This window comes from Arachis hypogaea, chromosome 20, assembly GCF_003086295.3.
Source record: "Arachis hypogaea cultivar Tifrunner chromosome 20, arahy.Tifrunner.gnm2.J5K5, whole genome shotgun sequence".
In the NCBI taxonomy this organism is placed as follows: domain Eukaryota; kingdom Viridiplantae; phylum Streptophyta; class Magnoliopsida; order Fabales; family Fabaceae; genus Arachis; species Arachis hypogaea.
Window position 1 is genome coordinate 22933150 of NC_092055.1, and position 144179 is coordinate 23077328.

Genomic DNA, 144179 nt, shown 5'->3' on the forward strand with positions numbered 1-144179 from the left:
CTGGTTGTCCTTGTTGTAGTCTTCGTCATCGTCGTGTCCTCGTCCGGCGTAGCTCATCGTCGCTTTTGCCTTCTCGCCGTGCTTGGTCTCCCATTTCTCAGGTATGTTTTTTAATTTTTTATTTATTCAGTTATTAACTTATTGTCTTATTGGGTTATAATTTGATTAACTGAGTCATTGAGGACCGAGTAATGATATTGATTAATTAAATTTGTTGAATCTTAATAGTTTTTTATTATATTCGGTTGATTATAATTTATTAATTAATGTTGCAATGCTAAAATTTTTTTTCTTGTGATTATAATTTTGTCTCTGTTTGAAAAAATATCCCCAAATTTGTCTTTGTTTTGATGTCTGATATTGAAATGATCATATATGTGGTGGATTTGAATGTTGCGGTGGCCATTGGATATAGTATTTTGGAGAGCTAGGATTCAGTGTGTTTGAAAAATTTAAATTTGAAAATTAGAAACAGATGAAGATGAAGATGAGTAGTTGAATTCATTACATATGGGAGAAAGATTTAGTAATTTTGTGTGTTAGGAATGTAGTGGGATTTAGAGTTGAATTTATATTATATTAGTATTGAGTTGAATTTGTATTATAGTTGAGTTGAATTCCAAACTTTTTATTGATTATATTTGGTTGGTTATAACTTGTAGTAGATTATTCAATTTTTTGTTTTATAGTGTAATATATTGTTCATTGTTGTGTTATGTTGTTGCTGTTGTATATATATTGTTGTATATATGTTGAAAATTTTTGCTTGTGATTATATATTGTTGTATATATGTTGTTTTATGTTGACTATTTTATATTTCTATTTACGTAGGATCAGGTTAACCAGTTCAACCTGTGACTCAACAGTTGAACCAGTAATTCAGTGACCCAATAACTTGACCAATTTGATCATCGATTCGGATCTGACAACTATGCGTGGCACCCTTAATGTGTGTATCTTTGCTCTATATCTTATAGATAGTAATTGCAGTAGGACAAATAAATATGCAGCCAAGATAACTAATTAATATAGTTGCAATAACAATATTCAAGATAATATTAGATCAAGCATAATTAAATAATAATTTCTTCCAAATCCAGTTAATTTGAGGGTATTACATATTCTTCTTACATGTTTCAATTAATTAATGACATGTGTACTCTTTAATACCAATCAACAAATGAATTTTTAATTTTTAAAAATAAAAATTAATGTATTTAATACATGTATAAAATACTTTATATAATCTTAAAACATTGTACGTACATTTATGTGTGGTTAAATCAAGCCACCATATGTGGTAAATCTTAAATAAATTATTTAAAAGAAAAAAAAAAGAAAAAGAATTAGAATTAGACAACGTTGTATCTACTGTTGGAGAAAGAGGAAAGAACATAGAACCCTAATTTCCTTCATTTAATTTTGTCTTCGTCTCTTTTCTATGTTCACAGAAAAAATTCGTTTTCGTCTTCTTTCCTCTTCCTCACTCTCATATACCTTCTTTTTCCTCCTCATTTTCCAAAGTCGTCGGCCTTGTTGCTGGAACCAGAACAATTGATCGTTTTTTCTCCTGTTCTTCAATTCAAAGTCGTCAACACAACAAATCTCTCTATCAGAATTAGATATTATCACACTCACTGTATTTGCAAATTGTAACAAGTCACTCTTCGTTCTCTTTTCTTCTCTTATTTTATTCTTTCCATTAATTAAAATTAACATTATTTGTCTGATGCTAATAATTGGTATAAGTGTATTTGTTCTTTGTTATTATTTATCATTTACAAAATTTATTTTAAAACCTATTATCTTTGATTTTTTTTCTTCCATAAGTAGCAATACTATTTCATTAATTTAGAATCACCAAAATAAAGAGTACTTCAAAGAGTATTAAGAAAAAAAAAGACTTAATAATAGCCATTGTTAATAATCCTACAACATAGATACATGATATAGCCCATAATTCCTAGCCCCTGTTTATGAATTATTAGTTTATACTTGATTTTATAGGTATAAAGTAGGATTAGTTCATTTTTAATATTATACAAATTAACTAAAAACAGAAGAGCTAATTAACATATTTCATGATATATAGCTCTTTAGATTATAATTACCTGCATAAAATATATTGTCAAATCTAAATATACTAGTTTAGATTAATTATTGTGAGATGCTAACGGTATGGAATAAGAGGGTCTTATAATGTTTTTTAGATACTAATTAGGAGTTATGTATGAGTAAGAATTAGCTAGTGTACTAAACTAATATTAAGCAAAATAGTTTTAATGGGAAGTTTTTGAAAAATCTAAGTCGTTGTTTTATAACTTCTAAAACTAAATATTGCTTAAAACTATCATCATGAACTTATAAACAACTTAAAATTAATTAATACATAAGTGCATTTATTCAAATTTTTCTTATGTATATCTATATTTGTTTACTATAGATAATAATTTGTTTGACATTAATTACTTGATAGTATATTATTATATATTGTGATAATATATTTTTTTTACTATTCAAATTTCCTTACGTGCAATTGAATAGTATTGTGCTCATATTTTTTTTTACGTTTTATGTTAATAATAGACTTACAACATAAGTATGGGTAACATTGACAAAGATTCAACAAAGAATTCTATTCAATTTGATGATTTGAGTTTTGATTATAGTGATAGTTCAAGTAAAAAAAATGATGTAAATATATCTCAAAAGAATGGTACAATTGGTGAAGGTATAAAAATGGTTGATCCTGGAAATAGATTTAGTGAAGTTGAGAAGAAGTTAACTGAGTTGACCAAGGATGACATTTGAGGTATTAAGCATGATAGTGTAGAGCAATGTGTTCAATTCTACAAAGATTATGCCAAAGTACATGATTTTGTTGCAAGGTGTGATCAAAAGGGTTATGATTTCAATGACAACCTTAATATGCGACAAATGATTTGTGATAGAGAGGGTACACAGAGAAAGAAATATTTGGAGATGGAGAATAGGAAAAGGGACCACAGGTCGATAACACGTGTAATGTGTCAAGCCAGAATTAGATTTTACTATGATATGAAATTGAGTAAGTGAAAAGTTACTGCATTTGAAGAGACTCACAATCATGACCTTATCCCAGCTAAATATATACAATTTTCCCCTGCATATTGCGTAATGACAGAGGCCGACAAAGCACAAGCCAACAGTCTACATGATTATGGTGTGAGAACTTGCCACATAATGAAATTTATGTTAAAGTAAAAGGGAGGACTTGAAAAAATTGGTTTTCAAAGAAGGATTTGTATAATCATATTGACAAATCAAAGCGTGCTAAAGTGAATGATGGTGATGCATATACAACATTGAATTACTTGATTTCTAAGGCCAATAAAGATCTATTGTTGTAAGAAAAATTTATTCTGAAAGATAATAAACTTGAAAATTTAGTATGGGCTGACAGGTCTAGCATAGTTGATTATCAATGTTTTGGTGATGTGCTAGCATTTGACACAACATACCTGAAAAATAAATACAATAAGCCATTGGTTGTCTTCTCAAGAACTAACCATCATAGTCAGACATGCATATTTGGTTGTGGCCTACTAGCAGATGAGAAGCATGAGATATATATATTAGTTTTGAAGATTTTTCTTAAAATAATGGGTAATAAACATCCAATAGCAGTGGTGACAGATGGTGATCTTGCAATGAGAGGAGCAATTTGAGAGGTGATGCCAAATGTAATACACCGACTTTGTGCATGGTATTTGCATCACAATGCATGTGAAGCTATAAAAAATTTTGAGTTTCTTCATGGATTGAAGCACCTTATGTAAGGGAATTTTTTTTCATATGAGTTTGAGGATAAATGGCATTGCTAAGTATCAAAATACAAGCTTTTTGAAAATGAATGGGTGAAAAAAACCTACGAGATCAAAAGGATGTGAGCTTCCGCATATTTGAATGACAAGTTTTTTGGTCAAATTAGGACTACGTCACAATGTGAAGGAATTCGTTCATTGATAAAGCATTATATTAGTAAAAAATGTTATCTTTTGGATTTGATGCATAATCTTAACGAGGTAGTGAGGAAATGTCGGACAAATGAGATATTATCTGACTTTAAGTCATTGTTTTCAAGTCAAATTTTAACTACATGTTTCGAAGACATCAAAAAAGAAGCAGCCAATATTTTTACCAGAATATGTTTAAAGAGGTGAGGAATGAGATAGTAGAAGCGAGTAAACTAAGCGTTATCAGCCATTCAAATAATGGTAACAAAATTGAGGTGAGAACGAACAAATATCAAGAGCTGGGTATTGAATATAAGGTTCGGTATGATAGAAGCACTAACAAATTTTTTCTTGTGATTGTCAATTATTTAAGAGTCGTGGTATTCCATGTTCCCATATTTTTTGTACTATAAGGCATGACTGTAACACCCTATCATACAGAGCTTTACGCTTAAGTCATAAATCAGAGGTGGTGAGATATTACAAATATAATTGAAAGGAGTTATAACTAGGAGCCTTGAAGAAGAAGATAAGTAACAGCGTAACAGAAAATCGAATCACTCACGTCCGGGTAAGCGTAAAATGAATAAACAAAATTGAAAAAAAGGCTAAACACACACACACACACACACACACACACACACACACACACACACATCATAGTTTCAAAAGATACAGATATCAAACTCCAAACTCGACCTGCGAAGCTAAAGTCCGCCAGAGTATATATATATACAACCCAAGGGTTAACTCAACTACAAAAATAAACACCTATTTCTCCAAGTCAACCTCTATGAGGGACAAAATATAAGATATACAGCACAGAGAATATAACTACATATATACATAGCTTAAACACCAAATATCATAACCCAAAATACAAATCTTCGCTTGGATAGAGAATTTCCAGACACTCAACGAGGTGCCTCTCGACCTGCATATAAAAAACAACAATATATGTGTGGAATGAGAACCGAGGGTTCTCAATATGGTTAAGGTGCCCATATAGATAATATATAAGGTCTCGAAAAAGTCAGAGGTATTCCTAGAACTTCGACGGTTCACATTAAACTTAAAGTTCATACTAAGCCAGAATTTCGGTAATCTATCTAAGGGATTCTAGTTTTAATCTAAGTATTCATTCTTTGTTTCCTTCATATCTCCTAACCACCATATATAGAACAACCCTCATCACACTTCCGCCATATGAGGGATCTCTCATGCACACACATACAATGCAGACAAGGAAAACACAGATAGGGTACAAATACAGCAAGTAAAGCAAGTAGCAGATAAGCATAACTAAGTAGTTAAGCAAACCAAAATAATGCACACTAAAGCAAAACACAAAATTGCACCTAATGTATGCTTGTGCTATGGCTAATAAGTCTCATCTATCGGTTATATAGCCAAATCCAACATGTCCGGTAGCTACCCCGGACATTGCCTCTCTGTTGTGCACAATTATCTCAGCACATCGTTCTGACCATTAGAGGGAGAGTGCCCTGTCATCATAAAAGGAATTATGTGCCCTGTCACCAAATGCAACCAGAGAGAATTCATAGACATATTCACCATCAATCATCGTCATTATTATAATTATCCCCATCATAACTCAACATCTCAACATTTATTGCTTACACACATAATCCTCTTCATCATCGCCTCACTACACTTAATCCATTTTTCCTCAATATAACTTCAACACCTTCAATATGTTCGCTACTATTTCGAAGCCTAAAAACCAGCTATTAGATCTTAAACAGGGGTTATGGAAGTTTACAAGTCTGCCGAGAAGGTTAAACAGTTAAAAATAGAGTTTTGTATGAAAAATAGGGCTTGTGCGTATGCATCAATGCTGTGCGTATGCACGCAGCAGAAGAACTTCCCAGCCTGTGTGCACGCATCATGGTGTGTGTGCGCACAACTTGTAAAATCCCCAGGGTGTGCATGCATACACTCCACGTGCGTACACACGAGTCTCACCAATGCTCTGGTCTATACCTGCGCACAATAGTGTCCGTACGCACGCATACCAGAAATTCTTGTTTTCTGCAAAATTATGTTTTTAAACCCAAATTTCAAATGCGCATAACTTTTTCGTTAAAAAAAGTTTTTAGTCCGTTCTTCAAACGTTATAAACTTTTTGAACCCAATTTTCATTCAAAATAAGTTTCACAATATTTGAGGGTCCGGAAGCCAAGTTATGTCCCGTTAAAGTTGGTCAAAAATTATGTTTTTCCCAAAAACTCAAACCTCAAGTTGTCCAAACTTTTCAATTCAAAACCAACCAAATCTTGACCAAATCCATCTCAAGCATTCTCATGACTTCCAAACACTAATCGACTACTTATCAATCATTTAGTCACTCAAAACTCATATCACATCATCATTATTATCAACTTCTTACACATATTCAATTTCAACCTCCAAATCAAATCCACCACACATATTACACACACACATTCAATCAATCCATACATACAATTTCAACCTATCTTAGGGCCATTAGGCTAAGTATTCACGTAATATTATATGTTAACTACGAGAAACCAAAATCATACCTTGACCGATTCCTTTCTAAGCTTGGAACACCTTAAAATTCTCTTTTTTACAAGCTCCAAGTCTCCAAATACCAATTCAAAAAGCTCAACCACCAGAATTTCATTCCAAACCATCAATTGGACTCCAATTTACATGAACTCAATCTAATTTCATACAACTCTTTGAAAATCACTACCAGGGCTTACCAATGTCAATAATTCACAAGGGTTAGGGTTTCCTTACTTCACCCACCAATGATTGGGGTAAAATCCAACAATTATCTAATGTTAGATTACACCTAAACTACTAAAATCATCAAAATATCTCAATATCCAAACCAAAAAACGTAGAAAAGAGAGGAATAGAGAACTCGGCACAAAAGTTAAAGATCCTTACCACTTTGTTAGATTAGGATTGAAGAGCTCAACGAGATGAATGCGTGGCCGTAAAAGGTGTAGCGATCGGAGCTCCGGATTGAAAGTTATGGGCAGAAGAAGATTGGGGTGAATAGTGTTTTCAAGTGTTTGTTTCCCTTCATCTCAATGCAGCATGTCTCACTATGAAACCAGGGAAGAATGGCTGAAAGCTTGCATATATACGAGGTAATGTAAGTGGACTTGGGCCCACTTGGGTCCGGTTCAATCGGTTTGGCTCGTTGGTCTAATTTTAGACCAAAATCTTTTAAATTAGTGTTAAAATTCGTATTTTAAACATTTTTTCCTCTTCAAAATATAAAATTTAATTTCTTAATTTCTTTGGCTCATAATTAATTTATCAGTTAATTATTTATTAGTTAATTAGAATTTTACAATGACCACATTAACACTATTCTTGATACTCTTATTCACAAGAGGTTGACGAAAGACGCCAAAAAAGAATACATTTGTTTGCTTACAGATAAGGATACTAAATTTGAAAAGATTGCTGGCATTAGGTACGGTTCCCTAACAATGCTTTGTTTTACACTTTGTGATAAAGAATCGAAACATCGGGATGACTTCATGGAAATCAGAGAAGACATTTTTGGATTGATTATGAAACTCCATAAAAGACACAGTCCTAATGAGAAGTTATCTTCTACCACCAATTTGGTAGGTGACCCAAGTATTGTGAAGACAAAAGAAACCCCACGATAAACAACTAGGGCTACTAAGGCCCATAAGTATTCGCATCGTAAACGGATTGGTCATACAGTTTGTAGGTGTCCAAAATTATATGGTGGAGAATGCTCACTAAGTTTGAATGAAGAAAAATTGCATACTGACAATGACCAATCAAGTACAGAATCAAATGATGTTATGGTTATATTTATTATTGATTTTTCTTTGTTTGGTTACATTATTTGTTGTACTACCTATTTGTTTTAAAATTTGTATGTTGTTGGAATATATTGTATTACAGGATATATCTGATAAGGAAATAAGACACCAGTGTAAGAAAAAAGATAGTGATTTGTTTGAAAATAGCCAAAATAAATAAATAAGGCTCATGTCAAATCAATAGAAGTTCAAAGTAACTACTACAATGATAACAAAACAAAAAAGTCTAGTGCACAAAAAAAATGCACAAGAAGCTACTTTTGAAGTATATAAGAGTGTATTATAAGATAATTATACCTGCAAGAGCTATTTTATGGTTTCCATAATTTTGCATATAGGACACAAAGAAGGATAGAATTTCAAATGTCCAAAAGAGTAATAAAAGAAAGCGAGTAGATAATAATCACATGAAAAAGGTTAGTTTGTTATGTTGTATCCTCATGTATTGATACAATCATAGTTGTCAGAACCGAACCGGTGATCGAACCGGTCAGGTTACCAGATCACTGGGTTACTGGTTCAACCAGTGAGTTACTGGTTGAACCATTTAACCCGGTCCTATATAAATAAAAATAGCTAAAAATTTAAAATACATGTTTTCGCTAACATTTTAAGAATATTAAACTATTTTAAAATAATATGGAATAGGAACAATAAGTATTTTGTTATTTTTATTCTATCATAAATATTTTTATTTTGTTTTTATATTAAAATAACTATTATTTTTAAATTTTAATAATTTATTAATTAGTTTATATCTATTATACTATTATATACTACAAGTATTTATTAAAAAATAATATTAATATATATTATATAATTATGAAAAGAAAAAATAAGTGAGTTTATAATTATTGTTAAATAAAAATATAATTAAAAATGATCGAATTTATAACTAAAATTAAAATAAATTAAATAAAAGTAAATTATTTGATAAAAGATATTTATATATATTATAATTTGCATGTAAATGAATAACGAACATAATAGCCTAGCGGCTATGATGGCACTTTTGTTCCGTGAGGACAGGAGTTTGAACCCTCCCTCTAACATTTTGAACAAATTTGCATTTCCAAGCGGTTCAGTCGGACCGGTTTTCAACGGTTTATTCTGGGTTTGACTGGTTTGTACCGATTCCCTTTCTTATGTGGTCTAACTTTCGGACCGAACCAGTATAGGATCTGGTTCACCGATTTTTCGGTTGAACTGGCCGATCCGGTCCAATTTTAATAACTATGGATACAATAATGTTTCTATAAAAGCATTTTTTTAAATTTATTTTTTTGATATTTATTTAGCAGAGTAGACAACCAAAGAAAGAAGATCATAAAGAAGTATCAACCGAAATTGTAACTTATGGTGTTATATCTTATACAAAGGGTTTTGAGAATTTTCAATACATGAATAGATTGTCTATGTATCCCAATTTTAATGGATATCTCAAGCCACCTTGTTATTCATACCGTAGAGTTAGAACACCCATATTCCAGATAAATCCATCACACCCTAATGTGGCAAATTACTATGATTATTGGAATGCAAGAATTTAATATTTTAACAAGAAGAAAAATTAATGCATTTTCCAATAGTTTAAAGTTGTGACTTGTGTTCGCATTGTTGTGAAAGTGTATTATTGATGAGCAGATATTTTATACGCTTTTTGGCATTGTTTTCATATAGTTTTTAGTATGTTTTATTTAAGTTTTATTATATTTTCATAGGTTTTAGTGCAAAATTCACATTTTTAGATTCTACTTTGAGTTTGTGTGTTTTATGGTGATTTCAGGTATTTTCTGGCTGAAATTGAGGAGTTGGAGCAAAAGTTTAATTCAGAGACAGAGAAAGCACTACAGATGCTATCAGGATCTGACCTCCGTGCACTCGAAAGAGCTTTTCTAGAGCTACAAAAGTCCAAATGGCGCGCTCTAAATGGCTATATAAAGCTAATATCCAGGGCTTTCTAGAAATATATAATAGTCTATATTTTACTTCAGAATTGAATGCCCAAAACTGGCATTCAACGCCAGCCACCAGCCCCATTCTTGGTGTCCAACGCCCAACAGGGGGTGGCCAGCATCCAACGCGCAAAAGGGGACCCCTAGCCAGCATTCAACGCCCCTAGGAAGTCTTAGCACGTGAGAGACACTCAAGCTCAGCCCAAGCACTCACCAAGTGGGCGCTAGAAGTGGATTTTCGCACTAATAGACTAGTTTATCATATTTCAGTAATTCTTAGTTACTAGACTAGTATATATAGGAGAAGATCACACATGTTTAGGATCTTTTTCCTCCCCCATTATTTCCGAACACTATTATGTACAGTATGAGCCACTAAACCTCCTAGGTTAAGGGGAGGAGCTTTGCTGAGTTTTATGGATTAATAAAAGTATTACTGTTCTATCTTCAATCCGTGTTTGATTCTCTATTCTAAGATGTATCTTCGTTCTTCATCATTATGAATGCGTTGAACCGGCACAAGGTTATTTCATTCTACATGGGTTCAGAGTGAGTCTTTCATTGGATAATGATTAACCACTAGCTTGATTATACATCTCTTAGACGGCTAATCCACAACTTCGTTGGGGACTTCTCGAGATACCAGTTCAGCCGAGGTATGGGGAGATTAGAGTCTTTGTGGTAGAGGCTAGAACCAAAGGCACAGCATTCTCTGATCCGAAAGATTCGACCTTGTCTGTGGCATTTTGAGTAGGATCACTAAGGGGAATAGACTGCACGAGCTTCACCCTCAATCAGACCTCTCAAAAAAGGTGTTGATCATATACAGCCTGCCATAGAAGAAGTCATTCACAGTTGGAGCAGACAGTAAAACTGAATTGATCCAGAAGAATAAAGCATCTCCGAAGCCTTAACCATCTTCTTATCATTGCATTCACCATCAACTGAGGCCCAGTTTGGGTAACTAACTTAATTAAGTTCCGTTTGATAAAATAACTTAAACAGTAAATGACTCTGTTAAAAGTAACTTATAAATAAGTTATTTTGTGTTTGGATTTTTAACTCTAAAAGTGCTTATTTTAAAGAAATGTAATGAAAAGTAGAAGTATTATGAGAGAAGTCATTTTTTTAACTTCTCTATAAGCTCCAAAATAGCTTCTTAGAAAGTTGCAATTTGGTTTTGAAAATTGCACCCGACATTAATACTACTACTTTTCATAAGTCAAAAGTTAAAAGAAGCTACTTCTAGAGTTTCCCAAACGGGCCCTGAGTAACGTTATCTTTATTTTACTTTTATGCATTTTAAACAACCAACCAACTTTTCTATCTGCCTGACTAGGATCTACAAGATAACCATAGCTTGTTTCAAATCACAATCCTCGTGGAATCGACCCTGACTCACTCAGGTATTACTTGGACGACCCAGTACATTTACTGGTTCAGTTATGCGAAGTGTAATTCCGCGCACCAAGTTTTTTGCGCCATTATCGGGGATTGTTTGAGTTTGAAGAAACTAATGGATTATTTTGTTGCTTAGATTAGGTATTGTCTTTAATTTTGTTTAAGTCTTTTATTTTCTTTTTCGAAAAAAAATAAAAAAATTTTCAAAAATCTTTTTCTTTTCTTTATTAATCTTTATCTTTTGTTTGAGTCTTTTGTTCTTTTTCTTGTTTGATTCTTTTTCAAATTTCTTGGTGTCTTTTTCCAAAAATTTTCAAAAATAGTGTCTTTTGTTTGAGTCTTGTGTCAATCTTTAAGTTTGGTGTCTTTTTGAGTCATCTTGAGTCTTTAAGTTTCTTTGATTTCAAAAATCTTAAGTTTAGTGTCCTGTGTGTGTTCTTTATTTCTTTAAATTTTTGAAAACTTGTTCTTTGTGTTCTTTCTTGGTATTCAAGTTATTCTTGTTTCTTTTCTTGTTTGATCTTAAAAATTTTAAGTTTGGTGTTTCTTTATGTTTTTCCTTTCTAAAATTTCGAAAATTATATGCTTTGATTTTAAAAACTTTTAAGTTTGATGTCCCTTGGTCCCTTTGGTTTTCATCTCTTTTAACCTGTTCTTGGTTTTTCTTTCTTGATATTCGAACTGTTCTTTGTAATTTTTCTTATTTTGATCTTTAAATTTTTAAGTTTGGTATCTTTTGGTGTTTTTCTTTTTCAATTTTCAAAAATTTAGTGTCTTAGATCTAAAAATTTTAACTTTGGTGTCTTTTGGTTGTTTTTCTCTTTCTTCATTAATTTAAAAAAATAAAATAAGATATCTTTTCTATCTTTATTTCAAAATTATTTTAAAAAATTTCAAACAAAATTTCAAATTTTAATTTCAAAATCATTATCTTATCTTATCTTAATTTCAAAAATCAAATTTCAAATATTATCTTTTTATATCTTATCATATCTTTCTTTTAATTTGATTCTTTCTTATCTTATCTTTCTTTTAAATTTTAAAATTCAAAACTTTTTCAAATCTTTATCTTATCTTTTTTTTAAGTAAACGAGCTCAACACAGTAAAGTGGAGCAAATAGAAAACGATAACCAAACTAGACTAGCAACACCTAGAAATGGACACAAAATAAAGAATCTCCCCATGTCATCTCCAGCATAGCCATCAATAACACAAAGAGAATACGCCTTCCCACTCCTTGTAGCTAATCACAGTCATATTGATGATTTCGTCTACACCTTTGCTTATATTCTGAAATATCCTCCTATTCCTTTCCATCCAAATGTGCCAGATGACCGCACAGAAGCACATCAGCCGCGGCTTTTGATCTTCCTTCCTACGCGGTTCTTCTGTCCAACTTAGGAAGTGGTCCTTCAACAATCCTGGAAAAGATCATAGTCTGCCAAACAAAGATATCCAAGCAGTCCACACCTGCCAAGCAAAATCACAGCCAAAAAATAAGTGATTGACCTGTTCAGCATCCCTGTTGCATAAAACACACCGCTTATCATCCTGATTGATTATCCTGAACCGACTCAGCCTATCCTTGGTATTCACCCTGCCTGTCAAGATAAACCAAGCAAACAATTCCACTTTTAGTGGAACTAAACCTTTCCAAATGGTTTTAGTGAAGCTATAACTGGCTATATCTTCTGAGAGCATTCCTTCTTGTAATACTTACTTTTTATGCTTGGGTCTACATCTTCTCATCTTCGCTTTCTGTTTTGCCATTTTCCTCTTTTGACCAAGTTTGTCATTCTGAGCCTGAAGAATGGCCATGATGTCAGCTTTATCATCGTACACCACAGCCCCTGATTCCATTGCCAGCTCCAATGTCAATTTGTTCTCCGTCATCTGTTCCTCAAATCCCTGGGTTTCACTCTCCCTATCCTCTGTTCCACAGTCATCTTGCCCAAAGCCAGCATCTCCAGAGGCTACCCCAGCATGCCCATCTGCCCTTCTTCCTCTACTTTGATCAGAGAGGGTTTCCTGAGCTGTTTCCATTTGACCATGGTTACCGTCTTCTTTCCTGTACATTTTAGCAGCAACACTCCCTCGAGACAGCCCATCTACGGTGGTCAATTCGTCCCCCACTGTGGCGTTGTGACTACCCTCAATCTCCCTTGTTCCCACCACCCTCCAGTTCGCGTCCCCACGCTCCTCCCCTGCGTCAGCCCGACCAGTCAAGAGAGCGGTGCTGCCGATCAGACCCGCCCCACCGTTGACGACATTACCGGTGCCGCCATCAGATCGATCGCTGCCTTCCTCTCCGCACAAGAAGAGGCATCCCGAGATCCTGACCATCGTTTCCCGCTGGCACCGTCTCCGGGTCGGGTGTGACCATCCCCACCATGACCGCCCTCTCCATCGAAACCCTTGAGCTGCTGAGCGAGAGGAGCAAGTGTGAGGGCCAGCGCCTCGTTCCCCTTACAATTCGGGTCGGGCTCTATAGCAAACGAGGATAAGCCCAGACTGATGGAGTTAGTTACCAAACACTTGTCCTTAGTCCTGGACCAAACCTTAGAGCCAACATGGGTTTTTTGTTGTTCCTTTTTTGAAAACCTGCCCAGCTCACTATGCATTGAGTTGTAAATGCATGTAACCGTCCTATTGATGTGTGGAAAACGATCCAACACGAAACTCACTGGCAAGTATACTGGGTCACATCAAGTAGTAAAACTCACGTGAGTGAGGTCGATCCCACAGGGATTGATGGATCAAGCAACTTTAGTGGGTTATTAGTTTAGTCCTTGAAGTGAATTGTGTGAAATTGTAACCAATAGAATTTTAAATGACAGGAAATTAAAGTTGCAGAATGTAAATGGGCAAAAACTTAAAGAACAAGCAATGTAAATTGCAGAAACTTAAATGACAAGAAATGTAAATTGCATGAAAAGTAGAGGAATTGGGTGCTGGAAATTAAAACAGAACTGAAAAATAAGAAGTGCCGTAAACTTAAGAACTCTCAGGTAAAGAAATTCAGAAACAGATTGATTCAATACCAAAACGGAAATGTAGAAGTGCAGAAGAATTAAAACAGAATTTAAATTTAGCTCCATTGTGAAATCTAAAGGAGAAATTTAAATTCTGTTTTAATTCTTCTGCACTTCTATATTTCCGTTTTGGTATTGAATCAATCTGTTTCTGAATTTCTTTACCTGAGAGTTCTTAAGTTTACGGCACTTCTTATTTTTCAGTTCTGTTTTAATTTCCAGCACCCAATTCCTTTACTTTTCATGCAATTTACATTTCTTGTCATTTAAGTTTCTGCAATTTACATTGATTGTTCTTTAAGTTTTTGCCCATTTACATTCTATAACTTTAATTTCCTGTCATTTAAAATTCTGTTGGTTACAATTTCACACAATTCACTTCAATGTTAGCTTGACTAAACTAATAACCCACTAAAGTTGCTTGATCCATAAATCCCTGTGGGATCGACCTCACTCACGTGAGTTTTACTACTTGATGCGACCCGGTATACTTGCCGGTGAGTTTCGTGTTGGATCGTTTTCCACACATCAAGTTTTTGGCGCCGTTGCCGGGGATTGATTTAGATCAACAATGATTAAGTGGGTGAGAAGTCTAGATCAAGTATTTTCTTTATTTTTGATCTCTGTTCTAAGTTGAAACCAAGGTGTTTGAGTTATTGCCTCACTAAGAAATTCATCTCTGAGATATGAATTTCAATTTTCCTTGGTGTTGTGTTTTACAAAATTCAAATGGAGTTCAACTCATCTTATGATCAAACAAATTTTATGGGATATTACCCACCATCACCAATCTCTAATGGTGGCTGGGAATATCACCAAGAGAATACACATTCTGAGCACTCCAATTCATGGAGATTTGCTTCAGAGACACAAGATGAGCAAGAAAATCATATGGAATATTTCCTTCCACCACAAAATGATGCAAGTCATGATTCTAATGGTGGCTGGAAAGGGAATTCTAATGCTCCATATGATATTCATCCAAAGTTATCATCACTTGACCATGCTTCAACAGAAAGCCCCTTTCAAAACTCACCACCCACACAAACTTCCATGAACCACTCAAGGTTCTCAAAGTTTGAATCCATGCTCAAAAGATATGAGGAGATGACAACGAAAGTTTGGAAAGAACAAGAAAACTCCCTCAAAAACATGGAAGTGCAGCTAGCTCAATTGGTGAGTGCAACGAAGAAGGAGGAAAAATAAGAGGAAGAAGCTACTGAGTCAAGTGGATTTTTAGTGAAGAAAAAAGAGGTGGTGGAAACATTTGAACCTGAACTTGCATATTCACAGAGGCCACTTGAGACGACAAGGGAACATGAAAAATCACAACTCTCTCAAACCTCCTTGAAACAAAACGGCTCAACAATTGAATCCATGATTGAAAGATATGAAGAGGAGATGAAGAAATGTTGGGAAGATCAACAAACCTCCTCCATAAAAGAACTATTAAGTCAAATGTTGGGTGCAAAGAAAGAAGTGGAGGAGCAAGAAAGTGAGAAAGACAACCAAAGAATTCCAAACTCAAGTGAAGCAGAGAAGTACAGAGAAGAAAAGCTCATGGAACCACCAATTCAAAAGGCTCTGGATGAATACAAAACTCCAATAATCACACAGCAACCAAGTCTTGAATCCAAAGAAGTGAAGGCAACTAGCAAGAACACCAATTCTGTCCCTAATCCAGCAAGCAAGATCAATCAAGCCATTTGCAAAAGGAAGCTTGCTGAGGAAAGGCCAAGACCAGGGACAGTAGCTGAATCTTCTCCCCCCCTTGAGGTCATTCCTCTTAACAAACTGGAAGAAGAGGAAGAAAGTGAAGAACAACATGTCAAGCTAATGACACTAAAAGAGCACTTGTTGGGAGGTAACCCAACCGTAGGTAACATTTCTTATCTGCTTTGTTTTCGTTCTTTGTTTTAATTCAAATAAATTGACATAGGATTGCATTCTAAGTTTGGTGTTGCTATGCAACAAAATTTGCTTCCAATCTTTACAGATACTTGCATCAATTCCAAGTGAAAGTGTCACACTAAGTTTGGTGTGCCACTTATCTTTTATGCAATGTATTGTGTACACCCTCTTATCTATGCAATCATAATGTCTCTGTCTCTTGTGCCTTGATTATTATCTTTAATTTTGCTTGCTTAGAACACATGTACTACTAACTTTTCATTGTGTAAGACATTCATGATCCATCTTAGCCCCATAGCCATTGTTCTAATTGTTGCTTGAGGATGAGCAAGCATTCTGAGTTTGGCAAGGGAAGGAGGAAGAATAGAGGAAAAAGGACAACAATAATGAAGATGAACTACAAGGTTGTAGAGTTCCTTTTCTCCTCATTTATTTCTAGCACTTACAATGCATGATTGTCTTTATATTCTCTATGTGCATGTGTGGTATGAATAAGCATAGCTTGAATACTGATTTGTAACATGTTGCCATGCCATTATGACTACCAACTTGAGTTTTGTAAAGCTTAAAGCAGTAAAGTATCATGATCATAAACAAACAAGGCATTAAAGAAGATTTTAGCATGTGCATACAAGTATTGGAAAGCTAGTATGATTAATTATTGCTCAATTGCATTGGATTTTATTTAATTGAAGTTTTCATCTAGTACATTTTGTGAAATCTTTTGAAAATCATGAAAACCTTGAAAGAAAAAGCAAAAAAGGGCAAGAAAAGAAAAAGGGAAAGAATGAGAAAGCTGAAGGCTCTGAGTACCAACGGCAATTTATTTGTTAAGTACTTGTGGTGTTTATGTATCAAGCCAAATGCTTGAAAACAAAACACTTAGAAGTCAAGGCTAGGCTCAAGTGCAAAAGCACTCCCTCAAAGCTCAAGGCTCTGAGCATCAATGATTAGAGAGTCAAGAAAAGAAAAGAAAAATGAGCTTAATGAAGTCCTCTAATCAAATGCTTGTGGTGCTTATGTATCAAGTGGTAATACTTGAAAACAAAGCATTTAGAAGTCGTAGCTTTGTTATCAACTCATGGGGCAAAGCACCCATAAGGAGAAGCTAATAAGAAAAATCAAAAGCTTGCTTCAAGGAAGAAATATAAAGAAAAGATTTCATAAATTGAGCTAGATAGAAGCATCAATCATTTACATTTCTTTTGTGATTGTAGCATGCTTAGAAAACTAGCTTACCATGAACATTGAGTTGCTATTCTTCTTACCTTGGATTGTCAATCTCTATTGCATGATTCTTTTCTTGCTTGAGGACAAGCAAGGTTTAAGTTTGGTGTTGTGATGACATGTCACCATGTCATGTTTTCCTATGCTTTTTCATTAGTTTTTTTTGGTTTTATGCACTTTCTTGAGCGATAAGTAAGCCAATTGGGTGGAATTTCATGTTTCCTTTGATTCGATCAACCATGGATAAATTAATGCATTTTCATGAGATTTTGTGCTATAATTGTTATATATTATGAAAGAATAACAATCTCATGATTTTGAGCATAGCTTTGATGTGCTTGGTTGATTGATGATAGGTGAAAAGAGCTTTGAAGAAGGTTGAAGAAAGAAGAAATGGCAAGGAGCAAGAGAGAACAAAAAGCTTGAGCAAAAGCTTGCCTCAAACTTTAGCTCAAACTTTTGGAAGAGTTGAAAACACCCTGGATGGAGCAAAAGCTTGCGCCAACGTTTGCCTCAAGCTTTTTGGCAAACGTTGGCACCACAAAACAAACACCCTGGAGGAAAAAGCTTGCGCCAACGTTTGCCTCAAGCTTTTTGGCAAACGTTGGCGCCACACCAACATACCCAGGGGAGAAAAGCTTGCGCCAACATTTGCCTCAAACTTTTTGGCAAACGTTGGCGCTCACATGCATACAAGGGGTATACTTCCAACAAGAATAACTTGAGCTACAGAGCTCCAAATGAGGTGATTCAAAAAGCAATGGAAAGTAGGAATCGAGAGCTTTCCAAGCATATATGGCACTGCATGGTGGACACTAAAATTGAGGGAGAAAACTGCCCCGAAATGTGCATAAACGAACATGGTGGCAACCTGCAGTGAGGCCAACTGACCTCTGCACCTTCGACGGAGTATAACTCGAGCTGTAGAGCTCCAAATGATGCGCTTCCAACGGCATTGGAAAGTAGACATTCAGGGCTTTCCAACAATATATAATAGTATGGGGTGGACAATGCGTTTGAGCCTCCAAAACTGGCGTTTTCGACCACGTTTGAGGCAAACTTTACCTCAAACGCTGCACACCAAAGCCAGCGACCCTGTCCTCTTCAAATGAGCATAACTTGAGTTTTAGATGTCCAATTGAGGTGATTCCAATTGGGTTAGAAAGATGACATGCAGAGCTTGCCAACCATATATAATAGTCTATAGTTGGCATAAAATTTGCAACGTTGACAAGAGGACAAAGTAGCACCCCAAGAGGCATACAAGAGGGATCCACGTTTGGCTCAAAGTTTGACCTCAAACTTTGGCTCAAACGTGGATGGCAGCAAGGAAGGCTAGCTGATATGAAAAGTTTGAGTAAAAGTTTGACCTCAAACTTTTACTCAAGCTTTTCCGGTTCATGGCCCGGTTCACAAGTGAGTTTCTCTCCAACTCCAAGAGCAATCAACAGAGGCCATCCTCAACCCAAATCCAAAGCAAGCAAAGCCCATTATCATCACTCAAAGGCACAAGAGATAGATAAAATAGGAATTTTATTTAATTGTAATTTGTCGTTAATTTCACTTTCATTTTCATTTTCATTTTGTAAAAAGCCTATATAAGGCATCATTCTCATTTTAGAAAGAAGGGAGCTCTGATACAGAGCATTGAGAGGCTGGCTCCAATAGGGAGCAAGTAGAATAGAGAGCTCACTTTTACACCTTAGCTTGAATTGGAGAATTGAAGGAATTCTGTTTCAATTCTCATTCTGAAATCTCTTTGTTCTTCTTCTAGATAATTCAAATTTCATTTACTGTTTTAAAATCTTCTTCTTCTGCGATTGTTTCTTTTAACTTCTCTGCAATTATTCTCTTGTTGGATCTAGGAAGGGAGTGAGATCTAGACTTATTTTCTAGTCTCTTGGAGTCCCTGAGATCTTAAATTTTATTTTCCATTGAGTTGAATTTAATTTCTGTTTGCTTCTTCAAGCAATTCTGTTTAAAATCTACTGCATTTGATTTCACATTCTGGTTCTCGGATTGATTGCTCTCTATTCTAATTGTTCCCAATTTACTTTCCTGCACTTTTGTTCCTCTGCACTTTACATTTGAGTTGTTGTGATCTTGATTTATTTTTTTTCCTACAATTTACTATTCCTGCAATTGTTCTACTTCTTGAATTATTGCTTTCTTTAATTTTCAGCACCCACTCCCCTTTAATTTCATGCAATTTACATTTCTTGCAATTTAAGATTCTTGCAATTTACATTTCTAGCTCTTTAAGTTACTTGCCAATTTACATTCTGCAACTTTAAATTCATTGTCCTTTACTTCCTGTTGGTTACAATTTCACACAATTCACATCAATGTTAGCTTGACTAAACTAATCACCCACTAAAGTTGCTTGATCCATCAATCCCTATGGGATCGACCTCACTCACGTAAGGCAATCAAAGACCAGGAGGATCCTGAGAATGCCATTGAGCACGCCCTTATAGAAGAGAAGGAACCTCAAGTTGATTCTTCTCTGGGCGTGCAAGAGGAGCCTGTGATTACCACAGAGCTCGCCCTTGCAGAGGTGAAAGAGCCTCAAGAGTTACCTTTCCTAGGCATGCAAACAGAACCAGAAGATGAGACTGTGGTACTGACCAAAGAGTGCAGTGCTTTAGTACAGAATGAACTACCAAGGAAGATGCCAGACATAGGGAGCTTTCAGCTCCTATGTCCTATTGGAAAGATCACTTTTGACATGACCCTGTATGATCTGGGCTTGAGTTTAAATCTGATACCTTCATCTGTGATGAAGAAGCTGGGAATTCAAAAGGCACAAGAAACAAGGATTTCCTTGCATGAGGACTAGATGGTGTTCAAGGTTCTTGACCCTCCATTACCCCCTGACAAAGGAGGCACTTGCATAAAGGATTCAGCATTCAAGCCTCCTCCCTTGATTGAAACCAATTCAATCCCTCCTAAGACCAAATGTAAGTTTGGTGTTGGATGTACACTATCCACCAAGGAGGAAGGCCCCAAAAGGAAGATGCCTAGGGGCTGGAAAAATAAAAATATCCATACTGAAGACTTCTCATCATGGAAGATGGTAGTGTTCCCTTATCTCATCATGGTGTTCACCATGGAAGAGGGAAGTGGCAAAAAGGGACACCAGCATATTCCTGCAAGCCCAATCCTACCTCATGCAGTGAACAAGAGCCTGTCTCTTGAGCGTATTAAGCTAATCCATGAGAGCACAGGAAGGACGCTCCCAGTAAGGAGTAAGAGTTATTCCTCTATGACTATCTTCCTCCTTGAAAGGAGTTGTCCGTCAAGCTAATGACACTAAAGAAGCGCTTGTTGGGAGGCAACCCAACTATGAGTAGAGTATTTCTATTCTTATTTTTTTCTTTATTTTCATTTGAGTTTATTTTAGTTTATTTTTAGAGTTTTCCCTTAATTTTTAATGTTTGTGATCATGTGTAGTAGTTAGAATAGAAACAGAAATAGTCAGAGCTGAAAACAAAACACCCTGGAGCAGAGGCCCTACTGGCATTGAACGCCAGCCAAGGAGGCTAGAATGGGCGTTAAACGCCCATGAAGAGCTCATTGCTGGCGTTGAACGCCAACTAGGGAGCATAGCGCTGGCGTTGAACGCCAGCCAGGGAGTACATCACTGGCATTCAATGCCAGTAATGGGGCAGAAACCTGCGTTTAACGCCTAATAAGAGGTACATAGTTGGCGTTGAACGCCAGCCAGGGGCAATAGCTGGGCATTCAACGCCCACAAGAGGGCAGGGAACTTGAATTCCCTAGCCTCCCAGGACCAGTGGGTCCCACAGAAACTCCACTTACCTCACTTAACTCTCTCATTCCCAATTGTTCATATTTGCTCGAGGACGAGCAAAACTCTTAAGTTTGGTGTTGCAAAAGCTTTGCTTTTTTACTTCTACCACTCTTAAGTATGGCACCAAATACTAGGGAAACCTCAAGGAAGAGGAAGGGAAAGCCTTTGAGGTAGGGAAAGGCACTTGCCTCCACTTTCCTCACCTCATATGTCACTTGTGCAATTCAACTAGAATTGTCATAGAATGAGACATCCCCATTAAGAGGGACAAGCCCATCACTAAAAGAAGGATGGAGCATGTTAGAGAGCCAGCACATGGACCACAGCAAGAGCATGTGGAGCCGCCTCAACAAGAAATCCCTAAGATGCCTCAAGGATGTATTTTCCTCCCCAAAAATTTTTTGGGATCAACTGAACACCTCTCTGGGAGAATTAAGCTCCAACATGGATCAGTTGAGGATGGGACATCAAGAGCATTCCACCATCCTCTATAAAATAAGAGAAGATCAAAGAGCCATGAGGGAAGAACAACAGAGACAGGGGCGTGACATAGAAGAAATCAAGCACTCCATTGGATCCCCCAGAAGGAGCAGTAGCCACAATCACTAAGATGGATTCGTTCTCTTAATCCCCTATTGCTTATGTTATTTTTTCTGTTTTCCATGTATTTTGTTTTATTGTCTATTTCTAGTGCATGATCATCTTTATCTATGTCTTAAAGCTATGAAATATTCCATGCATCTCTCACATTGCTTAAAAGAAAAATTTTTTATTTGAAAAAAAAAGTAAGATGAATGAATTTTGAGTTATATATTAAGAATAGTTCAATTATTTGATGTGATGGCATTGCTTTTATTTTCTGAATGTATAAATGAACAATGCATATTTGATGTTGGAGTTAAGAATATCGGCTCTTGAAAGAATGATGATGAAAGTGAAGTGTTTTTGGTAATCTAAAAAATCCAAAAATTTATTCTTGAAGCAAGAAAAAGCAGCAAAAAGCAATAAAAGAACAAAAAGAGAATATATGTGCGAAAAAAAACAAGCAGAAAAAGAAATAAAAAGCAGAAAAAGCCAATAGCTCTTTAAACCAAAAGGCAAGAGCAAAAAGCCAATAGCTCTTTAAACCAAAAGGCAAGAGCAAGGATCCAAGGCTTTGAACATCAATGGGTAGGAGGGCTTAAAAGAAGAAAAAACTTGGCCTGAACAGTTCAAATGAGCTGCTTCCCTAACTATATGCTTGTGGTGTGAAGGTGTCAAGTGAAAAACTTGAGACTGAGCAGTTAAAGTTGTGATCCAAAGAAAAGAGTGTGCTTAAGAACTCTGGACACCACTGGCTGGGTATTCTAGCAAAGTTGAATCACAATTCTAAGGGGTTCACCCAGTTAAGTGTCTGTGACATTTATGTATCTGGTGGTAATATTGGAAAACAAAGTACTTAGGGCCACAACCAAGACTCTAAAAGCTGTGTTCAAGAATAAAAAACAACTTAACTAGGAAAATCAATAATATCATCTGGATTCTGATTTCCTAAAGATGCCAATCATTCTGAGCTTCAATGGATAATGAGATGCCAAAACTATTCAAAAGCAAAAAACTACTAGTCCATCTCATCTAATTGAAACTGAGCTTCATTGAGAACTCTGAGATTTATTGTATCCTTCTCTTCTTTTTATCCTACCTTATTTTTGGTTGCTTGGCGACAAACAACAGTTTAAGTTTGGTGTTTTGATGAGCGGATATTTTATACGCTTTTTGGCATTGTTTTCGTATAGTTTTTAGTATGTTTTATTTAAGTTTTATTATAGTTTCCTAGATTTTAGTGAAAAATTCACATTTTTTTATTCTACTTTGAGTTTGTGTGTTTTATGATGATTTCAGGTATTTTCTGGCTGAAATTGAAGAGCTGGAGCAAAAGTTTGATTCAGAGACAGAGAAAGCACTACAAATGCTGTCAAGATCTGACCTCTATGCACTCGAAAGAGCTTTTCTGGAGCTATAGAAGTCCAAATCGCGCGCTCTAAATGGCTACGAAAAGATAATATCTAGGGCTTTCCAGAAATATATAATAGGAGTTAAACCCCAAAATGGTCCCTGAGATTGGCGTCGTGCACTAAAATCGTCCCTGAAATTCTAATTGCACCAATTACGTCCCTGAGATTGAAAAAAGTGCACCATATTAATCCCTGACCTATTTTCCATTAACAACGTGATGACATGGCATGATAACGTAGACTGTAAGTGACATGTGTCACTTCATGATTTGGCCACGTATAATGGTATGATGATGTGGTGACCAGCGACACGTGGCATGCTGATGTTGATGGTTGTGCCACGTGTCACAATGTTATTTGGCCACGTGTTCGTTTGTGCCACGTGTCGCAACAGTATTCGTCTGTCATCCATTATGTCATCATTGTATATGCACCAAATTAGTCCTTCACTTTACATTAAGTGACTCATTTTAGTCCCTGAAATTGAATGTTGTGCACCAAACTAATCCCTTCACCAATTTTTTCTCATTTTTTTCTATAAATTCAAAATTCTCAATATTTTTGAATTCATTAATTTCAATTTTATTTTTTCACATGTTCTTAAAAAAAAGTGTTTTTATAAAATATTTTTTCTCTTGCGAATACCCTAACTGCCGACTTAGAGTTGACGTGAAGGCTTTTCAAACACCTGCACTACCATCTCCGACCTCTTTTAGTACTTTTATAAAATATTTTTTTTCTTGTGGATACCCCTAATAACCGCCGTCTTGGAGTTGACGTGAAGGCATTTCAAGCTTTCCTCATTACCATCTCCGACCTCTTTCGTCTAGACTGCAGAGGTCAAAGATGGTAGCGAGGGTGCTTGAAGTGCCTTCAATCTAGCTCATTTATACATAACGAAAATGTGTATTTCATAAGAAAAAAATGATTATTTTAATTATTAATTTATTTTTTAAAACACATATTTTTTATGAAAAAAATGTGTCTAATCAATCATATAATTATTTTTTTATAATAACATACTTATATATTACAAAATTTATCAATGTTAAATTATTAAAAAAATTATATAATTAAAATTAAAAAGTAAAATCTTAAAAATTTTTATGAAAGCACTTGTATTTAAATGATATATGAAAAAATAGAATTGAAATTAGTGTATCCAAAATATTAAAAGTTTAAATTTAAAAAAATGAGAAAAAATTAGTGAAGGGACTAGTTTGGTCCACGACATTCAATTTCAGGGACTAAAATGAGTCACATGCAAAGTAAGGGACTAATTTGGTGCATATACAACGATGACATAATGGATGACATGTGGATGAATACTGTTGCGACACGTGGCACAAACGAACACGTGGCCAAATAATATTGTGACACGTGGCACAACCATCCACGTTAGCATGCCACGTGTCACTGGTCACCACATCATCATACCATTACACGTGGCCAAATCATGAAGTGACATGTGTCACTTAAAGTCCACATCATCATGCCATGTCATCATATCGTTAATGGAAAATAAGTCAGGGACTAATATGGTGCATTTTTTTCAATCTCAGGGACGTAATTGGTGCAATTGGAATCTCAGGGACGATTTTAGTGCATGACACCAATCTCAGGGACCATTTTGGGGTTTAACTCTATATAATAGACCATACTTTACTTCAGATTGAATGCCCAAAACTGGTGTTCAACGCCAGCCACCAGCCCCATTCCTGGTGTCCAACGCCCAACAGGGGGTGACCAGCATCCAACGCCCAAAAGGGGACCCCTAGCCAGCGTTCAATGCCCCTAGGAAGTCTTAGCACATGGGAGACACTCAAGCTTAGCCTAAACACTCACCAAGTAGGCCCTAGAAGTGAATTTTTGCACTAATAGACTAGTTTATCATATTTCAGTAATCCTTAGTTACTAGACTAGTATATATAGGAGAAGATCACCCATGTTTAGGATCTTCTTCCTCCCCCATTATTTTCGAACACTATTATATACAGTATGAGCCACTAAACCTCCTAGGTTGAGGGGAGGAGCTCTGCTGAGTTTTATGGATTAATAAAAGTATTACTGTTCTATCTTCAATCCCTGTTTGATTCTCTATTCTAATATGTATCTTCGTTCTTCATCATTATGAATTTGTTGAACCGGCACAAGGTTATCTCATTCTACATGGGTTCAGAGTGAGTCTTTCATCGGAAAATGATGAACCACTAGCTTGATTATACATCTTTTAGACGGCAAATCCACAACTTCATTGGGGACTTCTTGAGATACAAGTTCAGTGGAGGTGTGGTGAGATTAGAGTCTTTGTGGTAGAGGCTAGAACCAAAGGCACAGTATTCTCTGGTATGGAATATTCGACCTTGTTTGTGGCATTTTGAGTAGGATCACTAAGGGGAATGGACTGCAGGAGCTTCACCCTCAATCAGACTGGATACGCACTAATAACCTTGGTGTTCAACTTTGGAGGAGAATCGACGACCTCTCAAGAAAGGTGTTGATCACAGTTGGAGGAGACAGTAAAACTGAATTGATCCAGAAGAATAAAGCATCTCTGAAGCCTTAACCATTTTCTTATCATTGCGTTCACCATCAACTGAGTAATGTTATCTTTATTTTACTTTTATGCATTTTAAACAACCAACCAACTTTTCTATCCGCCTGACTAAGATCTACTAGATAACTATAGCTTGCTTCAAATCACAATCCTCGTGGGATCGACCCTAACTCACTCAGGTATTACTTGGACGACCCAGTGCACTTGCTGGTTCAGTTGTGCAAAGTGTAATTCCGCGCACCAATTATTATGCTCCAAAAAAAATTTTATGTTGTGCTATTAGTTGAAGTATTGTGGTAAGAAAATATCAATTTAATTCTCAACCTCTCTTTCCCCCAATTTCAAAAATTGAACAATTGGGTAATGAGATTTGTGGTTGTTTTAGTGATTTAGGATCTAATTAACCTGAGAAAATTAGTGGTCTTATTCAATTGATGCATGAATAAGGTAAGAACCCTTAAACCCTCTGTGGATTATTAAGTTAGTGAGCTTTGATGTCGATTATAGCGTTATGTGTAAAATTAGATTGAATTATGTTGGTTTGTAGTTTATTGATGATGTTGGGAGCTTGATTTTGGATCTTGGTGGCTGGAATTCTGTTTGGAGAGGCTTTGGGGCTGTTGACACTTGAGAAATGATGAAATTGAGGTGTCTTTAGCTTAGGGAGAAATCGGCCCAAGGTATGATTTTGGTTTCTCGAAGATAATATATAATGTTTCATGAAAACATAGGCTAGACAACTGATGAGCGGATAATTTATACGCTTTTTGACATTGTTTTTAGTATGTTTTTAGTAGGATCTAGTTACTTTTAGGGATGTTTTCATTAGTTTTTATGTTAAATTCACATTTCTGGACTTTACTATGAGTTTGTGTATTTTTCTGTGATTTCAGGTATTTTCTGGCTGAAATTGAGGGACTTGAGCAAAAATCAGATTCAGAGGTTGAAGAAGGACTGCTGATGCTGTTGGATTCTGACCTCCCTGCACTCAAAGTGGATTTTCTGGAGCTACAGAACTCGAAATGGCGCTCTTCAAATTGCGTTGGAAAGTAGACATCCAGGGCTTTCCAGCAATATATAATAGTCTATACTTTGGTCAAGAATAGACTACGTAAACTGGCGTTCAACGCCAGCTCTCTGCCCAATTCTGGCGTCCAGCGCCAGAAAAGGATCCAAAACCAGAGTTGAACGTCCAAACTGGCACAAATACTGGCGTTCAACTCCAAGAAGGACCTCTACACGTGCAACACTCAAAGCTCATCCCAAGCACACACCAAGTGGGCCCCGGAAGTGGATTTATGCATCAATTACTTACTTCTGTAAACCCTAGTAGCTAGTTTATTATAAATAGGACCTTTTACTATTGTATTAGACATCTTTGATCAGTTGTATGCTATCTTAGATCACGTTTTGGGGGCTGGCCATCTCGGCCATGCCTACCCTCTATTCACTTATGTATTTTCAACGGTAGAGTTTCTACACTCCATAGATTAAGGTGTGGAGCTCTGCTGTTCCTCAAAGATTAATGCAAACTACTACTGTTTTCTATTCAATTCATCTTATTTCACTTCTAAGATATTCATTCGCTCTTCAAGCTGAATGTGATGAACGTGACAATCATCATCATTCCCTATGAACGCGTGCCTGACAACCACTTCCGTTCTACCTTCGACTGAATGAGTATCTCTTAGATCTCTTAATCAGAATCTTCGTGGTGTAAGCTAGAATGATGGCGGCATTCAAGAGAATCCAGAAAGTCTAAACCTTGTCTGTGGTATTCTGAGTAGGATTCAATGATTGAATGACTATGACGAGCTTCAAACTCGCGATTGCCGAGCGTAGTGACAGACGCAAAAGGATAGTAAATCCTATTCCAGCATGATCGAGAACTGACAGATGAATAGCCGTGCCGTGACAGGGTGCGTTGACCATTTTCACTGAGAGGATAGGATGAAACCATTGACAAGGGTGATGCCTCCAGACAATTAGCCGTGCCGTGACAGGGCATTTGGATCATTTTCCCGAGAGAAGAACGAAAGTAGCCATTGACAGTGGTGATGTATCACATAAAGCCAGCCACGGAAAGGAGTAAGACTGATTGGATGAAGATAGCAGGAAAGCAGAGGTTTAGAGGAACGAAAGCATCTATATTCGCTTATCTGAAATTCTCACCAATGAATTACATAAGTATTTCTATCCTTTATTATTTATCTTTTAATTATATAATCTAATCACATTTGACCCTACCTGACTGAGATTCGCAAGGTGACCATAGCTTGCTTCATACCAACAATCTCCGTGGGATTCGACCCTTACTCACGTAAGGTATTACTTGGATGACCCAGTGCACTTGCTGGTTAGTTATGCGAAGTTGTGAACCATGGTATTGGCATCATGTGTTTGGCGCCATTACCAGGGAAAGAAAGAGCAATAAATTTTACATAATTAAAGTGTAATCACAATTTCTGCGCACCAACAACCATAGGATAGGTTGGAATGTGAAAGTATGTTAATGTTTAGTAACCCTGAATGAAATATGGAATATGTTGAGAATGAGTTGATGAATGACGTTATTGTTGATTGTGATGTTGATGTATGATGATGATAATATATTATGATGTGTTATGTGTATGATTTTGGGTGTTTGGAGTGGAAATCAATATAATTGAGTAAATGATTTAAGGGGGAGGAAATGGAATGGTTGTGATCTTGTTTTATATGCAATGGGTATGGTTTTGAGGAGTATATATTAGTTTTGAAATGAAAGTTGGTGAATATAGAGGTTTTGGTGATTTTGAAAGAAACTTAATTTTTGATCAAATTTTGGTGGACCGTAACTTGGCTTCTGAACTCTTAAACTTTTCCAAACTTATTTTAAATAAAAATTGGGTCTGTGAAGTTTACATCGTTTGAAGAATGGACTAAAAATGATTTCTAACAAAAAAGTTATGCGCGTCAAAAGTTTGGTGTGTAAAAGCGGATTCTGCAGGACTTAGCAGCTTTTTGACACTTATTGAGGGCATCCGTACGCAAACACACATGCGACGCAGACCCTGGGCTCTGCCCAGACATCTCGCGTACGCGGGCAGTGCCACGCGACGCGGGAAGTTTTCCCTGCCCAAGGGGATCGCGTACACGAGAATGGCAAATGACACCACCGCGTAAGCAAAACACTACATGCGTATGCGGAACCCCTGTTTTTTAGAAAAGTGGATTTTTTATGATTTCAACTTATTTTTTAACTTCCAAACCTCTATAGTTGCCTTTTGAGTTCCGAATTTAGTTTTTACTCATGGTGAGAGGGGTGAACCTTGAGGGGGTGTTGACTTGGTGGTGAAGAAAGATTGTAATGTGGTGAATTATGATTGAAAAGTGCTAAAACACTGAATGTGCGATGAACAATGGCTAAGATTATATTGAATAATTGAAATCTGAATGATTATTTTGGTTGTGCACTTCTTTTTTATCTGAGATACGAGTTTTTCTGGGTAAATGTAGTGGCTAAACACCACTTGCTCCAGGTTGAGACTCGATACTCTATTGACCCTACGTCGCAAAATTTAGCCGGGCACTTTAACTCTCCATAAATTCCCCCAATGAGCTTAATTTGATAATTGATTGAAAAAGCTATGCATAGACTCTTGGGGATACATGCACAAAAGGATTGTCCAGGGTTAGCTACCAGACATGTCGAGTTTGACTTTATAATCGATAGATGAGACTCATCAGTCATAGGGTAGGCATACATCATATGCATTTGTGTATTTTGTTTGAATTTGCATTACTTGGGATTGCCTATTTGATAATCTATGCTTAACTGCTATGTGTTCTGTTTGCTGTAACTATATTCTACCTGTGTTTTCTTTGTATGCATTATATGTCTTTGCAATTAAAAGATCCCTCGTCTAGCAGAGGAAGGACGTGGATAGTTTTACCGGTGTTTTGGAGTGTTAGAGGAAAGTGAGAATCGATAGGTTAAGTTAGAATTAGGTTAGAACCTAAGTACCTTAGATAACTTACCTTGTTCATGGTTTTGAATTATAACTCTAAGTTTTAAATCTGGGTGTCGGAGTTCTAGGATCGCCTCTGGCTTTCCCAAAACCTTATATTATGTATGTTGGTATCATTACCATGCTGAGAACCCCCGGTTCTCATTTCATACATATGTTGTCGTTTTCAGATGCAGGTTTAGAGGCACCTCGCTAGGCGTCTGGAGTTTCCTTTGGTAAGCGAAGATGGGATATTGTCTTTTTTATTTTGTTATGTATATAGATATGTGTATAGACTTCTCCTCTGGATATGCTTACTTTTGTTCCTCCTAGAGGTTTTGCGGATATATTGGAGTTTATGTCATGTATTTTGAGTACTTTTGGAATGTATATATATATATGTGTGTGTGTGTGTGTGTGTGTGTGTGTGTGTGTGTGTGTGTGTGTGATATTTTCTGGCCAGCTTTGGCTTCGCAGGTTGAGCCCAGAGCTTGATATTCAGTGTCTTTTGACACTCCGTTCTTATGATATATATGTGTCTTTACCTTTCTACGTATGCAAGTTTCTGTTATGTGAGCGTTACGCTTTTCTTTTCACGATTTTGCTTAAGCTTTCCTTCAAGGCTCCTCGATTATTAAATTCTTTCAACTATTATTATGTATATATTTTATTTTGGTTTAATTACTCTGTTGGTTCATATAGTTTCGCGAAATTTTTAATTAGGTCTTATACTTTTTTTCCTTTCAATTGAGTCTTTATACCAAATTTTTTTAATTGGGTCCCTATACTTTTTTTACTTTTATTTGGGTCCCTGTACCAATTTTTTTTAGTTGGGTCCCTATACAATTAAGCCAATTACTACCAAGAGGGACCTAATAAAAAAATTTTGGTGTAGGGATCCAATTAAAAGAAAAAAAGTATAGGGACCTAATTGAAAATTTCACGAAACTATAGGAACCAATAGAGTAATTAAATCTTTTATTTTTAGAGGTCGTAATACCACACCACCTCTGTTTTATAACTTAAACGTAAAGATTTGTGTGGTAGGATGTTACATTATGGTATCAGAGCAGTTCGTTCCTATAGAGTTTGAGGGACGAACTGGCTATGCTTTTGGACATACTCTAGGTGTCTATACATGATAAATTAGGATATCTAACTGATGTATGTGTCATGAATATTCATGAGCATGCATTTGGGACTTCGAAGTACTGGACTTGAGATATTGAGACTGATCACCTTGATATCACTTGCATGGTGTGCCTACCACCATAATCTTCGACAGAGATCCTCATTTCACTTTAAGATTATGGAAGCTTTCCAGCAAGCGTTTGGAACTCAGTTGAGTTTAAGTACAGCGTACCATCCTCAAACCAATGGCCAATCGGAGAGGACTATTCAAACCCTAGAAGATATGCTGAGGACTTGTGTTCTAGATCAACCAGCGAGTTCGAATCGGTATATGCCACTAGTGGAGTTTGTGTACAATAACAGTTACCATGCAAGCATCGGAATGGTTCCGTATGAAGCTCTGTATGGGAGAAAGTGCCAATCTCCACTATGTCAGTATGAAGCTGGAGAATCAAGTATGTTGGGGCCTGAGTTAGTAGCTGAAACCACTGAACATATTAAGAAGATCCGAAACAAAATTCTTACTGCTCAAAGCCGCTAGAAAAGTGATGCCGATCAAATGTAGAAGCCTTTAGAGTTCAAAGAAGGAGATCATGTGTTCCTAAAGGTTACACCAACAATTGAAGTAGGTAGAGTGATCAAGACAAAGAAGTTGAATCCTCGTTATATCGGTCTGTTTCAACTCTTGAAGAGAATTGGGCCGGTAGCCTACCGAATAGCCCTACCCCCGCATCTTTCGAACCTGCACGACATATTTTACTTGTCACAGCTTCAGAAGTATACTCCTGATGCCATCCATGTTCTGGAACCTGAATCAGTGCAATATAATTAAAAGAGGATTTGACACTTCAAGTAACTCCGGTTAGAATTGACAATACCAGCATCAAACAATTACGTGAAAAAGAGGTTTCATTAGTCAAAGTTGCTTGGAGTCGGGCTGGAATTGAAGAACACACCTGGAAACTTGAATCCGAAATACAGAAGGACTATCCACACTTGTTTTCAGGTAGCTAAATTTTTTGGGGGAAAAAATTCCTATTTAGGAGGGTAGGATGTAAACCCCGCGTAATTAGTAAATAATTAGCCAAGAAATTAATTATTAATCAAAAAATTAGGAAATTAAATTTTATTAATCCAATATGGTAAAATTATTAACACAATCACGCTAGGTAACCAAGAGAGGTTCTGTCAACTGCTGCCAGCTTCTATTGGGTTGGACTCCAAAGTCCATCTTAAAAAAAGAAAAAACAGATGTCCAATCATCCATGGTAAACCTTATTCACCCCTAATTACCACTAGTAAATATAATTAACTCTATCTTTTACCGTTCAAGTCCAGCCTCATCCCCCAACCCCGACGGCTGCCCCTTTTCGACCACTCTCCTCCATCCTTGGACCCATTTTCATCGCCAGTGTCAATAGTGGTCAGTGCCGCCCGCGCTTTCGTCGGCGAGCAACCACTGGTCTTTCGAAGTGTATTTGAGTGCCACCATTGCTATACAAGACACCTCCTGTACAAGACACATTCACAAAAGACACCTCTATTTAAAAGACACATCCACAAAAGACACCTCCATTAGAATACACATGTATAAAAAGATACTTCCTAAAGATACATGCATAAAAAGACACCTCCATTAGAAGCATATTCATAACCCGCATCAATGGACGATGCATTCGTTCCTTCTTCTCCAAATATACATTCCATCCACGAAGCCGTCGGAGGATGCAGGATTTTTGTTCGCGGCTTCGGGACGACGTCGAGGGATACGCGTTCGATAGCAATCGGGTGATAGAACACACACGAGTTTTCTTAATAACAGGTTTCACCATCACGAGACAGCGGCACACTAATGAACTGGCGATGCAACGGTTATTACGGCTGGAACAGCAATGCACCGCAACGGCGGTGAATTGGCACCTGGCAAGGAAGATGACCGCAACCCGCATGATAAAAGCTTTTGCTAGAGCAAAACAGCCGCGCACCAAGGAGCTGGTGACATGGTGGTTGTGCAGGTGTGATGGGAGGATGCTGCAGTGGCAGCGAAGCGGCGCTGTTGGCGAGAAAGAAGATGTCGCGATGATAGGAGGAAGACGGACACTGATCACAGTGACCTTGTGGGCGGTTACTCAACACAATCCTTATTATTCAAATTTCTCATTAATGTTATTTTTTTAAATTCAAATTTATTAAAATAATTTAAAATTATTAATTAGTAATTGAGGTGTCAAAAGTTGGCAGATTGACTCTTGGTACCCAATACTTTTCCATATAAAAATACGAATTTCGGTACTAATTTTAAAGAATTTAGCCCCAAATCGGGCTAACAAGCCAAACTGGTTGGATCGAGCCCAAATCGGACCCAAGGCCTAACCCAGACTCACCCACACTTAATGGCTTTAGCCATTTCTTCCCTCCCTGACTATGAAACACGCTGAAAACACCCAGGGAGGAGAACAAGAAACCCAAACCCTTGTTCTTGATTCAATTTGCTATAACTTTCAATTCGGAGCTCCGATCGTCGCATCGTTTGCAGTCACACGATCACTGTGTCAAACTCTAAAAAACCCACTAAACATTGTGGTAAGCGAATCTCAATTTCATTCTTAGACTCTCTTTCCCCAATTTCAAAATTTGAACAATTGGGTAATGAGATTTATGGTTGTTTTGGTGATTTAGGATCAAATTAACTTGAGAAAATTAGGGGGTCTTGTTCAATTGATGCATGAATAAGGTAAGAACCCTTAAACCCTATGTGGATTATTGATTTAGTGAGCTTTGATGTTGATTATAGTGTCATGTGTGAAAATAGATTGAATTATGTTGATTTGGAGTTCATTAATGATGTTGGGAGCTTGATTTTGGATCTTAGTGGCTGAAATTCTGTTTAGAGAGGCTTTGGGGCTGTGAACACTTGAGGAACGGTGAAATTGAGGTGTCTTTGTCTTAGGGAGAAATCGGCCAAGGTATGGTTTTGGTTTCTCGTAGATAATATATAATGTTTCGTGAAAATGTAGGCTAGACGACCATAGGATAGGTTGGAATGTGAAAGTATGTTAATGTTTAGTGACCTGAATGAAATATGGAATATGTTGAGAATGAGTTGATGAATGATGTTATAGTTGATTGTGATGTTGATGTATGATGATGATAATATATTATGATGAGTTATGTGTATGATTTTGGGTGTTTGGAGTGGAAATCAATATAATTGAGTAAATGATGTAAGGGGAGGAGATGGAATGGTTGTGATCTTGTTTTATATGCAATCGGTATGGTTTTGAGGAGTATATATTAGTTTTAAAATGAAAGTTAGTGAACATAGAGGTTTTGGTGATTTTGTAGAAAACTTGATTTTTAACCAAACTTTGTGGGGCCATAACTTGGCTTCCGTACCCTTAAAATTTTCTGAATTTTTTTAAATAAAAACTGGGTCCGTGAAGTTTACGTCGTTTGAAGAACAGACTAAAAATGATTTCTAACAAAAACGTTATGCGCGTCGGAAGTTTGGTGTGTAAAAATGGATTCTGCAGGATTTAGCAGCTTTTGACACTTATTGAGGGCATGCGTACGCAAACACACACGCGATGCAGATCCTGGGCTCTGCTCAGACGTCTCGCGTACGCGGACATGTGCATGCGTACGTGAGTGGGGAAACATACAGGCTCACATACGCGGACAGTTCCACGTAAAGCGTGGAGTTTTCCTTGCCAGAGGAGGTTCACGTACGCGTACAAGTGTTGTGTACGCGAGAATGGCAAATGACACCTTCGTGTACACGAAACACTGCATACGTACGCGAAATCCCTATTTTGAGAAATGTGATTTTTTTATGATTTTGACTTATTTTCTAACTTCCAAACCTCTATAGTTGCCTTTTGAGTTCCAAATTTAGTTTCAATTCATGGTGAAAGGGGTGAACCTTGAGGGGGTGTTGACTTGATGGTGAAGAAAGATTGTGAAATGGTGAATTATGATTGAGAAGTGCTGAAACACTAAATAATGTGTGATGAATAATGGCTAAGATTATATTGAATAATTGAAATCTGAATGATTATTTTGGTTGTGCCCTTCTTTTTATCTGAGATAAAAGTTTTCTTGTGTAGATGCAGTGGCTAGCCACCACTTGCTCCAGATTAAGACTCGATACTCTGTTGACCCTACGTCACAAGATGTGGCCGGGTACTTTAACTCCCCAGAAATTCCCCCAATGAACTGAATTTGATAATTGATTAAAAAAAGCTATGCATAGACTCTTGGGGATGCGCGCACGGAGGGACTGCCTAGGGTTAGCTACTGGACAAGTCAAGTTTGGCTTTATAACCGACAGATGAGACGCATCAGACATAGGGCACGCATACATCATATGCATTTGTCTGTTTTGTTTTAATTTACATTACTTGGGATTGCCTACTTGATAATCTATGCTTAACTGCTATATGTTCTATTTATTGTAATTGTATTCTACCTGTATTTTCTTTGTATGCATTATATGTCTGTGCAACTGAGAGATCCCTCGTCTGGTAAAAAAGAGATGAGGGTAGTTCCACTGGTGTTTTGGAGGGTTGGAGAAATGTCAGAATTGAGGGTTTAAGTTAGAATTAGGTTAGAACCTAAGTACCTTAGATAACTTACCTTGTTCATGATTTTGAATTATAACTCTTTAAGTTTTAAATCTGAGTGTCAGAGTTCTAGAATCGCCTCTAGCTTTCCCGTGACCTTATATATTATGTATGTTAGTACCATTACCATGCTGAGAACCCCCAGTTCTCATTCCATACATATGTTGTTATTTTCAGATATAGGTCGAGAGGCACCTCGCTAGGCGTCTGGAGTTTCCTTTGGCAAGCGAAGAAGGGATATTGTCTTTTGTATTTTGTTATGTATATAGATATGTGTATAGACTTCTCTGGATATGCTTTACTTTTGTTTCTCCTAGAGGTTTCATGGAGATATAGGAGTTTATGTCATGTATTTTGAGTACTTTTGGAATGTATATGTATATATATGTCTGAGATATTCTCTGGCCGGCTTTGGCTTCGCAGGTTGAGCCCAAAGCTTGATATTCTGTATCTTTTGACACTCCATTCTTATTATATATATATATGTGTGTGTGTGTGTGTGTGTGTGTGTGTGTGTGTGTGTGTGTGTGTGTGTGTGTGTGTGTGTGTGTGTGTGTGTGTGTGTGTGTGTGTGTGTGTGTGTATGTATGTGGTGTGTGTGTGTGTGTGTGTCTTTACGTTTCTTTGTACGCAAGTTTCTGTTACGTGAGCATTGCGCTTTTCTTTTCACAATTTTGCTTAAGCTTTTCTTTAAGACTCTTCAATTATTAAATTCTTTCAAGTATTATTATGTATATATTTTATTTTTAGATGCCGTAATACCACACTACCTCTGTTTTACGGCTTAAGCATAAAATTCTGTGTGGTAGGGTGTTACACATTTAAAATCCCTTCTTCTGATCAAGCAATGATAGACACGATAATGAAAATTTTGGTCACTCCCCCGGTTAAAAAAGGCTTTTTTTGACAGAAAAAAATCTATTCTCAGTGTGAAGAAGACTAATCCCAAAATTTCTAGCACCCAGTCATCCAAAAAAGTACATGATAAACAATTTTATGTAGCAGATACTCCACCAACTGATATTGTCAAGTCATTGCTGAGTAATGCATCTCCCACTAGCTATCATATAAACAAGAGGACTCCAGGGTTTACAAAACTCCAACAGAAAAATCTTGGGGTTGAAGCTCCATTTTTGAGTGTCAATTGCTTAAGTTTTATTCGTCCAAACACTTTTAAATATTTTTTAATTCTTGAGTTATTTTAAATTTGGAGACTTGGTTTTTGTTATCTTTTGTTCTTCTTAATAGTGACTACCAGTATTATTTGCATTGTCAACTACCATGGAATTAGATGACACAGAAATCATGGTTGTAACTTACATATTTGGAACAAATAAAGATAATGAGTTTAGGAGGTAACTTATTTTGAAAAAATAGTCTTTGTACTTTGTCATCTTATGATCATATGAGAAGAACAATGATAGATTATAATTTTTATATTTAATCAATTGTAGGCAAGAGATATTAGCAAAAGGATGCAAATTTGATACAACCAGGGATTCTTTCCTTAACCTAATTCTAAAGGATTGGATTGACCAAAATATAAGTTAATACGTACTATTAAATTTATTTGATTTAATTTTGGGTACCAATCCAATCTCATGATCATCATCATTATCTAACCACATTTAATATACATTTAGATACTAGATGTATATGCCTATATGCTAAATGATGAGGAAAAGACTAGCTCTGGAGTTTTAAGACATTGATATATGCCCACAGCCTTTTCGATAAGCCACACGTAACTCATAATAAATCCCTTCCATCAATATTTCAATAATCTTTAATATTTATCACACTTGTTCATATAAGGTAATATAAATGCTTCAAATGCTTATATAATATAAATAAATTAAAATCTTTCATACCAAAAGAAATATATAATTTTCATCATCATTGGGTGTAATATTTATATGTAACATTAGTTTGGAAATTTAACATTGACAAAATTATATTCTTCACAATGTATAACAAATCACATTGTCAAAAACTATCCCAACTAGTCAAGCTCGAGAGAATTATAAAGCGGCATTCATGGGCAAAGTTAAAGTCTGTAGAAAGGTAATAAAATCATATAATACTATTTCATCTCTACCAAATAAATGTGTTCCTCTATTTTTTATGCATCCTTGATAAATAAAATAATTATTTTGGGTTTGACAACTTTTTTCATCAAAATGTAAAGTGTTGAATCTTGTGATAATAGGTTTATTTTGGATAATAAGTCTTATGACTATATGGTAGCGTTTGGTGGAGAGACAGAGACGGAAAGATTGAGATTGAGAGACAGAGACTGAGACAGAGATTGAAATAAATCTCAGTATTCTGTTTGGTGTAAAGTGGGAGACAAAAATTGAAACAAGAATAAAATTCTAATTTAATTTGTACAAAGGGTAAAATTGGAATTAATTATTTGAAATGAAGGTATTCTAGGTATAAAATGTTATTAAAGTTTTAGTCTCTATCTCTAAAAATTTTAGTCCCATGTGTCCCCACTTTTTGGAGGTACTAAAATACTGAAATTTTAAGGACAGAGACAGAAATTTTAGTACCAGTCTCTGAACCAACAAACATGATACTGAATCTCAGTCTCTCAGTCTATGTCTCAGTACCTCAAAACAAACGCTACCTATGAGACTTCATATTAAAGACACTCCTATAATAAAAATTTTTATACTCTTTATAAAGAAATTTATATTTTTTAACTATCAAAAATAAAAAATAATTAATTCTTGTATATGTGTACAGATTTGTGTGCCTATTAATGAAGATAATCTCCATTGGTATCTTGTTATCTTCAACATGAATAAGTGTCAAATAATTTTTTTGGATTCCAACTTGGATTCTAAGAAGAAAGCCCGTAAAATATTCAACATTAAGCAACCGGTACATCATTTTTATATTCAAACATTTATAGCATAAATTTTACATCTTCGTTTATATTATTTTTACCATTTATAAAAATGCTAATTCAAACCTAACCACTTATTAGGCCTTGTACCTTAAAGGGATGCTTTAACATGACTCTTTCTATGATTTTAAAAGTACGATTAGGCATAAGGTGTTTGAGTGTCTCATTTTGGAAACTCTTGAAATAGAGAGACAAAGAAATGACCCGTAATTATCTAGATCTTTATTTGGTTTGTCAAGCAATCTTTTTTCTTTTGTCACATTGTCTAACTAGTACTTTTTTTTCATATAAAATATAAAGTAACTTTGATTGGGGTATTTGAGTAGCCACTTGGATAAAGAACTATATTTGGATTGATGATTATATCATTTATATAAGTTATATTATATGATAAATTTCTAATTGTTTAATTCCTAACTACATGAGTGTGTCTTACTACTGGTTTTATCATTTGAAGGCTTATGACACAACTAAGATGCGCATTGCTATAGATTTGATCATGAAATCATATAATCTAAAAAGAAAAACCATTATCAAAGCTGCTAAGAAGAACTACAAAAAATTTGAAGAAAAGAACAAGAATTTAGTTAAAAAAAAAAAAAAGAGTATATGTTACTCTTTAATGCATTAGTTGAAAAAACTCTAAATAAAGTATGTTAATTATAAATTATATAAATAAGTCATTTTAGTGCTAGTACTTTGTAATGTGACTTTTTTGTGGTAGCTATCTATTTATATAGAATCTTTCTACATATAAATTAAAATCTATAACAATCCTATATATTTATATTTTAAAATATTGAATTTTCTTTCATTTGTAAGAATGGATTTTGGTATGACACAATTTTTTATAGAATGTGTCAATATTTTTTACCATTCAAAGACTTTTATATTGATTGAAGACTATATAAAATTCAACAAAAAACAAGGATATGCTTACAATTTTTTTAATGTATATATCACTTTAAATAAATACAAAAAATTAATCTCTAATTACATTATTTACAAAAAGAATTTCAATATCAATTGGCTTTTCAAACATTGCAAGACAATACATCCATTAAATAAAAATCAAGAAACATCACAAGTATAATTTTGCATCACAAGTAATTATAAAGATCACATGTCCAATAATTTTAACTCAACAATGATCACTACTACATAACTAATTTGAACCAGTATGTTCAAAGCAAACTTTATACAAGTAAATATTATAAAATACTTCAAATTAACTGCTCTATTTTTGGTAAATTTGTATACCATTAGAAATTACTCTTGTTTTTTTTTTATTTGTTCAGCAGTCAAATAACATTACATCTATATAATCAAGTATGAACTAATAAATCATAAACAATGGTTTATAATCATCAATATGAAAATTATATATGAGTTATAACCTGTATTTATATTTTAGGATTATTAATAATGGCTACTATTGAGTCTTTTTTTCTAGTACTCTTTGAAGTATTCTTTGTTTTGGTGATTTTAAAATAATGAAATAGTGTTATTATTCAAGGAGGAAACAAATTGGAGAAAAAAAATAAAAAATAATAGGCTTCAAAATGAATTTTGTAAATGATAAACAATAACAAAGAACAAACACACTTATACCAATTATTAGAAGCAGACAAACAGTGTTAATTGTAATCAATGGAAAGAATAAAATAAAAAAAAGAAAAGAGAACAAAGAGTGACTTACTTGTAACAATTTACAAATGCAGAGAGTGTGACCGTATCTAGTTCAAATATAGAGAGCTTTGTTGTGTTGACGACTTCGAATTGAAGAATATGAGAAAAAATAATCAATTGTTCTGGTTGTAGCAACAAGGTCAACGAGTTTCCAAAATTAGGAGGGAAAAGAAGGTATATTTTGAGAGTGAGGAAGAGGGAAGAAAACGAAAACGAATTTTTTGTCTGTGAACATAGAAAATAAAAGAAGACAAAATTAAATGAAGGGGATTAGGGTTCTAGGTTCTTCCCTCTTTCTCCAACACAGATACAACATTGCCCAATTCTATTTTTTTTTCTTTTTTTTCTTTTAAATAATTTATTTAAGGTTTATCACATATGGTGGTTTGATTTAACCAAACTTAAATGTATGTACGGTGCATTAAGATATGTATACATAAATATTTTTTACATGTATTAAATACATTAATTTTTATTTTTGAAAATTAAAAATTCATTTGCTGATTGGAATTAATGAGTACAAATGTCATTAATTAATTGGAATATATAAGAAGGGTATGTAATACCCTCAAATTAACTAGGTATGGAAGAAATCCCCATTAATAAAAGTTTGCAACAACCTTTAAGATAATATAAATTTATATCAAATGTCTCTCTAATATCATCACATTTACTTCCTTTTGTCACCAAGGCATGAATAAAAGGACCTGTTGAAGAAAGTTAGAGGCAAAATAATAACATAAGTAGTAGCAGTAACAGAATATTTAGTGATTACAGTTATCCAAAATTAAGAAAATTGTCAGATCATAAACAGCTATGAAATATGGACAGTAGCAATCTCATGCATTAAAACTGGGATCTTCAATTGTTAAGAATTTAGGATCCTCAATATACTGCTTGAAGAGGTAGGACAGGGGATGTAACACCGTACCACATAGAGTGTTACACTTAAGTCATAAATCAGAGGTAGTGAGGTATTACGACTTCGAAAATAAAATACATATAACTAGTTGAAGAATTTTAATAATCGAGGAGCCTTGAAAGAAGGTTTAAGCAAAACCGTGAAAGATAAAAGAACCTTTACTTGCGTACAAAGAAAGGTAAAGATATATATATATATATAAAATAAGAGCAAAGTGTCAAGGATACAAATATTCAAATTAAATGCTCAACCTGCGAAGCTAAGACTAGCCAGAGGATATTTACATAAGTATATATACAAAACCTAAGTTTCCAAAATACTCAAAATAAACCCTAGTTCTCCATCAAAAGCCTCTATGAGGTATAAGAGCGAAATAACATAAGGGAGAAGTCTATACAAAAATATACATCTACAACAAAACACCAAAAACACAACATCCTAACTCCGCTACGACAGAAACTCCAGACGTCTAGTGAGGTACCTCTCGACCTGCATCTGAAAATCACAAATATATGTATAGAATGAGAACCAGAGGTTCTTAGCATGGTAGTGTTTCCCAACACACATAATATATAAGGTCCTGGGAAAGCCAGACAACGAGCCTTTTAATTGCACAGACAAATAACACAGACAAATAACACAGACAAAGAAAACACAGGTAGAAAGCAAGTACAGCAGGTAGAATATATAGCAAATAAGCATAGGGAAATCACATAGGCAAACCCAAATAGTGCAGAATCAAACAAAACAAACATATGTATATGATGTATGTCTGTCTTATGGTTGATGATATCATCTGTTGATTATATAGTCAACCCGACATGTCTTGGTAGCTAATCTTGGATAGAAACCCCATTGCAAAGCAAGTGGGACTAGGCCACAACCCCCTTGCTACTATTCGCTTAACCCAAAGCAAGTGGAATAACCACTACTACTGATACTACCCAAGGCATGTGTTTACAAGCTCAACCTGGAGCAAGTGGGACGTACCACAATCCTTGTTACTGCCCAGGTATCTCATTAAAAAATTCATGCATTATCAATTCTGTCTTTATTCATAGCATTATTATCATTACCGCACTTCATCAACCACAAATAATTACTCAAAACCTTTCTTCACTGCCATGTTAACACTCTCTCAAGGTTCTCCACTATCACTATAATTAAAATTAAGTTTTAGGACACTGAGGATTAAAAATAGAGGTTTAGAAGTTTAAAAATCATGTTTAAATTACAAAATCACAATATTACTGAAAACAGGGTCCCGCGTATGCATGCCATGTTGCGCGTACGCATGAGTGTCATTTTCCTCACTCGCGTATGTGACCCCTGTCTGCGTACGCGAGCCCCCTTAGACCGAACATTTAGCTCGCGTCGCATGACATTTGCCCGCATACGCAAGCATATAATTTTTACCTCTCGCGTACGCGGCACATGGTGCACGAAATTACAATCACACTTTTGTAACTCCGCACAACCAACCAGCAAGTGCACTGGGTCGTCCAAGTAATACCTTACGTGAGTAAGGGTCGATCCCACGGAGATTGTCGGCTTGAAGCAAGCTATAGTTATCTTGTAACTCTTAGTCAGGATATCAATAATTCTCAGATTTAATTGTAAAAAGTAAAAGAACATGAAATAAATACTTGTTATGCAATAATGGAGAACAGGTTGAGGTTTTGGAGATACTCCATCTTCTGAATCTCTGCTTTCCTACTGTCTTCTTCTTCAAGCACGCAAGGCTCCTTCCATGGCAAGCTGTATGTTAGGTTTCACCGTTGTCAATGGCTACCTCCCGTCCTCTCAGTGAAAATGTTCAACGCGCTCTGTCACAGCACGGCTAATCATCTGTCGGTTCTCGATCATGTCGGAATAGAATCCAGTGATTCTTTTGCGTCTGTCACTAACGCCCAACACTCGCGAGTTTGAAGCTCGTCACAGTCATTCAATCCTTGAATACTACTCAGAATACCATAGACAAGGTTTAGACCTTCCGGATTCTCAGGAATGGCCGCCAATGGATTCTAGCTTATACCACGAGGATTCTGATTAAGGAATCCAAGAGATACACACTCAATCGAAGGTAGAACGGAGGTGGTTGTCAGGCACACGTTCATAGGTGAGAATGGTAATGAGTGTCACGGATCATCACATTCATCAGGTTGAAGAACAAGTGGTATCTTGGAATAGAACAAGCATGATTGAATGGGAGAAACAGTAGTAATTGCATTAATCCATCAAGACACAGCAGAGCTCCTCACCCCCAACCATGGGATTTAGAGACTCATGCCGTAGAAGATACAAAATGAAACGTGTAATGTGTCATGAGGTGAAAATACAATAGCAAAAGGTCCTATTTATAATGAACTAGTGACCTAGGGTTTACAGAAAAGAGTAAATGACGTAAAAATCCACTTCCGGGGCCCACTTGGTGTGTGCTTGGGCTGAGCATTGAAGCATTTTCGAGTAGAGGCTTTTCTTGGAGTTAAACGCCAGCTTTTGTGCCAGTTTGGGCGTTTAACTCCAGTTTTTGTGCCAGTTCTGGCGTTAAACGCCAGAATTCTTGAGCTGAATTTGAATGCCGGTTTGGGCCATCAAATCTCGAGCAAAGTATGGACTATTATATATTGCTGGAAAGCCCAGGATGTCTACTTTCCAACGCAATTGAGAGCGTGTCAATTGAGCTTCTGTAGCTCCAGAAAATCTACTTTGAGTACAGGGAGGTCAGAATCCAACAGCATCTGCAGTCCTTTTTCAGCCTCTGAATCAGATTTTTGCTCAGGTCCCTCAATTTCAGGTAGAAAATACCTGAAATCACAGAAAAACACACAAAATCATAGTAAAGTCCAGAAAAGTGAATTTTAAATAAAAACTAATAAAAATATAATATAAACTAATTAAAATATACTAAAAACATACTAAAAATAATGCCAAAAATTGTATAAATTATCCGCTCATCACAACACCAAACTTAAATTGTTGCTTGTCCCCAAGCAACTAAAAATCAAATAGGATAAAAGAAGAGAATATACAATGAATTCCAAAAACATCTATGAAGATCAGTATTAATTAGATGAGCGAGGCTTTTAGCTTTTTGCCTCTGAATAGTTTTGGCATCTCACTTTATCCTTTGAAGTTCAGAATGATTGGCTTCTATAGGAACTCTGAATCCAGATAGTGTTATTGATTCTCCTAGTTAAGTATGTTGATTCTTGAACATAGCTACTTTATGAGTCTTGGCCGTGACCCTAAGCATTTTGTTTTCCAGTATTACCACCGGATACATAAATGCCACAGACACATAACTGGGTGAACCTTTTCAGATTGTGACTCAGCTTTGCTAGAGTCCCCAATTAGAGGTGTCCAGAGCTCTTAAGCACACTCTTTTTGCTTTTGGACCACGACTTTAACCGCTCAGTCTCAAGTTTTCACTTGACACCTTCACGCCACAAGCACATGGTTAGGGACAGCTTGGTTCAGCCGCTTAGGCCAGGATTTTATTCCTGTGGGCCCTCCTATCCACTGATGCTCAAAGCCTTGGATCCTTTTTTTTATTTCACCCTTGCCTTTTGGTTTAAACGGCTATTGGCTTTTTTTGCTTGCTTTTTCTTTTTCTTTCTTTTTCTTTCTTTTCGCTTTTTTTTTGTGCAAGCTTTTCACTGCTTTTTCTTGCTTCAAGAATCAATTTTATGATTTTTCAGATTATCAAATAACATTTCTCCTTTTCCATCATTCTTTCAAGAGCCAACAATTTTAACATTCATGAATCAACAAATTCAAAAATATGTACTGTTCAAGCATTCATTCAGAAAAACAAAAGTATTGCCACCACATCAAAATAATTAATCTGTTTTAAAATTCAAAATTCATGCACTTCTTTTTCTTTTTCAATTAAAAACATTTTTTATTTAAGAGAGGTGATGGATTCATTTTCATAGCTTTAAGGCATAGACACTAAGACTCTAGTGATCATGTAATAAAGACATAAACATAGATAAACATAAAGCATAAAAATTCAAAAAATAGAAAATAAAGAACAAGGAAATTAAAGAACGGGTCCACCTTAGTGATGGCGGCTAGTTTTTCCTTTTGAAGATCTTATGAAGTGCTTGAGCTCCTCAATGTCTCTTCCTTGCCTTTGTTGCTCCTCTCTCATAACTCTTTGGTCTTCTAATTTCATGGAGGAGGATGGAATGCTCTTGGTGCTCCACCCTTAGTTGTCCCATATTGGAACTTAATTTTCCTAGGGAGGTGTTGATTCGCTCCCAATAATTTTGTGGAGGAAAATACATCCCTTGAGGCATCCCAGGGATTTCATGATGAAGAATTTCCTCATGCTCTTGTTGAGGTCCATGAGTGGGCTCTCTTATTTGCTCCATCCTTTTCTTAGTGATGGGCTTGTTCTCTTCAATGAGGAGTCTTGGCCACAACTTCATAGAAGTGGTCTTGATGGACCTTTGAGATGAATCTCTCCATCTCCCATGACTCGAAGGTGGAAGCAATTGCCTTTCCTTTCCTCTTTCTAGAGGTTTCTCCGGCCTTAGGTGCCATAAATGGTTATGGAAAAACAAAAAAGATTGAGCTTTTCCACACCAAACTTAAAAGGTTTGCTCGTCCTCGAGCAAAAGAATAAAGAAAGGAGGAGAAGAAGAAGAAGAAATAGAGGAGATGAAGGGGGTTTTGGGAGGCAAAGTGGTTTGAATTTGAATGGAGAAGGGTATTTAAGGAATAGTATTATGAAAAGGTGGGAAGAGAGAGTGAGTGGAGGTTGGTGGGAATCCTGTGGGGTCCACAGATCCTGAGGTGTCAAGGATTTCTCATCCCTGCACTAATGAGGCTTGCAAAACGCCCATTGCTGCCAATTCTGGCGTTAAACACCAGGTTGCTGCCCATTTCTGGCGTTTAACGCCAGCTTCTTGCCCTTTTCTGGTGTTAAACGCCAGTCTGGTGCCCATTTCTGGCGTTAAACACCCAGAATGGTGCCAGACTGGGCGATTAACGCCCATTCTGCTACCCTTACTGGCGTTTAAACGCCAGTAAGTTTCTCCTCTAGGGTGTTCTATTTTTCATTCTATTTTTCCTTCTGCTTTTGCTTTTTCAATTGTTTTTGTGACTTCACATGATCATCAACCTATAGAAAACATAAAATAACAATGGACCAACAAGCGCTTCTTTAATGTCAATAGCTTGAAAGTGGGCTCTCATGGAGCCTCACAGATGTTCAGAGCAATGTTGGAACCTCCCAACACCAAACTTAGAGTTTGAATGTGGGGGCTCTGTTTGAATCTGTATTGAGAGAAGCTCTTCATGCTTCTTCCTTTTTCTGTCTGCAAACCATGGTGCCTCCTGAATGGCAAAGAGTTGCTCATCTGGAAAGATTTCAGAGATATCAGTAGGAGGGAGGGATGCCCCTACTACTGGTTCTATCCGGGACAGGTGATCAGCTACCTGGTTCTCTGTCCCTTTTCTGTCTCTTATTTCTATATCAAACTCTTGCAGAAGCAACACCCATCTTATGAGCCTGGGTTTTGAATCCTGCTTTGTGAGTAGATATTTAAGAGCAGCATGGTCAGTATACACAATCACTTTTGAACCTACTAAATAGGATCTAAACTTGTCAATGGCATAAACCACTGCAAGTAACTCCTTTTCTGTGGTTGTGTAGTTCTTCTGTGCGTCATTTAGAACACGACTGGCATAGTAAATGACGTGCAGAAGCTTGTTATGCCTTTGTCCCAACACTGCACCAACGGAATGGTCACTGGCATCACACATTAATTCGAATGGCAATGTCCAGTCAGGTGCAGAGATGACTGGTACTGTGACCAGCTTGGCTTTCAGGGTCTCAAACGCCTGCAGACACTCTGTGTCAAACACAAATGGCGTGTCAGCAGCTAGCAGGTTGCTTAGAGATTTTGCGATTTTTGAAAAATCCTTTATGAACCTCCTATAAAATCCTGCATGCCCCAGAAAGCTTCTGATTGCCTTAACATTGGCAAGTGGTGGTAATTTCTCAATTACCTCCACCTTGGCTTGATCCACCTCTATCCCCTTGCTTGAAATTTTGTGTCCAAGGACAATTCCTTCAGTCACCATAAAGTGACATTTCTCCCAGTTTAAGACCAGGTTAGTCTCTTGGCACCTTTTCAGGACAAGTGCTAGATGATCAAGACAGGAGCTGAATGAGTCTCCAAATACTGAAAAGTCATCCATGAAGACTTCCAGGAACTTTTCCACCATATCAGAGAAGATGGAGAGCATGCACCTCTGAAAAGTTGCAGGTGCATTGCATAGACCAAAAGGCATTCTTCTGTAGGCAAATACGCCAGAAGGACATGTGAATGCTGTTTTTTCTTGATCTTTAGGGTCCACTGCAATTTGATTATAGCCTGAATAGCCATCTAAAAAGCAGTAATAATCATGACCCACTAGTCTTTCTAGCATTTGGTCTATGAATGGTAGAGGAAAATGATCCTTCCTGGTGGCTGTATTGAGCCTTCTGTAGTCAATACACATACGCCACCCTGTAATTGTCCTTGTAGGGACCAGTTCATTCCTTTTATTATGAACCACTGTCATGCCTCCCTTCTTGGGGACAACTTGGACAGGGCTCACCCAGGGACTATCAGAAATGGGATAAATAATCCCAGCCTCTAGTAACTTAGTGACCTCTTTCTGCACCACCTCCTTCATGGCTGGATTTAGCCGCTTCTGTGGTTGAACCACTGGCTTGACATTATCTTCCAATAGGATTTTGTGCATGCATCTTGCTGGGCTAATGCCCTTAAGATCACTTATGGACCACCCAAGAGCTGTCTTGTGTGTCCTCAGCACTTGAATCAGTGCTTCCTCTTCCTGTGAATTTAAAGCAGAGCTTATGATCACTGGAAAAGTGTCACCTTCTCCCAGAAATGCATACTTCAGGGATGGTGGTAGTGGCTTGAGCTCGGTTTTAGGAGGTTTCTCCTCTTTCTGAGGGATTTTCAGAGGTTCTTTTATTTCCTCTGATTCCTCCAGATCAGGCTGAACATCTTTAAAGATGTCCTCTAGCTCTGATTCAAGACTTTCAGTCATATTGACCTCTTCCACCAGGGAGTCAATAATATCAACGCTCATGCAGTCATTTGACGTGTCTAGATGCTGCATAGCTTTGACAACATTTAACTTGAACTCATCCTCATTTACTCTCAGGGTCACTTCCCCTTTTTGGACATCAATGAGAGTTCGTCCAGTTGCTAGGAAAGGTCTTCCTAGAATCAGAGTTGCACTCTTGTGCTCCTCCATTTCCAGCACTACAAAGTCAGTGGGAAAGGCAAATGGCCCAACCTTGACAATCATGTCCTCAATTATGCCTGATGGGTATTTAATGGAGCCATCAGCAAGTTGAAGACATATCCGGATTGGTTTGACCTCTTCAGTCAAGCCAAGCTTTCTGATGGTGGATGCAGGTATTAGATTGATACTTGCTCCAAGGTCACATAGAGCTGTCTTAGTACAAGCACCCTCTATTGTGCATGGTATCATAAAGCTCCCTGGATCTTGAAGCTTCTCTAGTAAGCTTTTCAGAATGACTGCACTACATTCTTCAGTGAGAAACACTTTTTCAGTTTCTCTCTAATCCTTCTTATGACTTAAGATCTCTTTCATGAACTTAGCATAAGAGGGTATTTGCTCAAGTGCCTCTGCAAACGGGATCTTTATTTCAAGAGTCCTGAGATAGTCTGCAAAGTGGGCAAATTGTTTATCCTGTTACGCTTGGCGGAGCTTCTGAGGATAAGGCATCTTGGCTTTATATTCTTCAACCTTAGTTACTGCAGGTTTATTCCCTACAGAAGTGGTTGGAGAAGCCTTCTTAGAGGGGTTACTATCAGCACTTGCAGGTGTCTGATCCCTCATTGGCGTTTGAACGCCAGGAATGGGGACTGAATGGGCATTTAACGCCAGGTTCCCACCCTTTTCTGGCGTTTGAACGCCAGATTTGGGCATCCATTGGGCGTTTAACGCCAGTTTTTCCCCCCTTTCTGGCGTTTGAACGCCAGAGTTATTCCTCTCTGGGCTCTTAATGTCCTCAGAGGGATTTTGGGCAGTGGTTTGGTCATCCTCTGTCATTTGTTCCTTTCTTGACTTTTTGCTACTTTGAGCTGAGTTATTCAATGTCTTCCTGCTCCTTAGTTGGACAGCTTGGCATTCTTCTGTTATCTGTTTAGATAGCTGTTGTCTTGTCTGATTCAATTGTGCTTCTATATTCTTGTTAGCATCTTTAGTGTCTTGGAGCATCTCTTTGAATTCTGCTAATTGTTTTGTCATAAGGAGTAATTGCTGATTAAGTTCAACAATCTGTTCTTGAGGATTGGGATCAGTAGTTACTGCCATAGCCTCTTCTTTTATGGAGGACTCACTGTTTGAGTACAGATGTTGATTTCTAGCAATTGTATCTATGAGCTCTTGAGCTTCTTCAATTGTTTTTCTCATGTGTATAGATCCACCAGCTGATTGGTCTAGGAACATCTGAGCTTTTTCTGTAAGCCCATAGTAGAAGATGTCTAACTGTACCCACTCTGAAAATATTTCAGAGGGGCATTTTCTCAGCATCCCTTTGTACCTCTCCCAGGCATTATAAAGGGATTCATGATCCTCTTGTTTAAAGCCTTGGATATCCAGCCTTAGCTGTGTCATCCTTCTTGGAGGGTAAAATTGATTCAGGAATTTGTCTGACAACTGTCTCTATGTTTTTATGCTTGCTGTGGGTTGGTTATTTAACCACCTCTTAGCTTGATCTTTTACAGCAAATGGAAACAGTAATAATCTATAGACATCCTGATCCACTTCTTTATCACGTACTGTGTCAGCAATTTGTAAGAACTGTGCCAGAAACTCAGTAGGTTCTTCCTGTGGAAGACCGGAATACTGGCAATTTTGCTGCACTATGATAATGAGCTGAGGATTTAGCTCAAAGCTGCTTGCTTTGATGGGAGGTATACAGATGCTACTCCCATATGTAGCTGTAATGGGGTGAGCATATGACCCCAGAGTCCTTCTGGACTGTTCACTTCGCATGACATTTGCCCGCATACGCGAGCATATAATTTTTACCTCTCGCGTACGCGGCACATGGTGCACGAAATTACAATCACACTTTTGTAACTCCACACAACTAACCAGCAAGTGCACTGGGTCGTCCAAGTAATACCTTACGTGAGTAAGGGTCGATCCCACGGAGATTGTCGGCTTGAAGCAAGCTATGGTTATCTTGTAACTCTTAGTCAGGATATCAATAATTCTCAGATTTAATTGTAAAAAGTAAAAGAACATGAAATAAATACTTGTTATGCAATAATGGAGAACAGGTTGAGGTTTTGGAGATGCTCCATCTTCTGAATCTCTGCTTTCCTACTGTCTTCTTCTTCAAGCACGCAAGGCTCCTTCCATGGCAAGCTGTATGTTGGGTTTCACCGTTGTCAATGGCTACCTCCCGTCCTCTCAGTGAAAATGTTCAACGCGCTCTGTCACAGCACGGCTAATCATCTGTCGGTTCTCGATCATGTCGGAATAGAATACAGTGATTCTTTTGCGTCTGTCACTAACGCCCAACACTCGCGAGTTTGAAGCTCGTCACAGTCATTCAATCCTTGAATCCTACTCAGAATACCATAGACAAGGTTTAGACCTTCCGGATTCTCAGGAATGGCCGCCAATGGATTCTAGCTTATACCACGAGGATTCTGATTAAGGAATCCAAGAGATACACACTCAATCGAAGGTAGAACGGAGGTGGTTGTCAGGCACACGTTCATAGGTGAGAATGGTAATGAGTGTCACGGATCATCACATTCATCAGGTTGAAGAACAAGTGGTATCTTGGAATAGAACAAGCATGATTGAATGGGAGAAACAGTAGTAATTGCATTAATCCATCAAGACACAGCAGAGCTCCTCACCCCCAACCATGGAATTTAGAGACTCATGCCGTAGAAGATACAAAATGAAACGTGTAATGTGTCATGAGGTGAAAATACAATAGCAAAAGGTCCTATTTATAATGAACTAGTGACCTAGGGTTTACAGAAAAGAGTAAATGACGTAAAAATCCACTTCCGGGGCCCACTTGGTGTGTGCTTGGGCTGAGCATTGAAGCATTTTCGAGTAGAGGCTTTTCTTGGAGTTAAACGCCAGCTTTTGTGCCAGTTTGGGCGTTTAACTCCAGTTTTTGTGCCAGTTCTGGCGTTAAACGCCAGAATTCTTGAGCTGACTTTGAACGCCGATTTGGGCCATCAAATCTCGGGCAAAGTATAGACTATTATATATTGCTGGAAAGCCTTGGATGTCTACTTTTCAACGCAATTAAAAGCGCATCAATTGGGCTTCTGTAGCTCCAGAAAATTCACTTTGAGTGCAGGGAGGTCAGAATCCAACAGCATCTGCAGTCCTTTTTCAGCCTCTGAATCAGATTTTTGCTCAGGTCCCTCAATTTCAGGCAGAAAATACCTGAAATCACAGAAAAACACACAAACTCATAGTAAAGTCCAGAAAAGTGAATTTTAAATAAAAACTAATAAAAATATAATAAAAAGTAGTTAAAATATACTAAAAACATACTAAAAACAATGCCAAAAAGCGTATAAATTATCCGCTCATCAGCACACTCCCACATACGTGAACACGTATGAACAGAACTAAATGGTCACGTTGCGTGTGCACTCACGTATGCGAGTCCCTCAAAAATGCCAAAAAGCTATTAATGCTGCAAAATTCCCTTTTACACATCAAACTTCCGATGCCCATAACTTTTTCGTTAAAAATCGTTTTTCATTCGTTCTTTGAACGGCATAAACATCACAAACTCAATTTTTATATAAAAAAATTTGAGAGAAATCGAGGGTTTGGAAGCCAAGTTATGGCTCGCTGAAATTTGGCCAAAAACCAAGTTTTCACTCAAAATCTCAAAAACCCAAGTTTCTCAATCCAAAACAACACCAAATTCCATCCATAACCATTCCATACTCTTTTCACCCCTTTCGCAACACATAAATATCCAATTCTATCAATTTCAAAACAATAACTTCATAATTAAACAACATTTATGCATAATTTAACAATATATCACTAACATCACTCATCATCAACCATCAACCTCATCAACAATTAATAATCCACCACATTATCATAATTATCTCATCATGTACATCAAGAATCACTAATCTATAACAAGCCCAACTAATCCAACTTATCCTACGGTCAATGATAAACCACTATTTTATGGTTTATATTGTGCTGCTTTGAGTGGTTTTTATCAATTCTTTGCTCACTTATTCATATAAATGGCATGGTTTTACAATTCCTTCCTAATTCTGTGATATAGTTGAAAACATGTTTCCTGAGCCCTTAAACTGTCAATTTTAATTATCCTTTATTACCATTAGATGCCGTGATCTGTATGTTGAGTGCTTTCAGGCTTTATAGGGTAGGAATGGCATAGAGGATGGAAAGGAAACATGCAAAAGTGGAAGGAATACGAAAAATGGAGTTTTGAGGAGCTGGCAGCGACGCATACACATGGACTATGCGTACGTGTGCCTAGCGCAGAAGACGAGCGATGCGTACGCGTGACTGACGCGTACGCGTGACAAGGAATTTTGCCAAACGACGTGCACGCGTGACATGCGCCACGTGCAGGAAGTTGCAGAAAGCGCTGGGGTGATTTCTGGGCTCCTTTTGGCCCAGTTCCAAGCCCGAAAAACACAAAATAAGAGCTGCAGAATGGGGGAAACACATGAGACAACTCATACAACTTTCATTCACACAATCTTAGGTTTTAGATGTAGTTTCTAGAGAGAGAAGCTCTCTCCTCTCTCTAGGTTTTAGGATTTTTCTTAGTTTTAGGTTTATTCTTTCTCAATTCCAGGTTCAATGTTCATTTAATTTAGTTTCTCTTCTACTTTTATTTATTCTAGCATTCTAGTTTATTTATTTTCCTAATTTGGTTTATGAACTCCATGTTAGATTTGATTTCTTTATTTAATGCAATTTGAGGTATTTCATATTTATGATTTTAATTTAGCTTTTTACATTCTTAACTTTGGTTGAGTAATTAGAAACTCTTGAGTTATCAAACTCCGTTGTTGATTGATAATTGAAAGTTGCTAATTGACTTGAATTCCACTAACTCTAGTATTTCCTTGGGAGTTGACTAGGACTTGAGGATTCATATTGATTTATCCATTTGACTTACCTTTATAGTTAGAAGGTTAACCAAGTGGGAGCAATAAATAATTCTCATCACAATTGATAAGGATAACTAGGATAGGACGTCTAATTCTCATACCTTGCCAAGAATTTTTCTTAGTTATTAATTTAAATTCTTATCATTTACATTCCTTGTTCCTTATTCAAAAACCCAAAAAGATACTTTTCCATAACCAATAATAAATACACCTCCCTGCAATTCCTTGAGAGACGACCCAAGGTTTAAACACTTCGGTTTATGAATTTTATTGAGTTTGCTTTAATGACAAACAAGTTTTTATACGAAAGGATTATTGTTAGTTTAGAAACTATACTTGCAACGAGAACTTATATCTGAATTCTTTACTAGCAAAAATCTGTTCGTCAAAATAGCGCCGTGCCGGGGAATTGCAAACGTGTACCTTATTATTGGTTATTGTAAATAATTTTGCTTTTTCGTTCTTTGTTCGTGTTTCTAGTTTTAGGAGTTTATTTTCATTAATTTTTATTAGTTTTTACTTTATCTTACTACTATGAGTTCTCACCCCTTTGGCTATGAGTTTGGGTCTAATTATGTTGTAGGGAATGGACGCTACACTGAGAATATGCATCAAGGATGGGAGAATCAAAGATGGGAGGAGCCACAAGGATTTTATCATCCCTCTTGGCAACAACCTCCACCAACATACTATGACCAAGAGCCATTCCAAGAGGCATACCAAGTTAATGGCTATGGTGAGCACTCTTTTGATTATCAACAACCACCACCATACGTCTGTGAACCCCCCCCCCCCCCTCAACATAATTTTGAACCACCATACTCACAAGCCCCTTACCACCAAACACCCCCATATGACCCTAATCCTTATCCACCATATGAACCATACATAGAACCATCCCAATTCCAAAACAATTTCCCCCCTTCATCCCCCAATGACAAGTTGCTTCACTCTGTTAAGACCATGGAAATCACACTTACCGATCTGACCTCCGGTATACAAGCCCTCGTCTCCCAGATTGGATCATCGAATACCTCCAACATTCAACCCTCAAACTTTACTGCACCACCTCCCCACGTGCAAGAATACCCATATCCATCAATCCAAGAGCAACACGATCCCAATTATGCTAGTGACATGGAACAAGAGAGAAGGGATCATCTTAGGAACGAAATGGATCTCATACTTCACAAGAAGCTAGAGGAGGCCCTAAAGGTGGCGGTAGGAGAGACCCTTGAAGGAAGTTGTCGAGAGATGAAAGTCAACAAGGAGGAGCTGGATTTTGTACTAGAGCAAATGGAGAAAGCTGAAATTACTGAAGAAGAGGAAGTGGTTGAAGATTTAGGAGATGCGGAACCAACATTTGAACCTCAAGTCATAGAGCCTCCTTCCAAGACGGTTGAATTTGATGTTGAGGATGATGTACAACCTCCAAGGCATATCATGGTTGAAGACTTGGAAGCGGCTGATCATGAGACAGGTTCAATAATTAATGAGTTTCTACCTATAATTGAACTCTCTCCCATTGAACTAGAGGAAGAGGTTAATGTTACAGAAGCTTGCAAAGAGGTGGAAGTTGTCAAAGAAGAGCTCAAGGGAATGGAGCTAAAAATCACCTTACCAAAGTTGTTGGAGACCTCTCCCCAAAGCCATCACCATCCATTCCTTCATTCAAGTGGGTAAATCTTTCATCTCTAAGCTTAATTAACCCACTTGAATATGCTTTGCTTGAGACAGATGGTCAACTTAGAGCTCTTTGTGGCTTTAAGAGTAAGAGGAAGATGGTTAGTGGTAGGAGTCGTCCTGCAAGGTTCAATACGGTTGCATGCTCCAAATTGAAGTACAAGGATTGGTGTAGAGCTCAATTGAATGGGTCTAGGAAGTTGTTTGGACGCTTCAGTGAGAATTCAAATTGTTTGCCACCCGGTTGGGACAATGATGATCAATGCGAAGACAGGTGCAAAAGCAAGGTTTGGGACCCCGGAATTCATTCTAGTAATCAACACTATTAGGGCCTTGTCACTTGCTTTAACTTGCTTACAGGCTTTATGCAACTAGTGTGGGATCCCGGAGGCTATTGGAATTACAAACACTGGTGGGGATTCCTAGATGAGTTCAAGCACAAGCCTCCATGACAAGGAACTCACCAATTGTCCAACTTAAGGACAATAACTAAAAGTGCTACGTGGGAGACAACCCACTATGGTATGATCCTTCTTTTTCAGTCTTAGTTTTATTTTATTTTGTTTTATTCTTTAGTTTTATTTTCTTTTATTTTTATTAGTTTTCATTCATAATCTCTGCATCATCACCTGCATTCTGCATTTTGCTTCCTGCATAAAAAAAAAAAGGGGCAACCCACGCGTGCGCATAGGCCACGTGCGGGCGTCAATCCCACATTTTGCTATCCAATCCAACGAACAGAAAGTTATGATGGAATCGTGCGGCTGGTATGCTCTGCACACAATTTGAGCCACACGTATGCATTTAGGACGCATGCGCGTCACCTGTAACCTGGGAAATCTACGCGTACGCGTCACCCACGCGCACACGTGGATAGGACAATCGGCGTAAATTGGTGTTTGACCCGAGAGTTGTGCTGCCCTTGCGATGGGACTGTGCTAGAGGCACAAAATCATTCTACGCGTATGCGTCCCTGACGCGTGCGCGTCATTTCGCTTTCAGACCACCCACACGTACGTGTGGGCGACGCTTACGCGTCGAACGGCCAACTCAGTTTTCATGCGTACGCGTGATGCACTCGTACGCGTCGCGCCCTGTTTTTAATTTTTTACTTCCTACTTCTCTCCTTTCTCCTTCTTTCTTCCTCCTTTCTTACTTACTTCTTCTCTCTTTCTTTAAACTTCTCACCTGTTTTCTCTCTCCTCTATCTTTACTTAATTTAATTGCATACTTCCATTCATTGTATTTTAATTTTGTGTATAATTCTTTTATTTTTTTCTAAGTTATTCTTTTACCATTGGTTTTAAATGTTCTTATTCAACTGTTGTATCTTTTCTGGTATTTTTATAGTGCTTAGTGACTTGTTCTACACTGTTGGGTAATATTACTTAAATCAATGCCAATCTTCTATGATACTTGTATTCCTTTTGCATTGACATGAACTTCCACTGTCTTTCATTACCTACTATCTCTTCCCCATTGTTGTAATTTTTTCACTATTGATATGCCATGTGCTTATACAGTTTTCTCACTTGCATGTTGTAGCTACCATGTAATTGAGACCCTCATTATTCGGCATACACCCAACCATATTTTATTTGTTTCTTATCTTTATTTCTGGGTTACTTTTCTCCTTTTTCCTCTTGTTTCAGGATGGCCACCGGAGAAGGGAAAGGGAAACGCTTCCCAATGGGACAACAAACAAGCCCGTACATACGCACAATCTTTAGAGAAAGGCATCAGTTGGAGCCACCCAACCACGTACACATCTTAGCATGCACCGAGGACGGTGCAATCTTTAAGTGTGGGGAGGTCGATACCAACTTCCGTGGGTTAGTTATTTCCTTCTCAAACACCAATGTTTAATTTTCGTTGTTAAATTAGTTGTTGCATTTGCATGTTTGACTGTATGTTTGTTTGTTTTTGTGCATTTAGCTACTACTTGGTTGAAGTAATATTTTCTTTTCAAGACTCTATTTTATAATATTTTACTAATTTAAATTAAAATTTTTTTGTTAAACTTGATTGAGGATGGTAAATTGGAACATGAATTATAGCTAAGAACACACAACCTGTGAGATTTGAGCTTAATTACATGGTTACACTATTTAACCATAATATTTTATTCTTGTGTGTTTTCTTCTCTATGATTGCAATCTATATTTTGTTTCATTCTATATGTCCATTGTTTAGTGAATTTACATGCTTGCATATGATTGAGGCCATTATTTGTTATTAGCTCACTTATCCCAAATAGCCTACTTTGAGCCTTTTAATCCCCTTTTGTTCTATATTTTACCACATCACTAGCCTTAAGCGGAAAAATAATTAATTACCCCAATTGAATCTTTGGTTAGCTTAAGTTAGAGATTGTGTATTAATTAAGTGTGGGGAACTGTGGGAACTTGGGTTGATGAAAGTGTACAGTGTTCTATTGATAAAATATTGGGAATTTGGGTGCCTACTCATGTGAGACCAGAAAAATTAAAATACCATGTGCATTGATATGTTATGTTTATTTTTACCTTAAAAAAATCAAATAAATATAAGTAAATAAATAAATAAGGGGACAAAATTACTCCAGTGTCAAGTTTAATAAAAGGTCAATGCATATGTGGTGAAACTAAAGAAATATTTGGTACATGAGTATATGATACAAAAGTGGGAATTATGGGTAGCTAGGCATGATTTTAGAAGTATATAGAGTGTGTATGTGTTAGGTGAGAGCTTAAGTTAGTCAAAGATTCATATTATAGCTCACTTGACCATACATATATCATCACCCTTACCTTAGCCCCATTACAACCTTGAAAAGACCTCATGATATTTGCATTGATATACTAAATTTTTGTTGATTGGTTAGATGAAGAACAAAGTTTAAAAAGCATGACTAGAGAAGAGTAGAGTGAATTAACCCTAGACACTTGAGAGATTAGAGTGCATATACACTACCAGTGAGGATTTAATGCTTGATTCTATGTTCCCTGCTTTCATGAGCTATCTTCTTACAAGCTTACTTGTCTTTTATTGTGTGATTTAAATTAGTGGAATCTGATTTATATTTGTCTTGGAGAATTTGTTTACTTTAACCAAGTCGGTAGAGTATTTTGCATTTCGTTACATTCACATTTAAATAGGTTGCATTGCATAAGTTCCACCATTCTGCCTTCACTCCTTTATAGCTTCTCTTGAACTTAGCATGAGGACATGCTAATGTTTAAGTGTGGGGAGATTTGATGCACCACTATTTCGTGATACATTTTGTACTTAATTAAGTGGATTTCATCCACTAAACTCACACTTATTCATACAATTTGCATGGTTTTACATTTTCCTTCCTAATTTTGTGCTATGATTGAAAACATGCTTTTTTGGCCTTAAATTACTAATTTTAATCCTCTCTTATTACCATTCGATACCGTGATATGTGTGTTAAGTGATTTCAGGGTTTATAGGGCAGGAATGGCTTAGAAGATGGAAAGGAAACATGCAAAAGTGGAAGGAATACAAGAAGTTGAAGGAATTGCTAAGCTGTCCAGCCTGACCTCTTCGTACTTAACAGACCATAACTTCAGCTACAAAGGTCCAAATGAAACGTTTTCAGTTGCATTGAAAATCCAACATCCGGGGCTTCGAAATGATATATAATTTGCCATAGTTTTTCTGAAGATAGGCAACGCGCACGCGTGGATCAAGTGTACGCGTGACCTGGCAAAATTTCAATCCACGCGTATGCGTGGACGACGCGTACGTGTGACAGAGCCACGTGCTGGACGCATTAGAAAACGCTGGGAGAAATTTCTGAGCTATTTTTGACTCAGATTTCGGCCCAGAAACACAGATTAAAAACTGCAGAGTGGGGGAATCAAAAAAAGACAACTCATACAACTTTCATTCACACAATCTTAGGTTTTAGATGTAGTTTCTAGAGAGAGAGGCTCTCTCCTCCCTCTAGGTTTTAGGATTTCTCTTAGTTTTAGGTTTATTCCTTCTCAATTCCAGGTTCAATGTTCCTTTAATTTCGTTTCTCTTCTACTTTTATTTATTCTAGCATTCTAGTTTATTTATTTTCCTAATTTGGTTTATGAACTCCATGTTAGATTTGATTTCTTTATTTAATGCAATTTGAGGTATTTCATATTTATGATTTTAATTTAGCTTTTTACATTCTTAGCTTTGGTTGAGTAATTAGAAACTCTTGAGTTATCAAACTCCGTTGTTGATTGATAATTGAAAGTTGCTAATTGACTTGAATTTCACTAACTCTAGTCTTTCCTTGGGAGTTGACTAGGACTTGAGGATTCATATTGATTTATCCATTTGACTTACCTTCATAGTTAGAGGTTAACCAAGTGGGAGCAACAAACAATTCTCATCACAATTGATAAGGATAACTAGGATAGAACGTCTAATTCTCATACCTTGCCAAGAGTTTTTCTTAGTTATTAATTTAAATTCTTATCATTTACATTTCTTGTTCCTTATTCAAAAATCCAAAAAGATACTTTTCCATAACCAATAATAAATACACCTCCCTACAATTCCTTGAGAGACATTATAATCTACGAGAAACCAAAACCATGCCTTGGCTAATCTTGCTAAGCCAAGGACACCTCAAGGTCACCAATCCTCAAGTGTCCACAGCCCAAATAGTGCACCAAACAGAAAATTCAGTTACCGCAGCCCAAATTCAGCTTACCAACACCACCAATTAGCCTCCAATTCCATCTACATGCCTCACAAACCCATAATTCACATCTAATACCAATAAATATTACTCAATCAATAGGGGTTTCACTATACCACAGATTTTTCACAAGGGTTAGAGTTGTCTCACCATACCATCGCGAAATTGAAGCAAGACCCAGTAATATCTCAAGATTAATATGCTCCTAAACATCAAAATTCAATAGAATCTCAACACCAAGGCTCAAGAAATTAGAAATTATAGGAGGAGCAGATGGGTGAGAAGATGTGACTTACCAACTAAATTGTTCGGTGGATTTTGTAAAGCTCGACACGGTGATTGCGTGGCTGCAAATGGTGCGGCGATCGGAGCTTCGGATCAAAAGTTATCTTAATTTCAAATCAAACCAAGGGTTTGTGATTTTGGAAATGTCTTCCCCCTTTCTATGAGCTTCAGCGTGTTTCATTGTTTTTAGGAGAGAGAATAGCTTATGCTCTTGTGTTTTAATGAACTGGGTTGGGCCTTGGGCCCGTTATGGGTCCGATTCGCTCAGTTTGGTCCGTTCGACCCGATTTTGGACCAAATCTTTTAAAATTAGTGTTAAAATATTTTAATTATTTCTACTTCATTAAAATATAAAATTTAATTTTATAATTTTTTTAAATGATAATTAATTTATTGGTTAATTATTTACTAATCACTCGGGATTTATAGGGGATGCAATAAAAAGGTGGCCAATAGGGGTGACAATGGATAGGATATGGTAGAGTTTGAATTCAACTTTAACTCTACCTGCGGGTTGAATTTGTTACTAAAATCTGGCTCTACTCTACTTGCGGGTTGAGAACAATCCAACCCTAATCCTACCTGCAAATTTTTACTAATATGCAATATTATCTCATTATCATATAACCTAATGAGCGTGCAAATTAAAAATTCAATACAAACAACACAATCATCCCACAAACAACACAATCGTCCCATAAACAATATTACCATCAACTGTTCAATTCTACACAAAAGTCTTTACTTAAATTAATAACACAAGCACAAATAAAATATTGTGATACAATATTGTATTTATATATCACTAAAATAGAATTGATTTTTTATATAAACAAAAGTGTTAAATTATTCTTTGATGATCTTGACTGACTTTTGCACTAAGTGAGAAGTCATTGGTTCAACATCTACCTATAACATATGTTTATAACATATACATATATAGGGTGTGGGTTTGTCAGGTAGGGTTGAGACTCAACTCACATAGGGCTGGACATGGATCGGATAAATTCTACATATCCGCGGTAATTATCCGCATCCAATTCAAATTTTACGGATATTATCCGATTGGCAGATTTGGCAGTGATATCCACGGATCCGATCCGCATATCCGCACGTCTCATATAAATAGCATAATTTATAATATCTTGTTTTTAATTTTTTATGTTGTACTTTAACTTAGAATAATTAAACTTAGATCTTGTGTTATTTTTTTTTTTAGTCAAGAGAACTTTTATTGATAATATTTTAGGAGTAAATAGGCTTAAACAAGTAAAAAAAAAAAAGATTTTCTAGACATTTTTTTTTTGTAAAAACAACCAAATAGGACCTTAAAACAATTTTTTCAAATTATGTGGTTATACCCGATATCCGACCCGACTTGAAAAAATGTGGATATCGTATCCGATCCGATGAGTGCAGTGCGGATCGGATAGTATTATAGGCTATATCCGATCCGATCCGTGTGCATCCCTAAACCCGCACCCTACCTGACCCGTGTTTAAACCCGCTCCATACTCAATCCTACTACCCGCAGCGGATCGGGTTGGCTATCCTACCCGACCGGATTGGGTAGGGTTGGATGCCTACGAGCTGAGTGCATGCTGGCACCCCTAGTGGCCAACAACTTTTATGTGAGCTATAGGTGAGTTAAGAATTTATATTTAAATTATATATTTTTTGGTGTCTGAACAAAAATTAAAGAAACTAAAAAAGCAAAAGAAAGACACATTGGAGACCTCTATAACTCAAGCAATATCTCGATCTTGAAGAAGAGCTTCAACAATGTTACTAGGAAATCAAACCACTCAACGTACTCGTTCTGACTCCAAGCTCCGAGCTTTGCTATCAGATCGGCCACCATATTTCTCTCTTGAAGCACTAGACTAAAATGAACCTCCGACTCCCTGCCAAGCATTTCATGAATACGCACCATCAGATCCCCATCTTCCCTGTCTTCTGAAGCAGGCTCACTCTGAGCAGCAATGAATACTTCCCTTGAATCTGTTTCGCACACAATCTTCTTTAAGTCACACTTTCACGCTAAAACCAGCTCTCTCCATATTGCAAAGAGTTTGGATCTTTTGATACTTCAAATTAGAATCCTCCCCAAACAACCTTTTATCCAAACACCTTCATTATTTCTAATCACACACCCAAAATCTGATTTTTGAGCTTCCAAAAAACTGCTAGCATCACAATTTACTTTCAAAAAATCAAGTTGAGAAAGTTTTCAATTCACATTCTTGAACAAAGATAGCTAACAAAGTTGAAACCGAGCCTGTTCTAACTCCATCTTCCATCTTCTAGCCAAGATCACCACTTTAAGTTGCGTCCAAACTTCATATGGATTAAAGTTTTCCTGATTTTGATGCCTCCAAATCCACCAAATGCTAGGGGAAAAAATAGGTTTTTGTTCTAAAACAGTAGCTCGCATCAAAGAAAACATATCCCCACCGACCTGAAGAATTGATGGATCCAATCTCATCCAAATGTCTTGTGCCTGTCGACAACGTAGCAAGCAATGCATTGCCGATTCTGTCTTTTTGCCACATCGAGGGCGCATGTTCGACTCAAAGAGTCCACGCCAGTGTCAGAAAGCCTCCGTTGGTAGGGAACCATGAATGGCAAACCACGCCAGGAATTTTGCTTTCTCCGGGGCGTTTGCCCGCCATAACCATTTCCAACTTCGTCCCTCATTTCACTGAATCCTTCTCTTCAGTAACTATGCATATCCCTCTTTAGTTGAATAACCTTTACTAATATTTGCTATCCAAATCCATCCAGGTTCAACTGTGTGCTGCCAAAACTAGTTGGAACATTGCATCATGTGGAGAACTAACTCTGATAATGGTGTCGCAATTCACTCAAAACGCCAACCATATTCACTCCAAACCTCCCTTATAGTCAATTGAGTATCGAAGATATGGACAAAAGGGAGATAATCATAGATTTTTCCTCCTGGATGCCAAGTATCAAACCAAACCGATTGGTCCAAGTTACCAGGGCTTCAAGCCAAACCCTCTTACAAAAACTGCATTACTTTTCCAATGCCCCTCCAACAAATAGATGCAATCTTTGGAACAGGAAATTCTAAGCTCAAAGACTTTTTGAGATTTTTGTTGAGCATAATTTGGACCCACAATTTGGCTTGGAAGTTTAGCATATGCCAAACTAACTTCCAATCATTGCCACGTTAAATAGAGAAGAATCTCGAATGTCCAGACTATCGAATTTTTTTGGAGTAATTAACATTTTTCAAGTTGGCCAAAGAGAGATATCTCTCATCAGTATTACCCTTCCAAAAGAACTGCCGGATGAGAGAATTAATCTTTTCACAAGCATAGCCTGGAAGAAGAAAGCATTGCATCTGATAAATAGGAATAGGTGATATGACCGATTTAACAAGACATAATCTCCCATCTCTATTCAACAGTCTCCCTTTCTATGATGCTTGAATTTTGTCAATAGTCTCTATAGCACAGACCCAAGTCACTCTCGGGTGCCCCAAGTTAACACCTAAGTATTTACCTAAGTGTTGCGTAAAACAGATAGATGATACCCCGGTAAACATCTCCTTCTTTACATTAGAAACATTTTTTGAACATATTGCTTTAGACTTCTTAAAGTTAACTTTCAATCCAGATGCTTTAAAAAAAGTGTTTAGGACTTCCATGACCATAATAACCTGTCTCTTATTAGCTTTGTAGAAAAGCAGGAGATCGTCCGCAAACATAAGATAAGAAAACTTTGGCCCCTCTCTGGATACAGAAACTGATTCCCACTCTCCTTCAGTCACCTTATGCGAAATGTAACAGTCCAATCTCTCCATGCAAAGAACAAACAAATAAGGCAACATTGGATCCCCTTGCCTTAGTCCCCTATCTGGACTAAAGCTCTCAAGCTTACCATCATTTCACAAAATAGATAAAGAAGAAAAAACCACATAATTCATAATCAACCTGGTTATACTGCTAGAAAAACCAAAATTATGAAGAGAATGCTCCAAGAACCTCCAGTCAACTCTGTCATACGCCTTTTCTAAGTCAATTTTAAAAGCTAAAGTTCCTTTCTTGATTTTCGTCTTTCTCATAAAATGAAGAATCTCCTGTGCTATGACAATATTATTTGTTGCTCTCCTACCTGGAATAAATCTTCCCTGAAGTGGGCCAATGATGTTAGAAAGAAAAGGCTGAAGACGATTCAACAAGAACTTTAGTAATAATCTTGTACATCACATTGCATAAACTGATAGGTCTAAAGTTTTTAAAAGATGTGGGTGTCCCAACCTTTGGAATAAGCACAATGAGAGTTTCAAAAATTGACGCATCCATACGTCCCCCGAAAAACGCCAGGCTTACAATGGACATCTTTCCCACTGTAATTCCAATACTCCTTGAAGAAGTATGCCTGGATGCCATCAGGACCTAGCGCCTTGAATGAGTTCATTCTCATAACCGCCTTCTTAACCTCCTCTAAAGTGACCGGCTCCATGTGGCATCTACACGCCTTCTGGCTTAACTGAGGAAAGGACCAAGAGCATTAATGTCAACCTATTCTCTTCTACAAAATAATTTCTTGAAAAACTTATTAGTCTTCGCCTTCAAATCCTCTATATCATTAGTCCAAGTTCCATCTTCCAGGAAAATATCATGAATCTTATTCCTTCGTCGACGCATGAGAGTCTGCATATGGAAAAAGCTTGTGTTCAGTTTAAATTATATATATTTCTAAAACAAATTATACTAAAAATTATATATTCAACAATAATTCATTGAATTTTTTTTCTCTTTCCAGGTCCAAGAAACTTTAATATAAAGATCATTGATAAGGAAAAATCAATAATATGAGATGAATAAGAATTTGAAGAGATTATTATAATTAGAGAAGGAAAAGAGATTTTGACTTTGAATGAAGAGGATGAACTTAGCAATATTGATCGTGGAGAATGATAAACGATAACTAATAATTTATGAAATAAAAAATTTTGATTTGCTTCCTACTTAAGAATTTTGATCTTTCTAAAAACTTAAATTACAAAACTTACTTGCAATTTTTTTAGTCTATATCTGACATTAATGATATAGTTATTTGAGTTTTAAAAGTTTTATTTTATTTATTATTATTGTTTATATAACTTACGATACACAATACGATACAATAGAATATACAATACAAAAAAAATAGACTTTTTGATACAAGATATGTATCCCAATTTAATAACCTTGATTTGATCTAAATATGGCTTAGTTGTTGAATTATCCAATCAAATATTAGTTCTGATTTTTAAGAAAAATATATATATGAACCAACAATTCCAAAGTAAACCCATTTAAATCTAAAAAAAAAACATCACATGACATTTTTTCCCCTTCTTCTGGCGACCTTAACATGACACTTCATATTATTGTTTTATGACGAATTTGCTCGCCATTGTACAACCCCACAATGCATAAATGATAAAACAGACCCACTATATTCCCGAAATTGACATCATCCAAAAAGCATATAAGGTGCTCCAAGCAGGCCTGCTAGTGTTTATCCTAAGGCAATGATGGTAACTTACACCTTAAAGTTACAAAGAATATTAATGATAAAAGAATTTGTCTGGAACCGGAGACAAAAAAATAAACAATTGCAGTTATATACACATTACAAAAGCATGACAAATATTAGAAAATGTGAAAAAAATTTAATTTAAACCATGTACCCTATGTTCCAGATCCAAAGCTTGATACTAAGAAAGGACAAGGGTATCACTTGTTGGACCATTGAAATTCTATTTCCAAATTCCTTGAGGGGCCACTTTTACTTTCCGGCAAGAGTGTGTACTCTCCAGATACTGCTCCTAGCATTACCACCCGATCAATTTGAATGGTCACTTTTCCAAATGAACTCTGTAATCAGATACCAAAAAACAGGTTCAGTGGAAATGTAAAAGCAAAAATTTAATTAATTTATAGATAGAGAGTTAGGATCGAATAATACCAATTTGATTAAAGTTACGTCAATTATAACTTTTTATAAAACATATATTTTATCTAACTAACCATTGCATTACAATAATATAATAATGAAAGATAATTTATACCAAAATTTCATCGAAATCGGACATCACATCAATAATCCTGTAATTGAATAAAGTTTTGTTTATGTATATTTTGAACAAATATATCACGTTAATTTTCAAGTATATAAAAGGTATAACACACGATTTTCGGTTGAGATAAATACAAGTTTAGAGAGGATCTATAACACACAAGCTTCTAATCCAATGGTTGGCATTTTAAAAAATTACATGAACAAAAAAAAAGTTACTAAACGGTGTAACAATTGATAGAAGTGTAAATCAATCCTAACTCAGAAGGAAAGAACTGAATAAATATCAGCATTTACCTTCCCCATTTTGCTCTTATTTTTGCAAGAAATATGAAGCTTCTGGCCTTTAGGAGGACTTTCAAAGGCCCATGAAAAGCTTTCGTCCCATTCCGGATTGGGGCCAGTTGAGACCACCTGATAAGAATATTCTCACCGTCATTAGTAATTTGGTATATTCTACCAGGAAAACTGATCTACGATAAAGTCCTTATTCAGCAGAAAATACATTGTTCCTAGTGTTACATGATACACTCACTTACTCAGGCAATAAATATATAACCCTTAAGAACTTAAGATTGTCATTAGGGAAGGGACAAGAACATAAAAGCTAAGTACTTTCACATAAAAAATCATATCTGTATTCTATAGCCTACAATGTGTCAACAAACCCACAGTGGCAATATGCATGACCAGCAGAAATTTTCTTTTAAGTTTGTTAATGAGTTTCGATTTTGAGAGGAGAATGGAATAAGGAAGGGGTTGAACTTTAAAGTCTACCCTGTCCCAAAAAAAAAACAAAAAAACTTTGTGTAAAATGAACTAATCTTCATACTTCAAGCCCGTCTCTTCTAGCTTCCTCCTCAAAACCAATAACTTAAAAACGCACACACAACAGCTATATAAAGGATATGGTAATTGATCATTTCTATTTTCATTCGGATAGAGTAGGTAACTTTATCAAGAGACATAGAGATACAATCATCTATAAGTCTCATAGTAAGGTTATATAATGTATCGATCTACTTGTCTGTACATTTTACACCCATGTCACTTCACCCCATGCACAAGAGTAGATCATAATATCATAATATGCAATAATTATTGCTTAAGAGAAAATATATACCTTGGTCTGCCGTGCAGGAGTATTGCCAAGTGTCAGCTTGCAATAAACACTTGGGTTTCCAACAGACTGCTTCATATTATTACCACGCTTGATGATCACCACCAGAGTACCAGGCAAACACTGCAACAAGAATTCTGCCCTTTCCTGAAACCGAGGTGGGCCTGATTGGATTAAGTATTGTAGCAAAGGAATAGCATCTGCAGCTGCTATGGATTGAGCTCTTGAAACTTCTGCCGGGCATGCAGTCCAAGCTTGCCTGAGCAGAGAGAGTGTGTCTAAGGCAGCTTCCTGTGTAGCCTCTGAGCCTGTCTTTAAGGATGTAACGAGATGAGGAATGCTAAGAGTTGCCGGTTCAGTTGCTCTCAATCGTGGGAAGTTGCTAAATAGAGAATTTAAGGCTTTCAGATACTCCTCATTCACAGTTCCAGTAGCCCACAAATCCTTCTCAATAGCAGCTAAAAGACCATAAAACTTTGTTAGCTCATTGATTACAGAACAATTAATGCAAATATGAGGAAATCTGGACCATGATCAGAGGAAAAGTAACAAAGACATCCTTCTATGAATTACATGAAAACAAAATATTATGCAGTTGATCAGAATAAAATGATGTGTCAACACCTTCATGATAAGTGAACTCACCGGTTATTGCTCTGACTGTTTCACTGGAAGCATACTCCTGAATAGTGTGATTTGAAAACAGAAGTTTTATAAACATCGCAGCCTGAACAGATGTTTCAGGATCACTAGAACCTATCAGATCTAGAACCACCTGAACACCACCGGCCTCTGCAACTGCTCTTTTATTTGATCTACTGTACATTACAAGGTTTTGCAAAGCACATATGGCTACAACTTTCATTTCTTCTGTTGGTTGCTCCTCGAGCACATTCACTAAAGCACGACAAGCTGAAACTGCATCACTTGTTCGAGCAAGACTTTCATTCTGGAATAAATCACCAAGAGCCAAAGTTGCTAATAGCCTTGGCTGCTGTGCTTGGGTTTGTGGATCCAAGAGGTACTGGGATAATGGTAAGATGGCTGATTTAGTAACTTTGGTTTCTCTGATCTTCACATTGTTTAGCAATACTTCCAAGAGTCTTGCAGCAGTTTCCTCGCATTGATGAGATCTTAGGAGCTCCAAGAGAGCTTCTATGGCACCACTTTCAGCCATTGCTTCTGCACTGGTTCCATCATCACTTTCCAACACAAGAAGGGCATTTAATGCACCAACAACTGTGCTCTCTGAGCCAGATCGAAGCAACCTTACTAAAACAGCAACAGGCACCTCCAAGTAGAATTCAGAACTAAATTGCAGAACACATGCCAAAACAGAGGCAGCAGACTCCCATAAAGCATGGGGAATGGAAGGATCAGCTTGCAATATCACTTTGGAAATTTCAACAACACCACCCTCTTTTGCAATTTCATTAGGCCATATATGTGCAATACTAACAAGGGCCTTCATAGCTCTCTGCTGCAAAATGTGTATACCAGAACCAAGAACTCTTATGAGCGGGCCAATTACTTGTTGAATCACTGGATCTTTCTGAAGGTGTTCTTCTAGAAGTAGATGTGAGAGAAGTTCAGCAGCCAATTGTTGTACTGCTGATATTGGAGAATCAAGCAAAGGGATAAGTGGCTCAATAGCTTGGTGGGAAGTCAACGTGTAATCAGCACGACACTGTGGATGCTCTAAGATATTAACCAAAACCTGCAATGCACTATGTTGTCCATCAGGCCCAAATTCTTGTCTCGTCAGCATAGAAAACAGGGGATCTACCACTTTAGCAGCAGATGGTCCTTTAGCTATGCTAGCATTATTTGTCAATATCCGCAAGAGTTCCGAAAAAGCTGCACATAGATAGTCAGGTGCTTCAAGAAGGATGTCAAGTATGCTTTCAATAACTCCAGCTTTCACCATTTCCACTTTACAAGCAGGCCTGTCTTTTCCTAACTTGACTAGAGCTCTCGATATGGCCTCATGAAGAACATAGTTCCTACCATACAGTAGGCCAACAAGAGGGATAACTGCACCATGTGCAGCAACTAATTCAGCGAGTTGCTCATCATCAACAAGCCTATCCAATGCCCGAACAACAGAGTGTTGAGCTGGACCAAACTCACTTACAAGGAGAGAGACCAGAGGTTCCACACAGCGTGCAGCAGCCATCGTAGACCGAATCCTTGTATTTGCAAAAAGAACACAACACAATTCAGCAGCATCCCCTTTGAGGTCCATTGAACAATTTGATGAAAGGATCCTGCAAAGAACATCCACTGCGTTCATCTCCACATCTGCAACAGCGAGTGCTCTTGAAGGGTTTTCACTCAGTAACCTAACCAATGCAGCAATTGCAGCGTGCTGCTCCCTCTCTAGACCTGTATTAAGAATCTCTACCAAGGGTTTAACAGCTTGTCGAGCAGTATCTGCATTTCTAATATGGTCAGCAGAGAATAAACTTTCTAAGGCTTTTGCAGCGCTATGCCTTGCAGCTCTTCCTCCTAAACGCAGGACAGCCACAAGTTGAGTGACAGCACCAAACGCAGATTCATGTCTCCGTATCTCAGCACTGCCAAACAGAATTCCTAACAGATCTGTAGCAGCTTCTTCAGTTGCATCTTGAGGACCTAGCGAAAGATATTTAGTTATTGCCTCCAAGGCCCCAGACTCTACCATTACAATCTTATTTGATGGACAATCTCTAGCAAGCTGAGTCAAAAGCCCAAGTGCTAAAAATGGTGCTCCTGGACGATCTGGAATTGGTTTAAGCAGATCAACGAGGGCAGGTATTGCCTTTCGAGAAGTGGCACCAACTCTGATGTCATCAACTCTAAACAACCTCTCAAGAGCAACTTGATCAGGATAACGTACCAAAGAAAATTCTTCGGACAATTCCAGAAGATCCTGAATATCAGTATCGGCACAGCCAAGCAACGTGATGAGTCCATTTGCTGCCCCAGAATTAGCCACAGAAAGAAGTGTTCCCCTGCTGCCATTACAGACCAGACTAGCTATTGATTGTGCTGCAAAGTATTTGTTTGCTGATTCTTCTGACTTCAGCAAATTGGCAAGAGCTGGTATAGATTTCATGGTTGCATGTGCACGTATAATATCTCTATCTTGGAATAATATTGCCAACAACAAAGCACAAATCCACATGCTGCTGTCTTCTTTATCATCAATCTATAATTTTTCCATAAAAGATCACAGAAACATTAATACACAGAAATATAGTTATTCGTAATATATATTTGACTAGTAACTATTACATGAGTCAATGAAGTGGGTTTGTGTATTTATTTTTTATTGACTGAAATGTCATGGAAAATGCACTTATTACCTGACTATACTGTGAGAAATAATTTGAGATCTTCTCTGAGAGAACCTCAATCGCTCCAGCCTCCATTATTGCAATTCTACTGTTTTCATCATGACAAGCAAGGATACACAGTAACCATATAGCTAAGTTGGCACCAGATATAATGGCAGTGCCACTGTTTGATTGATCATCACTGGATTCTTCTTTTGTATGCCGGCAAATGCTGATGACTTCCCTATTGTCATCTCCCTGATTGGCCAAAGATGAGTCTGAAGAATTAAGCATATCAACAAGTGATCGAACAAGACCAGCACACAAGTTTGATAAGTTCAGATCCTCCAGCAGTTTCTGATGATTTACTTTTGCAGCACAAATAAGCACTGCAGCTCCTCCAATTTTTTTTTTTACATTTGTGGAAGTAGAAATTATCCTCTTAGCTATTGAAGATATACATCCAGATGCAGTAGCAACAGTGTCCCCTAAGACAAGAGGCTGATCCTTACATAGTCGTGATAATATCTCAATAGCTTTATCCTGTAATGTTGGTGTAGAATCAGCAATAGACAGGACTATAGGGCTTATGCTTTTAGGGAATTCAGCCAAAACTGTCCATGCAGGTTTACTCTTTCCGCTGGTTTTTTCTGATCTGGACAGAATAGCGAGTGCATCTAGAGCCTCCAATGTGGCAGCAGATCCATTAATGGCAGAATCTAGAAAAGAAACTAACGCAAGAACAGTACCAGCACGATTCACACATTCTGTTACAGCATAATCAACTTGCCTAGAATGTAAGAGGCGAGCAATTGCTGCTGCTGCATGTGTTTTTCCAGAAATTGTGCCTTCACGTAATACTCTTGTAGCAGGCATGATAACCTCTTCTGCAACAGCTTTCTCTGCAATTTCACCATCTAAAATAAGATTTGCCACAGCACATGTTGCCAACTCTGCTACTTCCAAAACTGAGGAGTTGGCTAGTGCAATCAATGGAGACAATGAATCTCTAGCAATAGCAGCTACATCCCTGTTCTCTTTGATTGAAAGAAATATTGCAGCCAGGCAGTGTGAGGTTTCCATCAAGACACTTTCATATTCGACATTAAGCAATTTCGAGACTGATAGAAGAGTTTTAACAGCAATGCTGCTTTCACGCACATCTTTTCTTGTTTCAAAAAGTCCTGCTAGAGCTGCTGCAGACATCGCCTGAGTTTCTTCCTTGCTTGAGCTCAAAATTTTTATCATTGTACCAATTGCATCACTCGCAGCACTACCTTCGCGTAAAATATCACTAAGAGGAACAACAGAAAGCATACTTCTCAAGGCATCTAAGACATAAACCTTAGATTCTGGTAGATCACTTGTCAATAGTGCTGTAAGCTGGCTAATAGTTGCTGTATCAGATTTATGGATTAAGTGATTCAAGGTTTTTGCAGCAATCTCCTTCCCATTTGCGCTTCCATTCTTTAATAGCCACAACAATGCAGGAACTGCATCAGCACTTTCAACACAAGCACGTATATCCTCACTATGATTGCATAGGTTTCTAAGGATTGTTGCTGAATCTTCCTTTGCTTTTGCAGATCCTGACTCCAAAATTTGCACAAGCGGAGGTATACCACCAGCAGCAGTAATGGCCCATTTACTTTCATCATTTTCATTAGACAGAAGGCATAGTAGGGCAACAGCACATTCTTGCTGCTGTTCTGATGAAAGTCCCAAAAGAGATATCAACAGCTGAACTCCTTCACGGCCTTGAAGTGCACGCCATAAACTGCCTCCACTATTGCACAGTGTCAAGAGAGCTTTTAGAAGCTCGTCTTGCACTTCACTGGCAGCCATTGTTATTAAACCAACTAGCAAACGCTTTGCATCGGAATTTGTAAGTTTAATTGATAGTATGGGATTACTATATAAACTAGCCAGCGCTTCAATGGTCCGTTCCTGCACAAGGAAGGGAGACTGAGACTTAAACTGATTGAGTAATGTCTGCTCAACTGCCAAAGGATCCGATGCTCTTGTGGATTCTGCCTTTTCATCATATATCATAAGAGCCGAAGCTAAAGCCCCTAAAGTGTCAGCAATTTGTGCAGCTGAAGTGCATGATTCAAGGCTTTGACCAAGGCTGGAGATCACAGAAGACAAGCCACCAGAGATGTTCGCTAGGGCACACATAGCATTTTCCTGTAATGCTTGAGCATGCTCTCCTTGCATGAACTCTTTCGAAGGCGCTATGGTAGCATTAATCAGAGTAGGAATGCCATTAGAATTGGCTATCTCTCGTCTTGCATCTTTGCACTGAGCCGACAGAGATTTGAGCGCCCCGGCTGCTTCAGCTCTAACAGGGGCATCATTACCAGGGCCTAATAGTTTGAGAAGATGTTTTGTTGCCTCTGCTGCCAACACTTTTGAACAAATAGATGCATCCTCCATCATCAAGAACGCAAGTAAAAAGCACACATTGGCTTGAGTGCCAGACTGTCCTGTTGTTAGTAACTTCACTAATATGTCCACTCCTCCAGCTTGTACTGTGGCATTCCAGAATCCCTCTGTACTGCTGGAGAGATTCTTCAATGCTCCAGTCAATAAATTGTCAACTACATTTCCAGTCTTCATGCCCTTTTTCAATTGTTCCCAAAGAACTGGCACAACACCTTCAGTTGAAAAAATTTTTGAACCAACATGATCTTTGGCACCATCTTGAGAGACAGCATAAATAGTCTTGGCAGCAGCTACTTGACCTTCACCAGAACTGGACTTGAGTAAACTAAGCAATGGAGGAATGCATCCTCCAAGCAAGACTTTAACCCTCAGCTCATTTTCTTTACAAAGGGAGCCCAAGACAGTTGCTGCCTGTATCTTCACATTCAAGGATCCTGACCGGAGAAGGGAAACAAGCACTGGAACTGCTTGAGAGTGAGATCCAACAGCACTAAAAGCATTTTCACGCATATCAATAAGCTCCGATAACTGCTTCAGGGAGTTCTCTTTCTCTAGCATAGAAGATGAACTCTTACGCAGCTGCTCAATGCATTGGGCAACACTTGCCAATGTCCCATCTGGATCCTCCATGCTGCTACTGCGTTCTCTGAAACAGAATATTAATTTAAGGTACACATGTTTGTATATAAGATTTGTATGCCCAAATATTCAAATTTCCATAATCCATATAACAAAATATCAAGTTAGCTGGTTCTATGTATGAAGTTCTTAAGAAAAACATTCTGTATCAGACATTTTGACACAGAAAACACACTAGAACACCAGTACAAGAAGATATATTCGCAGGTGCTAGCTTGACTGCAAGCAGAATCAATGAGGCTAAAGAACAAAAGGCCTCTAACAGAAGAAAGTAAAACAACTGACTCAAGCAACATTTTACTAGGCTGCAGATTGTTCCTGTTTGACAAAATTTAAACTTTAAAGGCATGTTTTAAGGTTTAACTAACCTCAGTCCCATCTTCAAAACAGAATGGGGTGTTGGAGACTCTGTATCTTGAACCTTCCCATCACCATTTCTTTCCTGCAATAGAAAAAGAATGACATTCAAGAAGGTCAAATGGAATGTCTGTATATCTCTAAATAGTTCCATATGTTTACCACACCAAGTTGCTAATAATATATTATACACAATACAATATCAATTTAGAAGCATGTGATATTGTTCTTTCCTTACTCTCATTATTAATTCCATACTACATTGAAACGAGTTATCTCTTTACTCATTCCCCTATTTATAAATCCTGTAAAGTATGGAAAACTAAGCATTAGGTAAACCACAACATATCCCATCTTGATCAAATAAGACCATTGCTTCAACTTAAGTTTTTTTTTTTTTTTTCCTCATTTATTTTAGGATTGTGGCAAAACAGAGTGTACCATGCGAATAACAATGAAAAAAAAATTACGGAGCTGCATATGTATCCCCATACGTTCATATGTACCACAAATATCTAACTGACTAACTAACTATTCCATCAAGATGTCAGAGTCACGAATTAAGGATGAAACTAGATAGGAAAATAAGAATGAAAAAATGGAAGTCGTGCAGAACTGAAGTACCAGGTCATTAGCAGCGAGGGTGGTGCCATTGTTGGCAGCTAACCTCCAAGTCAACGTGGTTGCCATATTCGGTGCAAGGATACTCCCTAATCGGATTAGTCCAGGACAGTGCCCCCCTTCTCCAGATCTATTCAGGAAAGACTATCAGAACATCAAAGCCTCCCTGTCCCTGCCACAGCACGAATGCACAAATCAGAAACCAATCATGAATCAGTCAATCGCAAACTAACGCGAATTAGTTCTAAAATATCAAATGCTTATAATAATCACATCAATTGGAGTGAAATAACCATCATTAGTATCTACATCTGAATCAATTTAGTCTACACTACACGTGCACGGTGAAATTTCACAAACCAAAAAAATAAAATGCAGATCAACAACCGAGGAAGTGAAGAGAGGAAAGCATGTAGTGAGTGTTAGTCAACTCTAGATCAACACGGCAGGAAAAAAAAACGAAAGGAATGATTAAAAATGAAAGTGTGTGAGAAATGAAAGCGATGTTAGTAACTTGAGAGAGAGAGGAATGGGAATAGAACCTTGAGAGAGGAGAGAGTGGGAAAATGGCGGTGGTTTATTGTTTATATAGGTTGGAAATTTGAAGTGTTGATTTGGAATATGATGGGATGGGATGGGATAGGAAGGGTGTGAAGAGCGAAGAAGCTTGTGGTGTGGTGGTGATCGGATGCTGTGATTGTGTGTGTGAATGTGTCGCCGTCATCAGTGGAGAAAACAGCACCGACAGCTTACAGCTCAGAGATTCCAACGCTCAATTTAACGGCTAAGCTTCGGCTTCACAGTTAACGTTTATTTGTTAACTTCTCTCTCTCTTTTTCATTTCTCTATTTTTTATTTTTAACTAACACGTGTTATAAGACACACATGCCTTTTTTTTTTTTTAACTGAAATAAACTAAACAAAAAGAAAAACAAAACAATGAACTATTTAAATAGAAGGACAGTCCCGTTTAAGACTATTCTTAAACTCTTCCCAAGGTGAAAAAAGTTCCACATGTGAAAGTTGTAACTTCATCGCCATCTTTGTCATAGTATCTGACACCGTATTTGCATCTCTCATAATCAAACGAAAGTTAACACGCTAATTCCAATGCATGATATCTCTTATTTTGAGTATTAATGAATCAATAAACCCAAAACTATTTTGAGTAAGAAGATTAAATGCTTCCACACAATCCGTCTCAAAAATAACATCTCGTTGACCCACATCCCAAGCTAAGAGATATCCTCTCCAAACGGCAAACAATTCTCCTTGAAGAATACTATTACTCTCAATCATTCTCAAACACCCCCTTTGCCAACTCCCATTACAATCTCTAATAACACAAGCAAAACTAACACTATCACCCGAACCAAAATAACTAGTATCACAATTAATCTTAAAAGTACCAATGGATGGGGGATTTCAAAAACCATTTAGAGTAAAGGGAAGGGATATACGTTGTAATTCAAAAATATTCCTAACCGTGTCTTAAAAGAACAAATTAAGATTATTATTAATAAAATATTTCAAACTTTAATAAATATAATAATTATATTACAGTCTTGATTTGTATTTGTTAAGGTATACGTTAGTTACCAATGAATTATAGTTCAAATGATATAATCTTTCTATATCCACCTAAAAAGTCGCATATTTAAGTCTCCTTATCTTTAATAAAAAAAATTAGCTAACATATATTTTTTTTATTTTTTTGAGAAAAGGACAAATAGGTCCTTAACTTTTTTTTTCGCGGACATTTTCATCTTAAGGATTAAAAAATACATTTATGTTCCTGATTCTCTTAAAATGTGAACAAATTTACTCTTCCGTTAAAGTGACTCCATTTAACCCAACAGAAAAGTCTGACGTGGCTCCCGTGGCGCTAACCAGACCGTTACAGGAGCACACGTAGTATGTAGCTTTTGAAAACAAGACATATTAGTCCTCCGCACCAAAACGACGCCGTTTCAATTGGAGCCCTAATCTTCCAAAGTCAATACTTGGTTCATATTCAAACATAGCACTTCGGGTTCATTAATACTTCTCCTTTCATTCTTATTATTCTCCAAATTCTCACTCTCTTGCTCCCTGGCAACTACGACCTTGTTTCAGTTCCGCAATTCCAAATCGTGAGATGAGGACAAGTCGTTTGTCAACTCTGAAACCACGACGGCGGCGGCGCCGCGTATGAAGTCTCCCAGTTGTGGCACACTGCGCATTCGAGTGCTCCCTTTCCAATCTTGTGGATTTTACGATTGAGTATTTTAAGGTTAGAAACGAGTACTCTAGGTTTAATTATGTTGTTGGTTTTACAGTTTTATCAAAATTTTATAATGAGGTCTTTTTTATATCAAAAATGTTAATTTTAAAAGAAATATTCTATTAATTTTAATATTTTTATAAAAAAATAATCTAATTATAAAATTAAATGTGGTATAAAAATTTAATTAAAAAATATTAAAATTTAGTTAAAAATTCGATAAAATTATAAAAATTAATAAAGTAATTAAATCAAAATTCTATAAAAATAATACAATATTATCCATGTTATGGCCATTGACCAATAGGATCCACCTAAGGATGAAAATTATTAAGTGAAGATGAGAATGGGAATAAGAGTCTCCTGGTGGGAAGTTTCAAATTGAAAACTGAGACTCTATCTCTCACGGTCTCACCACATGGGGACTTCCTCTCCAAAAATTAAATAATGAGAATATATATATATATATATAACCAAAATATTAAAAAAAAAAAATTGTCACGCAATAAAGTCTAAATATATAGTAATCATGATTTTTTATGATAAAAGTATTAATATTTAAAAATTAAAAAAATACTTCAAATAGGAATTATTTAGTATCTATAATATTTTTATTTTAAATTAGAATTTATATTTTATATTAATTAACTTTATTTTTATTATTTTTACACACATTAAAAGAGGAAACAATAATAGAATTAAAAATTACATAAAAATTATTACTAGTTTATTGCAGACGAGAAAGTTTTTCACATTTCCGAGTAAAACAAATCAATAAAAAAGAAAGAAACGTGAGATCGAAAGAACAATTTCGTATCCTTGCAGCTAAGGCTTGTAAAGTATTTTTGCAGCCAAATTCTTTACTCTAATAGATAATTTGAGGTGAGAAGTTCAATCATTATTTGTGAAACTAGCAATTACTCACATGGGGCTTTGAATAATTTTAATTAAGTGAGCCGAGCTATATCGATTGTGTCTAAGCCTAAAGCCATTTCCAAGTCCACAAGTTCAAAATGTCATCTCAATTCTCAATTAAGTATCTTCCATCCTTTTATTGCTTAGTTGTCTGAAGAATACATATGAGAGAGAGGAACATGGTTTTCAAATGAATATTATTTAATTTCCTCATAATGTAAGAAATGATACCGGACAGCACACACACCACATGCATGCTATAATATTAAAAAAACATGCTTGTTTTGCACAAGTGGAAACTGTTGATGGTAACTGAATAACGAGATTTGTTTCATAAACTCATATTTGATATATAATAATGAGTATGATTTTGTCTGCGAGAGTAGTTAGAGCTCTTTCTTTTATTAATATTATTAAACTATTTTTTTATCTTAACCCAAGATAACAATAAAAAAATCTCGTAACTTATAAATTCAGTCCAACAAAATTTATAAATGAGTTCTAATTTTAGTCTTTATTATCTTATCTTATTTTTATTTTTATCTTTCGTAGACAATATTTTATATATATTTAGTTTTATCTTCACAATTCAATTCAATCAATCAAAAAATACTGATACAATATTTTTTATCTTTATTCTTTCACAATTTTTTTTTGTTCTTTATCTTTAATTACTTACTCTTGGGATTTCTTTGGGTTCGCAGTTTCATATTGATCATCGTCCATTACAAAATACCAATGGACCAATTTGACATAGGTGATTACTACATTGACGAGGAAGATGAAGAAGTCTACGTGAGTCATGATGATGATGCTTTTAAAAATTATTACCACGGTCACCCTGTTTCTTCTATTAAAAAGTCAAATTTGGAACCGAGCAATAAGATTATCATGTCCCTTCAGCACTTAATAAACTTTTGTATGCTGGAGTGGAATACTCTATGTTATTTGAAATGAGACATCTTTCTAATGAAAAATTTTCTCACTGCGGTGTCCTAGAATTCACTGCTAAAGAGGGAAAAATTTTTGTACCAAATTGGATGATGAAAAATATGCAGATAGAAGATGGAGATTTTGTGCTTCTGAAAAGCACCACACTTGCAAAAAGAACATACCTCAAGCTGCAGCCTCACACAAAGGATTTCATGGATCTCTCAAATATAAAAGCAATTCTGGAGATTAATTTGAGGAGCTTCTCATGTGTAACAACTGGTGACACAATAATGATTCCATACAACAACAAAGAGTACTACATTGATGTGATTGAAACTAAGCCATCTCATGCTATCAGCCTCATTGGAAACAGACTATGAAGTTGATTTTGTCCCACCTCTTGATTATAAAGAAGAAGTTAAGAAACAGTTGTCATCTACTTCATCTAGCAAGAAACAACAGCAAAAAGCTGATGACACTGATATTCTAACAAAGATTGGAGAATTTGTATCATTCTCTGGTTTTGCAAGGCATTTAGATGGTAAACCATCCATACCATCAAATAAACAAGCTTCTTCTTCCTCTTGTATGGCAAAACAGCAAGGTGATGATGAACACAAGAGTTCTGATTCCAAGTCTTCCTCGAATAATGTTTCATCTACAACTTTTGAGAAGCTTCTCTTTGGATCAAGACCACACAAGGCCTCTCAGAAATCCACTACTCAAGAGTCACACCACAAGACAGAAACAACCCAGAAACCATAAGAACCAAAATTTCAAGCTTTCACAGGAAAAAAGTATTCACTAAGAAGTTGATTCTTTTATTAAGCATTTTTTCTTTATCTTTTTAAGTTTAATATTAATTTACTGTGTAGTCCAACAGTTTTTTTTGTTAGGCTGAATTTGAAGACTATGAGATATTTTTATTATTGTCATGGATTAAGATAGAAGAATAGTTTAATAAATATCATTATTATTTAGATAATAAAATTTTTAATATTATATATATTATATTTAATTTGAGTTCAGTGACCATGCAAGCTGGAACAGCAACTGGCATATGTGTCGTGAGGTTAGATATACTATCATGCAATAATAGAACGAAGTGCGTAGCAACTAGTCATGTTATATTGGTACTGAAGCATGTGATGGTATACCTTATAGAATGAAAAAAAGTAAATAATTGGGACAATCCAATATGTACTGGCTTCTTTGGTTGCCAAAGTAGCCACCAATAAATGGGGATATAGTCTTCCTTCAGAGATGAGGGAGATAAAGAGACAGAAATAAAGAAGTTTTATATTTTGTTGGGTTATAATAACGAAAAGTAGAAAATAAAAGAAAAATATTAGTTATTATTATTTTTACAAAAATATTATTTACACATTAAAATTAATCACAAAAATCAGTTATTTTGTATTTGTTTATATTTATATATGTAGTTTAACTCATTTTTAATGTGTATTTTATATTTCAATATATATTATACACTGAAGACTAAATTTAGTAGTTAATTTTAGTATATACCTAACATAGTTGTTATTTTTATTTGTTGGGTACTAACAAAGTTAATAGAACAGAATAATACAACTAAAATTTATAAACAAAAAATAGACGAAATTGAACTAAAAATTCAGACAATAATAAAAATAATATGACTAAGTTGTAAATATTATAATTTTTTAAAATATATAAAAAAAATCTATAATATTCTATTATGTGTTATAAAAATTACGGGAGTCAGAGAAGAAGCACTATAGAGTTGTTCGCCAAAAGCTGTGGGAAAAATTTGTCGCGGAGATTCGTGACACGAACAAACAAGGGTCCAGAGTGTAGTTCAGAACCATCGATCCCACCAAGGCCTATGACCGTGCTGCCTTCAAGCTCTGTGGTGGTGGATTTTGCAGCGGAGGTGGTGGTGGTTATGGAAGGGATCGGAGATGAGGAAGGAAGAGGAAAGGAGAGAGATATTTGCATAATTATAAACAACCCATTTATAGATGAGTTATTTTTGTCAAACAAAACTTATCTTGTATGGGTATAATTTTAGTTTCAATTTTTCATGGTCAATTTTGTCAACATCCAAATCTTTTATGGTTAGAAATTGTTATTTTCTCATTTTTTAAATTACCGATTTTTATCTTTAACCTCTAATTCACTATCGAATAAAGCTCTACAACTAAGCAAAATACTTAAATCAAGTCTATCCAAGTTGCTATAACCGTTTTTCACATCATGCGCACACACTCTTCTTTCTCCTCCCCCTCCTTTTTCCTCATCTATCTCTTTTGTTATCACCGTCGTTACCACCACCACCTCCATATCCTCCTCTTCCTCCTCCTTTTCTTATTTGAATTTCTTCTCTTCCTTCCTTTTCCTCCTCCTCTTCCTCTCCTCCATCATCGTTGTCATCGTCGTTGTTGTTGTCGTCGTCTTCTTCTTGTTGTACATATAGTAGCTTCATTTTTTAAAATAATGTATGATGCAAGTTCATATCAGTTGAACCAAGATGAATTGGATCATTGTTCTAAGTCGAATCAACTCAACAAGGTTTGATTCGTTCTTTTGATTAATGTAGTTCATGAGTAATTGGTGTTCGTGTAGTAGTTTTGTATACAAGTTGAATAATTTTGTTTTTCTTTGTGAAAAGTAGTGTTGATAATTAGGAATTTGGATTAGAATAAAATCTAAAATTTTTGAATTGTTTTTTCGATCAATCTATTTTGTTACGATTAATGATAATTTCGGTGTTGTTTAAAACATAATTTCGTGCAAGGTAGAATTAATTTTGGTGTTGTGTATTTTGTTGTAGTTACTTTGATATATGATTTTGTGGTTGATGTTGTTGGTTCTTATGCTAAATATTTGGTACTAAATGAAATTATTTATTGTGTTTTTTACTTGGAAAAGTATAGGGAGATAACCCCCTTACAAGCCAACTCAGCCAACTCCCTTCTAAATTTAAATTCGAAATTCAAAAAATTAGGTTTTGCACTCTCTATATATCCGCACCATACAACCTAAAACCATAAATTACTCACTATACGCACTCCTATCCTCTCTCTTCCACTCCTACTCCCTTCCATCGCACCGTTGATATCTGCCTCCTTCCCCTATTGCACCGCTGTCACCTATCGCGTCGCGCCCCAACCATTGCGTCGCACTCCTTCATCTGTCTCCAGCTTCCTATCACGCCGCCATTGTTCATCACGCCACGCCCTCGCCCTCACGTCACACTCCTCCATCACACCACAGTAGGCGTATCATCCCTCACATCTCTGTTCTCCATCCCGCTCTATCCTCCATCGCATTGCACTCTCTGCCACCGTCCTTCTTCTTCTTCTAATTCTTTTGATGCGATTTGGATTTTTCGATGTGATTTGGATATTTTTCATGTAATTTGAAATTTTTTTTTTGAAAAAACAACCATTTGTACCCATGAACTTTACAAACCTTGACAAAAATACCCATCAAACAAGAAAACTAATGTTATACCCATGAAAGATGGGTCGGTTTCATGTAACAAAAGTACTCAAACACTAATCTTTTGTTAAATTTTTAATAAAATTTCTAAATTACCCCTATCTTTATCCTCCCCATCCTTACCCACTCTCTCTCTCTCCCTCTCTCTCTTTCTTCCTCACAATATGAAACAAACCCAACCTTGCACGACAACAAGCTCGTCTCCTTCCTCAAAGGGTCGACATTGAGACCAAGTTTGCTTGTTGCGTTGGGAATGAGAGAGAATAGAGGAGGCTCAGCGAGATTTGCAAATTCTGGCAGCCAGATCAGGAACCAAAACCGTGCTCCCTCAAGGTCGCCGACAACGCCCGTAACGATTATGTCTTGATGCCAAGAAAGACCCATTGAACTAAATGCATCGTCCTTGGCTTATGTAGGTTGTGCTCGCATCAAACGAGAAGAACAGAGCTGTGCTTGATGTCGATGGAGCAAGCTTCATCAATCTTCGATCAATGCTTCATCTTCTTGCAGAGTTCAAGTAGCAGCCGTCAGTCATAGCTCAGCAGCGTCAACAGGCTTGCCATACACCATTAGTTCTAATTTAGGCAGAGGTTACAAGAGGGGGAATGGTTATGTCTCTTTTTGAATTTGGGATTCTTTGCTTAGTTTTTTTGGATTCTCTAGCTTTGGAATTAATTCTTTGTTACTGATGGTTTGAGTTTTTGTGTAACTTTGTGTTTTTCATTGTTGCCGGTTACTTGAATTACTTGAACTCCACTGTGTTGACTTCTCCATCCTTCCCTAGAAGTCCTCCTTTGGATTTTAATTTCTGGAAAACTCCGCTTATTAGTAGCATCGACCGGCGCATTTAAATCTCTGTTTCTGGCAGAAGTTCACGAGATAGAGATACTCGATTTGAAGGGAGTGGCAGTGTTCCTCGTCATTTGTAGTAGAAGCAGAGGCGGAGAGCTCTGACGTTGTCGCCATTGCATTTGGGTTCGCCCCCTTATTTTGGTTGGAGTTGAGGTTGAAGATAAAGGGTTGGGGTAATTTGGAAATTTTAATAAAAAAGTAAACAAAAGATTAGGATTCAGGTACTTTTGTCACACAAAACTCATCTTTCCTTGGTATAACGATAGTTTCCTTGTTTGATGGTATTTTTGTCAACGTTCGTAAAGTTTATAGGTACAAATAATTGTTTTTTGTTAATATAATTTGAGATTTTTTTTGTATATTCTGGATGGATCCTTAGTAAGAAATATATTGGGATTTATAATACAGATATTTCTTTTAGAAAAAAAGAAACATCCAATTACAAAGAAAGAAACATCCACAACCCCCTTCAGAAATAAATTAATGTGATTGGGATTTTTTCGATGTAGTATAATTTTTTTCATGTAAAGTGGATAATTTTTTCAATATAATTTGGATTTTTTGGGTATATTGTGAATTTTTTTTCGTTCCTTAATAAGAAATGTATTGGTATTTAGGATACATTTTCTTTTACAAAGAAAGAAACATCCAATTAAAAAAAATCCACAACTCCTTCAGAATGAATTTAATATGATTTGAATTTTTTCGATGTGATTTGGATTTTTTCCATGTAGTTTTGATCTTTTTCGATATAATTTGGATTTTTTGGTATATTCACTACAAGAAAAGCGTTGTTTACCGTCGGATTTACCGTTAGATTAATCAAATAAATTCGTCGCTAAAAAGATTACCGTTGGATTTACCGTCGTCCTGTAGTTAATGGTATAAACAGCGCCGAAAACCCATTACCGGCAGATTTTGTCATCCGACGCTAATTACCGACAAATTTTTCGTTGGTATTTTCAATGGATTGTCGAGTATGAGTTGATGATGATTACCGTCGGATTAACTTTGGCACCATTTTGCTTGAAATGGCACCAAAAATTACCGTCGGATGAATTAGGCTTTTTATTTTTCTGGCACAGTTTAGCCACAACTAAAAGTCAAATCAAATTAAAAGTCTTGTTAACAAAATTGTTATCAGAAATCTAAAATTAGTAGAAATCAACAAATTATTTTATTAAAAGTAAATAGTATGAATGCAATAAAATATCACAGAAGTAGAGTATTGTACCATAAACAAACAAAAATATATAAAATCCTAACCCCCTACAGATCCTGATAATTGTCGTCGTCGTTAGTGTTGTGGTTCCCCTGCTAATGAGACGGTAGAGTAGGTTCTGCCGTCGATGCCCCACCAGCAGCGTCCTCACTGGAACCAATAGCGTCGCTACCTCCAGCGCACATCTGCTGGCTATACTCCTCTATCTGCTATTGCAACAGACCAAGCTACTCCAACTTCTCCGCCAGGTTGGAGCTGACAGCAATGCATGCAAGAATCTCTTGATACCTTTGCTCAGACTGCTCATGCTGCTAGTGGAGCTCCTGTTTAGGTTATGCACCTCCTCCCTCAGGTCAACAACTTCTTGGGAATCAGTAGAGCTGGTGGCAAAGGCAGAGGCAGAGGCATAGGAAGCCACCAACACAGAAGAGTGGATGCCACTGGCAAAGAACAAGCAAACTCAAAGCGGCGATTCTTGTGGGGTTCAGAGGTGGTCTCGGGCCAAATCCTTTCAGGATCCACGATTGAGGTCTCCGAGCCGGCTTTTTCAGCTCCACTACGCGACTGAGATTGCTGGATCCCGCGACCTCCAACCTCTGTTGATACTCCTCCTGTGTCACACACGTTACTTGTGATTAGGATAATAGTTAAATAATTAACTTTAAACCAAATAAAGTTAAATTTTAGGATTAATTTAAACTCACATAATGGGTCGCCGACTGCTCGTAAGCAAATATTTCCTTGTTTGCCTTCAAAGTATGGGTATACTTGAAGGTCTCCATTAGTGTTACCTCACAATCTAACGACTTAGACTACAAATTAATATATCAACTAAACAATAAAATAAACAAACAAATTAAACAATGACAGACAAATATATATGAGGCAGAAAATCTTAATTTTAATTTCAAAAATATAATTTTAATTTTTTTATTTCACTGAAAATCTTATAAAAATTTTGATAGAGTCTCCCTTGAAATTTGGATTTAGCCACCCTTGAAGGGTTCCATCCAAACCAAATATCCATAATTATTTTCACAGTCAAGTATGTTCCAAATAATTTTAGCAGCAGGAATCAGCAAACAGTTTGATAATCTAACATTTTCCAACAATCTTAGAGTCTAATATATCCTATTCTAACCTATCCTAACCATCTAAATCCACTAAAACTGAAAATTAAATTAACTAAACTCTACTAACTATTTAAGTAACTTGATGATAAAAAAGGAAATTAAACTGATGAAACAGTTCTATATCAGCTCAACTCAGTTTAATTCATACGAGACTACATAAGTGTATATCATAACAGAACAAGTAACTTATAAAATAATTGAACAAATTAAAAAACTAATTCAAGTAATTACTATAAAATAAAATAATGCCAAAATTATTACCAGTCTCATCCTCGTCTTCATGAAGATCACCGATCCACCCGCATACCTCGACGACCTGGGCGAAGCCCTGTTGGCGATGTTCGTCAGACGGCGACGCTTGAACCTCTTGTTATCTCGAAAATGAGCCTTCAGTTCACTCTTGATGTTTGGACGGATCCACGATGTCAGGTGGTCTTTCCCCTGAAGAACATAGCTCATCGTCTACTGAAAATGTTTGGCTGTCCAGTGGTCGTAGATCTTCCGGATGATAAGGTTATGCTCAACATCCCATATGAATTTTAATTATACAAACTGATTCACCAACATTAGTTAATTGGAATAAAATACAGTTAATTAATTCTAACCAAATTGGATTCTTACCACCCACTTCTGAAACCAGCGCTCTCTGATATCAGCTGGGATCTGCGTGTAGGTCGGCCATAGGTGGTCATACATAGACTAATGACCTCAGATACCTCCTGTGTGCAAGCATTAGGGTTCGGTGTAAACCTGTCAGAGAACAAACCGCACATTATCAAACACATAAGATAAACAAACTCAAGATAAACAAACGTAATATAAACAAACTTGAGATAAACAAACGTAATATTAAAAAAGTAAACTCATGACTACATGATATCGGGCCAAATCTTAATCCGGATGACGGACAGTGGTGGAGGGGCATCCTGCTCGGGGGCATTGGAGACATCACCCACCGCAGGCTCTGTTGATGTCATCGCTGCATTTGTAGGGGGCGTAGCAGAAGAAGGCACCCGGTTCGGATTTAGGACCATGATAAATTGATGATCTGATGGACCGCCTGTGACGTCACAGGGGTCGATGGGGTAGCCGCGGTAGAGGGTGATTGCTGGGCAGTCCTGGGGATTCGGTGGAATCCCCAGGACTGCCCAGTAATCACCCTCTACTCCCGCCCTCTACCACGACTACGTGTCCCACTCGACCTACCTCTATTGCCTGTCATCATGTCTGTACAGCAAATACATTAATAAATATTAATAACATAACAAACACCAATATATAATAACAAAAGAAGAAACTCAAGAAATAAAAATAACTTGAAATGTGGTTTAGTTTAGTAAATAAAAAAAGGAAATCACATAGTGTTTTAGTTTCAAAATAATTAAATTAGACTTTCAAGGCATTCTAACTTTATTCTATCTTATTTTCTTTTCAAAGTATTCTAACTTTCATATCATTCTAACAAAGCATTCTGATGGTAATCATTGGCTAAGAAAAGGGGGGTTGAATCTTAGCCCCTTTTCGCTGAGTAACACTTGCTGCCCTTTGAAATGAATTCAGGAGATTTTTCTTCTTTTTGTCTCGTAACTAGTCAAGAGACATTTTCATTTTGTCTCGTAACCAGTCAGGAGATATTTTTCAATTTTGTCTCCTATGCAACATAATCAGAAATGGAGTAGAAGAGAGAGAGAGAATCACACCAAGAAGTATCCTAGTTCAGCTGCTAAGTGCAATGCAGCCTACATCCAGTCTCCATCATAACTATGATGGAATTTCACTATAATCATACAGATTACAAACACCAATTCTCCCTAGGAACTAACCTTCCTATCCGGGACAAGTCCAGAATCTATCCCCAATCCTGAACTTGACTTGGTCACCTGCCAAGCTTTCAACTGCTAAGTGCTAACCCAACTTGCAAGGGGATTCCCACAGAATCATGATACATAACACAAATGTACAAAGGACCTCTAGGACATCCATGGCTTTTTCTTTAATTTTGTACCCTCTGCCTCTTTTCGCTCACTGGCTTTTTCTTACAAACCTCATATTGTTTGCCTTTTTCACCATGAGACTCAAGACAGACAAAACTAAAGAAAATACAAAATGAAACACATTGAAGGAGAAGATCTTCTGTTAACTTGGGTAGCTATGAGAACTCTGTGCTTTCTCACCTTGCTTCAAGCCTTAGCCGTTCACCCTTATTATAGAAGGGAAAGCTTCCAAAGTTGAAACTGGTCCAACCGAGCCAATTTCTTCTTCTTCAAACATCAAATCTGGTTCGGACAGAGAGAAGAGAGAGGGAACCGAAAAGCAAAACCAACATGCAATTACCTCTCTCTCATCCCTTTTCTTCAAGCTTCATCAATCTGAGCCTTCCATCTTGACTTGGTCCCCAAGAAGGATTTCTGACCCTTGATGAACACTTGATCCTTGACAGCTCCTCCTGCTACACTTCTGCTTCCTCCTCCACGTAGCTACAGTAGCTACCTTCTGTGATGGATTAAAAAAGTAGAGACGAGCCATACCCTAGGGATCTTTTTTTCTGACCGAATTGGATCTTCCACCATTTTTAGGCATGGTGATCCTGAGACTTCTTCACCACATCTTACCATAAGTGGCAAGGATCTCAATCACACCATACTGTAGATCTTCCTTTTGCAAGAGCCATCATCACCTTGGCTTCTTGCTTGTCCATAACTTCTGTTTTTTGCACCTCTCTTCTGATAACTTGCATATCCTCCCTTCCTGATGATATGATCGAAAGCAAAGAAAGAGAAGAGAGAGAAGAGTGAAATACTTTTACAAGAAGTAAAGAAGGTAATTAAAATTAATTAATTAACCACTTCCCTTTTCCCAAGCCTAGTAACGTGTGAGAGCAATAATAGCAATCAAATCAATGTAAGCTTTCTCTCTCATGTTACCAAGGCATGCAGTAAATCCATGTTGATTAAAATTTGAGTTCCATAACCCATTGAAAGGAAGTAACTGTGGAAGGCATGCACTCAATTTGAATTTGGATCCCACCAAAGTAAATGGGTAATAGAAACTACATGCTCCATTTTCTTTTAATTCAAACCAAGTTTTGTTGGTATTGTAACAAGGATTATTTTTGGGCTTGCATAATAATTTTTTGGCCCAAATACCATAATAATTTAGCCACATATCATATAGCATTTTTGCACAAGGCTAGATATTATTATTATCATATTGGGCTTAATTTTCTTGTTGCCCAACACCAAATCTGCATACCTCAACAAAATTGTTAAATAATCAATTTGTAATTAGGTTAATAATAACCAAAAATTAAATTAACAATTTTGTAAATAATATTTTTAACAATGTTTGATCATCACCATAATTTGAAGTTTTTCAGACTCAACAATCTCTCCCTTAATGACAAACATTATTAAAAAATTGAATTGAAATAGGGTAAGGATTAGAAGTACTCCCTTGAATATTTTTGGACCCTCCCCCTTTCAACTTGTCACAATGCTCCCCCTTAATATGTGCTATTTTGATTGATGGGAGCAATACCTATAATATTCTTAAAACCAAGCTTAAAGCCATAATGTATTCAACATATGGAATATTAAACAAATCTTGAACAGCTTGATATTTTTATGAGATGAAATATGATAATCAAAATTTGATTTATTATCATCTAAATAATTTTTTGCTCACAATAACAACCAAATTAATGTATGCTTGAGTACCTTCAAAGTAAATTTCAACATATAACCAAGACTCAACATACTTCAAATTAACATGTACAAATAATTTCTGTTAATAGGATTTTCTGTCAAACTATTAATCAAGAAAAAATCCAACAATTTACAAAAAAAAATGGCAAATAACAAATCAGAAAAATATCAGAGCACAAGCAAATTCATACCATGATAAAACGTAACTCAGAGCATAAACCACATAAACCAGAAATCAGAGCATAAATCATAAAGAAAAGTAAACAAATGAAGCACAAGCACAGGAAAAAAATTTGGAGCACAAGCACAGGGGTAATGATTAATCATTCAGATTTCAGCCGCTGTTTCATAGAGTCAGCCATGTTTTTCAATTTTTCTTAACTTTTCTCCCCCTTTTGTCATCAATGGGAGTCCTGCAAAACAAATGAAAATAACATACAAAAGGCAGAAAATTTTTTTTTTACCAAAACACAATGGTCCAAAGTATCCAAGTACAGTTAACTAACAGTTACACAATACCAAAACAAGAAAACATTAAAAGGAAAAAAGAGTTCATAGGTACGAGCAGCCAAGAGCATATCAAACATCAGAAAGATTAACGTCTGAGCCAAGGGATTCATTGTCTTCATCCGTAGCACCCATGTCTTTTTCAAAGCCATTGATAAGCAAATTGATTCTCTCATGACACTTTGTCTAGGCCTTTTCATTCTCATAGGCTTGTTTTCTGGCCTCCTTTGAAGATTTGATCATCATATAGCTCATGTGAGAGAATTCTTGCAGCACATCTTTGACTGAGTCAAAAAATTTGGAAGATTTTGAGTGATGATATTCAGTGTCACTGTCCGATGCAATCGCACTTTTTCCCTTTTTGCCTTTCATGGCTTCAGAAATTCCTCCTCCTTTCAAGGTTGAAACCCTGTTTTCTATAGGCTCATTGAGAACATCAACATTAAATTGTTCGAAAATGCAAGTTAGAAAAATACCATAAGGCAAATTTGCCTTTTTATCACTACGCACATATTCCCACATGTGATGCACCATTAAGTAAGCAAAAGAAATAGGAGATGAAGTGAAAATAGAAAATAAAACTAGGGTATCACAAATTGTTACCCTCTGATATGATCCGCTCTGAGGCATCAAAATATGGTTAATGATACGGTGAAGTAATGTTCTTACAGGGCCCAGAGCCTTGTGAGTCAGAATGGTTCCATCAAGAGCAGAAAAATTTTCGCAAACCCGAGAGAGAACAGTCTGAAGAGTAACCCCAACCTGAGAGTCCCATTTTCTTGACATGTAAGCTCTTGGTCCATCATCTTCATATCCTAGTGCAGCACTGATGGTCTCTCTATTCAAGGTCAGGTGCACCTTCTTAACATAGGAATGTAGGGCTCCATCAATGTACATCACGTTCGCATAAAACTCGCGAACTAGATTTGGGTAGACTGGCTTGTGGATCTTGAGCAGAGGAGTCCATTTCAGTTTATCAAAAAGGGTAGACAGATCAACACCCTTATCAAATAAATTTTCCAGAGAGACAACATAAGAGGTACACAAGTGGCGGTTGACTAGAACTTGAGAATAAAATTCATAAGCAGCGCATGAGTTGAACCAAGCCAGATCAAAATGTGAGTGATTCTTATTGAACTTGTTTTTGAAATCAAGAGAGTCCAAGTTTAGTGGCTCTCGAGTGTGGTGGAGGGTGTAACCCTTTGAACGCTTAGAACTGCGGCCAGAAGCATGTGGAGTTGATTTCCTTGGTGGTAAAGGTGGTGGAGATGATTGTGACTCTTCTTCAGCAGGCATTTGCTCCTTTTCCTTTTCAATCTTCCTTCTTGAGGAGGTTCTTTGAGCTATTACCTTCTTCCTCATGGTTTCGGTTGACTGTGAAGAAGGGGAAGAAGATGAAGTAGAGTGAATATGGATATGAGTGTGAGTGTGAGGAGCAGAAGAAGATGGAGGAATTTTGGAATGTGGGGTTTGGTTTCTTCTCCTAGGCGCTACCTTCTTTTTCATAATAAGAGAGGAAGAAGTAGATGGTGAGAATGTGAAGGGATGACCGAAGATAGTGGGATGTGGAGAGAGGTTACAACTGCATTTAATGGGAATTTAATGGCACGATTATCATCAAGGAAATCTTTTAAAATTTAAAAGGTAACTGGAAAATCTTTTCCTTGAATCAAGGGAGGGAATAAGAGAAAAGATTATGATTTGACAAGAACTCCTCCTAACAAGATATGATGTGATAACTACCAAAAAGAATTAATTTAAAAGATGAAGAACTCAAATGGGCCAGAGTCAAGGATTGTGACAAAAGAGATTGGCTGGGCCCATGTTCACTAACGCCGAGTTCAGTCTCCCCCTGTCTCATGGCTTGTTCAACACACATCCAAATTTGTCTCCTTCCTTCCTACGAGACAAAAATAAACAGAATCAATAAAATCACAATTTATCAACAGAATTCAAATCCAACATACCCACTGTTCTTTAATGAACAGAACCTATCACAAAGGTTTAGTGAATATATCAGCAAGTTGTTCTTCGGATTTTACAAATTGAATATCAATAGTACCTTTTTGCACATGTTCTCTAATAAAATGATATCTAACCTCAATGTGCTTAGTTCTAGAGTGCAAAATAGGATTTTTGGAAATATTTATTACACTCATATTATCACAGAACAAAGGTATACTATTGATTTTCAATTTATAATCCTCTAACTGAGTTTTCAACCAAATTAATTGAGAACAACAAGCAGAGGCAGATATGTATTCGGCTTCAGCTGTGGATAGAGCAATGGTGGCTTGTTTCTTACTTGACCACATGTTTAGTGAGCTTCCAAGGAAGCAACACATTCCGGATGTGCTCCTTCTATCCACCCGATCTCCCGCATAATCTGCATCACAAAACCCTACCGCACAGAAATCATTAGATCTAGGATACCATAAGCCATAATCACATGTTCCCTTATTGTATCTAATGATTCTTTTGACGGCTGAAAGATGGGATTCTTTTAGGTGAGATTGAAACCTCGAACATACACTCACACTTTGAACAATATCCGGCCTAGAGGAAGTAAGATACATAAGTGAGCCTATCATTTCTCTATACCTTGTTTCATCCACATCTTTGCCATTTTCATCCTTTTCAAGTTTAGTGTTTGGATGCATAGGAGTTCCTATTGGTTTGAAATTTTCAAGGCCAAATTTCTTGATTAATTCTTTAGCATATTTACCTTGGTGAATAAAAATATCACTAGGAGTTTGTTTAATTTGGAGACCAAGAAAGAAAGTTAATTCTCCCATTAAACTCATTTCAAACTCACTAGTCATAAGTTTTCCAAACACTTCACACAAGGTCTCATTGGCCGAACCAAACACAATACCATCCACATAAACTTGAACAAGAAGAATATCATCATTAGACTCTTTGATAAATAAAGTAGTATCGGTGGTACCCATTTGAAAGTGATTTTCCATCAAGAAGGCACTAAGCCTTTCATACCAAGCTCTTGGAGCTTGCCTAAGCCCATAAAGAGCTTTTGAAAGTTTAAAAACATAATTTGGAAATTCTTTATTTTCAAAACCGGGGGGTTGAACCACAAATAATTCTCTATCTATGAATCCATTATGGAAAGCACATTTAACATCCATTTGGAACATTTTAAAACCCTTATGGGCAACATAGGCAAGAAGCAACCTAATTGCTTCCATTCTTACTACTGGAGCAAAAGACTCATCAAAATCGATACCTTCCTCTTGATCGTAACCTTGGGACACTAATCTAGCCTTGTTACGAACAACATTACCATCCTCACCCAATTTATTTGTAAAGATCCACTTTGTACCGGTTACCTTCTTACCATTAGGATTGGGTACAAGTGTCTAAACCTCATTCTTTTCAAATTGAGCAAGCTCCTCTTCCATGGCTTTAACCCATGAGGGGTCTTCAAGGGCTTGCTTTACTTTGAGAGGCTCTAATTAGGACAAGAAAGCAACATTGCTTTGCTCAACTTGCTTCTTGCTTGAGGATCTAGTGGTCACGCCTTGGGAAGGATCATCAATGATAAAATCATTGGAGTAACCCTTCAAAAACTTCTATTCTCTTGGCCTTGGAGGTGAGGATCTACCTTGATGAGCTTCAGCAATATGGTCTGTTCTGGATTCTCTGACTGGTTCAAGAGACAAAGTGGAAATGTCTCCTCCATCCTGATGAGACATTTCTGGATGGACAAGTTCTTCACTTAGGACAGTTTTGAGATTTTCTTTACTGACTTCCTGGTTGACAATATCTTCACAACCTGCATCATCATCTACTACAACACTAGGAATTGAATTAGTATCACAAAAAGACACGTGTATGGATTCCTCTATGGTTCTATGTTCTTTGAGGTATATTCTATATGCTTTGCTAGTGGTGGAGTATCCAACAAACATTCCCTCATAGGATTTTGGATCAAATTTTTCAAGATTTTCTTTATTGTTAAGCACAAAGTATTTGCATCAAAAAATGTGAAAATACTTAAGATTAGGAGGGGTTCCTTTCCATAGCTCATAAGGAGTTTTCTTTAACCCTTTTCTATTGATAGTCCTATTCAAAATATAACAAGCCGTATTTACAGCTTCAGCCCATAGAAATTTTGGAACCTCATTTTCACAAAGCATAGCCCTAGTCATTTCTTGAAGACTTCTATTTCTTCTTTCAACTACCCCATTTTGTTGAGGAGTTCTAGGACATGAAAAATTATGAGCAATTACAAAGTCATCACATAATTTTTCAAAATCTTGATTTTCAAATTCTTTTCCATGATGACTTCTGATGAGCGGATAATTTATACGCTTTTTGGCACTGTTTTTAGTAGGATCTAGTTACTTTTAGGGATGTTTTCATTAGTTTTTATGTTAAATTCACATTTCTGGACTTTACTATGAGTTTGTGTGTTTTTCTGTGATTTCAGGTATTTTCTGGCTGAAATTGAGGGACTTGAGCAGAAATCAGATTCAGAGGTTGAAAAAGGACTGCTGATGCTGTTGGATTCTGACCTCCCTGCACTCAAAGTGGATTTTATGGAGCTACAGAACTTGAAATGGCGCGCTTCCAATTGCGTTAAAAAGTAGACATCCAGGGCTTTCCAGCAATATATAATAGTCCATACTTTGGCCAAGAATTGACGATGTAAACTGGCGTTCAACGCCAGCCTTCTACCCAAATCTGGCGTCCAGCGCTAGATAAGGATCCAAAGCCAGAGTTGAACGCCCAAACTGGCACAGAAACTGGCGTTCAACTCCACAAATGGCCTCTGCACGTGCAACACTCAGGCTCAGCCCAAACACACACCAAGTGGGCCCAGGAAGTGGATTTATGCATCAATTACTTACTCATGTAAACCCTAGTAGCTAGTTTATTATAAATAGGACCTCTTACTATTGTATTAGGTATCTTTGGTCTCAGTTTTATTCCATTGTTCATCTTAGGAGACTATTGATCTCGTTTAGGGGGCTGGCCATCTCGGCCATGCCTGGACCTTCACTTATGTATTTTCATACGGTAGAGTTTCTACACTCCATAGATTAAGGTGTGGAGCTCTGCTGTTCCTCAAAGATTAATGAAAGTACTACTGTTTTCTATTCAATTCATCTTATTTCGCTTCTAAGATATCCATTCGCACCCAAGAACGTGATGAAGGTGATGATTATGTGTGACGCTCATCACCATCTCCCCTATGAACACGTGCCTGACAAACACCTCTGTTCTACATGAAATAAAGCTAGAATGAATATCTCTTAGATCTCCTAACCAGAATCTTCGTGGCGTAAGCTAGAATGATGGCGGCATTCAAGAGAATCTGGAAAGTCTAAACCTTGTCTGTGGTATTCTGAGTAGGATTCAATGATTGAATGACTGTGACGAGCTTCAAACTCGCGATTGTTGGGCGTTAGTGACAGACGCAAAAGGAGGGTGAATCCTATTCCAGCATGATCGAGAACCGACAGATGAATAGCCGTGCCGTGACAGGGTGCGTGAGCATATTATTCACTGAGAGGAGGGGATGTAGCCACTGACAACGGTGATGCCCTTGCATACAGCCAGCCATGGAAAGGAGTAAGACTGATTGGATGAAGATAGCAGGAAAGCAGAGGTTCAGAGGAACAAAAAGCATCTCCATTCGCTTATCTGAAATTCCTACCAATGATTTACATAAGTACCTCTATCCCTATCTTATTATATAATATTCGAAAACACCGTTATCACTTTATATCTGTCTGACTGAGATTTACAAGGTGACCATAGCTTGCTTCATACCAACAATCTCCGTGGGATTCGACCCTTACTCACGTAAGGTATTACTTGGACGACCCAGTGCACTTGCTGGTTAGTTGTATCGAAGTTGTGACAATTATGAATTAAGATCAGAGCACCAAGCTTTGGAGCCATTACCAGGATTTGTTCGAGCCTGGAGATCACAATTTCGTGCACCAAGTTTTTGGCGCCGTTGCCGGGGATTGTTCGAGTTTGGACAACTGACGGCTCATCTTGTTGCTCAGATTAGGTAATTTTCTTTTTGTTTTCTTTTCAAAAATTTTTCAAAAATAATTTCAAAATTTTCTCATCTATTTTCGAAAAAATTATAAAAATATTTTCAAAAATAAATTATTCTATGGCTTCAGAATTTTTAAGAATGAATTCTAGTGTTTCATAAAGCATGTTGAAGCCTGGCTGGCTGTAAAGCCATGTCTAAATTCATTTGGACTGAGGCTTGCAATTTGTTATCAAGAGCAATTTAGTTGTTGCTCATCCACCTGCTGCTGATCCATGATCACCTGCTGAAGCTTGGCTGGCCATTGGCCATGTCTAGTATTTTGGACTGGAGCTTTCTTTGAAAGCTTGGCTGGCTAGTGAGCCATGTCTAATTCCTGGACTGAAGCTTTAGACTAAGAATGCAAGATTTCTGGAATTCATATTAAAAATTTTGGAATCCTTATTTTTTTTTTTCAATAAATTTTCGAAAAAAATCCAAAAAAATAAGAAATTCATAAAAATCAAAAATATTTTCTGTTTCTTGTTTGAGTCTTGAGTCATATCATAAGTTTGGTGTCACTTGCATATGCATCTTGCATTTTTTCGAAAATATCATGCATTCATAGTGTTCTTCATGATCTTCAAGTTGTTCTTGGTAAGTCTTCTTGTTTGATCTTGATGTTTTCATGTTTTGTGTCTTTTCTTGTTTTCCATGTGCATTTTTCGTTTCTTAGAGTCTAAACATGAAAGATTTCTAAGTTTGGTGTCTTACATGTTTTCTTTGCATTAAAAATTTTTCAAAAATATGTTCTTGATGTTCATCTTGACATTCAAAGTGTTCTTGGTGTTCATCTTGACATTCATATCATTCATACATGCATTCATTGTTTTGATTCAAAAATTTCATGCATTGCATCTTTTTAGTGTTTTTCTCTTGCATCATAAAAATTCAAAAAAAAAAATATATCTTTCCTCTTTTCTCCCATCAAATTCGAAAATTTGGATTGACTTTTTCAAAAGTTTTTAAAATCAAATTGTTTCTTATGAGTCAAATCAAATTTTCAATTTGAAAATCTTATCTTTTTCAAAATCTTTTTCAAAATTCTTAATTATTTTCGAAAATTTCAAAAATATTTTTCAAAAATCTTTTTCTTATTTTTATACCAAATTTTCGAAAATAACAAAATCAATTAATGTTTTGATTCAAAAATTTGAAGTTTGTTACTTGCTTGTTAAGAAAGATTCAAACTTTAAGTTCTAGAATCATATCTTGTGATTTCTTATGAATCAAGTCATTAATTGAGATTTTAAAAATCAAATCTTTTTCAAAATTAGTTTCTAAAATATCTTCTTATCTTATCTTTTTCAAAAATATCTTTTCAAAATATCTTTTCTAACTTCCTAACTTCTTATCTTTTCAAAATTTGTTTCAACTAACTAACTAACTTTTGTTTGTTTCTTAACTTTTTCAAAACCACCTAACTAACTCTCTCTCTCTCATTTTCGAAAATATCCTCCCTCTTTTTCAAAAATTTCTTTTTAATTAACTAAATATTTTTATTTTTTTTTAATTTCAAAAATTTTCGAAAAAAAATACTAACAATTTTCAAAAACCATTTTCAAAAATCACTAACTCCTTTTCAAAAATTTTCGAAAATTCCCTCCCCCATCTCATTCTATTTATTCATTCATATCCTAACATCTCATCTCACCTCTCTTCCATCCTCACAGTTGTGTTTCTTCCATTATATTACATTCTTTGTCTCCCCCTCTTCTTCTACTCACACAGGGATCCCTATACTGTGGTATAGAGGATCTCTATTATTATTATTATTTTTCTGTGCCTTCTTCTTTGTCATATGAGCAGGAGCAAGGATAAGAACATTCTTGTGGAAGCAGATCCAGAACCTGAAAGGACTCTGAAGAGAAAATTAAGAGAAGCTAAAATACAACAATCCAGAGATAACCTTTCAGAAATTTTTGAACAGGAAGAGGAGATGGCAGCTGAAAATAATAATAATGCAAGGAGAATGCTTGGTGACTTCACTGCACCTAATTCCAATTTACATGGAAGAAGCATCTCCATTCCTGCCATTGGAGCAAACAACTTTGAGCTGAAACCTCAATTAGTTTCTCTGATGCAGCAGAACTGCAAGTTTCATGGACTTCCATCTGAAGATCCTTTTCAGTTCTTAACTGAATTCTTGCAGATATGTGATACTGTTAAGACTAATGGAGTAGATCCTGAAGTCTACAGGCTCATGCTTTTCCCTTTTGCTGTAAGAGACAGAGCTAGATTATGGTTGGATTCTCAACCCAAAGACAGCCTGAACTCTTGGGATAAGCTGGTCACGGCTTTCTTAGCCAAGTACTTTCCTCCTCAAAAGCTGAGCAAGCTTAGAGCTGATGTTCAAACCTTCAGACAGAAAGAGGGTGAATCCCTCTATGAAGCTTGGGAAAGATACAAACAGTTGACCAAAAAGTGTCCTTCTGACATGCTTTCAGAATGGACCATCCTGGATATATTCTATGATGGTTTATCTGAGCTATCAAAGATGTCACTGGACACTTCTGCAGGTGGATCCATTCACCTAAAGAAAACGCTTGCAGAAGCTCAAGAACTCATTGACATGGTTGCTAATAACCAGTTCATGTACACTTCTGAAAGAAATCCTGTGAGTAATGGGACGCCTATGAAGAAGGGAGTTCTTGAAGTTGATACTCTGAATGCCATATTGGCTCAGAATAAAATATTGACTCAGCAAGTCAATATGATCTCTCAGAGTCTGCATGGAATGCAAGCTGCATCCAACAGTACTCAAGAGGCATCTTCTGAAGAAGAAGCTTATGATCCTGAGAACCCTGCAATAGCAGAGGTAAATTACTTAGGTGAACCTTATGGAAACACCTATAACTCAACATGGAGAAATCATCCAAATTTCTCATGGAAGGATCAAAAGCCCCAACAAGGCTTTAATAATGGTGGAAGAAACAGGTTTAGCAACAGCAAGCCTTTTCCATCATCAACTCAGCAACAGACAGAGAACTCTGAACAAAATGCTTCTAATTTAGCAAATCTAGTCTCTGATCTATCTAAGGCCACTATAAGTTTCATGAATGAAACAAGGTCTTCCATTAGAAATTTGGAAGCACAAGTGGGCCAGCTGAGTAAAAGGATCACTGAAATCCCTCCTAGTACTCTCCCAAGCAATACAGAAGAGAACCCAAAAGGAGAGTGCAAGGCCATTGACATAAGCGCCATGGCCGAACCTGTGAGGAGAGGAGAGGACGTGAATCCCAAGGAGGAAGACCTCCTGGGATGTCCAGTGATCAATGAGGAGCTTCCTTCTGAGGAACCAAAGGACTCTGAGGCTCATCTAGAGACCATAGAGATTCCATTGAACCTCCTTATGCCCTTCATGAGCTCTGATGAGTATTCCTCTTCTGAAGAGAATGAGGATGTCACTGAAGAGCAAACTGCCAAGTTTCTTGGTGCAATCATGAAGATGAATGCCAAATTATTTGGCATTGATGCTTGGGAAGTTGAACCTCCCTTGTTCATCAATGAACTAAGTGATCTGGATCAACTGACATTGCCTCAGAAGAGACAGGATCCTGGAAAGTTCATAATACCCTATACCATAGGCACCATGATCTTTAAGGCTCTGTGTGACCTTGGTTTAGGAATTAACCTCATGCCCCTCTCTGTAATAGAGAAACTGGGAATCTATGGGGTGCAAGCTGCTAAAATCTCACTAGAGATGGCAGACAGCTCAAGAAAACAGGCTTATGGACAAGTAGAAGATGTATTAGTAAAGGTTGAGGGCCTTTACATACCTACTGATTTCATAGTCCTGGATACTGGAAAGGAAGAGGATGAATCCATCATCCTGGGAAGACCTTTCCTGGCCACAGCAAGAGCTGTGATTGATGTTGACAGAGGTGAAATATTCCTTCAATGGAATGAGAACTCCCTTGTGTTTAAAACTCAAGGATCTCCCTCTGCAACCATGGAGAGGAAGCAGAAAAAGCTTCTCTCAAAGCAGAGTCAACCAGAGCCCCCACAGTCAAACTCTAAGTTTGGTGTTGGGAGGCCACAACCAAACTCTAAGTTTGGTGTTGAACTCCCATATCCAAACTCTAAGTTTGGTGTTGGAGAGTCTCAACAAAGCTCTGCACATCTGTGAGGCTCCATGAGAGCCCACTGTCAAGCTATTGACATTAAAGAAGCGCTTGTTGGGAGGCAACCCAATGTTTATCTAATTCTTATTTTTATTGTTTTTCATGTTTTCTTAGGTTCATGATCATGTGGAGTCCCAAAATAAATAGAAAAATTGAAAACGGAATCAAAAACAGCAGAAGAAAAATCACACCCTGGAGGAGCATCTGTCTGGCGTTCAGCGCCAGAACAGAGCATGGTTCTGGCGCTGAACGCCCAAAATGGGCAGCTTCTGGGCGCTGAACGCCAGAACAGGCATGGTTCTGGTGTTCAACGCCAGAAATGGCACACAGATGGGCGTTGAACGCCCAAAATGGCCACCAACCTGGCGCTGAACGCCCAGAGTTGGGTACAAAGGCATTTTTACATGCCTAATGGGTGCAGGGATGTAAATCCTTGAACACCTTAGGATCTGTGGACCCCACAGGATCCCCACCTACCTCCACTCACTTCTTCTCACCACTCTCTTTCACACAACCCCATAAACACTCTTCCCTAAAAGCCCTTCACCAATCACCTCAATCTCTCTTCCCCATTAAACCTTCACCACTCACATCCACCCACTCTTCCCAATAAACCTACCTCATAAACTCCACCTACCTTCAAAATTCAAAACCAATTTCCCACCCAAACCCACCCATATGGCCGAAACCTTTCCCCCCTTCCCTTCCCTATATAAAGCCCTCCATTCTTCATCAGATTCATACAACACACCTCTTTACACTCTCCTTGGCCGAAACCACATCTCCCTCTCCCTCTCCATATTTCTTCTTCTTCTTCTTCTATTCTTTTGTTTATTGCTCGAGGGCGAGCAATATTCTAAGTTTGGTGTGGTAAAAGCATAGCTTTTTTGTTTTTCCATTACCATTGATGGCACCTAAGACCGGAGAATCCTCTAGAAGAGGGAAAGGGAAGATAAAAGCTTCCACATCCGAGTCATGGGAGATGGAAAGGTTCATCTCTAAAGCCCATCAAGACCACTTCTATGATGTTGTGGCCAAAAAGAAGGTGATCCCTGAGGTCCCTTTTAAACTCAAAAGAAATGAGTATCCGGAGATCCGACATGAAATTCAAAGAAGAGGTTGGGAAGTTCTAACAAATCCCATCCAACAAGTCGGCATCCTAATGGTTCAAGAGTTCTATGCCAATGCAGGGATCACCAAGAACCATGATCAAAGTAAGAACCCGGATCCAAAGAACTATGTTACAATAGTTCGGGGGAAATACTTAGATTTTAGTCCGGAGAATGTGAGGTTGGCGTTCAACTTGCCATACATGGAAGAGAACGCACGCCCCTACACAAGGAGAGTCAACTTTGATCAAAGGTTGGACCAAGTCCTTATGGACATATGTGTAGAAGGAGCTCAATGGAAGATTGACTCCAAAGACAAGCCGGTTCAACTAAGAAGATTGGACCTCAAGCCTATAGCTAGAGGATGGTTGGAGTTTATTCAATGCTCAATCATTCCCACTAGCAACCGGTCTGAAGTTACTATAGACCGGGCCATCATGATCCATAGCATCATGATTGGAGAAGAGGTGGAAGTTCATGAGATTATACCTCAAGAACTCTACAAGGTGGCTGACAAGTCCTCCACTAAGGCAAGGTTAGCCTTCCCTCACCTCATTTGCCACCTATGCAATTCAGCTGGGATTGACATAGAGGGAGATATCCTCATTAAAGAGGACAAGCCCATCACTAAGAAAAAGATGGAGCAAGCTAGAGAGCCCAGCCATGGAGCTCAAGAGGCGCAAGAAGCTCATTTCCATGAGATTCCGGAGATGCCTCAAATGCACTTTCCTCCACAAAATTATTGGGAGCAAATCAACACCTCCCTAGGAGAATTGAGTTCCAATATGGGACAACTAAGGGTGGAACATCAAGAGCACTCCATCATGCTTCATGAAATAAGAGAAGATCAAAAAGCAATGAGGGAGGAGCAACAAAGACAAGGAAGAGACATAGAAGAGCTCAAGGACATCATTGGTTCCTCAAGAAGGAAACGCCACCATCACTAAGGTGGATTCATTCATTGTTCTTGCTTTCTCTGTTTTTCGTTTTCTATATTATGTGCTTATCTATGTTTGTGCCTTCATTACATGATCATTAGTAGTTAGTAACTTTGTCTTAAAGATATGAATGTCCTATGAATCCATCACCTCTCTTAAATGAAAAATGTTTTAATTCAAAAGAACAAGAAGTACATGAGTTTCGAATTTATCCTTGAACTTAGCATAATTATATTGATGTGGTGACAATGCTTCTTGTTTTCTGAATGTATGCTTGAACAGTGCATATGTCTTTTGAAGTTGTTGTTTAAGAATGTTAAATATGTTGGCTCTTGAAAGAATGATGACTAGGAGACATGTTATTTGATAATCTGAAAAATCATAAAAATGATTCTTGAAGCAAGAAAAAGCAGCAAAGAACAAAGCTTGCAAAAAAAAAAAAGCGAAAAAAATATATAGAAAGAAAAAAAAAAGCAAGCAGAAAAAGCCAATAACCCTTAAAACCAAAAGGCAAGGGCAAATAAAAAGGATCCCAAGGCTTTGAGCATCAGTGGATAGGAGGGCCTAAAGGAATAAAATCCTGGTCTAAGCGGCTAAACCAAGCTGTCCCTAACCATGTGCTTGTGGCGTGTAGGTGTCAAGTGAAAACTTGAGACTGAGCGGTTAAAGTCAAGGTCCAAAGAAAAAGAAGAGTGTGCTTAAGAACCCTGGACACCTCTAATTGGGGACTTTAGCAAAGCTGAGTCACAATCTGAAAAGGTTCACCCAATTATGTGTCTGTGGCATTTATGTATCCAGTAGTAATACTGGAAAACAAAGTGCTTAGGGCCACGGCCAAGACTCATAAAGAAGCTGTGTTCAAGAATCATCATACTGAACTAGGAGAATCAATAACACTATCTGAACTCTGAAGTTCCTATAGATGCCAATCATTCTGAACCTCAATGGATAAAGTGAGATGCCAAAACTATTCAAGAGGCAAAAAGCTATAAGTCCCGCTCATATGATTGGAGCTCTGTTTCATTGATAGTTTGGAATTTATAGTATATTCTCTTATTTTTATCCTATTTAATTTTCAGTTGCTTGGGGACAAGCAACAATTTAAGTTTGGCGTTGTGATGAGCGGATAATTTATACGCTTTTTGGCACTGTTTTTAGTATGTTTTTAGTAGGATTTAGTTACTTTTAGGGATGTTTTCATTAGTTTTTATGTTAAATTCACATTTCTGGACTTTACTATGAGTTTGTGTGTTTTTCTGTGATTTCAGGTATTTTCTGGCTGAAATTGAGGGACTTGAGCAGAAATCAGATTCAGAGGTTGAAAAAGGACTGCTGATGCTGTTGGATTCTGACCTCCCTGCACTCAAAGTGGATTTTCTGGAGCTACAGAACTCGAAATGGCGCGCTTCCAATTGAGTTGGAAAGTAGACATCCAGGGCTTTCCAGCAATATATAATAGTCCATACTTTGGCCAAGAATTGATGATGTAAACTGGCGTTCAACGCCAGCCTTCTACCCAAATCTGGCGTCCAGCGCCAGATAAGGATCCAAAGCCAGAGTTGAACGCCCAAACTGGCACAGAAACTGGCGTTCAACTCCACAAATGGCCTCTGCACGTGCAACACTCAGGCTCAGCCCAAACACACACCAAGTGGGCCCAGAAAGTGGATTTATGCATCAATTACTTACTCATGTAAACCCTAGTAGCTAGTTTATTATAAATAGGACCTCTTACTATTGTATTAGGTATCTTTGGTCTCAGTTTTATTCCATTGTTCATCTTAGGAGACTATTGATCTCGTTTAGGGGGCTGGCCATCTCGGCCATGCCTGGACCTTCACTTATGTATTTTCATACGGTAGAGTTTCTACACTCCATAGATTAAGGTGTGGAGCTCTGCTGTTTCTCAAAGATTAATGAAAGTACTACTGTTTTCTATTCAATTCATCTTATTTCGCTTCTAAGATATCCATTCGCACCCAAGAACGTGATGAAGGTGATGATTATGTGTGACGCTCATCACCATCTCCCCTATGAACACGTGCCTGACAAACACCTCCGTTCTACATGAAATAAAGCTAGAATGAATATCTCTTAGATCTCCTAACCAGAATCTTCGTGGCGTAAGCTAGAATGATGGCGGCATTCAAGAGAATCCGGAAAGTCTAAACCTTGTCTGTGGTATTCTGAGTAGGATTCAATGATTGAATGACTGTGACGAGCTTCAAACTCGCGATTGTTGGGCGTTAGTGACAGACGCAAAAGGAGGGTGAATCCTATTCCAGCATGATCGAGAACCGACAGATGAATAGCCGTGCCGTGACAGGGTGCGTGAGCATATTATTCACTGAGAGGAGGGGATGTAGCCACTGACAACGGTGATGCCCTTGCATACAGCCAGCCATGAAAAGGAGTAAGACTGATTGGATGAAGATAGCAGGAAAGCAGAGGTTCAGAGGAACGAAAAGCATCTCCATTCGCTTATCTGAAATTCCTACCAATGATTTACATAAGTACCTCTATCCCTATCTTATTATATAATATTCGAAAACACCGTTATCACTTTATATCTGCCTGACTGAGATTTACAAGGTGACCATAGCTTGCTTCATACCAACAATCTCCGTGGGATTCGACCCTTACTCACGTAAGGTATTACTTGGACGACCCAGTGCACTTGCTGGTTAGTTGTATCGAAGTTGTGACAATTATGAATTAAGATCAGAGCACCAAGCTTTGGAGCCATTACCAGGATTTGTTCGAGCCTGGAGATCACAATTTCGTGCACCAACTTCTCAAGTGGGCAATTTTCAAATTCTTTTCATTTTGAATTCTTTTACAAAGAGTTGAAAAAGCATGGAAAGCATCATTCTTACGAGCTAGGAAGAGAACTCAACCGAATCTAGAGTAGTCATCTACCACCACCAAACCATAATGTTTACCTCCTAAACTTTGAGTTCTAGTTGGACCAAAAAGATCAATATACAACATTTCTAATGGCCTTTTGGTAGAAATTCCATCTTTTGGTTTAAAAGAGGATTTTACTTGTTTGCCTAATTGACAAGCATCACAAGTAATATCCTTATCAAATTTAATGTTTGGAATTCCTCTTACCAAATTTTTCTTAACAAGCTTAGAAATTTGGTACATGCTTGCATGACCCAATTTCTTATGCCAAAGCCATTTTTTAGATTTAAGAGATGTAAAGCATGTCACTTTTTGATCTTTTAAATCCTCAAGAGTCAATCCATACACATTATTACATCTTTTGGCTTCAAACAATATTTCACCAAATTTTTCACAAATAATTAAGCAATCCAATTTTCTAAAAATAACTTCATAACCAAGATCACATAATTGGCTAATGCTTAGTAAATTGTGTTTCAAACCATCAACAAGTAAAACATCATTTATGAAAGAAGAGAAATTTTTACCAACTTTTCCAATGGCCACTATTTTTCCTTTTTTCATTATCACCGAAAGTGACAAACCCTCCATCATATTCATCAAGCTTAATGAAGAAGGTTGCCTTTCCGGTCATATGCCTAGAGCATCCACTATCCATATACCACATATTGTCCTTTTGCTTGGATGCTAGGCAAACCTACAAAATAAGCTCAACTGACCTTAGGTATCCAAATTTTTTTTTGGATCCTTTCACGTCAAACCATCTTCTTTGTCCCAAGCCATTGTAGTCACAAACAATTATACAAACTTTGTTTCCAATCATTCTTTTATCAAAAAAACACTGAATAGGAAAGTGACCATTCCGGTTGCATAATCTACAAAATCTGTGAGTAGCTGTTTTCACAAAGTTTGTTGGGTTTTGAAACCTTACATCATTTGAGGATGATGACATGTTTGTAAAAGTAGATTTTCCAACAGATTTTGTAGTTTTATGAAAATCCAATCTAACTTTATCATAAAGAGGTTTTTGACTAGCCAAGAGTTGGTTTAAATTTTCTGAACTTTGAGCAAAAGTGGCTAAGTCCTCTTTGAGTCTTTTTACCTCTTTGAGCAGCTTCTCATTTTCTTCAAAGCAATTTAGATATGCAACCACATAATGCTATGTTTCACAACCTTTTATTTTAGCTTTCAACCGCTTGTTTTCTTCCACAAGATTAACAGCGGTTTCAGCCTCTCTCAATTTTTCTTTAAGAAAATGATTTTCAGCTTTAAGAATTTCAATTTGAGACTCAAGATTTTGGTTTTCATTTAAGAAACATCTAATTTTTTCAGAAAGGTGATCTATCATGAGATGAAGGTCTTCAGTGTCAGGGTTACGTAAAACTACCTGTTCTACGTGATCTGCCATGAGGCAAGTTTGAGACTTGGTTTTTGTTTCTTCATCTTCATCAGAATCGTTTTCCAAGTCTTCCCAAGAAGCCATGAGTCCCTTCCTCTTTCCCTTTTTCGACTTCTCCTCCTTCTTTAGTTTTGAGCAATCAGATTTGAAGTGTCCAGCCTCTTTGCAGTTGTAGCAGATCACCTTGCTGAAATCCTTCTTCCTTGAGCTTCTTCCTCTGTTTTTCTCCTTTAGTTTCACCATTTTTCTGAATTTCTTAGCAAACAAAATAAAATCATTTTCAGAGGAGTTATCACTGGATTCATCATCCAGAGGGTTAGTAACAGATTTAGAAGCTATTCCTTTCTTTTTTGTATCCTTTTTCAAATAAGTGTTTTCAAAAAGCAAGTAAGTTTTCTCTCAAATCATCATATTTCATGGAATCAAGACCACTACTCTCAAAAATTACTATCGCTTTAATTTCCCACTCTTTTGTGAGACTTCTCAAAATTCTCCTCACAAGCACATATTTAGGATACGTGATCCCCATAGCATCCAAGCCATTGATGATGATGTTGAATATTTTGAACAGATCATCAATAGATTCTCCTTCCTTCATTGAGAACATTTCATACTCTCTGTTTAGCATGTCAATTCTGGTCTTCTTCACTAGGATTGTGCCTTCATGAGTGACTTGTAATTTGTCCCAGATTTCCTTTGCTATTGTGCATCTTGATACTCGTCGGTATTCTTCGAAGCTAATTGCACAGTTAAGCAAGTTGATAGCTTTGGCATTGAGCTCCACCTTTTTTCTGTCTTCTTTGGTCCAGCTGGCTTCACCCTTGAGAGAGACCACACCATCTGCTCCTGTGGTGGTTGGGAATTGGGGACCTTCTAGGATTATTTTCCAGAGCCTGTAATCTATTGACTGAACAAAAATCTTCATTCTTTCCTTCCAATAGGTGTAGTTCTCACTACAAAAAATTTTGGTAAAAACGGCGGTTTTTTTTGGTATTTACGGCGGTTTAAACCGCCATTATTACCAAGTACGGCGGTTTTGAAAAGCGACGTAATTCTGGGCGCCATTCTGGTTATTACGGCGGTTTTTTGAAAACCGCCACAATTCCCTGAGGTTAAAACGGCGGTTTTCTGCTGGGTTAAAACGGCGGTTCAAACCGCCATTATTTCCAGGTTAAAACGGCGGTTTTTTACTGGGTTAAAATGGCGGTTCAAACCGCCGTTATTTCTAGGTTAAAACGGCGGTTTAAGAGTTGGTTAAAATGGCAGTTTAAACCGCCATTATTACCCTCACAGAATGGCATTTTAGTCGGTTAAAATGGCATTTTTGAACCGCCGTTTTTACCCTAATAGTGGCATTTTAGTCGGTTAAAACGGCATTTTTGAACCGCCGTTTTTACCCTTACAAGGTGGCTTTTGATTGATTAAAATGTCATTTTTGAACCGCCGTTTTAACCCTAACAGTGACACTTTTTTATCGTTTAAAAATGCAATTTTTACCCTCGTTTTTATCGTGTTAAACAAATAATATTTATTATTAGAAATCATAATCCATAAACAAAATATTATATAACTCAGAAACAAAGTATTAAACATAATATATGATTTTTTAGTATTAGAAATCAAAAGTAATAACTCTTATACAAAGTATCAAACATAACATAATTTTTCAACTATAAATGTCATAACATGTAACTCTTAATACATAAAATCTCCATCATATTTCATGCTGCTATATTGCTTGCTCCAGAATACCTACTTCCTAACTCTTTTGGCGATGAAATCTCACTCTCTTGATTCAATTCCTACAACAAAAATATAATTTGAAAATATAATAAACAAAATTACCCTTCTGATATTCAAGGCTTCCTAGTAAAGCTCTAGCTTCCTATGAGAAAAGGGTCATTTACTCATTTAGTTTCATCTTATAATGAAGAGACATCTCAATCAATGAAATCATCAAGAATATATTAAGAAAGGAAGCAGATTTTCTCACACAACATTCTGCTAACACAACATTTCATAAATCATAACCATCACACTGAAAAGAAAAACAGGCTTTCAATAATGTCATTACAACAATCATGCCATCACCAGTTACCTACCAAGCCCGAAATTTTACCTGTAAGTAATATGCATGCTCCCAAACATCTATGCCTCCTTCCTGTAAATAATGAAGCATTAAGCAAAAGAACTACTTAAATAATGAAGCATTAAGCAAAAGAACATCTATGCTCTCTGCAAATCAAGTTCTCAATTGGTTCAATTCATCAAAAAAAGATACTTCAGCCAGAGACGATGTCTTTGTACTTATCACTGTCTTTTGTTCACTTAAATTGAAGAAAGCAACATACAGTTCACCTAAACACGTATATAAAGTAAGGAATTAAGACTCTATTAAATGCTTGAATGATATATTGATTATTAAGATTCATCTAAAGTGTTGGTTGGCTATTCACCTCTTCTTCCTTTTGCAATCCAAGAGCAAATCCCACCAGGACTAATACCATCTGCATGAATGACCAATTTGGATTAAGAATAACAAAGAAGCACCGTAAAGACTTATAAAAGTGTTATCCAATTGAGAAATGTTTATAATTTCACAGTTTTACCTTTGGCAGATTCTGCTATTACACACAGACCGGAGTAATTTTTTACCATGGTCCCATTTGGATTTAGCTTCCACATCTGTTGGAACACTGGATAGATCAGCTTTCAATAGAATCTATATATATCAATCAACAAATACAAATTGGGCCAATGCAGGCTTCTATACTTATTTCTAGAGATTAAAGGCCACATGCAAATCTTGTATGTGAAATATGGAGTAAAGCATACCTGATTTGCATCCCATCTTCTATACCTTGTTGCGCTTCTTCTTCTTCGTCGTCTTCAAAAAACGCATTCATATTGCTGATCTCTGCAACATTATTTTAATAGGAACATGTAAGAATGCGTAGGATAAAAGGGATATATATAAATAACAAGAAAAACAAGGGCATGCAGGTGGAACTAACAAGACCTTTGGATTAAGGGGAATCTGCCAGTGAAGGTTGAGAAGGTGAGGAGAAAAATAGCAAGGGAGAAGTAGGAAGAGGAAGAGAAGCTGAAAAGAGACTGAGACATGGTTAAGGAGTTACCAAAGAAAATTATACTTGAAAAGTTGCAACAAAAATTTAGAATTCTTACTTGTATAATTAGGAGTAAGCTTAGTGCAGGGTAGAAAGCCATGATTTGGTGGAGGCTTCCACAGTTTCTCATAATCTGAATCCCATCTTGAATCATTCAACTGTAAAAAAAAGAATCAGAACACTGAAGTTGAAAGTTTTGTTTGCCATGATTTATAATATTCACCAAGATACACAACACCTCAAAATAGCTGAGAATCACAGCCTCAAAACAACTCAAATTTTAAAAGGTTTAATGAGTAAAATTTAACCAACTTTAATTTGTTTATAACAGTAACAGTGCATTCTAATACTTGTTATTAATTTGATCACATTCTCAGCATCCAAAAAAAATCATAATAAATCAGCTAGAAAGGTTAGTAATGACAAAAACTTTAGAAGCAGCAAATGATCCACAACTGATGGATACTAATAAGCATATGACTGATTTCTACAACTGAAAGTTCAGTAATGAATCTAAAGTGATGACAAAGCCAAACTTTCTAATTAATGAACAGTCACTGTACTACCAGGGTATGCTAATATACATGTATGAGTTACACTTAGCTAAGTCTAACTATTCATCTAGTATAACTAACTAAACAGCTTCTAACTACTTCTAATTCTAACTGACTGAGCTGGCAGCTGAGTAAACTACAATCCCTCAAACTATCATGAAATTATGATATAAATTGAAATTATTTACACTTAATACAGAATAAACTTCGAAAAAAGTTAATAAATCCTCACTTTAAACCAGTCTTGGGCATTAACTAAATCTGAACACTCAACATATAAACCACTAATCAAGAGTATCAATTTTGTTTCAGGGCAGCATTTAGTTTAAGCTTTCAACAAATTAGATATTAAACAAATATTTAAATAGTATTCTAAAAGAAACTATAAAAAAAATTATAATTACCTCTTGTCGCCGAAGCACGTGCACAAATTCTTCCTTTGTCAAATTCGTCATCTATTTATTATTTTACACAACACACCACCGTAATGTATCAAACTTGGAGAATAGAGATGCAAATCAAATGAATGAATTAATTAATTGATGAATCACCTGCTTCAAGTCTTCTTCGTAGTCTTCTATGTTGAAGTTAATGTCAGCCTCCACTCCGTGGAACTTAATTGCCGCTCTATCATAAGCACTGTCCAAAGCAGAAAAATGAATTAATACAAAAAGAAAGAAAGGTGAGGAGAGAGAAATATATATATGCTGGCTCGCTCACTCACCCAGCAGCTACATGTGCGGTGTCAAATCCACCTGCACAAATTTTACCCAGACAAAAGAGAACCAATTACTTCAGCCAGCATATTCATTGCAAGCATAGATGCAATAAAACAGTATCTTTGTGTATGCATCAGTTTATTGCCAAAAAATTTGGAGGAATTTGAAAGTTAAATAGAATGAAAAGTGGAAGCTAGTAAACTACTTGTCAGGGAACAACAAACCTGAATATGGTCATCAGGAAGTAAGACTTTCCGCGCATTTAGACATCTGCAGGTTGAAATATAACATGATTCCAGATATAGTGAAAGTTCAATCCAAGGATATAACAAATTAATAATATTGGAATAACCTTTCAAAAAGTTCTTTTGAATCTTTTAAATTGCAAGATGCTTGCAGGGTCAGAGCTAAAGATTCAGCTGCAACAACTGGACAACAAAATATATATTTAAATGATTCCAATTTCTAAGAAGCAAAATAACAAACACATAGAGTGCATTATTACAAAATAATGGAAAATAGGGTTATTATTGATGAGCCTTTGAACCTGAGGCATGAAGCCATTGAAGCTGAGCTTGAAGAGACAAAGAAAAACCTTCAAAAAGCTAAAGAAGAAACCATGTCAATGGCGCATTGTCTTTCTTCATTGCAAGAAGAGCTTGAACTCACAAGGCAAGAGCTTCAACAATTGAAGCAAGAATCCATGGGCAATAATAATAATAATAATAATAATAATAATAATAATAATAATAATAATAATAAGCATCATCCCATAATGCAAGAAGAAGAAGAACCGGTTATTATTGAAGATGTCAAGGACATGGAGAATAATAAAAATAAAAATAATGTAACAAAGTTTGATGATGATGAATTGCAAAAGAAAAGGCATGTGACTTTTGCAAATACACCCTCATTAACTCATATTATTTCACCGTCACCACAACCGCTTACACTTGAAGTTGAAAAATTGAAGAGGCACCATTCATTTGGGAGTGAGAAGAAGAAGAATAAGATCAAGCCACTTATTCCACTCATTGGTTTTGGAGGTATCTTTTCAAAGAAAAAGAGAAACAATTATTAAGAGAAAAATAATGCTTTCCATAGACACCTTGAATTTTATAGCTTTCATTTGTGTATTGCAAATTGTGTCACCTTCCAATTAAAATTCAGATAATAATGAAATATCACTCATGTCAAAATTATAAGAAAAAAGTAAAAAAAAAAATTGACGGTGTACATTAAGTAGTTTTTTTTTTCATTCTCTCATGTCCTTTGTATTGTATTTTATATAGTAGAGGCAAAATTAAACTAATAATATTGAGTGAGAGTGAAATTGAATATATATGGCATATGATATGAATATACTTTTTCAACTTGGTCTTGTTTATACAGCTGCACCCTTTCAGAATATCATTACTTTGAGTGACTTTCATGCCACTTCAAATCATATATATTCAAGCTTAGCTTGTACTTATTATATATTAAATTCAATAAATCATTCATTCAGCGAAAAGAAAAGCATCACGACTTTTCTTTTATACATTTTTATTCTAGATATACACCAAGCCGAAAGAATCATATCATATTCATATTAATTCAGAATAAGAGAGAAACAAATTTATAATGTTAAATTAAGATATAATAATATGTCATAGTGTAGAGTCTATAGCTTCTTAATTAGAAGTGAAGCTTCCATTTTAATCGCAAGTAAAATAGAAGAGTGGACCAAAATCAAATTTACCTCTAAGCTTAGCGCTGAGGGCGCAAGTAAAATTAGTAACCTTAAACTACTTGTAAACAATAAATGTGACTCAGACCACATCAAATTGTTCCATTAATATATATATTTTTATCTATACAATACTAATGCCATTGGCTCAAGAAGAACAAATACCTTCCTTGGGGCTATAAGAGTGACATCAACATCAAACAATGCAATCAAACCAGGTTTCCGGTAGCCATTTAGTCTTATTAGACAGGTTGTGATTAACAAAAAAGATATAGAAGATATAGAAGATCCCACTGCTACGATAACAGAAAGTGTGGACGCTGCATTAAGGCCTCCAGAAAAGAGTCCAACGACTTTCTGTAACATCAAGTGGATAAGGTTAAAATGCATAGGCAAAATAACTTAGTGTACAAAGTAGCACATAGATCAAACCAGAAAGGACTAACTCACAGCTTGCTTAAGGCCAAGGCTGTGTGTCTCACTAACTTTCTCAAAGTAGCATGAAATTTCATAATCTTCTTGAGCAAAAGATCTTACTATTCTTATGGCACCAAATGATTTCTAAGTAGCATGCAAAATTAAGATTAGATTGGAAATGAATATCATCTCCTAATGTTGGTTTGATGGAAGAGAAATACCTCAGCAATTGAAGATGCTACTGCAACTGCAGTTTGAATTTTGTGAGATAGTTCACGCAGCAAATGCCTAAATTTACAGACAGCAACAGAAATTACAGGCACAACAGTCAAAGGCAACACTATAAGATATTGAGGGAAGAGAGAGAAGTTAGGATTCGAACAATGGAATAAATGTATGTCTATAGTTTATGAAATAAACCTTCACTCTTCAACTACTCACATGTTAACTTCCAAGATGTTGCAAACATGAAGCTGAGACCCATAAGTGCTGTTGCTAGGTTCTTCATGGCCTCAGAAACATTGGTAGTTGCGGCATTCTTTATGATCTGTGTATCTTCCGACAACCTACTTAAGATTTCTCCCGTTCGAGTAACATCGAAGAAAGCAATCTCCTGAAAAATCGCGATTCCATAATAAACAAAAGCTTTCATTGAGCAGCAAGGACAGCTACAATCTGCAAGATTGAAAATTCCTATTCTCCAATTCATTGGACCAAAAATAGCACAGAGAAACACAATGCAAGAGTCATTGCAACAATATTAGACTCAAAGACAATAACACAAACACCTTATGGACAAGAAATTGCAAGAAACATGTTCAAACTCAACTGATGACAAAGATTACTAGAGAAATCATTTCAAAAGCAGTCAATTAACGCTACTGTTCTTTTAGATACTTCCTCTATGGCTTAGAAACAATCCATCTCAATCATATCAACAAAGCAAAAGTGAATGAATGATGACCCAAGCACAAAAAATGCATAAAGCATAAGCTCCTCAAAAGAAATATTAGACTCAGACAATAACACACCTTATGGACAAGAAATTGCAAGAAATTGTAAGAGCTAGTCACAACAAATATCAACTGAAAACAACTCTGAACTTTGAGTTGCACTAAAAGAAACGAAAATAGCACTCATCATTCCAAAATCTTAATGAGTCAGGGGTCCATTTCCATGTTTCAAGTTTAAACACCCTTACCAAAATCCCTGTTCTTCAATCAACTGTAACTGAAATGCAAAAATACAGCATATAAATTACGAGAAATCAAAACACTAACATTCAAATGCATTCTCATTCAATCACGTATTGTCTAGTCACAATTAGGTGCAAATGCTTGCCAAAAACCTAGGGCTCTTATTTCAATTGCAATAACAGTAGCTCAATCATAATCATAATCACATCAATAGCAATCTAAAACCGCAATTACAAGTTTACAAAAAGACATAAACCAGATTCAACCACACATCTTATTCTTGCTGTTGCTATTGATTTTGCTGCGCAAACAGTGGAACCACTCGCGATGAATCCTCGAAAACTACTTAAAAGAGGTAAGCCAACCTTTCTGATCCAGAACGAAAGGGAGGCGCTGAGATTTTGGCGGAGAAGACGCAGGGGATGGCAAGGAGAGGAAGCTAGAGGGGACGTCATCGGAAGAGATCGCCGCTGGGAAAGCTGTCGCTGGAGGAGATGTCACCGGAGAAGATCTTCGTTGGAGGAGATCGTAAGAGAACACGAGAGAGAGGTCACTGCAGTAGCGTCGTACACGAGCTTCAACTTTCAACCAAGTGTTTCTGTAACTAGGAATGTTCAATGTGTGTTTTTATATACAAGTGATAAAGGCGGTTCAAAACCGCCATAATGACTAAAACCGCCATCAAATACAAATTTATTACTGGCAGCGACCAAAAGTGCCATAATATCCAAATATTACGGCGGTTTTTTGAAACCGCCATAATATAAATGCCATTTTAAACTTCTTTTTTTGTAGTGTCTTTCCATTAAAGAGAGGAGGTCTGTTGCTTGACTGCCCTTCTGTCAGAGTATAGGCCACCAGGTCTGAGCCACTGTTTTCTGCCATCAGAATCTTTTCTCCAAGCTACAAAGCTTGATATCTTTGAGACCAAGCTCTGATACCAATTGATGGTAATTAGTGGCTAAGAGAAGGAGGGGTTGAATCTTAGCCCATTTTCGCTGAGTAACACTTGCTGTCCTTTGAAATAAATTCAGGAGATTTGTCTTCTTTTTGTCTCGTAACTAGTCAAGAGACATTTTTATTTTGTCTCGTAACCAGTCAGGAGATATTTTTCAATTTTGTCTCCTATGCAACAGAATCAGAAATGGAGTAGAAGAGAGAGAGAGAATCATACCAAGAAGTATCCTGGTTTAGCTGTTAAGTGCAATGCAGCCTACATTCAGTCTCCATCACAACTATGATGGAATTTCACTATAATCATACAAATTACAAACACCAATTCTCCCTAGGAACTACCTTTCCTATCCGAGACAAGTCCAGAATCTATCCCCAATCCTGAACTTGACTTGGTCACCTGCCAAGCTTTCAACTGCTAAGTGCTAACCCAACTTGCAAGGAGATTCCCACAGAGTCATGATACACAACACAGATGTACAAAGGACCTCTAGGACATCTATAGCTTTTTCTTTAATTTTGTACTCTCTACCTCTTTCCGCTCACTGGCTTTTTCTTACAAACCTCACATTGTTTGCCTTTTTCACCATGAGACTCAAGACAAACAAAACTAAAGAAAATACAAAATGAAACACATTGAAGGAGAAGATCTTCTGTTAACTTGGGTAGCTATGAGAACTCTGTGCTTTCTCTCTATGCTGCAAGCCTTGGTCGTTCACCCTTATTATAGAAGGGGAAGCTTCCAAAGTTGAAACCGGTCCAACCGAGCTAACTTCTTCTTCTTCAAACATCAAATCCAGTTCGGACAGAGAGAAGAGAGAGGGAACCAAAAAGCAAAACCAACATGAAATTACCTCTCTCTTATCCCTTTTCTTCAAGCTTCATCAATCTGAGCATTCCATCTTGACATGGTCCCCAAGAAGGATTTCTGACTCTTGATGAACACTTGATCCTTGATAGCTCCTCCTGCTCCACTTCTGCTTCCTCCTCCACATAGCTACAGTAGCTACCTTCTGTGATGGATGAAAAAAGTAGAGACGAGCCATACCCCAGGGATCTTTTTCTCTGACCAAATTGGATCTTCGACCATTTTTAGGCATGGTGATTCTGAGACTTTTTCACCACATCTTACCATAAGTGGCAAAGATCTCAGCCACACCATACTGTAGATCTTCCTTTTGCAAGAGCCATCATCACCTTGGCCTCTTGCTTGTCCATAGCTTCTGTTTCTTGCACCTCTCTTCTGATAACTTGCATATCCTCCCTTCCTGATGATATGACCGAAAGCAAAGAAAGAGAAGAGAGAAAAGAGTGAAATGCTTTTACAAGAAGTAAAGAAGGTAATTAAAATTAATTAATTAACCACTTCCCTTTTCCCAAGCCTAGTAACGTGTGAGAGCAATAATAGCAATCAAATCAATGTAAGCTTTCTCTCTCATATTACCAAGGCATGTAGTAAATCCAAGTTGATTAAAATTTGAGTTTCATATCCCATTGAAAGGAAGTAACCGTGGAAGGCATGCACTCAATTTGAATTTAGATCCCACCAAAGTAAATGGGTAATAGAAACCACATGCTCCATTTTCTTTTAATTCGGACCAAGTTTTGTTGGTCTTGTAACAAGGATTATTTTTGGGCTTGCATAATAATTTCCTGGCGCAAATACCATAATAATTCAACTATATATCATATAGCATTTTTGCACAAGGCTGGATATTATTATTATCACATTGGGCTTGATTTTCTTGTTGTCCAACACCAAATCTGCATACCTCAACAAAATTGTTAAATAATCAATTTATAATTAGATTAATAATAACCAAAAATTAAATTAACAATTTTGTAAATAATATTTTTAACAATGTTTAATCAACACCATAATTTAAAGTTTTTCAAACTCAACACATTCTAACTTTGTTAACAATTTTTTAAAATATTCTAACTTTCAAAGCATTCTAACAATCCAAAACATTTGAAATACAAATTCAAGAAAGCACAAAATAACATGATGAAACATCACTAGCAATGTATATGGCAAAATGCTGTAATTAATCGGCAAAAACCAGCAGTTCTAACAGCAATATGAATCAGGAAAGTAAGCATTAAAATAGTAATTTTCTACCAAAGCAATAGCAATCAGCGAATCATCAAAACAATTAAGCATTGCTCAAACAAATTTAGCATCAAATCTTCAGCTAAATTAACAGTAAAATACAAAATTAATGATTCAAACCAATTCAAAGAATTATAGCAATAAGAATCGACAATCTTAGATAATAATTCCAAACACATTGAGCAGAGATCAGAACCTGGCAATCTAACTAAATTATCCTAACTTAACCACCTAAAATCAACTACAATAGAAATTAATCTACCTAAACTATGTTCCAAAATCTTTATTCAGGCAAGTTCAATGAAAAGATTTAACTCAAATCAATAGGATGCCTTAAAACAATTTTCTTGAAAATTAATTATTCTAAGTAAATAGCTAAAACTAATTTTTTTTCATGTGGTTGGATGAAAAATTCACAACTTTAGGTTCTTTTCCTATTCCCTACGATTCCAAACATACATGCATAAGAGTAGGGATGTCAATGGGGCAGGGCGGGGGTGAGGGATGCCTCCCTACTCCCCATCCTCGCCCTCAGATTTGCTCCCCATCCCCGTCCCCATTCCCCGCCGTGGGGGAATATTGCTCCCCATCCCCATTCTCCACGGGCCCCATTCCCCGCGGGGACCCCATTCCTCATCTACATAATAGTTCTAACTAATTATTAATTTCCATATGAATAGAGCTACAAGAATCTATCTTATACAAAAACTGCAAGATTTTATACAAAAAGTCTAAATGACACGATGGTGACTTCTTTCGAAATAACGCAATGGGGGGACGCAACGACGAGCCAAAGGAAAAAGCAGTGGACGAGGTGGGAGACGCGGCAACAGAGAGGAGAATGGACACGACGGCAGAGTTACGAAAAGGAACGCCGCAAATAGAAATTACGACGCGGTAAGGGTGATGGCACGGTGAAGTGTGACGATGCGGTGAGAAAGGTGACGAGGGGGTGGTTGCAGAGAGGTTGGATGGAGTATGGACAGCCTTAGGGATCTCTGAATTGAAGAGGGGTTATGCAAATAAAGATTAGGAGTTTTGAGTTTTTATATATATGTGTGTGTGAGAAATGACTAAAAAACATATATGAGAAATAAACTATTAAGGATAATTTAAGGAATTCATAAATTTCGGGGAATAGCGGGGACAGGGCGGAAATCCCCGCTCGGGTCCCCGCGCCTGCTTCGGAGAAATTTTGTCTCCCATTCCCATCCTGCGAAAAAAATTCTCCAGAATCGGATCCCCATTCGGGGCAGTCCCCGCAGGGATCCCCGCGTCTGAGGGAATTTTGCCATCCCTACATAAGAGAAAGAAACCTAAATACTGTTCTTTATGTTCATCCAAACCTACCAAAAATTAAAGACAATATATATACAAACCAAAGAAAAAGAGAAAGTGCATCTAAACTAAACCAAAGTTCAAGATATATACAAACTAACATAAGGTGCGAATAATCAAAAGGATAAAAATGACAGTCATCCAATAATAAAAAAATGAAAGTAAGAACTAAAAGAAGGAAAAAAAAGTGTTCAAAATTAATTGACCCCCCCCCCCCCCCACACACACACACACTTAGTCTTAGCATTACCCTCGGTGCTATGGAGTGGAAGGAGTCCTTTCTTCCTCCTCCACCTCTGTAGAAGCAACTGGCTCCTCTCCACTCTCATGGTCGGCAGGCTGCTCATCCTCCTCCTCAGGTGTATCTGGCTCCTCTAGACCCAGATCTTGTCTCTTGGTCATCTTTATAAATCACTCATATCGCCATGTTTGTGAGCCTTTGACAGATAGCTGCCATCGGGTTCGAAAAAGAACTCTCAGTGGTGGATCGACAGCACCGAAGTCGTGATGATTCAGTAGCTTCACCCTTGAACTTCAATCCCCTCAAAATGAGCTTGGCCTCCTCCAAAGTGTCAACCGTCAACTCGTCCTCCTCCGGTCAAATGCCGTAGGATGTAGCTAATCTCATAACAAGATTTGGAAATGGAAGCACTGAAGATTTGAAGAACTCCTTCATCTTGTTATGTATTAGCCGGTGGAGGTCCACCCGCCTTTCGTCCAAAATGCAATACAACCGAATTGCAGGGTCTGTTGTAATATCTGTGAAATGGGAGTTTGGGTGGACGTATGTGAAGATGAGGTATAGCCATGTGGTGGCTTCCTTGGTCAGCTGGTTCCCTTCTAGTCTAACTCGAGCCCCTTTGTGGTTGTATGTCCAAGTAGAGTTGGGCTCACAGAGCCTCTGGAGGATCGTATCCCACGAAACCTTATCTGTCGGTAAGCCTGGGGATGTTAACTTAGTGTAATCATCCTTTTCCCGTAAAGCCTGCAGAATCTGAAGGAGTTTCTGATGTCGTCCGGCTTCACGGGGATTTCCCGACACCGAAGGAAAAATGTCTCCATGCCCTCTTCATAGTAGTTGGCATAGAGCTTCCTAACTAAGGCCGGGCAAATGCTCTCTACCGGCCATTGAGTCAGAAAGTCCCGGCCACATTTCCTCACTGGCCCGTTGACATATTGGCAAATTTCATCATCCATCGCTAACCGACCCTCATAGTGGAGCTTTCTCTTGGAATAGAGGCCACCATAATATAACTCTGCAAATCGGTCTTAGAACCGAACAGGATCATTGGCCGGTCACCCTTTTTCTATAACATCTATAGATGCCTTAATGCGCTTTTCAGTAGTTTTGCCGTTGCGATCACTTGGGGCCTAATGGTGACTCATCCTGAAAGGAAAGGTGTGCGGAAAAAATAAGTCACAACGGAAAAGGATTTAAAGCAAGATAGCAGAGCTCAAGACAATCCAGCAAGGAGAGCAAGTATAAGCAAACAATACTCTATGTGCAGCAACCGAGGAAGTTCAAATTCTGAAGAATGAGGTTGAAAGCACTAAAATGAGTGAATTAATGATGTTGTGACATAGATGAGAGTAAGTATGTGAATTCTCAATTTGCTTGCAATTTAGAACTCACACTAGTATTTGAAAGCTTTATGTCACAATTATTCAAAAGAAAGCTAAGATGTAATTCACTCATTTTAGTGTGTTTGAAATATTTTAAAGAAACTTGTAAGTTGAGATGAACAAACAAATAATAAAGAAGCATAAAAGCACTCAAGCAATAATCAAATAATTGTGAAATGGACGATAAATGAAAATTAATTGATGTGCAAGTGAACTCAATGAACCAAATAAAATATCGAACTCACACATCAATTAATAACACAAATAAAATTTAATCACATCACCTAATTGACATAAAGTGGAGAAACATAGATGCTATGTTACTTGGTAAAAAAGAGATAGAAGTTTAATTGTTTAAATCATCACATAGCAAGCATGATTCAAAAGGTCTGAAAAATTCAAAAAAATGTCACTAGGTGAGCTTACAATCTAATTTCACAATTTCTCAATTTTAATGCATGAACTTAGTGATGTAAAGAAAAACCAAAATAAACAAGTATCATCTAGCAACAAATGCATCAACTATAAGCAATTGTCAAATTATAAATAATAAAATTAAATCACATGGTGACTAGCTACAACATGTAATTTAAAAATCCAAAAACATTCTTAAAGACAATTTCACAAGCACTTGATATGCACAAATATCCAGCATTCAGTTTGGCAATTTTTCTTCCCCTTACAATGCATCTACTATACTATAATGGTTTAGTAAAATTTCACCTTCAGTTTCCAAAAGTTAAAATCATTTGAACCTTTAAACTTTTCACTTTAAATTTTGATATCGACATCTTAGATCCGGAATAAAAAATAACTCTCTAATAACAAATAATAACTCTTTTTTGATATAGAAGATCAGACAGTGCTACAACCACAAAACATATTCAGAATGAATTTTATCCTGAAATCAAGCTATTCTGATACCGCTTGTTAGGATTATAAAAGTTGAGGACACTACTAGCATATTAAATACTATAAGCATGAAATGCTGTAATATCAAGTATTAATTAACCACCTTAAGAACAGGTTAAGTTCAAACTAATTAACCACATTAAGAGTAAAACCTAAGATCACAAGATGTATTTTCATTTTTTCACCCCAATTTAAAACTATAGATTTTTTGCTGCGTACGTTAACAGCATTATTCATTTCTCATTTATGTTAGCGCAAACACATGTACTTTGTCTTTTGTACTGTGTTATGTACAACCCCCTAAAACTTCCTTAAATATACAATTTTAATGATTGCTTTTTTATCACTTTTTTTTGGATTTTTTTCATAAAATATAAAAAAAATTAATTCCCAAAACAAATTAAAAGGATATTATTTTTCATGATCCATATTTTTGTTTTGTGTTTACATAAAGTTCACCTATATCCTAATTAGGGATGGCAAAAGAAATCGTACCCACAAGTAATATCTGTGTCGAGAATTCTAAAAGAAATCCGTAAAATTCTCACAGAGATGGAATCTCGCACCGCGAATAAATGGAGACAGGGACAGGAATTGAAGTACTCACCCCACGGGGACCTATGAAACCCCGTGAAAAAGAATTTACTTAAATGTTTTTATATATGTAAGTTATGTAAGTAACTCTAATTTATTTTATTTTAATTTATATGTTAAAAATTTTATGTGTATGTTATTATGTTAAATTTGTATTTAAATTGTGTTTGATTTGATATATTTGGTTGAATTGTATTGAATTTTATTATGGTTATGTTAATTTTATTTTTTTTTTAAATTAAAACTTAATATCTATAGATACTCGCAGATATCTATTTCCCCGTGAGGAGAAATAAACGGGACTCATGACGGAAATGGGATGAAAATGAAAAAAATTTTACTAAATAGGGATGGGAAATGGAGGAGGAATCCTACCCCATAGAAACTCATTGCCATTCCAAACTGACAAACTTCTACAATGCATACGAAGTTTGTCTATCACATCTACAAAATTTGTCTATCACATCAGCAAACTTGCTTATATCATGATACAATTTAGATGGTATTAGTATATTTTTATTCTTTTCAATTAATCCAACCCTATTCAAATAACTTAAAATTTTAAATTATAAATTTTTTTATTTAAAATTTAAATAGATATAATTTAAAAAAGTAGATTTTAGAAAATAATGTCCTTTTAATTTATTTTGGAAATTAACGTATTTTTTTATATTTTATTAAAGGAAAAAAAAATCATTTTTCTTCTAACAAAGTTGAATAAATTGCTAAGGTAATCAATATATAAAGGGTAAATAGATCTTGCAAGTTTGGCTATTTCTATCTTGGGATGCCGGTGAATGCATAGGAATTTTTGCAATGACGCTAGTCTTATATGGTTATTCTTTGGTGCAATGGAGAGCGACAATGAGCATAAAATGCAACCGTAGGCATTTATTTAGTTGGTTTTGTTAAAAAAATTACCTTCAAAAATGATTTGCACACACAATGTCCATAGAATTAATTAGTAAGTGTATACTACCATGCGAAGAACTTGAGAACATTAAAACTAACTATGAATCTCATGCGTACTTTCGATGTTTATCATAGCATTAGCAACGAATTTTTCGAAGATATCCCCAACATGTACACCACAACATTTTTCAAAACAAACGAATCACGCCTGGTAGAGATAAAACAGCATGATCAATGAAATGCTAAAGTATTATCCCACAATTCAGTTCAAATGTCAGCACAGAAACACATCTAACGTCAACTTTCGTCTTAAGTTCAGGATGTTTGGGCAAAGGTTCACTTTAACTTGTTCAACAGCGGGGGAAATTCGTCCACTCAAGTAGCTCTTAGTTTATGACACTTCTAAAACTAATCAAATTTAGTTCACAAGATGCATTAGGAATACGATAACATTTCCATAACTCAACACTAACTAGCTTGATGGCAAGAACACGAAAATCAGCAAAAGCTGCCAGGGTGACATATAGCATGCTATTTACCTACATCCGAGTGCTTTTACTGCGAGCTGCAAGTCTAGCAGATACTTGCTCTTCAGACAAAGGTAAATAGTAGATGCGAGGAGTTGCTGTGGTTTTGCGGAAGAGATCATCCAAAGTGAGAATAGGTGGGTCAACCTTCTCTGGAAGGGGCGGTGGGGACGGAAGCCGTTCTCTTGCCGCTGGTGGGAGCTTCGACAATGGGGGTGGAGGTGGGAGAGTAGCTGGAGCTGGAGGTTGCTCCCTGCGCATACGGGGGGAAGGCTCTGGTTGTGAGGATGGTGGTGTAGGAAGAACTGCTGGACCACTGCTGACAGGGGCGGCGGCAGGAGGAGGAGGAGGAGGAGGTTCTAACTTCATTTTCACCTCCTGAGGATCAACAAACTCGGCAACTAAGAGCCGCCCACCATTTGGAGGCCATTGCAAATTATACACAGCATTTCTGGTCTCAATAGCTTCTTCAACTGATGAGTACTACATAAACAAGAAATCAATGAATGGCCACTCAGAATTGTATTATAACAGCAACAGTACAGCATGATACATGACTTTGATAGTAGCACGCAGGCAGAGACAAGAATCAAGTCTTACAGTAACATAGCAATGGGTCTTTATTTGGTCCATCCAGAAACTAGTGATACTCCCACTTTTACCAAGAAGCCCTTGCACTGCTTTTAGGGTAAAAGGACGGAGGAAACGATCAATTCGGAGGGAATTAGTTGGGGGCTTTTGTGATGGTGGAACTGCCAAAGATAAAGAAACAACAGTAAGATGGAATGGAAACAAACATGACAAGCATGAAAACTCAAACAAGTGATTACTTATCAGTTATCATCAAATAATAATCTTAAGAGAATGTATTCAATAGAGATGTGCCCAAAATGTGCCGTGTCAAAGTGTCACAATCAAAATTCAAAAGTGCTAGGAATTTGTTAGTCCATTTGAAGTTACTATCCAATGCATTACCACAGATAAGAATATAAGCTTTACAGAGACTACCCCAATCTAGAGCACATCAACTTACCAATGCGTTCTTTAGGTGCATCATCAGTTACAGTTGAATCAGACCTAGAGAAGTTGCGTTTCAGCGCAACTGGCTCGTCCTTTGGTGTAGTTGCAGCTCTGGGAACAGTGCTTTTCAGATCTGGCCCTTTAACTGTTTCGGTGTTCCACCTGCGTTGCCTTTTTGCAGGCTCATTGCTCCCAACTGAAACTTGCTCTGCAACACAAGGTTCCAGAAAAGTTCAGGAAGATTAGTGAACACAAAAAAGATTGTCTATCACTAAGAACTATTAAGTAACAACAGCATGCCAGAAAAGGAACATGTATCACGCAAGGTCTTGTGCCAGTAAAATCCAAATTACAAAGCTTTTTAAGGGGATAAAGATAACAAATATAATGCTTACCGTTAAATTTTCGTTTCTCAGCCAAGGCAACAGGACTAATGTCAATGTCCTGATGAGTATCACTTTTCCCTGCAGATAGATCATTCTTCACGACTATAGTTTTACTTTCCTCCTTCACAATGGACACCTCAATATTCTCCACATTATCTCTTTCATCAACATCAAACTTAGAATCAACATGCTTACTCTCAGGTAAATCCTCTTCCATGGAATCATCACCAGAACTTCTATCTAGGTTTAACTTTTCTGGATACCCCACATCATCATTGCTATTGATCTTGTTCAAGTCTGGAGTCGTAACATTATTGCTATTTTCTTCAACAGATGCCTTTTTCTCAAGCAGCCCTCCAACATCCATTGAATGTGATACAGGTACATCTTTTCTGGATGATGGTTCTTCCACCATCTCCGGCCTAACAATATCTTGTTCTAATTTGACATTATCAGTAATTATAGTATCCTTTAATTCATTCTTTTGATTAATTGACACAGAATCACTAGAAATAGAATCAGATTTTACTTGAAACCCTAAACTAGGGTTGACCTCAGATACCTGGTTTTCTGGAACAGAAGTGTTGGGCATGAGATCCTCAGACGGGGGCTTTGTGTCACACTCCAGTTGGGGCTTTGTGTCACACTCCACCTGGGGCTTTGGGACCTCATTGTCCAGCTGCGCCTTTGATTCCTCATTCTCCACCTTGATTGCCAAATCCTTGTTACTCTTTACTTCACTATGAGTATGCTGATCACTGACCACTACTTCAGTTGATACAGTCTCCGTGATTTTATCGGATGTCTCCACAGTAGAGCCATGAGCACTTTGCTCATCTTTCACATTTTCAGGATCTACACCGGCTGGCAAACCAGCTTGTTCGATATCTTCATCCACAGCTGACACACTACTAATATCAACTGGGTTGGCAACACCACCCTGCTTGTCATTCTTCTTGCTCTCGTCATCCACATCCTCCTGAACTTTCTCTGTGCTCTCTGTGTCAATTGGCTCAACTACAACAGTATTCCCCTTCTCCACAGTTTCAACTTCTTGAGTTGGCTCAACATTTTCATTATTCCCCTTTTCCATGGTTTGGACACTTTCCTCTTCAATTGTTTGAACCACTTCAACATCCGCAGTAACCGTTTGTGAATCTTCACTGCCACCACCCGCATGGACCTCAAAACCGTTTGCATCATCCTTCGAGGCAGACTCATCAGCCTCCATCTCAGCACGAAGAGCTTCATCCAATCGCCTCACCAACTCGTCCTTCAAACCCTTGGTGGTTAATCTCCTCCTCTTCAGCTCCTCTTTCAGTTCTGTAACCTTCCACTGATGAATCGGCCGGTTGTCAAGTATGGGGTACTTCGACGACGACATTATATCTGACCACAAATCCCTGCCTCAACCTATTCCCAACAATCAATATGGGAACAAAGAAAACCAAAGAATATCAATACAAAACCCTGAAAAAGCATATATACAACAATGGCACCTATCAGAACAAATTCAAGGGACAGGATTACTCCCAAAAATCAGCAAGGTTTTGTTCATGAAACAATAAGACAAAACCCTGAAATATTTATCAAGAGCGAAAAAACCAACAGAACCAAACCAAACAACCCACGGTGCGAAACTCTACAAGTTTAAGAAGTACACATGCAATCTCAGATGAAAAAATAATAATTAAAAAAAAAAGCGATAATAGCATAACAAATAGAAAATATTTTTTTTTTTTTAATTTACCAAGTGAAAAGAAAATTAAAGAAGGGTTAAAGAATTACTCACAATGATGGCTTATTTTCAGGGGAGAATCGAAGGAAAGAGGGTAAGCGTTTTTGGTTTTACGGAAACCCTAATTTGAAAAGAGAATAGAAGGCACGAGAGAAGAAGAAACAGAGGAGCATCGAATGCGAAGAGCCAAGAAAACTAACGAATGCGCACACCGTCTTATTTACTCTTCTTGCACTCGTTTCATTTTTTTTCCCGTTCCCCTGAAAGCAGTGAAACAACAACAATAATAATAATACTGGCTAAAATACGCAGGAAATAAAACAAGGAAGAAGAAAATAATAGATATAATAAAGATTATGTATATAATAAGTAGTATAATTAAATTTCAGTAATATCTGCGCTGAAAATGTTGGGGTTATCGAAATGGGATTTGAATTGAGCACAGAGAAACTGGATACTGGATAGTAAGTAAAGGTTATCTAAATTCTTTACAAGTAGGACTCCTGCTGCTGCTGCTTCTTCTTCTTCTTTTCTTACTCTTTTTTTTCCTTCGTTTTTTATTTTTTATTTTCTATAATTTCTATTTTGCGTCCCTCTCTTTCGTTTCATGAGGGAACCCTCGAAGTGGAGTAATGAAGCTTTTGGGCCTACACTATATTACCCAAAAAAGAAGAATTTGGGCTGGTAGTACCGAAAATACCTTCCACCATGGCACTAATTTATCAACTATTTAACTAAATTGGATTGGCTAAGAGTGTGAGCTCACTCCTCTAGGTAAATAAATGTCGGAAGTTTATATTTTTTTTATGTATGTAATAATTTATTACCTAACATTAACTCTTAAATAGAATTTAGATCCACAGTAAATTAATTATTGACCTATCAATTTAAAAAATACTGTTTACAACTAAAAACTTATCAACTATTTCACATGACTACAGAAATAAACTAAGAGTGTATATGAAATGAGTGAAATCGAGTTTATTTTTATCTGAATTTAATTTTAAATATTGACCAGGTTTATTTTTAAAATTTTTATCCAATTCTAAACTTAATAAAATCTTATTATTTTCGAGTCACAATAGCACTAAATTTAGTAGGTGAAAATTGAATCTAGATAAAACTTATACCCAAATTATAACATTCACATAAAAAATATTTAGTAAGTAATAACTAAAAGATAAAATTAAAAATAATCATCACTAATTTCAAAATAAGTTCGTTACCACTAATAATTCAAAGGGATATTAAAACAATTTAAACTCTTAGAAATAACTAATAACAACAAAATATTTAAATCATAAATAACTACAATGCTAAATTTCATATAAGTGTAATTATCATTCATCAATTAATTTATAGCCACTTGTTTCTTGTAGTGTTTCTTTTTTTTTTTTTATCAAAGATAGGAGATTCGAATCTACAACCTCTTAAATGAATATGGAGAGACTAGACCATTTGAGATATAACTCATTGGTTTCAAAAACATTCACCAAGTTGTTCCTTGTAGCATTGATGTGTTAGTCACATTTAAAAAACATGTAAAAATTAGTCTCTTTTTTGTATGAAAGATTATTACATGAATTTATTAATAAAAAAATAATAAAAACGTTATAACGTATATTTTTTTATTTTTAGGCCAACTGTATCGGATTGGATGACTTGAGTTAAAGCCTTAACCTGGTTGAATGGTTTAATCAAAACAATTTTTTAGATATTTGATCTAACTCTAGCTACAATAAAACAAGCTAAATTTGACCTAAATCAATTAGGTTTGGACCGAAATTTCTGATAAGTTTGAATCATGAACACTCCTACAATTTGTTAAGCCGCAATTGTTACCTCCCTAAGGAGTTAAGAAATATATTGATGCTGCATCAAATTCTTGTAAAGTGAAAAATTAATAAAATAATAAAATTATACTTTAATTATATTTAAATTAAAAAGTGAGATTCATGTGGTCTAGTTTTTGAAAAACGGAACTTTTTTTTTGAAAAAAAGAAATTTTTTCAAAAATTCAATGAGGCACCTCTATTGCATTAGCATTATCATTGGCTAAGTAAATACTTTTATTGCGTCATTACTGCATGATCATGAAACACACATCTCTATTGAGCCAAATAAGCATGTTGACTAAGTCGCAAAAAACTCAGTTTTCGAGCCACTCTGACTTGGAATTTTTAAATTCTAATTTCGGTAGTTAGACTCAGTTCGACGAGCTGGACCCGAATCTCGAGAAAAAAAATAATAACACAATATTATTATTATTATATTATTATTTTACCTGCTTTAGTTAAAACAGAGATAAATTTAATAATATTATAATCGGATTTAAAATCTACCGGCACGGACTAGTGCCGACACTCTCCAATGAATTTAGTTATGCTAGTTGTTCCGAGGGTTATCTGAAACTGTAGGTCGATCTCGGACGAGATCGTCTGTGCTGGTCAGTGCTGACGTGTCCGGCTGGTGGGTGGCGGACGGAGCTGTCGTGTCCGACTTGTTGGATTGGCTGCACTGCTGATCCTTCGTCACCGGAGGGTGGGGGGTACCTGCAAGGGACTCTGATGCTTAAGTTAGCAAGGGTATTAAGCAGATTTTTAGTAGAATCAGAGTATGAGTTATACCTGGGTGCTCTAGTGTATTTATAATGGTGTAGAGTGACCTTTTTAGATAAGATAAGTTAGTTATCTTATCTTATCTTATCTTTGAGTTGAGGTCAGCTTATCTTCAAGGGAACCGCCCTTATCTCTATAGGCTTGGACTGCCTTTGGATTTGGGTCGTGTTCCTCTATTTGGGCCCCTTACTGGGCTTTCCTGTCGATTTGACCGACCTCTTTGAGAAGAGGTCGGATAGCCTGACCTGAGGAGGTCGGTCACTTTATTACTGAACATCCCGGATCGGATAGCTCGACCCAAGGTGTGAACAGTGCCCCTGCTTGAGCTCGATCTTCTGCTTTGAGGTCGAGCCCTTGACTTCGATCTTTCTCTAATGAAGCCGAACTCGAGCATTTTGTCGATTCCTTTCTTTGTAGAACCTTTTTCAAATGTGGAACGTTTTTCTCTAAAAGCGCGCGCTTTTATATCAGCGCTTTGTTCTCGGGAACGTGCGAGGGTTTAATACCTTCATTAATTGGTATTCATTACCCCGTTTCCCTTGGCTTTTATTTTGAATTTTTGCAATCAGAAACGGTTTCTCTCCTTCATTTTTCTTTGTAACTTCTCCCTTCGTTCTCTCGCTTTCTGTTTTTCACCTACATTTTGCCTTTCTTGCGTTGTGGCGTCATTCAGCGATTTTGCCGGCGATTCCGTCTTTCTATCTTCAACCTCCCTCGAAGCTTCTTCATTCGTTCAAGTTGGTTTTTCTTTCTTTGTGCCTCTTTCGTCATTTTTGCCTTCAATTTTTGATAGGGTTTCGATTTTCTCTTGAAGTCTGAATCTTTTCGCATTACTGTGTGCCTGTTTGTTTACTGCTTAAGAGTTTTCTTTTTGCTTTTGAAATGGTCCTTTTGCATTCCTAGGGCTCACACTGCTTGTTTTCTTTGAAAGATTGTTCCTTTTGTCATGCTGATAGCTTCTACTGATGAATTATGTCATTTTGCTTTTTCTGGGGGATTTTTATTTTCTTGGAAAAGGTGGCGTCTTTGATGACTTTTTCTTTGATATGCTTTGCCATTGTGTTTGTTGATAAGCTGAGACTGTGAATTTGGAATATAGCTTTTTTGGCTTTGTCTGATTTGTTGGTTTCTGGGATACATGCTGCTTTCTTTTTCACTTTAAAGAGTTTTTCTCGTTAGCTTTGTAGGTTTTTCCTGAATCCTTGTTCCCTGACTGCCTCCAAAGGACGCCCCTGGACCTTCTGTGCGGGTTCTGAGGTTTTCCTTTTGTTGTTTGTGTCGTCTGAATCATATTAGCCAAGTTGTTTTGTCCTTCGTCCGAGATATTTTTTAGTAATCCGATCTTCTTTTCTTGTTGTAGGATTAGTTGGCCTCATGTCTTCTTGCAAAAATATTGTTGAGACGTCTTTCCAAGTCCCTGAGGGCATGGCTGATTGGGTGGGTTCTATGGTTTTGTTGTGTGTTTCTTTGGTTGACTCTGAGTTCTGTCAGCAACTTAGACAATTTCATAAGATCTGTGGTAGTGGTGGTGATGAAAAGAACTATGAATTTGTATCTCTGAGTTCTGAGGAAAGGGTCTGTTTCTCTACTCGGATTGCCGGAGAGCGCCCTTTTTTCTATGCCTACGACTTCTTTTTTAGTCAAATGAGTATTACTCTTCCTTTCACTGATTTTGAGACCAACCTGTTATGGTCATGTAATGTTGCTCCTTCCCAACTCCACCCCAATTCCTGGGGTTTCATAAAAATTTTTTCAAATGTTGTGTCATGGATTTGGTATTCCTGCTTCACAATCTCTTTTCTTCTATCTCTTTGTTTTGACGAAGCCTGGGGTAGTAAAGAAGAAAGCCGCTTGGGTTTCTTTCCGAGCTTCCCAGGGAAAGAAGGTCTTCTCCATGTTTGATGAATCTTTCCGTGATTTTAAAAATTACTTTTTCAAGGTCCGAGCTGTTGAAAGAGCTTGGCCCTTTTTTTCTGGATGAAAATGACGAGCTCGCCTTTCCTTTGGAATGGCAAAAGGATGTGAGAGTATCTAGATATACATGGGAAATGCTGGATGAGGCTGAGCAAGCTTTTGTGACTGTCTTGGAAGAACACTAGGGTCAGCCTCCCCATCTCGACACAAAGAAATTTTTAACCAATTCCTCTCTCCTCCAAACTGAGCTGGGTAGTTATGTTTTTTATTTTTCTCTATTGTCTGCTCCTATATTGTTCGCAAACTCTTTTTCGATTTTTGACTTGATTCCTTACTGTTGTGTTTTGCTTGCAGAGATGATTAAGAATAATGAATCTATGAAGGCCTTCAAAAGGGTGAGGAAAGCTACCGCAGCCCAAAACGTCTCGGCCAAGGCGGCCGGGGAGGGATCATCCCAGGCTCAGTCGAAGCCGGCCGTTCCGAGCTCACCTGGGGCGAGGAAAGTAATCCCGACTCCCCGGGTTCGTTTGGTTGATCCTCCCCAAACCTCTGTTGTCACTTCTGGTGCTCCTCCCAACAAAAAGCAAAAAATAATTGAGCCTTTCAACCTTGATGCCCCTGATTTTGACGCGGTCGAGTTCGTAGATCAGCAGATCGGTCCTTACGGTGCCCTCCATATGGATGATGTATCACTCCTTCGCCATTTGGACTTTATAACTTGGAGTAGTGTGAAGATGGCGCACATGGGGGCTGCCTTGTACCGAACTGCCCAAAATCTTCCTCTTCATGCCACCAAAGCCTTCATGGAGGAGGCTAAACAGGAGTTTGATCGGATGAAGGGCTTGAAGGAGGAGCTCGAAGTGAAAGTGACCAAACTGGAGAAAGGGCTGGAGAGCGAGAAGGCTAGCTCCCTTGCCTTGGCGGCTTCTGTGAGGTTGGCCGAGGACACGGCATTGAGGCATAAAGACAGCTATGTTACATCCTATCGGGAGGTAATGCGTCTGAGGGAGGAGTTGGAGTTTGCCCGAGCTGATTACTCCGAGCTCCAGGGTCATCTTGTCGGCAGCGTGAATGCTGCTTATGAGAACCTGAAGGACCAGGTTCGAATTCTGGCTCCCGAGGTCGACCTTTCTCTCTTCAGCCTGGACAATGTTGTGAGGGATGGTAAGATTGTCCCTGATGACCCAGATGATGATGATGTCAAACCTCTCCCTGCGCCTGCTGCCAAAGTGCCAACTTCTACAGTTCCTTCAGTTGAGGTCGGTCATCCCGTATCCGATCCGGACTGTCAAATCCTGAATCGGGATGATGGGACCGTGGATGCTGTGCCCATTCAGACTCACCCTCCTTCTCCCCGTGCTGATGCTACCGGGAAGGCTTCTGATGTTTAACTGAACTTTTTTATCTTGATTGTGTAGATAGCCCGACTTGTGGGCTTTTAAACTCTTTATTTTGTAAATTTCATTTTGCTGACTGTTGACACTTGTTTAGTTGCTTGTTTAGCAACTTTAGGCTGAAAAACAAAAAATAACTTCCAAGTTCTTAGGGCTGATTTGGGTAGCCCCTTTGAATTTGTTTTTATCACAACTTCGCGCATTTAGTATCATGTCGATCTTTATCTCGTCTAGGCACTTTTTCTAGGCTTTTGGTAGTACTAGAGCCTTGTCGCTCGATCTCTTTGAGTGGCTTTTGTGCTTGTGGCTTTGATTCCTTTGAGGCAACAAACAAAAATCCTGTTTTGTTTGGACCTTTTGTGAGGTCTCTGCCAAGTATTATTTTTTGTGGCCTTCGCACTTTATGTGGGTCGACTTCGTCATGTCGGGCCCTTCTAAGTTACTTTTGTAATCCTCTTTTTTGGACCTTGTTCAGGTCTCTTTCAAGGATTATGTTTATAACTTTTATGTTTTGGGCCGACTTCGTCATGTCAGATCAAGTTATTTTGTAATCCTCTTTCTTGGACCTTGTTCAGGTCTCTTTCAGGGATTACGTTTATAACTTTTATGTTTTGGGCCGACTTCGTCATGTCGGATCAAGTTATTTTGTAATCCTCTTTCTTGGACTTTGTTCAAGTCTCTTTCAGGGATTACTTCTATAACTTTATGTTTTGGGCCGACTTCGTCATGTCGGATCAAGCTATTTTGTAATCCTCTTTCTTGGACTTTGTTCAAGTCTCTTTCAGGGATTACTTCTATAACTTTATGTTTTGAGCCGACTTCGTCATGTCGGATCAAGTTATTTTGTAATCCTCTTTCTTGGACTTTGTTCAAGTCTCTTTCAGGGATTACTTCTATAACTTTATGTTTTGGGCCGACTTCGTCATGTCGGGCCCTTCTAAGTTACTTTTGTAATCCTCTTTCTTGGACCTTATTCAGGTCTCTTTTAGGGATTACTTCTATAACTTTATGTTTTGGGCCGACTTCGTCATGTCGAGCCCTTCTAAGTTAAAGTAATCCTCTTTTATAGGGATGGCCAGACCTCTTTCCAGGGTTTACTTATAACTTGGTTTGACTTGGTCCGACTTCTTAACATCGGCCAGTCTTTTAAGTTATTATTTAGCAATCCATCAGGACCTCGTCAGGTCCTTTCTCTGGATCACTTTCGATAACTTCTTGCATTATTCTGTTTTCACCTTTGCCGATTTGTAGAAGGTGGGTTAAATCCTCGTTTAGTCGACCTTTAGATGAATTTGGTTTTCATCTTTGTTGGTCTTTATCGTGATTGTGCAGTGAATTTGTTTTTCACTTTCTGCCAATCTGTCGCTTTATAATCGGACAATGAATGTTTCAGATTAATGCGTCTTGAAAACTTTGTAGAACGTCGAATATATTTTATTTAAAAGAAAATGAAAATATGTACATATAGAGTTTTTATCCTTTTGAGTCGGACAATTTCTAGATCTCAACTTGGTGCCTCATTAAAAAACCTTTTCAGGAAAAAGAGTGCATCCTATGATGAGATCTTTTACCTTCTCTAGCTATAGTACCTTCTTAGGTTGTAGGCGTGCCACGACCTAGGAAGTTCTCGCCCGTCGAGTTCGGATAGTCTGTAGTAGCCCTTCCCAAGTACTTCGATGACTCGGTAGGGTCCTTTCCAGTTTGCTGCCAGCTTTCCTTCTCCGGATCGAGTTGTTCCAATATCATTTCGGATTAGGATGAGATCATTCTCAGCGAAACCTCTTGGCACTACCTTTTGATTATATCTGGAAGCCATTCGACGTTTTAGTGCTTCTTCCCCGATCTGAGCTCTTTCTTGGATTTCAGGAAGTAGGTCGAGCTCTTCCCTTTGAAGTTGGGAGTTGGCTTCTTCGTTGTAATGGACCACTCTAGGTGACCCTTCCTCGATCTCTACCGGGATCATTGCCTCCGTTCCGTATGCTAATCGGAAGGGTGATTCCTTTGTGGTGGAATGTGGCGTTGTTCGATATGCCCATAGGACTTGTGGAAGTTCTTCGGCCCAAGCTCCCTTTACCTCTTGTAATCTTCGTTTTAGCCTGGCCAATATGAATTTGTTAGCAGCTTCGGCTTGTCCATTGGCTTGGGGATGTTCGACGGAGATGAACTGGTGCTTTATGTTCAAGTCGGCTACTAATTTTCTGAAGCCTGCATCTGTGAATTGGGTGCCATTGTCTGTGGTGATGGAGTATGGAACCCCGAACCTTGTGACAATGTTTCTATATAGGAATTTTCGACTTCTTTGAGCAGTGGCGTTAGCTAGGGATTTTGCCTCGATCCACTTTGTGAAATAGTCTACCCCTAATATGAGGAATTTAACTTGTTCCGATCCCTGGAGAAAGGGTCCGAGAAGGTCGAGTCCCCATTTCGTGAATGGCCAAGGTGAGGTTACGCTGATGAGCTCCACTGGCAGGGCGATGTGAAAGTTGGCATGTTTTTGACATGGTGGACATGTCTTTACAAACTCTGTGGCCTCCTTTTGTAGAGTTGGCTAATAAAATCCTGCCCGAAGTACTTTTTTGTGAGTGCTTGTGCTCCGAGATGATTGCCACAGATGCCACTGTGTATTTCTTCTAGGACTTCCTTCGTGTTGGAAGTCGGTACACATTTTAGCAATGGTATTAAAATTCCTCTTTTGTATAGAGTATTGTTTATGATAGTGTAGTATTGTGCCTCCCGTTTTAACCTTTTTGCCTCCTTCTCATATGTGGGAAGTGTTGATGTTTTGAGGTAGTTAATTATAGGAGTCATCCACCCTTGATCTAGACCTGTTATGGCTAGGATTTTTTCCTCTTCCGAGATTGACGGGTTCTGTAGTATTTCTTGGATGAAGCTTCTATTGTTGCCTCCTGGTTTGGTGCTGGCTAGTTTTGAGAGTGCGTCAGCTCGGGCATTCTGTTCGCGGGGTATGTGGCGGATCTCATATTCCCGAAATTGTCCAAGCTGTTCTCTAGTTTTACCCAGGTACTTTTTCATATTGGGGTCCTTGGCTTGGTAGCTCCCCGTTATTTGTGAAGTGATCACTTGTGAGTCGCTGAAGATAATGATTCTTTGAGCTCTGACCTCTTTAGCCAGCTTTAAACCAGCTAGTAGTGCCTCATATTCCGCCTGGTTATTTGAGGCAGGGAACCCGAATTTGAGAGAGAGTTCGATTTGGGTTCCTTGATTACTTTCTATTATCACACCTGCGCCGCTTCCAGTCTTACTCGAGGAACCATCCATGTAGAGATTTCATTCTGTGGGGGTTTCCAGGGTATCTATAAATTCTGCAATGAAGTCGGCTAAGTACTGTGATTTGATGGTTGTCCGAGCTTCATATTGGAGGTCGAACTCGAATAACTTGACTACCCATTGTAAAATTCTGCCTGCTAGATCTGTTTTTTGCAATATCCCTTTTATGGGCTGGTTGGTCCGAACCTTAATGGTGTGAGCTTGGAAGTACGGGCGAAGTCGTCGAGATGTTAGTATGAGAGTAGGGGTGTCAGGTGGGGAAGCCCGTCCCGCCCCGTCCCGTCCCGCCGGAAGCCCGCTCTCTGGCGGGCTGGCCCGCCCCGCCCCACCTATTCAGGCAGTCCCAAAATCCTAGCCCGCCCCGCCTAATGGCGGGCTAATTAATTATTTTTTTTATAAGAACATATCTAATATCTTCTATTTAAATTAATATAAATCGGGCTAAGCCCGCCTAATTAATTATTTTTTTTATAAGAACATATCTAATATCTTCTATTTAAATCAATATAAATACAAATATTAAATATAAATAGTCTTCAAAGTAAATAAACATAATCCAATTATCCAAAATACTCAAGTCATAGTTATAAATAGTCCCATAGACAAAATAAATATATAATCCAAAGTCCAAAAACATAATTATGAATAGTCTTCAAAGCAAATTAAACTTAATTCAATACACTTAATTTTCATCTTCATCTTCATATAAGTCAATAACATCATTGGAACCAACTCCTAAAGAATAGCCTTCTCCTTTTGCAATATCTTCCTGATCTTTATCTTCCTCTAGAAAAAAGTAAATAAATATATTAGCAAAATAGTACATAATAATGTTCAAAATCACTCAAGTATGTATGTCATAAATATAATATACCAAAATCATCATATCCACGTATCCAATTTCTGGTGCAAATCACTGCTTCAACATTATCTGACAACAAACGACTTCTATACTTATTCAAAACATGAGAACCCATGCTAAATGCAGATTCTGAAGCCATAGAAGTAATAGGAATGCTCAACAAATCTCGTGCCATTAGTGATAGTGTTGGAAAACGATGATGGTTGTCTTTCCACCATTGCAAAACATCAATGATTGCATCATTGCAAAATAATGTTGCCTCACTCAAATAAATATCCAGTTGGTTCTTTCCACTTTTCACTTCAGCTTCTTGATTATGGGACATCAAATCCTTTGCATTACAAACAATATAAATATATCAAAAAGCATGAAAAATAAAAAATACATATAATCAAGTAGATAAAAATACTTACACCAACAATTTTAATAAGCTGAGTTCCAATTGCAGAAGATGTTGCTTGAGAAAAATTACTTGAAAGTTGGGAAGAACTCTCTACAGTCGTAGAGGAATTTTGGTCATAAACCTCAAAAAGCTTGTATAACTTACTCTTCACATGCTCCACTTTGTCTTTAGCACTAATATGATCAATCTCATTATAGCAATGAACCAAAGTGTTGAGTTTAAATCTAGGATCAAGAACTGCCCCAAATGCAAGAACAACACTGTATTCTTGCCAATATTTCTTGAACTTAATCATCATTTTTTCTCCCATGTTCCTTATAAGCACTTCATCATTCTTCAAACTATTCATTAAAATAAGCTGGATTTGCCAAACTTGTAAAAAATACAAGTTGGATGTTGGGTAAGAAGTTCCAGACATTAACTTGGTAGTTTCGTAAAATAGTAACAAGAAATCACATATCTTTTCAGTTCTTCTCCACTCATCTGATGAAGGACAATACTCCCTAAACCCAGCTTCTTTTACTTTATACATTTCAAAAGCTTTCTTATAAGGAATAGCACTTGCAAGCATTGCATAAAGTGAATTCCACCTAGTAGGAACATCTAAACATAATGCAGTCGTATACTCAAGTCCCTCAATATCTTCAAAATATTCTTTAAACTTAACCATTCGACTTTCAGATTTTCTCAGAAACTTAATACCCTCTCTAATCTTATACACTGCATCACCACATATTTTCATTCCATCTTGGACAATAAGATTTAAAATATGAGCAGAGCAACGAACATGAAAGAATTCACCACCATACAACAATGAACCATGCACATCCAAAGTACTTTTCAAGTGTTCAACACAAGTATCATTAGAAGAAGCATTATCCAAAGTAATGGAAAAAATCTTTTTATCAACTTTTCACTCAGTCAAAAGCGTAAAGATTTTAGAAGACAATTCAAATCCTATGTGAGGAGGAGGCATATGACAAAAATTGAGAATTTTACTCTGTAATTTCCAGTTCTCATCAACAAAATGTGCAGTCAAACATATAAACCCCTCATTGGTACTGGAAGTCCAAAGATCAGATGTTAAGCAAATTCTATTTGGAATGGAAACTAAAATTTTTTTAAGTTTCGCAGCTTCTCTCTTGTGGACTTTCACTATGTCAGCCTTAACCGTATTCCTAGAAGGAAGTTTCAAAGTTGGACTAATATATTTCACCCAATTTCTAAATCTCCTATCATCAACCATATTAAAAGGCTTATCCCCAGCAACTACATACCCAGCAAACATATCTCTAGCCACTCCTGAATCAATATTAAGTGAACCCATTTTAAGTTGCAATTCTGCTATAGCCTGACCAATATCTTCATGCTTAATTTGAGTACAACTATCAAGATGCCGTTTTATAGTAGAAGTGTCATATCACTTACCTCCAACTTTAAACACTTTCTTGCATCCTTTACACTCAGCACGTTCTACTCCATCCTTATCTGGACCGAGCTTTTTGAAAAATTTCCAAACATCAGAGGTTGCTGGTCTCAGCCTTTTCGAACTAGGTTCATCAACCTCGACCGGAGCAGCCTCAGAACCAACTCCAGTAGTAATAAGGTTACTCACAGTTTCAGAATTCATATTTCCTGAAATAAAAGTAAATGTAAATTGTTTATATGAACTAGGTTTTTCAACCATTAGCAAACCATACAAAAAATAGCAAACAATTTCTGAATCCGCATCAGATTCAAGTATTCAGCCAAATATCAACCATTATCAACCATAATCAAAACTTAACCATTATGAAACAACACAAAAAACAAGAAACAATTTTTGAATCCGCATCAGATTCAAGTATTCAGCCAAATATCAACCATAATCAAAACTCAACCATTATGAAACAACACAAAAAACAGGAAACAATTTCTGAATCCGCATCAGATTCAAGTATTTAACCAAATATCAACCATTATCAACCATATTCAAAACTCAACCATTATCAAACAACACAAAAAATAAGAAACAATTTATGAATCTGCATGACTGCATCAGATTTAACCAAATAGGCAAATATCAACCATTATCAACCATCATCAAAACTCAACCATAATCAGATTTAACCAAATATCAACCATAATCAAAACTCAACCAAATATCAACCCTAATTTACCTATATCAAACAGCACAAAACACAACAAACAAACCTAAATCGATGAATCTCAAACCCTAAGCCAGAAAACTTACCAGAGGAGACGAGGACTAGGACAGAGCCACAAAGGAGGCGAGGAGCAACCGTGACGGAGAGCGAGACCAGCAGAGTCAGAGGACAAGACCCAGGAGCCCAGGACCGAGACTAGCAGGTAGCAGTGACGATGGCCAAATGGAGTAGCAGCGGCGGCTATAACCCAGTAGGCCACGACGACCGAAGATCGACGGTGAGGAAACTGACTCCGACTCAGTGACCGTCAGTGGTGAGGACGGAACTCTGAAGTTCGAGCTGAGGTCGATGGACGATGGAAGTGAGAGACTAAGGGTGACAGTGAGGAGATGAGGATGACCGAGTGAGAGACTGAGAGTGACGATAAGGAACTGAGGAATTGACGGTAAGGAACGCAGGAACTGAGGAACTGAGGAACCGAGTGAGAGGCTGAGAGCCGTCGAGGAGACTGGAGATGACTGAGTATTGACGAGGAACTGACGAGTGAGGAAGTTGCAAATCTGGAATTAGGGATTAGGTCTTGGCTCTTGGGGATTCATTAGGCCATTAGGGTTTCGGCCGTTTCACTGGGGATATGGGGAATGGGGATTGGGTCGGGCCGGGTAGGGGTGGGTGGGTTCATGGGTTCTGGGTCTGGGTTCATGGGTTCAGCACTTCAGCCAAAAAAAAAAAAGCATCAGCCCGCCGGGGAAGCCTGCCCCGCCCCGCCAAAGCCCACGATTTAAACGGTTTGGGTTAGACGGGGTTTTGTCTTTCGGCGGTCCCAAATTTCCAGCCCAACACGCCTTTTTTGGCGGGTAACGTGGGGCGGCCCGGCGGATTAAGGCCCGTTTGCCACCCCTATATGAGAGCATAGGCAAACTTTTCTATTTTTTGGTAGTTCAGCTCGGATCCTTGTAATGCTTTACTGATAAAGTATACGGGTTGTTGCCCACTATTCTCTTCTCGAACGAGTGCTGAGGCTACTACTCGACTTCCTACCGCGAGGTATAATATGAGTGGTTCTCCTTCTCGTGGCCGAGATAGGATAGGTGGCCGTCCTAAAAATCTTTTGAAATCTTGGAAGACTTGCTCGCACTCCATTGTCCATTCAAACTTCTTTCCTTTCCTTAGAGTAGCATAGAAGGGGAGAGATCTTATCGCTGATTCCGCTAGAAATCTGGATAAGGCTGCCAATCTCCCGTTGAGTTGTTGTACCTCTTTGACACAAGTTGGGCTCTTCATGTTGAGTATGGCCTGGCATTTATCCGGATTTTCCTCAATTCCTCTTTGTGTGAGCATAAAACCTAAGAATTTGCTTGCTTATACTGCAAAAGTTCATTTTGCAGGATTGAGTCACATGCCATGCTTCCTTATAGTGTCGAACACTTGGGCCAGGTCGGACAATAATGTCTCTTTGCTTTGTGTCTTTATCAATATGTCGTCTACGTAGACTTCCATGATTTTTCTGATATGATCTGAAAAGACTTTATTCATTAGCCTTTGATAAGTAGCTCCCGCGTTCTTGAGACCAAAAGGCATCACATTGTAGCAGTAATTTGCTTTTGGTGTTAAAAACGAGGTCTTTTCTTGATCTGGTGGATACATGGGAATTTGATTGTATCCGGAATATGCATCCATAAACGAGAGGTATTTATATCCGAAGGAGGCATCTACCAGAGCGTCGATGCTTGGGAGTGGATAAGGGTCTTTTGGGCAGGCTTTGTTGAGATCTGTATAGTCGGTGCACATTCGCCACTTCCCGTTTGATTTTTTCACCAAGGCGACATTAGCTAATCACAGTGGGTACTTGACTTCTCTTATGAATCCTGTCTCCAGTAGAGCTTGTACCTGCTCTTCCACAGCTTGGGATCTTTCGGGTCCGAGCTTTCTACGCCTCTGTTGTACTGGCCGAGATCCAGGGCAGACTGCTAGCTTATGACACATTAACTCGGGGTCTATGCCTGGCATGTCTGCAGCCTTCCACGCAAAGAGGTCGACATTATCTCGTAAAAATTGTACGAGTGTTTCTTCTATGTCTTCTTTTAGAGTCGTGCCAATATTGGTTGTTTTGTCCGAGGTGTCTCCGATCTGAACTTTCTCTACTTCACCTTCGGGTTGTGGACGGAGTTCTTCTCGTCTCTGAACTCCACCAAGCTCAATTGTATGGAATTCTTCTCTTCCGTCTCTGAGATTTAGACTTTCGTTATAACAGTGGCGCGCCATCTTTTGATCTGCTTTTACTGTAGCTATCCCTTCTGTAGTTGGGAATTTCATGCATAGATGTGGAGTTGAGACTATTGCGCCGAGTTGATTCAATGTTGTTCGACCTATTAAGGTATTATAGGCTGAACTCACGTTGACCACGATGTAGTCTATTTTGAGAGTTCTGGATTGGTTTCCTTTTCCAAACGTTGTGTGTAGTGAGATGTATCAAAGTGGTTGTACTGGGGTATCTCCCAGTCCGAACAGGCTGTTCGGGTATGCTCTAAGCTCTTTTTCTTCTAAGCCGAGCTTATCGAAGGCAATTTTGAATAAGATGTCGGCGGAGCTCCCTTGGTCTATTAATGTGCGGTGGAGATTGGCATTTTCCAGTATGATGGTGATGACCATGGGATCGTCGTGTCCTGAGATGATACCGGATACGTCTTCTTTGGTGAACGTGATTGCAGGGATGTCGGGCGCTTCCTCCTTTCCTTCGACATGATATACTTCTTTGAGATATCTTTTGCGGGATGACTTGGAGATTCCTCCTCCTACAAATCCTTTGTGTATCATATGAACATGTCTTTCTGGCGTACGAGGTGATCGCTCGGTTCGTCCGACCTCCTCGTCCCTCCTCCTTTTTCTTTGCTCATCGTCTCGGGTGGCCAAATACCGATCTAGTTTTCCTTTTCTTACTAACTTTTCTATGACATTTTTTATATCGAAGCATTCGTTGGTGGAATGTCCACGGACACGATGGTATTCACAATACTCGTTTCGGTTTCCTCCTCCTCTTTTGCCTTTGAGTGGTCGAGCTGGGGTATTTTTTCTGTGTGGCAGACTTCCTTGTACACATCCACAAGAGACACCCGAAGGGGGTGTAATTATGATATTTTTTAATTTTTTTTTCTTGTCGATCTTCCTTCTTTTTGGACTCTTTATCTTTATCCCGGTAGGTGAATCCGGATTTTGAGGTTTCTCCTAGTCGAGAATTTTCTTCCATGTTAATGTATTTCTCCGCTCGTTCTTGCACTTTGTCCAGAGATGTGGGGTATTTCTTTGATATAGATTGGCTAAAAGGTCCCTCTCGTAGGCCATTGATGAGGCCCATGATGGCGACCTCTGTTGGCAAGCTTTGTATGTTTAGGCATGTTTTGTTGAATCTTTCCATGTAGTTGCGAAGACTTTTCCGATCTCCTTGCTAGATTCCTAGTAGACTGGGGGCGTACTTAGCCTTGTCTTTTTGGATGGAGAATCTGGCTAGAAATTTTTTGGCTAGGTCATCAAAGCTTGAGATGGACTTCGGAGGTAGGTTATCGAACCATCTGATTGTTGTCTTCGTGAGAGTTGTTGGAAAAGCTTTGCCGCAAACTGCATCTGAGGTGTCGGTGAGGTACATCCTACTTCTGAAGTTGCTGAGGTGGTGGTTGGGATCTGTAGTGCCATCGTACAAAGTCATATCTGGAAGTTTAAAGTCCTTAGAAATTTTGGTCTTCATGATTTCCCTAGTGAATGGATCTTGATCTTTGCATGAGTTGTCCTCAGGGGTGGTCCGAGTAGCTTTTGCTTTGAGATCAGCTTCGAGTTTTAGAAGTTTATCTTCTAAGTCTCGACGTCACCTTACCTCTCTTTGTAGATCCTTCCCAATTTCTCGTTGGTGCTGGGTTTCTTTTTCAAGTTGCTTTAAATGATCTTGAAGCGCTTCCATCACTCCCGGATTTGATGAGTTTTTATCCCCGTTGGATTCCGGAGTATCTTTTAGCGTAGTGTCTGCATTTGTTGCGGTGTTCTATCCTCTAGATCCGAATCGTGGTCATTGTCATGATCGTCCGCCATGGTGATGGGATGACTTCCAAGTTCCCCGGCAACGGCGCCAATGTTCAGAGGGTTACCTGAAACTGTAGGTCGATCTCGGACGAGATCGTCTGTGCTGGTCGGTGCTAACGTGTCCAGCTGGTGGGTGGCGGCCGGAGCTGTCGTGTCTGACTTGTTGGACTGGCTGCACTGCTGATCCTTCGTCACCAGAGGGTGGGGGGTACCTGCAAGGGACTTTGATGCTTAAGTTAGCAAGGGTATTAAGCAGGTTTTTAGTAGAATCAGAGTATGAGTTATACCTGGGTGCTCCAGTGTATTTATGATAGTGTAGAGTGACCTTTTTAGATAAGATAAGTTAGTTATCTTATCTTTGAGTTGAGGTCAGCTTATCTTCAAGGGAACTGCCCTTATCTCTATAGGCTTGGACTGCCTTTGGATTTGGGTCGTGTTCCTCTATTTGGGCCCCTTACTGGACTTTCCTGTTGATTTAACCGACCTCTTTGAGAAGAGATCGGATAGCCTGACCTGAGGAGGTCGGTCGCTTTATTACTGAACATCCCGGATTGGATAGATCAACCCAGGGTGTGAACACTAGTGTTTTATCATAAATATTTTATCTTTGAGATAATCAAGTTACTAGTATCATTTATACTAGTAGCTCATATATTTACCTCTAAGAGTATAATTACTTGTGTTATAATACATCTAACTTTAGTAATTATCTCTTAGAAGATATTTTAGCACTTAAACTAGGTGACTAAGCACCTTAATGCCACGACCTCATCAAGAGAAGCCTCCAGCAGCTTCATTCTCTTCTTCCTTGGCCGAACTCTTGAGAGAAAAATCACAAAAACTTCCATTAATGTTCAAGCTTCAAGTTCATTTTTTTTAGCTCCAAAAATTTCATCAAAAATCCAAACCGATTAAAGTATTCCTCTTTTCTTCCTATTCATATCCATATCAGTTTTCACAAGGTAAGCCAAGGTTTGATTGCTGTACTTCCTCCTTGTATGATTCGGCTATGGTTAACTATTCCGAGGGTTACCTGAAACTGTAGGTCGATCTCGGATGAGATCTTCTGTACTAGTCGGAGATGACGTGTCCGGCTGGCTGGTGGCGGCCAGAGCTGTTTTGTCCGACTTGTTGGACTGGCTGCACTTCTGATCCTTGGTCACCGGAGGGTGGGGGGTACCTGCAAGAGACTCCGATGCTTAAGTTAGCACAGGTATTAAGCAGGTTTATTGTAGAATCAGAGTATGAGTTATACCTAGGTGCTCCGGTGTATTTATAGTGGTTGTAGAGTGACCTTTCTAGATAAGATAAGTTGGTTATCTTATCTTATCTTTATCTTTGAGTTGAGGTCAGCTTATCCTCAAGGGAACCGCCTTTATCTCTATAGGCTTGGATTACCTTTGGATTTGGGTCGTGTACATCTATTTGGGCCCTTTATTGGGCTTTCCTGTCGATTTGGCCGACCTCTTTGAGAAGAGGTCAGATAGCCTGACCTGAAGAGGTCGGTCGCTTTATTACTGAACATCTCGGGTCGGATAGCTCGACCGAGGATGTGAACAGTGCCCCTGCTCGAGCTC

At 37.3% G+C, this 144179-nt stretch overlaps 4 protein-coding genes, 1 non-coding gene and 1 pseudogene across 15 annotated transcripts; 1 reads left to right on the plus strand and 5 right to left on the minus strand.

The window, feature by feature from the left end:
- Positions 1-65206: 65206 nt before the first annotated feature.
- Positions 65207-75320, minus strand: LOC112785184 (protein CELLULOSE SYNTHASE INTERACTIVE 1). Of its 4 annotated transcripts, none has more exons than XM_025828630.3 (8): positions 75032-75320; positions 74493-74661; positions 73880-73953; positions 70458-73518; positions 67756-70300; positions 67114-67568; positions 66288-66404; positions 65207-65788 (listed from the first exon to the last, which is right to left on the minus strand). In XM_025828630.3, the coding sequence occupies exons 2-8, from the start codon at positions 74556-74558 to the stop codon at positions 65648-65650; spliced, it is 6459 nt and encodes a 2152-aa protein (XP_025684415.1). In that variant the 5' UTR covers positions 74559-74661; positions 75032-75320; the 3' UTR covers positions 65207-65647. The 4 variants fall into 4 exon arrangements, with proteins under 4 accessions (XP_025684415.1, XP_072086850.1, XP_025684416.1 ...); XM_072230749.1 differs by having other exon boundaries at positions 74763-75158; XM_025828631.3 differs by having other exon boundaries at positions 74850-75049.
- A 2988-nt stretch (positions 75321-78308) lies between these two features.
- Positions 78309-79365, plus strand: LOC112784383 (uncharacterized; annotated as a pseudogene).
- Positions 79366-97903: 18538 nt separating this feature from the next.
- LOC112787639 (small nucleolar RNA R71) lies at positions 97904-98011 on the minus strand. Its single transcript, XR_003195040.1, has one exon. It is a non-coding gene; the product is annotated as a small nucleolar RNA R71 (small nucleolar RNA).
- A 9619-nt stretch (positions 98012-107630) lies between these two features.
- On the minus strand, positions 107631-114390 carry LOC112782992 (ABC transporter B family member 25). Of its 8 annotated transcripts, XM_072230591.1 has the most exons (19): positions 114154-114390; positions 113794-113822; positions 113034-113205; positions 112814-112880; positions 112626-112736; positions 112341-112532; positions 110994-111051; positions 110799-110874; positions 110671-110716; positions 110452-110482; positions 110279-110366; positions 110132-110182; positions 109232-109331; positions 109065-109148; positions 108881-108962; positions 108655-108730; positions 108502-108552; positions 108165-108206; positions 107631-107847 (listed from the first exon to the last, which is right to left on the minus strand). In XM_072230591.1, coding segments are annotated over exons 3-10 (576 nt in total). In that variant the 5' UTR covers positions 113036-113205; positions 113794-113822; positions 114154-114390; the 3' UTR covers positions 107631-107847; positions 108165-108206; positions 108502-108552; positions 108655-108730; positions 108881-108962; positions 109065-109148; positions 109232-109331; positions 110132-110182; positions 110279-110366; positions 110452-110458. The 8 variants fall into 8 exon arrangements, with proteins under 8 accessions (XP_072086692.1, XP_072086690.1, XP_072086694.1 ...); XM_072230589.1 differs by lacking the exon at positions 113794-113822; XM_072230593.1 differs by lacking the exon at positions 113794-113822 and having other exon boundaries at positions 108148-108206.
- Positions 114391-122418: 8028 nt separating this feature from the next.
- On the minus strand, positions 122419-126610 carry LOC112783562 (uncharacterized). The gene is made up of 6 exons (XM_025826556.3): positions 126398-126610; positions 125960-126165; positions 124177-125580; positions 123795-123989; positions 123362-123513; positions 122419-123244 (listed from the first exon to the last, which is right to left on the minus strand). The coding sequence occupies exons 3-6, from the start codon at positions 125549-125551 to the stop codon at positions 122774-122776; spliced, it is 2193 nt and encodes a 730-aa protein (XP_025682341.1). The 5' UTR covers positions 125552-125580; positions 125960-126165; positions 126398-126610; the 3' UTR covers positions 122419-122773.
- Positions 126611-135801: 9191 nt separating this feature from the next.
- On the minus strand, positions 135802-138014 carry LOC112785596 (zinc finger BED domain-containing protein RICESLEEPER 2-like). Its single transcript, XM_025829053.1, has 5 exons — positions 137813-138014; positions 137384-137686; positions 136395-137293; positions 135994-136312; positions 135802-135905 (listed from the first exon to the last, which is right to left on the minus strand). The coding sequence occupies exons 1-5, from the start codon at positions 138012-138014 to the stop codon at positions 135802-135804; spliced, it is 1827 nt and encodes a 608-aa protein (XP_025684838.1).
- Positions 138015-144179: the final 6165 nt, after the last annotated feature.

Bases quoted from the DNA above. Each gene is read 5' to 3' on its own strand.
- LOC112785184 (XM_025828630.3), bottom strand. From the start codon at position 74,558: ATGGCAACCACGTTGACTTGGAGGTTAGCTGCCAACAATGGCACCACC. The intron at 73,519-73,879 runs GTTAGTTAAACC...ATTCTGTTTCAG, and splicing joins GTTTTGAAGATGGGACTGAG to AGAACGCAGTAGCAGCATGG. The intron at 67,569-67,755 runs GTGAGTTCACTT...ATGGTCTTTTAG, and splicing joins AACAGTCAGAGCAATAACCG to CTGCTATTGAGAAGGATTTG.
- LOC112782992 (XM_072230589.1), bottom strand. The intron at 112,737-112,813 runs GTATTTCTCTTC...CATGCTACTTAG, and splicing joins TAGCATCTTCAATTGCTGAG to AAATCATTTGGTGCCATAAG. The intron at 110,483-110,670 runs GTTTGTTGTTCC...AAATTTGTGCAG, and splicing joins TTCCTGATGACCATATTCAG to GTGGATTTGACACCGCACAT.
- LOC112783562 (XM_025826556.3), bottom strand. From the start codon at position 125,551: ATGTCGTCGTCGAAGTACCCCATACTTGACAACCGGCCGATTCATCAG. The intron at 123,514-123,794 runs GTAAGTTGATGT...TATCTTTGGCAG, and splicing joins TGCACCTAAAGAACGCATTG to TTCCACCATCACAAAAGCCC. The intron at 123,245-123,361 runs GTAAGACTTGAT...TTGTTTATGTAG, and splicing joins AGACCCATTGCTATGTTACT to TACTCATCAGTTGAAGAAGC.
- LOC112785596 (XM_025829053.1), bottom strand. From the start codon at position 138,014: ATGAATTCTGAAACTGTGAGTAACCTTATTACTACTGGAGTTGGTTCT. The intron at 137,294-137,383 runs GTAAAATTCTCA...CTGAGTGAAAAG, and splicing joins TGAGAACTGGAAATTACAGA to TTGATAAAAAGATTTTTTCC. The intron at 136,313-136,394 runs GTAAGTATTTTT...TGTAATGCAAAG, and splicing joins AGCTTATTAAAATTGTTGGT to GATTTGATGTCCCATAATCA.